Source organism: Lupinus angustifolius, chromosome LG10, assembly GCF_001865875.1.
Source record: "Lupinus angustifolius cultivar Tanjil chromosome LG10, LupAngTanjil_v1.0, whole genome shotgun sequence".
In the NCBI taxonomy this organism is placed as follows: domain Eukaryota; kingdom Viridiplantae; phylum Streptophyta; class Magnoliopsida; order Fabales; family Fabaceae; genus Lupinus; species Lupinus angustifolius.
The window spans coordinates 2,884,455-3,014,255 of NC_032018.1; the positions used below are offsets into that span (position 1 = coordinate 2,884,455).

The 129,801-nt window shown below is 32.1% G+C and overlaps 13 protein-coding genes and 1 long non-coding RNA gene across 20 annotated transcripts; 6 read left to right on the forward strand and 8 right to left on the reverse strand.

Annotated features, from left to right (window-relative positions):
• LOC109358140 lies at positions 9,106-14,030 on the forward strand. Its single transcript, XM_019602216.1, has 12 exons — positions 9,106-9,227; positions 9,437-9,640; positions 9,737-9,802; positions 10,258-10,462; positions 10,946-11,007; positions 11,362-12,291; positions 12,423-12,479; positions 12,564-12,592; positions 13,036-13,110; positions 13,296-13,386; positions 13,545-13,631; positions 13,771-14,030. The coding sequence occupies exons 1-12, from the start codon at positions 9,132-9,134 to the stop codon at positions 13,792-13,794; spliced, it is 1,926 nt and encodes a 641-aa protein (XP_019457761.1). The 5' UTR covers positions 9,106-9,131; the 3' UTR covers positions 13,795-14,030.
• Positions 14,427-20,478, reverse strand: LOC109358709 (lipase member M-like). Of its 2 annotated transcripts, none has more exons than XM_019603111.1 (9): positions 20,296-20,478; positions 19,074-19,247; positions 17,712-18,096; positions 17,314-17,594; positions 17,160-17,228; positions 16,711-16,767; positions 16,134-16,186; positions 15,973-16,048; positions 14,427-15,568 (listed from the first exon to the last, which is right to left on the reverse strand). In XM_019603111.1, exons 2-9 carry the CDS (start codon positions 19,217-19,219, stop codon positions 14,641-14,643), a joined length of 1,995 nt encoding a protein of 664 aa, XP_019458656.1. In that variant the 5' UTR covers positions 19,220-19,247; positions 20,296-20,478; the 3' UTR covers positions 14,427-14,640. The 2 variants fall into 2 exon arrangements, with proteins under 2 accessions (XP_019458656.1, XP_019458655.1); XM_019603110.1 differs by lacking the exon at positions 20,296-20,478 and adding an exon at positions 20,095-20,289.
• LOC109358366 (ATP-dependent Clp protease adapter protein CLPS1, chloroplastic-like) lies at positions 28,768-31,658 on the forward strand. Of its 3 annotated transcripts, XR_002108955.1 has the most exons (5): positions 28,809-28,827; positions 28,866-28,954; positions 29,102-29,249; positions 30,623-30,950; positions 31,396-31,658. XR_002108955.1 is itself a non-coding variant. In XM_019602548.1 (4 exons), exons 2-4 carry the CDS (start codon positions 28,888-28,890, stop codon positions 30,882-30,884), a joined length of 477 nt encoding a protein of 158 aa, XP_019458093.1. In that variant the 5' UTR covers positions 28,768-28,834; positions 28,873-28,887; the 3' UTR covers positions 30,885-31,328. The 3 variants fall into 3 exon arrangements, 2 of the variants coding, with proteins under 2 accessions (XP_019458093.1, XP_019458092.1); XM_019602548.1 differs by lacking the exon at positions 31,396-31,658 and having other exon boundaries at positions 28,768-28,834; positions 28,873-28,954; positions 30,623-31,328; XM_019602547.1 differs by lacking the exon at positions 31,396-31,658 and having other exon boundaries at positions 28,810-28,827; positions 30,623-31,328.
• Positions 34,688-36,555, forward strand: LOC109358365 (protein ASPARTIC PROTEASE IN GUARD CELL 1). The gene has a single exon (XM_019602546.1). It carries the CDS (start codon positions 34,834-34,836, stop codon positions 36,298-36,300), a length of 1,467 nt encoding a protein of 488 aa, XP_019458091.1. The 5' UTR covers positions 34,688-34,833; the 3' UTR covers positions 36,301-36,555.
• LOC109358908 (probable 3-beta-hydroxysteroid-Delta(8),Delta(7)-isomerase) lies at positions 40,332-42,569 on the reverse strand. Its single transcript, XM_019603396.1, has 4 exons — positions 42,366-42,569; positions 41,251-41,397; positions 41,026-41,134; positions 40,332-40,839 (listed from the first exon to the last, which is right to left on the reverse strand). The coding sequence occupies exons 1-4, from the start codon at positions 42,517-42,519 to the stop codon at positions 40,572-40,574; spliced, it is 678 nt and encodes a 225-aa protein (XP_019458941.1). The 5' UTR covers positions 42,520-42,569; the 3' UTR covers positions 40,332-40,571.
• LOC109358219 (aspartyl protease APCB1) lies at positions 45,753-49,785 on the forward strand. Its single transcript, XM_019602319.1, has 10 exons — positions 45,753-46,433; positions 46,994-47,111; positions 47,531-47,763; positions 47,856-48,095; positions 48,421-48,571; positions 48,676-48,761; positions 49,019-49,133; positions 49,225-49,297; positions 49,511-49,651; positions 49,697-49,785. The coding sequence occupies exons 1-9, from the start codon at positions 45,895-45,897 to the stop codon at positions 49,639-49,641; spliced, it is 1,686 nt and encodes a 561-aa protein (XP_019457864.1). The 5' UTR covers positions 45,753-45,894; the 3' UTR covers positions 49,642-49,651; positions 49,697-49,785.
• On the forward strand, positions 50,678-53,234 carry LOC109358216 (lysine-specific histone demethylase 1 homolog 1). The gene has a single exon (XM_019602315.1). The coding sequence runs from the start codon at positions 50,714-50,716 to the stop codon at positions 53,063-53,065; it is 2,352 nt and encodes a 783-aa protein (XP_019457860.1). The 5' UTR covers positions 50,678-50,713; the 3' UTR covers positions 53,066-53,234.
• Positions 54,427-61,104, reverse strand: LOC109358218 (protein phosphatase PP2A regulatory subunit A). Of its 2 annotated transcripts, none has more exons than XM_019602317.1 (13): positions 60,996-61,104; positions 60,364-60,779; positions 59,811-60,057; positions 59,076-59,188; positions 58,138-58,217; positions 57,759-57,900; positions 57,560-57,640; positions 56,821-56,925; positions 56,525-56,707; positions 55,799-55,891; positions 55,175-55,314; positions 55,038-55,104; positions 54,427-54,842 (listed from the first exon to the last, which is right to left on the reverse strand). In XM_019602317.1, exons 2-13 carry the CDS (start codon positions 60,754-60,756, stop codon positions 54,723-54,725), a joined length of 1,764 nt encoding a protein of 587 aa, XP_019457862.1. In that variant the 5' UTR covers positions 60,757-60,779; positions 60,996-61,104; the 3' UTR covers positions 54,427-54,722. The 2 variants fall into 2 exon arrangements, with proteins under 2 accessions (XP_019457862.1, XP_019457863.1); XM_019602318.1 differs by having other exon boundaries at positions 60,364-60,794; positions 60,994-61,083.
• Positions 63,063-66,697, reverse strand: LOC109358217 (aluminum-activated malate transporter 9-like). Its single transcript, XM_019602316.1, has 6 exons — positions 66,304-66,697; positions 65,600-65,737; positions 65,244-65,513; positions 64,988-65,124; positions 64,749-64,895; positions 63,063-63,871 (listed from the first exon to the last, which is right to left on the reverse strand). The coding sequence occupies exons 1-6, from the start codon at positions 66,695-66,697 to the stop codon at positions 63,188-63,190; spliced, it is 1,770 nt and encodes a 589-aa protein (XP_019457861.1). The 3' UTR covers positions 63,063-63,187.
• Positions 70,404-71,209, forward strand: LOC109358765. The gene is made up of 2 exons (XR_002109004.1): positions 70,404-70,462; positions 70,928-71,209. It is a non-coding gene; the product is annotated as an uncharacterized LOC109358765 (long non-coding RNA).
• Positions 70,949-73,657, reverse strand: LOC109358764. The gene is made up of 2 exons (XM_019603196.1): positions 73,185-73,657; positions 70,949-71,419 (listed from the first exon to the last, which is right to left on the reverse strand). The coding sequence occupies exons 1-2, from the start codon at positions 73,557-73,559 to the stop codon at positions 71,246-71,248; spliced, it is 549 nt and encodes a 182-aa protein (XP_019458741.1). The 5' UTR covers positions 73,560-73,657; the 3' UTR covers positions 70,949-71,245.
• LOC109358891 lies at positions 76,112-77,102 on the reverse strand. Its single transcript, XM_019603375.1, has one exon. It carries the CDS (start codon positions 76,962-76,964, stop codon positions 76,320-76,322), a length of 645 nt encoding a protein of 214 aa, XP_019458920.1. The 5' UTR covers positions 76,965-77,102; the 3' UTR covers positions 76,112-76,319.
• Positions 111,780-112,475, reverse strand: LOC109358671. Its single transcript, XM_019603040.1, has one exon. The coding sequence runs from the start codon at positions 112,375-112,377 to the stop codon at positions 111,940-111,942; it is 438 nt and encodes a 145-aa protein (XP_019458585.1). The 5' UTR covers positions 112,378-112,475; the 3' UTR covers positions 111,780-111,939.
• On the reverse strand, positions 122,487-127,262 carry LOC109358668 (syntaxin-81). 3 transcript variants are annotated; one of them, XM_019603036.1, is made up of 8 exons: positions 127,113-127,262; positions 126,238-126,331; positions 125,612-125,695; positions 125,315-125,419; positions 124,556-124,696; positions 123,938-124,180; positions 123,675-123,806; positions 122,487-122,884 (listed from the first exon to the last, which is right to left on the reverse strand). In XM_019603036.1, the coding sequence occupies exons 2-8, from the start codon at positions 126,313-126,315 to the stop codon at positions 122,741-122,743; spliced, it is 927 nt and encodes a 308-aa protein (XP_019458581.1). In that variant the 5' UTR covers positions 126,316-126,331; positions 127,113-127,262; the 3' UTR covers positions 122,487-122,740. The 3 variants fall into 3 exon arrangements, with proteins under 3 accessions (XP_019458581.1, XP_019458583.1, XP_019458582.1); XM_019603038.1 differs by having other exon boundaries at positions 126,238-126,334; positions 127,113-127,260; XM_019603037.1 differs by having other exon boundaries at positions 127,109-127,260.

The following is a 129,801-nucleotide window of genomic DNA, read 5'->3' on the forward strand; positions in this document are numbered from 1 at the left end:
GTGTGACACATTTATATGTGCATGTTGATAGGAATAACAATCCTTCACATAATTGTATCAGAAAATAGGATTTGAGGTAATACAACTACTTTTTCACCTCTATTTCTTGTTTTCTACAACATGTTTATAATTTAAATATACTCGTAAGTTGTAATAATTGTTTATGTTTCTTCACCTTTTTTCAGATGGTTGAAACAACAAACTCTTAGTTGTTACTAGAGGAAACATACTTGTTACGATTGTAGATGTAAAATACAAAGGATTATTATTTATGCTTCAATTTTAAATTGGATAGCTTCAATATACAAATACTCTCAGTTCATGTAGTCAATAAAGGTATACCAACCTTTATTGATGTAAATGCATGTACATGCTCATGCCTTATGACCCCTTCATGTACTTGCCCATGTTGTAATGGAGTAATTTGCTTCCTTTTTAATGTAGTGATCTTTATATACTGCAACATTTTTAGGTGTCTTGTTTTCTTCATGTAGTTAAATTTTATAAAAAGAACAAACTTAGATGTATTGGATTTTAAAAGAGTGATGGAACTGAACAAGTGTATCTGTTGTTTATCCATTTCTCTGTTGGATTTACATTCGTTGTTAAATGGTCATATTCCTTGATTCTAGTGTGTTCCTTGGATTTGCATTCTTTCACAGGAACAATGGAATAACATGTCTATAATGCCAATTTATGAACCAGAAATCACTTCATTATGAATTAAACTGCAGGTAGCTTCTCTATGATGACTGGCCAGAATATTGATAACTTGCCAGAATGTTTATCTCTACAAAATCATATTGACCTATCTTGCTTCCATTTCTCCTTCAAAGTTTGTCACCATAGGCTTTGTAATTGGTATGTGACTATTGAATCTCCAAGGTAAATATACAGTATATATTTAGCCTACTATACTAAATGTTTTTTCTTTCTATCTCTTGCTTAAGTCTATTATTTGACATCAATCATCTAGGACTTTAAGTTGTAACACAAATTTGGAAATTGACTTGACTTTTCAAAATTCAGTGAGTTTCATGTTTCAATTGCTAATTGCCTTGAATATTGGATTAACATTATACAACTATAGGTTAATCTCACCTTGTGTATGTACACATATTTACTACAATATGAAGTTTTTATATATGGTACCTTAAGCTTTCCTTTTTCCATGTTCTATATTACTTATTCTCGTGTTTTCCAATTAGTTCAAGATCAGATAGAAAATTCAAGATCCCGATTTTTGGAATATTAAGCTTTGTTTGGAAAACTGCAAGTTGTACTGGTTGGTAGTTACATTATGCCATTTTATTTTGTCTTATTTTCTAGTACACGTTTATGGCTGACTATTTTTCTGTTTTGTAATATACTTGCAAGATGATTTCTTGTGATATTTGTTTCTTGCTCATAAAGGGACAATTGCTCATAAGAGTGTTAAACATGTTGAAGACTTCAAGAAACATTTACAAACTAAGGATAGAGCACAATGCGGAAGCACATGATTGAATCAATTGAGAACAAAAGAGAAGCAAGTAAAGGATAAAGAAAATAACACACAAGATTTAACGTGGAAAAACCCCTCAGTGTGAGAGGAAAAAAACCATGGGCGATCAAGAGCAAAATTCCACTATGTAAAAAAGAAGAGTACAAGAAATCCTCTTATAATGATGAGGACAAATGACAATATTTTTTCTCACAAATACTCTCTCAAATGGAACAAGAATTCTCACCAAGAATGCACTCACAATATATGTGTAAATGAAGTAGATGTTGTGTGTTGTGAAGATGATTTTGAAGCTCTCTATATGTGTCCTTTTATAGGCAAGCAAAGTCTTGGTATCTTGGATATGAAGCATTGGATGCTTGGAAACAGAGCCATAAAAGTGACATAAAATGCCATTAAAGATAGCCATAAAATAGTCATAAAATTCTTTTAAGGCATAGAAATGAGAGGCATCTAACATTTTACTTATATATAAATATTTGTACTAAAAAACATAATTTAAAATAAGATAATAAAACATATGAAACGTCTAAGATCCATCTATCAACATAATATTAAATCACAATTATTATAAATTAACAAACATGATATTATAATTTAACAATATAACATCATAATTATGACGTAAAATATATTTAAATATGTTATTGCGTACACATATCTATAATAATACATAAATTATAGGTTTGGTACCTCATTACCGAGATTCAGACTCGTGTAGTAGCGAATTTTTATAAATTAACAATTATTATAAATTAACAAACATGATATTATAATTTAACAATATAACATCATAATTATGACGGAAAATATATTTAAATATGTTATTGCGTACACATATCTATAATAATACATAAATTATAGGTTTGGTACCTCATTACCGAGATTCAGACTCGTATAGTAGCGAATTTTTAAAAAAATTGGTTCCAATTATCTGTAAGTCCAAAAATAGAGACCCAAACTCAACCTATTATAGATATTACTAACAATTATCCATTGATCCGGTAGCCATAGCCACCACTAATTACAAATTTGACTTTTTCATTACCATTACTTCTCATAATGTTCAAAATTTACCATTATCCTTTTTTGGTATAAAAACTAGTTATATAAAAAATAAAATATGATGTAATTATCATGAGATAATTTAGACTTTCATGTTTTATACTTAACATTTGTTAATCACTTTGTACAAAAATCCACATAATAGTAATTACCACTAACATATTAATATTTTTTTACCTTAAATTGGACATTATAATAAAGACAAATAAATTATAATATAAAGTATATTTAATATAAAAAATTATAATATAAAATATATCAAATACACAAAATATTATAATTCTCCAATATGAAATATATAGAAAAATTAAATACATAACATAAAATAAGAATGTGGTCTGACGAATAGTAACTTTCGACACATTATAGTCTTAAATAATCCACCATCTACATCAAAATTCAATCTTCACTATTATATAAAGAAGTTATATTGAGGATTTTTCAAGTATGTTCTTTGTAATATCTTATAAGTCATCAAACAAATTTTCTTTTTTGTGAAAGGTCAAACTCTTTATTAATGACAATAATTACTAGTTATACTTGTTGAAATTTTAAAAATCATATTTATTATTAGGAAAAGCCACCGCATTCATCTCCCTTCTTATTAATCATTCAAACGTGTCCTCTTCTTTAATATAAACTTTGAAAACTTTATTACTCAACATATAATAAAACATCAATTTTTTTCTCTTAAATCAAAGTAATATAATTATATGGTCAAAATTATGAGACATATTTAATTTATACTTATTTATCTTGCCTTATCGGAAGAAAACATATAAATTATAAATTGCAATAAATGTGTTGAATACATTAATTAATTGTTATTTTTCCTAATATGTAATTTATTTCTTTAAACTCGTTATTTTTCCTTACATAAAAAAGTAGTAGTAAGTGTGTAAATAAATGAAAAATTGAAAGTAGTAATTTATATTATCCAAAACTTCTAAAAGAGAATATGTGTGATAATTGATGATGACTCTCAAGTTGAACTTTTATTTCGTCACAATAGATGCAAATACATCATATACTTGTGCACTCACTTCACTCGGTAATTGTTCTCTAGAGTGTACTACTTTTGTTGCATAACCCAAGACCTAAAAAACAATAACTTCTCCCTCTATATGCTTGAACCCTTGATTATCATATCCTTCAGAATGCTGAATCCCTGAATGAAAATAACAAAAGGCAATAATTCAAGTTAGTCACTATTAGTAAAGGTACATATGTTAAAATCTAGCCACCTGTCGTCAAATGTTAAAGCTTTGAGAAGAAATGTGACATATATATATATATACATAAACATGAAGAACTGTTTTTATTTTATTTCATTCCCGTAAGAACTATTTTTAATATAATTTAATTCACTTTTTTAGTTTTTTTTGTTCTACCCCATCTATATATTTTCTACATATATAGATTCTTGGTTTGAAGGTTTTTCGTCTGCAGAATCAATTTGAACAATGCCAGACATAGTTATGGAGAAAGGTTTGGAAGCTCAAAGGTGGCTAACCATCGTGGTTGATGGAATGACAAAGTTGGGTCCTTATTGGTCTGAGATCTTTTCATTATATCTTCAAAAGATAGTCAGGTTTGATAGCTCTTGTTAATTATAATCAATTTTTTGTTGTTTTTTTCTCTTTAAAATAGATGAATTTGTGATGAATAATTTTCCCCCATGGGATTTAAGATCTAGGTGAAAGCTGATTATTTATTAGTTTTCATTTGAAGGAAATTTGGGACTTGATTTGACAATAGAGATAATGTAGGTTAAAGAGTATGAGAGGAATATATGATGAGCTAGATTTGATCTTTCATATCACTTGATGTTACTTCAACCAAAATTCTCAGTGGGGGAAGCTGATTTTGATATTATGTTACTCCACTCTATTTGCTTCTATTGAAAATAGGATAAAAGAAAAAGATAGAGGGAAAAAATGAATGAATTTATATATTTTCTCTTTTTGGTTAGTATAACATGGAAAAATAAAAGTTGTATGGGCCCACAAAAAAACATATACATTATGTTTGATTATTAAGGATAGAAAGTGGAAGGAAAGAGAATTAAAGAAAAAAATAGTAAAAAATGAGATGGTAATTATATTTTTTTCACTACATTTGTATTGATCATACACAATTACTATTTATTTGTGAGTTCATAAGCAACGAAATGGAATTAAGTAAACTAATTTTATATACAAATGAATATAAACAAAGAAGTCATCATATTGTAACTATTTTCATCGAAAATATTATCTTTTGAGTTCATTCACAGTGGAAGGCAAATTTATAATTTTGTATGATTTTCTTTCCTTTTCCATTTTCTTCACAAACTAAAGAAGAAAAGTTTTTCTAGGGGCCATCTATATTTTTTCCTTTCCCTTCTATTAGGTGTATGGACCAAATGATGAAAATGATATTTTTTACTACTTTTATTTCCTCTTGTTTTCTATAGAACTAAACATAGCCTTACATCCTATTGTGAAGGGAAAATGGTGAGAAACTAACCATCAAATTAAAGTTATAATTTTACCTTTAAAGAATCATGGATGAGGTAGTATGATGGGAGAAGATGCACAAACACATTACATAAAGTGACCTTGAAATTTGTGTTTATAATGTTTTAATTAATTAATTAAAGAGCGTAATATTTATACATTATTAATATAAAAATTTATGTCTATATAATCAATATATCATTTATCATTCATTTGTATTAATTTTTTGAAGAGTCGATAATATTTGAAAATGAATGATGGATTGTAATTTATAAAACTCTCACACTGTCCATATATTATATTTTCTCTTAATTAAAATGAATATTTGTATATTAACGTTTGTATATCTTTAATTATGGATATTTATGTAATTTTGTCTCATCATATACTTTATTTCCTTCTTCTATTATTTTTTCTTTTCATATCAAACAATTAAAAAAAGTCATTCTAATTTTTATTATTTTTATTTCCTTTAACTTTTTTATTTCTTATTTTCTCTCAACAACTCAAAGAAAGTGTTTGTATAAATGCCTTTCTCCTTGAACAAGCAAAAAAGGTAATACAAAAAACTGTTTATTTTTATTCTCAAATAAGATGAGAGGATATAGTGTAGAAATTGGGTGCAAAGCTAGTAAAAAACTTTTGATAAAAATAAGGTTGCACAATCCTAACAAGTAATATAGTTTTCTCATGTTTTGGAAAAAATAATAAAATATATTATAGTATAAGGAGATAATTTGTCTTCCCATCCAATAAAATCGTGACATGTATCATATTTAATCATTTTTTACAAAAAAATATTTATAAAACTAAACAAAATAGTACAGTGTCATACTTTTACTAGCTGAAGGAGATAAATTATCTCATAGTATGAGGAGATGTTTTATTCTTTTTGAAAAATAGATATTTAAAATGAGTATACGCTTAATTTTTTTATTTATGGGAAAGTAAAGCTTACGTGCCGCGTTATAAAAACCGGTCCGTGTTAAAAATATTGGTACGGTATAGTAATTATACTGGTCATGCAATCATACCGGTTAAAAATAGCCAAAATCGGTCAAAATTGGTCATATCGGCCGATTTTCAATTGAAACGTACTGGTCATACCAACCAGTTTTTATTTAAAATTAATTTTTTAATGAAATTGAAAAAAATATTGATTTTTTATTAATTTTCAACATTAATAATAATATATTATATTTTTATATATAATTTTGCCGGTATGCAGTTTAATTAATGAGTTATATAAAAACCGATTGAAGTATTATACCACTATACCAATACCCTAATCAGTTTGATGAACAGTATGATATTAACAACACTGCTTATTTACGAGTGCAAATAAAAGCTGTGTGAAAACACTATTAATTGGTTTTTATTTTTGTGTCATGGACGTAGAGTTCCCACATTATAATTACAATCAATTAATTTAAAAAATAATTAAAAATTAATAAATACATGGAAATATTAGCTAATTAGGGTTATTGAGTTCCAAGCCTATAATTAATAATTCATCTAATTTTGACTGAGACAGCTGTTTATATACATATGTAACTAATAACCTTAATTGGCTATTTATTTAAATAATTATATTAATGTACTACTTCTGATGATAAATGGATACAAAAGAAAACGGGTAAACTTTAACATTTATTGATAGATTAGTGTGGTGATAAACACTTCGTGATGTCGGCCCATATTTTTTACTTTCTGATATCATAAATTTAAGTTTTATGTATTTTATTTTGCTGAATCAGATTGTGTATCAAAGGTAATTTATATTGTAACTTTTATTTGGTGCACTTTATATTATATTTATTTATCTTTATTTTGATTGTTAAATTAAGGTGAGGTATGGTTAATATGTTGGTGATAATCACATATGATTATATATTTTTTTGTAGAAATTAAAAAAAATTAAGGACCGGGAAAATTATACTATGATGACTATGACTTTTAGAAGACATTATTAACATTTACAAGACAAATAATTTTTGAACTAACTTATTCTTTTGAAGAAACAACTCCAAAATAATGTCAAAATTAGAGATGACAACGAGTATGAATACCGGTAGGTATAGGTAGTAGTTACATGCTACTCGTTTTGAAATATGAGACCATTATTCATACCCTTCCGTATTATACACATATGGGTTTTTCGTGAGTATTTCTGGGTAGTTGTGGTTATAAGGGTACCCGCAAGTTTCATACGTTATTAATGAATCTCTAAATTCTTACTTCTACTATGGTTTGCAAGAGATGAAACTTAATTATTTTTGTGACTTTTGATTGAACTTTGGCAAAAATGCAAAATCTATTAGAGTTTTCTATGTGTGATTCGTTGTTTCCTTAACAAAAAAATATATTTTTCTTTGAAAGACATGTGTGTTTTTACACATGTAATGATATTTGTATGATGCTTCACCACCAAATTTAATAAAATATGCAAGGTAAAAAAATGTAAACAAAGTAAAAAGAAAATATGAATATAGTGCAATGAAGGTTAGAGCTGTATACTTTTTATTTTAATTAAATGTAATATAGTAATCACATAAATAATTGTTGCATACATGTATATGTACCACAATACCTACACCGTCCATATATACTATATACTACATGTATTTTTAAAAATTTGTTTGTAAAACCCACAAATACTTGTTTGTGACCTATACTCATGCCCGCACGAATTTTACATGCGGGTACAGATTTTTTTACATCCCTAATCAAAATCAAATTTTGTCACTACAACTAAACCAATACCGGTTATTTCCCTCATACATATAATGTAAGTTACAGTTGTCCCTAAGTTCACATATTTTTTGTTGCATTTCAAGGTTCTTACTGATTAGTAGTGAATAGTGAAGTTCTATATATTATTCCATTTATTCAAGAAGTGAGCAAATCACTCAGTAAAAATTTCAAGCATCTCCCATTTTAATAGTTTATCTACCAACGTTACACCTACTAGATATATAGACCATGTAACCAATGTCTATGACTTAATTTGCTTAATCTAAGTTTGAAATATGTAACCTCTAGTTTGTGGAAATTTGATCCCTTCATTATTAATTCTCCCCTTGTTAAATATGCAGGTGCTTCTGTGCCAAGTCCCAAGAACAGGTAATAATTTTGGTATTTGAATTTTTAACCCTATGGTCTTTCTTTTTAACCCCATGATCTTTCTGTAGCAAACCTGGTTGAATTACACTTACATTTATTTCAAAACTTTAATGGAGTCTTCTTGTTTATTCCATGCATGCAGAATATAATTTATTATCACGTAATTCACTAGAAATAAAAGACCCGGAATCAATGAAGCAAGAACACCCACTATTTTATTGTCATGTTGATTGTCAAATACTAACGCTTAATATATATGTATTAGATATGCGCCTATTTTAAAAGTTACTATTTCTAATTCCAACGTAGGTAATTAATATGCTACGACCATATGAGTAATGATTTTTTTTGAATTAAAAAAGTATGAATATGTATGTTGTGTCCATTATATTCTATAATTTTAGAAATTGATATATCTTTCTATTTGTATCATGAATCATGTTAAGTCTTACATGTTCATATTAGTGTTTATTCTCCATAGCTCATACACAGTCATATCTTATATATGTTAGTAGTCCCACTACAGCATTTTTGGCATGCATATATATATATTAAACATTTTCTGTCAGGGTTTTTTAATCCTAAAGTTTTGATTTTCAGGGAGCTAAGACTACAACTTGCAAGCTTGGATTTGTTATGTACAACACCAATTCCGAGTCAGGCATGTCGAATCTATATCTTTTTATCGAATTACATATATAGTGAGAGGGATGATTTGTGTACTCATTAATTTCTGCCTCTGATGTCATTTATAATGTCATTTAATTGAACCATTTCTTTTAGAAGTGTAATGAATGATTTTTTCATGCTTTTTTGTTTTATCAACATTCTCTACCATTTTAATAGAACACATACATATATTCAATTAATTTATGCACACATTTCTTTTATGTTTTTTGTGTGTAGGATTTGACGTCCAATCTATTGATTGGACAACCAACATGGATAGTTTTTTGAAGACATTATCATGTTTAGATTTTAATGGAAATGCTTTTAATCAATATGCCATGGCTGAAGGTCTTGCTGAAGCTTTGGTGGTATGTTGCACTTAACAAAACTTTATTTATTCTGTAAAGTTTTATCTGTTTAATTTTTTTTAATAAATTATAAACATTTGATTAGAAGGGCAATGAAATGGGATGAGAAAAGTAACAAAAGATTTGGGTCATTTTAATTTAACTTATATATGAAATGTTCATGCAACCTTAAAAAAGTGAAATGCATATCTTAAATCTGGTCTAAGCAGATGTATACAAGACCCTTCAATGCAACATCAACAGCACAAGATTACTACAATGGAGAGAGGCACTGCGTTCTTGTAACCATTGGTGACCCTATTCCATTGAAAATGTCAGTGAGTGTGCCCATGATTCAAGAAGGCAAACTTGTTCTTGGCAAACAACTAGAAACTAATGTTGATTTTCTTGAAGTGACTCAAATGTTTAAGGAGGTAATGATTTTCTAGTTCTGCTTTTAATACAATTTTCTTATCAAAAAAATTGAAATCTTCTATTTATACTCACTATGCTTTTATTACTAAATGCAGCTTGCCACCTCTTTTTCAGTAATAAGCCCTAGCCAAAGTGCAATATTTGGAGAACTGTTCAATTTGGTAAAAGTTTTATATATCTCATACCCCCCACTTCTCATTCATGTAGTTGCTTATATGATAACTTTTTTAATGTTGGAAATTCAGGTATAAGTAGTGCAGTATCTCACATTAGTAAACAGTTAGTTGAGTGAAGAGTACATAAATGTAATAGACTCATTCTCTTACAATTTCATATATGAAGATGTAATATTAAGCTTATTTATGTGGTTTCACATATAACCATAGCTCTTGTGAGTTGTGACCCAACACCTAATATATAATGTTTGCTGCCTATGCACATTCATAATATGCTCACCACATAAATAAAAAGTTAAATTACTATTCTAATCATTATTTGAAAGCCTGTCACATTGCATGTTGATCATACTTTAAACGTTGATTTATTATTGGCTTTGATTCAGGATGGTCTGTGTGAAAGTTTGTTTTATTCATAACACTGTTTTCCTTTTTTGTAGGGTAACAATATTGCTGAAATGGAAAATGCTCCATTATCCAATTACAAGATTGATAAACTTGTTGTCATGATATCAAAAAACTTCAAGGAGGCGCATGAAGCAATTTATGAAAAAGGAGTAGTACATGACTCCGTGAAAAGAAGTCTTGAATCAATGAGAACAAGTGACAGTACATTTACCAAACTTCTCACTTGTGATTTACAAGGTTACTTCCCTGTATACATAAATATTATATTTTGATATCCCTTTCTTCACATTTTTCTTCTTTTCATTCTCTCCTTTTCTCATTAATTAACATTTGCTTGTTGCTTTCTCTATTCACATAAAGCTTGAACTGCCTCAAACTAGTTTTTATCTCTAAACACATTGATGACAAGGATAGTAATAATGAATAATATAGTCATAACTAGTGCATGCAGTATCCTATACTAGCAATATAAGGCTTGATGACAAATTTAAATATAATTATCTATTAATATAGTTTGGCTAGTTAGTTGAGTCTAATTATAGTTAATATCAGTAAACACGTAGTGTTAAAAAAATGTTAAATGCAAGATTGATTGTAAGCCACATAATTATCATATTATGTACACTTTTGTTTCACATATATTGTTGCTTATTTTTCTTTTGTTCTTGATGCTAGTTTAGAATAAAACTTTGTTTTGTTTTTGACATATTAAATACATAGAATCTGAGGACTTATTCTCAATCAGAGAGCAAACCATCAAAAGTGCCAAAGCTGTAAGACCTGTAAGTGTAGCCTTCTTTTCCCTATTTTTATTTGGTATAAGAATTCTAAATATAACTTTTCTTGTACCCCAAGCCATTTAATGTTTCTTACATTTTTTCCTACCAATATTTGTTTATAATTTCTCGGAATAGCAACATGGACTAAATGATAATTAAGGCGAGATTCGATATTTTTAAACCGCGAAATGCTCATCGAAAATGTTTTAAATACACTAGATGAGCACCAATGTTTTTCCATTTATAGCACAAAATATTGATATGTAAGTCTGAAAAGTGTAGAAAGAGAGTGTCAATGCACGATATATAGGTAACAAAGTTGATTTGTTTCTATGTTGGTTTTGCATTTGGTTTCAGAAGGAAGTTAGATCTGTTACCAGCTCCATGGAGTCACAGGTGATTGAGGTGAACCCAAATTCTATAAAAAGTGCTTCTTCCTCCCCTAAGAATGCATATGAAGATACAATGGCTGAATTGGAGGTGGATAATTACATTGGTCAACCAAGTAAAAAACCTAAGACTTGTATAAACTTGGACCCTCTCACTGGCCTAATTCTCCCACCTCAACTTTCTTTTGGTGGAGGTATTGACTCTTTTGGAGAAGATCAAACAAACTTTACATTAAAAATGGATTCATATATGGATGCTCTTAAAGCAGTTGAAGCTGAACTAGAAAAACCAATGGAGGGTGGTGGTAATGATAATGGAGTAAAAGTTCCACCTTTAGTATTTCCAAAACCACCCTCTACAACTAGCAGAGGGTTAAAGGAGTTTCCAAAATTAGAACTATTACTTGATGAACAAAGAATCAATGCAGGGGTATTGAACTACTTCACCATTGAGAACAATTCAAGTTCAGCTTTGTTACCTCATGAAAACTCTTCTACCTTGTGCCACATGTCACCACAACAAGCTAGGAATGTGCATGGCAATTCCTTTTATTCTAATGTTAGTGACAATAGTTTCTTTGGAGGAGGATCAAGTAACAATTCTCACTTTAGTGGAGGATCAAGCAACAATTCTATGTTTGGAAGATCAATGAGTAATTCTCTCTCAGGTGGAGGATCAAGCGGTAATTCTCATTTTGGTGGAGGATCAAGTACCAATTTCAATACTCACTTTGGTGTAGGATCAAGGGAACCCTTTCCATCAGATTTTGGGACAAGAAACATTATTTTGCTTCCTCCCGTGCCAAGAAATATACCTTATGTAACTGGTCCAGAGTCACTTTTTTCCCCTCTACCATCTACTACAGATTTTGATGACTATGTGCAAATGACATGGGAGGTAACTAACTACTTTCTATATATACAATGATGTTAATTTGTTTATGTTTTCATGCACTTATTCAAATCATTAGTAGTAATTAGTAAAGTAGTATAATCTTAAATTTCATCGTACTATAACCATGCATCCAGGGACAAATAGGTGGAAGTATTAAACTGGGTGGCAAAATGTACCATGATAAAGGACAGGTATGATTGTATCAATCTGTTGAATCTCTGATGAACTAGAACATGCACATTGTCTTACTTTGTATCTTCCTCTCCATGGTACAGGGCTTCAGGAAACCAACTTCACCCTTTAAGTAAGTGGATCCTCTTAATTAATCGTAGTCGTATTCGAAAAACTACTATATACAACTTAGCTTCGTGATTGCAATTGCGGTCATATTAGTCTTATTTTCGCACAATAGTTTACAGTAAATGTGCAACTAAACCACAACCAAAATCATGTACTTTCCTTTTAATTATTTTAATAAACTTTGTTATTTATTTCTAACCTTATACTTAATTATGTTAAACGGCAATGTTACATGCACACATCATATCACATATGCATAGTTCAATTATCATTTGAGTTTAACTAATCTCAGCTTATTTTTTACACACATTCATTGATTATGTCATAACATCAATTTTGAGGTGATTTGGTACATCAAATATCAATCATTATTGTAATGTTAATGGTCCTATCCTATGTATAAATATCTTATGAGTAATGATCATCTACATTTACTCCTCTTTTCAGGCTTACTTTTCAGTGGCCAGATATATTGGAGATAATTCACTACATACCATTGAAAGCTGTCAGACATACACAGAGGTTGTTTAATTTTGATGGGACAATGCTGTCTAATTTTAGTTAACATTTTCTTCATTGATTACATGACTTATTCAAGTGACAACCTTGAACAAAGTAATGTGCTTGAAAAGTGTCCAGTTACTGAAACAAGTATATGTAATTATCATTGCTAGAAATGCTTATATTCTACTAACATTTTGATACAGCCTAATCCAGAACAAGGTTGAATTTGTGTACTTCCATATAACACAGCACAACAATCTTCGCTTATATGATCACTTGATTAAAAATGATATGGTGAGTCATGTATATTTGTATATATGTATTCTTTTGGATCTATTTGATGTATAAAATTAAAAACCATGATAACTTTAATTATTTCCCTATATATAATGGTGGTAGTTCTTTTCTCTTTGAATATATAAGAATCTTTCTGAAGTTGTATGTCTTTACAGTGTGCAAGAATTAATGTGCCTTCACAAACTTTGATCTTAATTCCAACTGAAAAGGAACTCTACTATGTTGGAACAGTTTTCCAAGGGGTGAGTGAGATAATCAATAGTATAGTTCACATTACTTTTTGCATTTCAAGTTCATTTGAAAAATGTGCTACACAATTTGGAATTGTAATACCTTATATCAATCTTTTCACTTTGACTTATTAATCAATATACATTACAGGGGATAGCATTTGTGGAGCCATGAGATGTGAAGAAGAGTTGTTTGTAGTTGATGGAAAGTGCATGTTGGGAATAAAATGTTTTATACTGTAAAGGAACCTTGGTTAATTTACAGTCTTGAAACATGGAGTGAAAATAAATAAATCACCATAAGCTACTTGATATATCTTCTATAGTATCAAACTAAATAAATCACCATAAACTATTTAGTGATGTATCTCCATTATATATATTTTGTATTATTAGAGCTATGTATTCAGACATATATATTGTATAGAAAAAATGAAAGTTGATTGAATAAGAAGAATTTGGTATTATATCCTTCAAGCTGAGGTGGATTGATAAAATATTAAATAAGGCTAAATATACAAATAGTAATTAATGCATTGTTGATTTTTTTAGATATGAGAAATAAATAGGAAAACAATTCTTCAAAAGACAGATAAATGGGAACTGGATTAGTTGTAGTTATTGATAACAATAAATTTCAATAAAGATAGCAACTCAAGTTTCTTTATTGATCAGAGAACAAGTATCAATGCTCATTGGAGAATGTGTTACAACTCACATGATCAATAAGTAGGTAATTGACATTCAAAATCTTATTTTGACAAGAGTAAGCATTTATAATATCAAATTGCCAAAGAGAAACAGTGATGAACTACCAACATACAACATTAACACCTGTTGAGTTCTGATAATGAATACTTATATACAATGTAAATATCCAACATATTTTCAAAGTCTAGTTTTCCACCACATACATTGAAAAAGATTTGCAAGAAGAGATGAGCCCTTGTATAATGAAGCTCTATATTCAAAAATATAAATGGCAGAAGTGCTTTTCAGTAATCACTTTTTTTTGTAAATTTTACATGCTAGTTGCAGCTTGTCCTTTCTTTCTAGACCTTGCAGCCCTTTGATTCTTTGGATCCACAAGCAACAAACGTGACATAACATATGACAATAGTTCTTCACGGTGGGAAAATGTGAAGTCCAAATGTGCATATTCAAACTCATTATATGAAACATTTACACCAGCCTCTTTCATCAACTTATAGTGTCTCTTCACCATTGAAGGTCTTATCACTTTGTCTTTTTGTCCAGCAACAAGATCGACAGGAATGTTAATGAGTCCATAGTTTTCACCCAAGTCCAAAGGCTCGGGAGAACCGTACACCCTCGTATTCACAGATGGACTTCCATAATCGAACATTCTGAATTTTCCAGAGCGCTTCATTTGCGCAAGATGGATAGCGACACGGAAAGACACTCCGGGCATGTCATTCATGTTGTAGTGTGGTAATCCCAGGACTCCAACCCAATTTGAGCTGTCTCCACCTACAACATAACTCATCAAAGTTTGAACCAGCCCCCCAACTGCAGGTAGGTTGTGCAGATCCCGAGCTAACTTGAAGACAATCATACGAAAAAACCTTGTTGGTATATAGAAGGCAGGAACAAGAGGAGACAAAACAGGAGCCAACAAAATTAATAGAAGCTCAACTACGGAAAAAACTATGTTAGAGTCGAAATGAAAACCGGCCGGTGATAATAGAACCAATCTTGAAAGTCTGTGGGGCTTATCTTGAAGCCTGCGCGTAATAACATACATCAGGATAGCAGCTCCTCCCAGACTATGGCAAATTGCACAAAGCTTATAAGGCTGATTATCATTTGTTTCGTCCACAATATCAGGTTTACTAAACCTCAATTCGGCAGTTTTTACTTCATGGATTTTCTCTATCATTGCAGGAATATCCTCAGTCCCATGCTCATTGATGGAGTACCGCCAGTATCTGCATCCAATCAAATTCCATTGCATGAATAAAATAGTATTAAACACAAAACCAGGTTACATCAATACATCAATGTCATGGTGTTTAGTGTTTATTAAGAAGACACAAATATTATCACTTGAATGCCCTATAAAGGATATAGTAACTAAACTACTCAAAGACAAAGAATGACACCTACATATCTAATAATTATTATCCCCCATAAAATTAGCTACTCAAGAAGGGATTTTACCGTTAGAACCTTTTACCTTCCCCATTTCCCTCATTGCTCATTCAAACATGGGAAGGCAATTATTTTTCATTCCATCTATTCCCTTTCTCTTTCTTCCATGTCGTTTCCCTTACATTCCATCTACCAAGATATTTCCAAACAAAGTCTTAAGAGATGTGCTTTGTGGACTTACTCACGTGACGGGATGTTCTTGTTGACATGTTCCCTAGAAACCAAACCACGGAAATTCCCCAGAAATACATCATACCCTGCATATTAAAAATTAAAAAAATGATATAATTCCCACAAATATGTTCACTCCGCATGGATATTATCTTTAAAAATATAACAAACCTTGATCATAGGCTGCAAAAGCTGGAGAGCCAACAACACCATTAGATACCCAACTGGACCCAAAAAAAAGTTATTAAAATACCAATATTAAAAATTTCATACAAGTTCTGATAACAGGCACACAACACACTTGGTTTATTCCTATTTCTAGTACAGAAGATATATATATCTCTGTCCCAAACTAATAATGCAATGCTAACCTTAAATATAAGTGGGTAAGCAAAAACCTCTGAACAAGTTGTGAAGTTTGCGAGTTCAGCATTTAATATTCTACATGTTCTGGTCATTGGTAAACAAAGCCAACTCCATATACCAAATTATGCCATTCCTACTAATAGTAAGATGAATGCAGCTGTTGACTCGAATAAATCTCACAATGCAACAAAAAATTAACCCAGCCTACTGCACAAAACTTGTTCATTTCGGTGTAATAACGACAAGCAAGCAAACAGATCATTCTTCAAAATATGAGCTTTTCAATATAACAAACAACTCACACTAAGTACATTGCATCATGGAATCAACTCAGAATTAAGCACTAAACAATATAGATATTAGAGATTATAACATGACTCACCCCATTGATGAATCAAAAACTCCATGCTGAAGATAAACAGCTTTTCGTGCATCTCGCCTGCGAAGTCATATTACAGGCATTAGACACTACACACTGCAAAAATATCACCTTTTCCAGAAATTATAATTATAATGATGCCCTTAATCCACTCCCATGATTGCTATATCAGATGCAATTATCATGATTGAAAAGATGATTATCTTAACTTCATTCCAAATATCAGATGCAATTCACTCTTGACAATGATAAAATAGTGACAACAACAACGAAGTCTTAATCCCACGAGGTGGGACAATGATAAAACATTTGAGATATCAAAATATGCCAAGTAGTTTCGTGATTCATCATAAACAACCATATATCATGCACTAAACTTAACATTTGTATATTAAAGTAAGTACACAAAAATCATAGGATATCATTAAACTTATGGAAATCCATATTTTTACCTAGGTATTCTTTCCAGAAGAAGAATATATCCATCATCAGTGATCACATGAATAGCTTCGTATGGATACCTGTCACGGGTAGGAGAAATCATGAAGCAGATAAGAATGATTTTGAAACAAAACAAAAAGAACAAATGCTAAAGCAGCTATGTACCCAAGCTCAGTAATGACATCCTGACAAGTACGGGCATCTGTGTTCAGAGACTGAAAGTTGGTATTCCTTTCGGTAGGTGTCTGGTCATTCTCCCCTGGTGTAGCAGAAGAAACGAAGGTGTCGTCAATATCACCATGATCTTCTTTAATTCCACTTTCATTAAATGAAAACAACCTCAACAATGTCCTAAAAGCTTTTGATGGGGAAAGGAGAAGATGTGCTGCCTTACGAACAACGTCAAAGACAGCTTCTATGCATATCTCTATGCCTAGATGAAGATCCTGATTGATCATGATAACTTACTTAGCAACACAAAAGATACATTCATATAATTTTTAACCTAAAAAGTATAAATAAACAAAACAAAAGTTAACATATAAGGAACTTGTTGCACAAACCTCTACAACTCCACTCCTCCTATCAGTAGCTCGGTGGATGATGTGATCCTTGAGGCTTTGCATCCTCTTATCTAGACGTGGACGGCGCTGACTTCCGGAGACAAAAAATGCTCTTGATACAGCAGAATAAACTAACTTGAATAGACGAAGTGGAATTCCCATCAAAAATATTACGGGAAACAAAATCCAAAGTAAGATATACTGGATCCAGTACATCCGATGCCTAGTGGTCATGGTAACTCCAGAGGCTCTAGAAGTGTGAGATGCGGGAGATGGAGGGCATTCATGTCTATCACTCCCTTCTTCTTCAGATAAGTACTCAGGGGTTGAAGTATCAGAATCAACAGAAAGTTCATGAATGAGCTGGTTGAAAGATGACACACCACTATAAAAAGAACACAAAATTAAAATCAAGGACAATAATGTCACTGGGCTGTAAAGATAGGCACCCATCCAAGAAAACTATGAATTTTCAAAGAATTAGAAAATGAAGTATAAGAATAATAAAATACAGTCTCTAGAATACTTACAAATCTTTTCATATTTATAAAATAACAAAAAGAATAACTTTGTTGGCTTCAAATATCTATACCATATTTTGTTTTTCATAATATATTAATTCTAGAGGGTGAGTTTGGTGCAACGATAAAGTTGTTGGTTAGTGACCATGAGATAACGAGTTCGAATCATCCCAGACATACTAAGTGGGAACCTCATACACTGAACCGTCCTTTTATAATATAATAATTCACGACATTCATTTATTTTCTAGATTACTTTGACTTCATTCTCAACTAATCCTCTGGCTCCACTTTCGGTCCTAATTTATTTTTTATCTGATCTTCATTTCTTTCTCCTCCTTGTCTAAGTTTAAAACACAGAATCCTTAATCAGAAAATAAAAAATCCAAAGTCATTCGTCTCCAAATTTGACTGACTCAATTCTTTATTAGTTCTTCGCATCTTGCACTCTCATAGTATTTTTAGTAACCAAAACAGGCAGATGATGGATATGCATCCAAAGCACCATAACAAAATCATGGGAAGGTGCATAGGTGAAACCTAACCTAAGTGTATGCAAAGTGAACCTACAATAAATTGCTATCAGTGCATGCAACTTTGTAGTAAATGAAAACAACCTAAAATTGAAAATATAATGTTGGTAATAATATAAAGAAAAGGCTTCTCATAATTGGAACAGTGACTCCAAGCAAATAAAGCATTAATGCCTCCTACTCTCCAACTATAGCATATTGATGATGTGACATTAGGAATTGTCTAATATAACAAAATCAATAATTAACACTAGGATAATAACGAAAAACTTCACGCAAAAATTAGGAATTTCGTAATGTGAACTTACTTTTCCATCCAGCGTGGAAATCGTGGTCCACGGAAAGTTGGCCTGAGTTCCCAACCATGAATACCTTCAAGAATAGTAGCTTTTCCGGGTAGTAATACCAATAAAATGGCTGATACTCCATTGATCAGCCTCACAATATTGTTCATGGACTCATAAGTAATTGTCTTCACTGACCTGTAGCAAAAACCAAATGCAAATACTCATCGTCTGTCATATAGGCAATTCATAAAGACATTGAAATAGGATACCCCCATGGCTCCAATCCATCAATGTGTAAATACACGGCTCCGCTTTCAACAAACTGAAAATAATTAAGGTTCAAAAATTCTGTGACTAAAAAGTCTTTTAGTCTGATGAACAACTTCAGGCTGTATAAAACAAACCTTTCCATCAAGGGTAACAAAATTAAATAGAATTTGATTACGCAAGTCTTTTAGAGTTGCAATGCACAAGGCTCCCACCTAATGGGGTTTGGGAGGGAGATGTACATAGTATTACCCTAGCAAAGCGAAAATTTTGCTTCAAGAATTTGAACACATGCAGAACGCAAGCAACCTTACCGTTGCTCTAGTATAATTGAATCTTGACAAAAGCAAAAGGACATAGGGGTGTTTTGAAGGGCTTATTTAGCCTAATGAGGATAAATTAATGAAAATAACTTATAAAAAATAGCTTCGGATCTGCCTATAACTTATCTCAATAACTGGTCAGATAAACTTATGAAATTAAGTTTTTTTAACTTAATCAATAAAGAAATGACATCCACTTAACAGTAAAAAATAAAACCACACAACCCATTCTCCAGGCTTCCCCCAAAACATAACCAAGAAAAAGCTTAAGCTAATTCAACACAACAAAGAGAACAAACAGGTTCTTATCATTGAATCATTACCTCAAGGATCCTCATAATTTAATTAAACATAAAAAAACAAAAAATACAGCCCATTCATTTAAGCCATATAGATATTGAACGACCATGAAAAATCATTCACCTCCCACATATAAAAAAACACGGCCTTACTCTTTAGTAACAGCGAGAACGTTATCAACCAATCGTTGCATGATGGGGTTACTTTTTCCTTCCCAAAGTTTTATTCTTTTTCTTCAAAACTCTCCAAATCAATAAAATTGGAGATACCCAAAGAAACAGAGCAAAATAGAATCAAAAAATGGGAATGAGAGTTCATAGATTCTCGGAGATAAAAAAGTATGTGATGATTACCGGTATTCCGAGGAAATGAAGAAACTTTGTCTTAGGAAGGGAAATCGGTGGTTTGTGTCGGTAATCCACGTGGCATGAACGGGTTGGTTTAAATTTACACGTGATATATGGAACCTGAGGATTTATGTGATCTTAGTTTTTAGGTGAATTGGAACCGTTGATGGATAATGATTTTTTGTGATGTACGGTTTAGATTGAAGGATGCATTTAAGTAACCTTTTACGTGGCTTATAAGATAACCTCTCTTCCTTGAAAGAAGTGGCATGCACACGCATAGGACCCGGGAAATCTATCTAAATTCTAAAGCCATTCATTTTGACTGAAAAAAGTAAATGCTTTTTCCATCTTTACTTATTTATTTATGGATTATAGATTCTGGATAAATTTGTAGACTACTCACCTATTATCCATAAAAAATTTATTATACCCACTTATTTTGAGTAATTATCTTACTCAACCTTCCTAATAATCTTTCTACAAAATATTATTTCTTATATTCCCTGCATTACTTCTATTTGATACTTTTTAGTACTTTATTTATTTAGCAATGTATACTGATTTTAACAAAATTCTTTTAATTTTAATTTCACTACATTGATAATTATTATTCTATGAAATATTATATGAAAATGATTAATTTGTATCTTAATCATAATATGCATCTTTTTTATTACATTTAATTAAAATTAGTCATAAGGAATTAATAATTTGCAGGTATTTTGATAATTTTCAAATTATCTATGAAAACGTTTTCAAATTGGTAATTGTTTAAGAAATTTAACCTATAAACATTTAAATTTCAGTAAAACTTTTCTTGAAATGCTTCCGCACTCAAAACTGGTACATAGGGGTTGCTTGACAACTTGTGATTATGTATTTCCTTTACTAATATATCTTCAACAAAAATGAAAATTGAACAACCAAATGATAAGAAGGAAATAAGAGAAATATACTTGAGAATGGACAAAATCAAAGAAAATATAAAACCAAAATGGGGTTCAAATGAGACCACATCTTCTCTTCCACAATATTGTGTCACTTCATGTGTTGTTCTATCTCAGTTGTAACCAGGCAATTACCCATCAGACTCGAGATTGACATGCTTGCATAAGAAGCCATAAATGCTCCTGACACGACATTGACATCTCTGACCCACCATTTAATGTACATCTGACCCACCATTTAATGTGCTTCTGACCTACCATTTAATGCGCCTCTGACTCGCCCTCGACAAATCGATAAGAACACGTTCGCAAGTCAAAGTAAGGACGGCCAGAGTACGTCCTTTGTACCCGTTAGATACTGGCCAATGACTAGATGCCACCTCAATACTTCCTAAGCTCTATAAATAGAATAGACTATGCAGGAAGTATAATTAATTCTCATTCCCTCATTTATTGATACACTTATTGTTCTAAATTCTCTCTTATTTACTCCCTTCTTTCTCTAGAATACTATATTGACTTGATCGTCGGAGAACCTTTTCAGGTACCTCCCCAGGCGGGCCCATAAGATCATCTGATCAAGTTACCTATTTTCCTACACTATACAGGACATACTCTTCTGACCATCCATCTTCAACTTTCGACCATCCATCTTCAGCTCCCGATCATCCATTCTTAATACTAAAGAACATTGGCGCCATCTGTGGCTTACCTACAACATGGTGACCACCCGTAATCAAGCTCAACCACCTAGCCATGTAGAACCACCTAACCCGAATTGAACCCCCAACACTAGTACAACCATCTCACCAAGTTAGTCAAAGTCATCCCTCAAACACCATCCTAGAAGCACACACTACCCAACAACTCCTCCACGTGATCCAAACCCAAGGCCAAATTATCCAACAACAGGCCCAGCTACTAGCCGAGCTGCGCCAACACAGACCACAACCCAGTAGTGGACCTTCGTGGCTAGTTATCAATGAGCACTCCGCTGAATTCGTCGAAGCCTCTAGGCTAGTAGTCTCCCCAAACACGAAGCTCCTCACGAGCAAGACATCCTTTCACCGAAACCATTATGTTTTAACCACTCCCAAAACATCTCACCCGACCAAGCAACATCGAGCAGTACGATGGAACAAGTGACCCACAGGATCATCTGGATGCCTTTGAGGCAATGCTTTGTCATGGGGCCACTGACCCCATCATGTGCCGAGCATTTCCTCTTACTCTGAAATGCGTTGCCCTATAGTGGTTTACTCGGCTCACACCAAACAACATTGACCAATGAGCCACTCTCGCCAATGGATTCAACATCCGCTTCACAGCAAGCAAAGAACAGCCTCGCTCTTCCTACACCCTGTCCGGTATACGGCAGGAGTCCCATGAACCCCTCCGAGCTTACCTAGACAGATTCAACTCGGAAGCCATGAAGGTTCGCACCCTGAGCCTGGAGGTGGCAGTGCATATTTTGGTGACAGGCTTGCAGGATGGCCTCTTCAGGCAAGAATTGACTAAATATTCAAACCTCACAATGGAAGAACTCTGATCTAAGGCTCAACAATTCATCAATCTAGAAGAAACCTATCCCAACTGCCCACCCACCGAGCATAGAGAATACCAACTCCCCTCACGGGAAGCCGAACGCCCAAAAACACATGAACACCCTCAAGATGATCCACCCCGACAACCCAAAAAACCAAAATACTCCTCTTACACCCCCTTAATGCTAGCCGAACCAGAATTCTACAAGAAGTTATGGTCACCCACTTAGTCCAACTCCCCAAACCAAATCCAAGTAGGAGACCAGAGATCTAAGACCATTCCAAATATTGTAACTTCCACACTTTCTTTGGCCATGTAACAAAAGAGTGCACCCAACTGCGAGACACTATTGAAGACCTGATATGAGACGGGCACCTTCAGAAATTTATAGCTCAGATCCATCAAGATCGATCACCACCTTTGCGTCGATCCAGTCCTCTTCGGAGACGTTCCCACAAAAAAAATCAACAGGAACGTCCTCCGAACAGAGACCAGAGGGACTATCGCACCAACAACAGGCGACAACGGATTCTGGTGGATATCAACACCATATCTGGCGGATTCGTTGTTAGTGGTACATCCAGGGCAGCCCAGAAAAGGTATGTCCGAGAGGTCATGCAATCAACCATCCGCACACCCCGATAGAGCCAGGGCCACCAAGCAACACCCCCGATCTCCTTCGACGATCGTGACTATGAAGGTGTCGTCCGCGGTCATGACGATCCCCTCGTCATCACCACCAAAATGAATAATAATAAGGTGAGACATTTGTTTGTTGACCACGATAGTTCAACGAACATCATGTTTCGAGATCTGTTCATCAAGATGGAATTCAAAGATAGAGACCTGTTGTCGTATGATGGACAACTTGTCGGTTTCACGGGACAAGGAATCACCCCTAGGGGCTACGTTGATATCTGGCTGACTGTCGAAGAACAGCCTCTAACCCGGACAATTCCAATAAAGTTCTTGGTTATCGATTGTGTCTCAGCTTACAACATCATACTCGGTCGACCAACGCTCAACCATCTTGAAGCAATAGTCTCCACCCCACACCTCTAGATGAAATTTCTCTCATTTGACCTTCGGGTATGCACGGTTAGAGGAGACCAACAGAGCGCAAGAAGTTGCTTTCAGAGGAGTCTCCGGCCAAACCACACTCCATTACGGGCACCAACCCCCGAGAAAAAACAATGGGGCATGCACTTAGTGGAGTTAGATGCTAGGGCAGATACAGAAGACCTACGACCTCAGCCAAAAGGAGAAAGAAAACCCCTTCAACTCGGTCCCCTAAAAGAAAATTTGGTGTATATCAGATGTACTCTTGACGAAGCCTAGAAGTCCAAACTGATCAATTGCTTGAAGTCCAACATATATCTTTTTGCCTGGTCCGATGTAGATATGCTCAGAATTAACCCCTCAGTTGCATGTCACCAACTCACGATAAACCCGGGGGCAAGACCGGTGGCCCAGAAGAAAAGAAATATGGGCGCTGACATAACAACTAAGGTTACTCAGAAGATCTTAGAACTTCTAGAGGTCGACTTCATCCGAAAAATAACACATACCACCTGATTGTCAAACGTTGTGCTAGTCAGGATATCATCTAGAAAGTGGCAGATGTGTGTGGATTATACAAACCTGAACAAAGTGTGCCCAAAAGATCCATACCCCCTCCCAAACATCGATCTCGTTGACAATTCTTCCAGGTACCAATTTTTGTCTTTTATGGATGCTTATTCAGGATACAACCAGATCCACATGTACCCCCCAGACCAAGACAAGACCGCCGTCATTACACCCAAGGCGACTTACTGTTACACAATCATACCATTCAGTCTGAAAAATGCAGGAGCCACATATTAGAGAATGATGAACACCGTCTTCGGAGATCAAATCGGAAGGAACATGGAAGTCTACATGGACGATATGATCACCAAGAGTCTGCCCGTAGAAGATCATGTGACTATCCTGAATGTCGTCTTTGGCCGACTACGCAAGTTCAATATGTGCCTCAACCTAGAAAAATGTACCTTTGGAGTCAAAGCCGGCAAGTTCTTGGGATTTCTGCTAACAAGCTGGGGTATTGAAGTGAACCCAGCAAAGTGCCAAGCAGTCATCAACATGCGCAACCCAAGATTAGTTAAGGAAGTCCATCAACTTAATGGGCGGTTGGTAGCCTTGGCCAGATTTCTCCCAACATCTGCCAAACATTCCCTTCCACTGTTCCAGCTCCTAAAAAAGAGCAACACTTTTACTTGGTCGGAGGATTGTGAAGCAGCTTTCCGAACTTTCAAACAATATATGGCTACTTTGCCCGTTCTTTCTAAGCACGCACCCACTGAGACACTATATGTTTACATGGCGATAACAAACGGGGCCGTAGACACCGCTCTAATTAGGGAAAATGAAGACGGTCATCACCCAATGCACTTCACCAGTAAGGCATTATAAGGGCCAAAACTCAGTTATTAGAAGTTAGAGAAGGTCGCCTACGCCCTCTTGGTGGCAACAAGACGGCTGCGCCAGTATTTTCAATCCCATCTGGTGGTAGTCAAAACTAATCAACCTATCCGCCAGATCTTGCACAAACCTAAGCTAGTCGGGCGGATGATCTGCTGGTCCATTGAACTATCACAGTTTGATATACGGTACGAACCTAGAACAACCATCAAGAGCCAAGTCCTGTCAGATTTTGTGGCCGAATTGACCATGCAACCGGGTAGTTCCGAGCAAAAATGATCCATATATGTTGACGGTTCATCCAACCTTCGGGGCAGTGGAACAGGAGTCTTGTTAGACAATGGCCATGGGATGACCATCGAGCACTCTCTAACATTCACCTTTCCTAGATCAAATAATCAGATAGAATACGAAGCATGCATTACTGGTTTGCAGTTGGCCAAAGAAATCGGGGTGGAAAAAATCTTCATTTACATTGATTCCTAACTCGCAGTCTCTCAGATTACACGGGCCTATCAGACAAAAGACGTGTTGCTCGGAAAATACCTAGCCAAGGTTAAATAATTGATGGGCAAGTTCGAAACGACCTCCATCTAACACGTCCTGAAGGGAGCAGAATATTCGGGCTGACATTTTATCCAAACTAGCAAGCACGAAGAGCCCGGAAAACAACAGGTCAGTGGTTCAAGGGGCAATCCAGCAGCCAAGTGTCATGGTCGTCGAGCAAACACAGATCTCGGACGATTGGACTGGCCCAATCATCAAGTACTTGTCTAATGGCGACTTGCCATGGGATCAAAATGACCGACAAAGATTCCTCATGTATAGTTCTTAGTTCACCATAGTACAAGGTTGTTTGTATCGCTAGGGGTTTTCTACTCCTATGCTTACATGCCCCGGCCTCGATAGGGCTCAATATGCCTGGTCCAGGACAATAGTCTTGCTCATGTTATCTCCTACCCTCACATCATGCAAGAGGGCGGATAAAGATAACCGTCGAGGTCGCCCCCGTGTAGACCGGTGCCTTTGATGATGGAGACCCGTGGACGTAAAGATTGACAGAGGACCAAACAAGATCTCCAAATCATTGGAGCTAGATTCCCCGCCGGTTGAAAGAAGACTTCTAGATAGAAAAGATACGCCCGTATTCAGTAGATGGTTGAAAGGTCGGCAAGAAGAGAATGAAGAATATGGGAAGAAAGAACCCCTATTTATAGGAAAGATCCAAGCCCAGATCTACCTGGAAGCCCAATTCGAAACGCAAATCTGACGTCCAAGAGCACTCGAGAACAATCTAACGGTAAGACAAAAACCCAGACGACGGAACCGAAATGAGCAGACGCGTCGATTGAACACCCACGTGTCAGCTTAGAAACAAATAGCCATCATGACCTATCCTTACACACCTAAACCACACCCGACCATAACCAGTATACCTCCAACCCACCCTTATAGTCCACTAACTCGGTCGTCCCTGACCGACCTAGTAGAGTGGAGGAAACTGTTCTATCCCGGTCGTAACCGGGCAATTACCCATCAGACCCGAGCATGGTATTCACTGCCCCGCACGGTCCTCGTTACCCGCCTCAAGATTGACCTGCTTGCAGAAGAAGTCATACATGCTCCTGACATGACAATGACACATCTGACCCACCATTTAATGCACTTTTGACCCACATTTAATGTGTCTCTGACCCACCATTTAATGCATCTCTGACCCACCATTTAATGCGACTCTGACTCGCCTCCAATGTTGGATAACAGGGCGTCTGCAACGCTGCCTTCACATTCTACCTGCCCCTGACAAATTGATAAGAACATATCCATAGGTCAAAGTAAGGACGGCTAGAGTACATCCTTTGTACCGGTTAGATACTGACCAATGACCAGATGTCACCTCAGCACTTCCTAAGCTCTATAAATAGAATAGACCATGCACGGAGTATAATTAATTCTCATTCTCTTATTTATTGCTACACTTATTGTTCTAACTTCTCTCTCTAGAATGTTCTATTGACTTGATTGTTAGAGAACCTTTTCAGGTACATCTCAGGTGGGCCCAGAAGATCATCCGATCAAGTTACCTGTTTTCCTACACTATACCGGACATACTCTTTCGACCATCCATCTTCAACTTTCGACCATTCATCCTCAGCTCCCGATCATCCACTCTTAACACTAAAGAACATGTGTGTCATGGAATGTGATTGATCAGAAAAATACTTAATAATTAATTTTTTAATTTAAATATATTTTTTCAACTCATCCTAATCTGTAATACATGAAGTGACATAAAAGTTGTGTTATCGTGATGTAGTGAAGTGGTGTTAGGTGGGCAAAAAAGTTTGGTTTCACGAAGAACATTAGAAACAACATGTTTTCATTGTGTGATTTTTAATGATGTACAAAAGAGAGGATTGGATCTACCACACTTTTTTCACTCCATGTGCGTACTGTGATGTATGGGGGAAAATATGATTTCTTATATTCATTATATTTTGGCCACATATTCGCCACCTGAAATGACATAAACATGAAATTGCAAGTGTGATCTTCATGGAAAATCATCAGCACATGCAACCACACCATACCTAATTGTGAGTTTATTACTTACAATAAAAAAGCTGAGAAAGAAACAGATTCTTCCATCTTCAGTGTCTAGTTCTAGACATAGGTAAGAGTCGGATAAGGTTTGTCCATTTTTCGATCTTAAATATTGACCAAGTCATTTTGTGAACTCAACCTTAAACCCAAAGTGAACCTGACCCTAGACATGAAGTAAATCCAACCCTGAATGTTGATTGGATTAGTCATTGAACTCAAATCGAATAAATATAATGCATACTCCTTTTATATAAATTCTTCGTTTATTATTATGGATATGTAATTCAATATATTAACTAATATATCTATATATATTATTAATTATATATATAATAAAAAATTAGAGATTTAATGACACTTTGGACAAAAAATATTTGTCCCATACCCGACCTTAAATATTGATTAAGTCTAATTTTTTAACATGAACCTGATCTTATTTGAGTCGGTCATGATTAAATCATACTGGTGAGCGGGTAGGGTCCAGAAGAGCAATATTAATCTAATATGTTTTTTAATTGCAGATTTGAAATTTTTAGAATTTCTTTATATAAAAAAAAATTGAACCTTGGCTGTTTAGAGGTTTTTTAAAGAAAGATTCCAGCATTAAACATTATTAATGGAACTAAAAGAAGAATAGTTTGATCGTAAGTATATTAATTCATAAAGTTTTTCTTCATTCTTCAGCCATATTAGCTCACTTCTCCAATATTTTTATTTTTTCTGTACTTTGATACCATATATACAAAACAATATTCTGGTACATAAACACTATGACAACATAAATCACAATCCACAAAAAAATCGGATACACATGACGTGTCACCATACTAACGTTTCAAATCCAATTATGTGCACCGTACAAAATCTTGTTTAGGTTTTTATGCCACCACAAAAATATCACTTTGATAATGATATAGACAACATTGGACTATTGTTTTCAATCCCACCACAACTATAACCAACCTTCCTATTATTGTTGAGTACTAAATGCTAAGTATCACCACCACACATAAGTTGTTTGACTCTAACAACAACCATGGAAGGTGCATTATGCACTACACTTGTTCTTTCACCTAACCATATTTTCAATGTACCCAATCCTGGTACTATACCATGTCCACTTTCTTTTTGTTCCTATTTTCCATTTTTGTCTACTTTATTGTTCTTAGACAATTTTTCTCATTTCATTTTTGCACTTTTATTGAGTAAAAGGGTTCATATTTTAGTTGATTTTAACTTTGTGATTGCAGGACATAAAAACTTTCCATTGAAATATAGCAAAGATTGGAGCATTATAAAGACAGTGGCAGCCAGTGGATTAGGGAAAGGTGGTGGGGTGTTGGAGAGGCCAACAATAGAGAGAACATCACCTGGTAGAGAATCTGAATTTGACTTGAGGTAATAAATAGTGAACAAAAATCCTCTCCAGTACCGGAGAGAAAAGAAAAGTACGTGTTTCTCGGTTTGTTCTCAATAACAAAAGTATAATTTTATTATAATCAAAATGATAGATGTGTCATATCAAGTTGTATTTTCTTTTGTTTTTTTGAAGTACTTGTCTCTCTAGTAATGGAAAATATCCTTAGTAGCATTAGAAGCATTTTTGAGGAATCCAAGCCATATAGAAGAAACAGCTTCATATAAAAGGATGCTTGGATGAGTAGGTTCCTAGAAACTAGAATAGCCTGCTCTTGACAATTTTTTGGGTGAACTAGTTCCCTAATTTAGTGAAGTATTATGTTTTTTTACCACCAAAATATCATAAGTTTTTTCTGTGCTTTTCATGTATTTTTGAAATGGTTGTTTAAAAGAACCAAAACATGAGAAGGGAAAGATATAAGTCAATCTATATACACTGTGAAATATGATATATTTAGTTGTAACTTGTGGATTAAATTGATCAAAACCAATTTAACTAGCACTAACCTCACTCTAACCATTAATGATGGTAATATGTGCAGTTTAAAGTTTAAATCCCCAGTTATGGTGCACACAAGTATATTATTATATAAAAAAAAAGTATTTTAGAACTCTGAAGTAAACAGTCAAGAAAAGGTGACCCCTAGTAAGGAAAGTTCTTTATGCATCTATAGAATTAGTCTGTGGTATTATCCCTTTTGTGATCTATTCCTTTTGTATGCACTAACCTACTTTTTCTCTTCCATCTTGGAGAACCACTGAAGTTTTTGCTTTGACATTTGCATTTGATTTTAGTTCTTGTTTACATTGTTACTTGTAATAATTGTTAAACCATTTGAATGACAAAATTTTGGCACTACCTCTGAAGTTGACCTAAACACTACTCGACAGAGTTACTATGAGATGTGCATGTGCTTGAGTAGAAGTTATGTCAAATGTTATTATTAAAGTGAAATTACTTGTAAGCGAACAAGTAAGACTTTATCTACCTTGATATAATCTGGTTTGCAACATTTTCTTAGTTCATTTAATACTTTAAGGATGCATCCTTATTTATTCACTTTACACAAACTCCCTTTATATGAAAAGTATCTGGTGAGCTTAGTGAAAGTAATGAAAATTGAAAGGCCGAAGCTTTGAACATTTTGTTAGGGATGCAAAATACTGTTTGAGATAAGTTAAGGCATGGTTGTCAAAAGAAAAGTGCATGTGTGGTTTGTAATCTGAAGTAGGGGAATCCATTTTTAGGAAATTTATTCTTGATTTTCTGTATGTCCTATCTTTATGCATGTGCTAATGTTCTAAAGCAAAAAAATAATGGTCAAACCTTTGATGAAATGTTCTTTTACCAGAAAATCAAAGAAAACATCTCCACCTTACCGAGTATTGCTGCACAATGACAACTTCAATAAGCGCGAATATGTTGTGCAAGTGTTGATGAAGGTGATACCTGGAATGACAGTTGACAATGCAGTTAACATCATGCAGGAGGCACATATTAATGGAATGGCCGTCGTAATCGTCTGTGCTCAAGTCGATGCTGAAGATCACTGCTTGCAGTTGAGAGGAAATGGCCTTTTAAGTTCAATTGAGCCAGCTGATGGTGGGTGTTGATTCTTATCTATAGGGATACAAAGAGACCATTGACAAGAGCTTTGGTCTTATACTTTCATATTAGTATAAAATCATATGAATACATATAATGAGTAAGGGTTATGGTGTCATCAAATAGGTTATTAAAAGTATTTTTGTAACCAATTAAGTCCTTAAACAATTAAAACAATGTTAAATTGAAGGACTTAATTAAGGACTACTGTGATGATATTTTAAATCCTTTAAATACTCCATTAGTGAGAAAAACTTGATGACACTATAATCTTCAGGTTACTGAATTGAGGGTTTATTCTCATATTAAGGATAGTTTTATTACTAGTATAGAAATTTAGTGACTAGACAAAGAAAGGGGTAGAGCTAGTTATTAGTACTTATGCAGAACATGTATTGCTGCCAATCGGTTGCATTATTTGGATTCAATGTGTTATACATCTATTAGACACTATGTTTCCAAACTCCACTGAAGAAAGCCTCTTATATCAGCAATAACCAATGTATAGCATCTATATTGTATGATATAGGATTATAGGAATAATGAATGGTTAAATAAAACCAGTGGTCAAACTGTGTTTTCACACACACAAAGTCCAAAAGCAGCATAACAGAAATTCAGAAATTGTTTCTAGTGTTCACTCACAAATTTCAAATGCGACACAACAGAAAGTCATAAGCCCATGAACATCTTTACCTTCTACAAAAGCACTTCAGCATAGTTTTAAATTGTAGTCATAATGTGGTCGCAGTTGCACCTTGCAGCTGTGGCTATTGCGAATATGCAATCCTCTGCCGCTGGATACAGCTGCATTAACATTTCATTGTGGTACTTTTTTCTTAATTTGGAATCACATTGTAATTACTGAATGTAGCGATTGTGATCATTGTAATTACATAGTAATGTGATTGTGATCATTGCAGATATGGTTCACAATTTAGAATCTTTCTCTATGTGACATGAATTGATGGGTCTACATGTCTTGGTGCACCGTTTTGAAAATTTACCAAAATGGTGTATTTTTAGGACACTCGGTAATATCATAGCCGATTCACTTTTTTTTTTACTTTCTCCCACATAACTCGACAATGGTGTGAGTTTTATTTATTTTCATTTCTCTCATGGAACTCGGCAACCCCATGAGAGTTTCATTTTTTTTTTCACTTCCTATATCCTAAATCGACAAGTGGGGAGAGTTTTATGTTTTTAATTTTTTACATTCTTTAGATTCTAAACCTCTCAATCCACTCATCCTATATATATATACTTCACTTATTCTACTCTTATTTTTTCATTTTTCATCACACACTCTTCTCTACCATTAACCATCAACCTGTGAGGTGAACAAGAACAAAAATGGACTACATAATCTCTTCATACAAAAAACAAATGATGCAAGGAATTAAAGTTAGAAACAATAAAGTCAAAACAGTCCAAGTGGTGCAATTCAAGCTGAAATATAGAGGAGGTACTGACCAAATAAAAGGGGTAGTGCATTGTTACAAAAGGAAATGAGCAAAGAAAAAAATACTGTCAATGTCAATCTCACTAGTTTTCCTAACCCAACTAAAATTTATCTCACAGACCCATTTCTCACAAACTCCTTAACCTGGGTCTAATAATTTCTCAAAGTCTCAACCTTTATCCTCTCCATCATTACGCCTTTCACCTTTCAATCTCTCCCCAAAACATATTAAAATATTAGAAGATTATTCTTGTGGCCTTGCTGTGAAGAAGGAATATATCTTGTACATGATATAAAACATTGTTGTTGATTGTTGCTTGTGGGATATTGACGAAACTCTCTCGCCCATACTTCCTCATTTGTATTCAGTGTCCACCCTCCATCACTATTCATTAGAAAAGCATAAAACTCCCCACTAGTTGCCTAAAAACATAAAACTCCCCCCACATTGTCAATTTAGGAAGAGTAGGGAAAAAAATATAAAACTCTCATATGTGAGCCAAGTTAGGAGAGAGGAAGTGGAAAAAAAAATGAAAGTCCCCATGTAGTTGTCCAGTTCCATGAGAGAAATGAAAAAATAAATAAAACTCCCACACCATTACCAAGTTATGTGGGAGAAAGTAAAAAAAAGGAATCGACTATAACATTGTCGAATGTCCTAAAAATACAACATTTTGGTAAATTAAAAAAAAGTGCACCAAAACTGTAATTTTTCAGTTAATATGTACCATTCAAGTAAATTAGCATCTATAAATATACATGACATCATCACACACAGTGCTTTGCCTCCCTTAATTTGGAATACATGACTTGATTTCTGTGTTTATTTTTAATATTTTTCACTGATAATTATAAAATGTTCATATCATTTTGTATCGTATTTTTTAACTTTTGTCAAGCAAATTGTAAAAACGAAAGATTCTATTGCTTTTACCACTTCCTTCACAAAATTATATAAGGAGGAAAACAATATAATACTTTTGTAATTATCAATAAACACATATCACAAAACTAAAAATGTAACCAAACATCAACCTTAATTATACAAAAGTAACCAGACAAGTGACAAGTGATGTTTACTTTCAATAGGCAAGTTATTTATTTAAAGAGATTTCTGTCATGAAAAGGGGTAATATAATATACATTAGTAGTTCTGTCATGATTTACTATATTTGTCAATAGGATAATGAAAATTCACAAACAAAACCTAACTATCTACTTCCCACAAAATAAATTTGTTGTGAGTAATAAATATGATGTCTAAGTAGTTGGTCATGCCGGTACTCATACATTAAATACTTTACACATATATTTATGCAATAGAATGAAAATACAGAAGAAAAAAGCGGTGAGAAGGATATTAACTCAGCTGTGAATCCTCCCAATCTTATCCATTTTGAGCCTATTTACTCCAATGGTCCTTTTTTTATATTTTCCAACCGCTAACATTATGACCATCAAAGCTACAACTCTCTATACCAATATATTATTCATTTGATTTATCGGTAAGAAAAATAAAACATGAATTAAAAATATATTAATTTTATATTTTCTAAACAATAAAAAACAAGGATAGAATGATATACATTTTGAGATAGAATATGAGATTAACCCTTCCAACTCTCGTACATGGAATATCAGTTTGTGATGAAGAAAACTCAGTGCGACCTACAAACAAATTAAGAGAAGCGTGTTAATAGAGCTTAAAATACGTAGAAAATCATTTTCTACTTCTTTTAATCACACATACCAAGTAATGAAAAGATTTAAAATATTTGCTAACAATCATGCCCTGAATGAAGACTAAAACCAATGTTTTCGCTAACATAAACAATATAGAATGAGTACAAAATTAATATAAGCAACAAAAAATAGTATAGCAGTTTAGCCAAGTTTAGTTTAAAACGGAGATTGACATCCCTGACCCAATTTACGTTACCAATAAATTTGTCATAGAGGAATTCATATTAAATAAGTGGGATAGAAAATAACATGCAGCATTCACACTCTTCACAGTAAACCCAAATACAGTAAAATAAGCATTTCTTTAAGCATGCAAACCAAAACAAAATTTGCAATTAGAAAGAAGTAATGGTAAATGGACAATGTTCACGGGGGTATATAATTTTAGTCACTTGTCCACTTTGTAGGGCAAGTTAGCTTGCTAAGTATGTGGGCATTCCTATTGGGTATTGGGTAATACTAGCAGAATGCGAGCTTTATATTTAAAATACGTACACAAAGTGTAGTATGATTTAATGCGTATATATGATTTGTTGAAGTTTACTGCATATAACATATGAACAAATTTTTTTGGTCCGGTCATCTCTTTCTCACTTTCTTTAATTTATTGTCTTCATCCACCAACCAACAAATCAATCTGATGCAAGCATCTACCTATCTCTCTCCTCCTAATCTTTTTTCAAAGCAATAAAGCCAAGCACTCCCCTCAACTCCACACTCACACTCAAACCCAAACCCAAACACAAACAATGGCTTTGAATCTCAACTCACCATTCCTTCTCTTCATAACACTTTCCCTTTCTCTCTTCCACTTTCCTTCTACCACTTCCTCTAGAATCTCACCATCACACACCACTACTCTTGACATCTCTTCTTCACTTCATCAAACCCACCAAGTTCTCACCTTTAACCCAGACCTTCTACAACCTTCTAAAAATCAAGAAACAAAAACAAACACAACCTTCTTCTCTCTTCACCTGCACCCAAGAGAGAGTATCCACACCACACACCACAAAGACTACAAAGCCTTAATCCTCTCCCGACTCGCCCGTGACTCAGCCCGAGTCGACTCGCTCAACACAAAACTCCAACTCGCTCTATACAATCTCTCCAAATCCGACCTCCACCCGACCCAACAAACCATGATCCGACCCGAAGACTTCTCCACACCAATCTCATCCGGGTCGAACCAAGGATCCGGCGAGTACTTCACACGCGTCGGTGTGGGCCAGCCCTCCAAACCCTTCTACATGGTTCTCGACACCGGAAGCGACGTGAACTGGCTTCAATGCAAACCCTGCGACGATTGTTACCAACAATCTGACCCGTTTTATGACCCGACCCAGTCCACATCGTTCTACCCGTTACCCTGCGATTCTCAACAGTGCCAAGTTCTTGACACGTCAGCATGCAGAAACAATAAGTGCCTCTACCAAGTTTCTTACGGTGATGGTTCTTTCACTGTTGGTGAGTTCATGACTGAAACGATGACGTTTGGTAACTCCGGTTCAGTGAACCGGGTTGCAATCGGGTGCGGGCATGATAATGAAGGCTTATTTGTTGGTGCTGCTGGGCTTTTGGGCCTAGGTGGTGGGCCTTTATCTCTAACTAAGCAAATCAAAGCGACGTCGTTTTCGTATTGTTTAGTTGATCGTGACTCGGGAAAATCGTCCACGCTCGAGTTCAACTCACCACGACCCGGTGACTCGGTAACTGCACCGTTGCTGAAGAATCAGAAGGTTGATACGTTTTACTACGTCGAGCTTCAAGGAATCAGCGTCGGCGGCGAAGTGGTTTCAATTCCGCCGGAGACTTTCGCGGCGGGGAATTCCGGTGGTGGTGTTATCCTTGATTGTGGAACCGCGATAACTCGATTGCAGACTCAGGCTTATAACTCGGTTCGTGACACGTTCAAGAGGCTGACTCAGAATCTGCGTTCAGCTGATGGGTTTGCGCTCTTCGACACGTGTTATGATTTCTCGTCCCTGAGTTCGGTAAGGGTTCCGACGGTGTCGTTTCATTTTAATGGCGGGAAATCGTGGGCGTTGCCGGCGAAGAATTATTTGATTCCGGTCGATTCCGCCGGCACATTTTGCTTCGCTTTTGCGCCGACGAGATCGTCGATGGCAATAATTGGGAATGTGCAACAACAAGGGACACGTGTCAGCTTTGATCTTGCAAACTCTTTAGTGGGATTCTCACCCAACAAGTGCTAGTGCTAGATTTAGACAATTACGTATTTATCCCTACACCTCTTATATAGTACTAATGTTTCTAATATTAGTAGGTTTTTATTTATTGTGTCACAAACCTGCGTGTTTAGGATTCTTAAAACAAAGCAAATTTTCATGGATGGGTCATTTATTTAATGTTTTATTTTTACATGAAAACTTGCATTTAAGAATCCTGAATATTATTCAATAAATAAACACACACAATGGAAAAACCTTAGTTCTTACTGAATTATAATTTGTACTATAGTAACTGACAATGTGTGGGACATGAAAATGAAAAAATGAGATAGGTAGCATTGAATTTTTATGATCATGGGATGAGTAATTCTATATTATCCTATCACTAATCTTCAATAAACAAAGTCTTGCTTTTTATATCATTTTAGGAATGAGAATTGTGATTCGGATATGATGCCTTGGGTAGGGCAAGTGGTTATTGACATTGAATTGTTTGGGTGGTGGACCAGTGGTAGTAGTGGAGAAGGGTCCCATCCAAATAAATATGAGAAAAAGGTTTTGTCTATGGTTGGTGTGGGTCATAAAGTAGAGTCTTCTGGTTATTTTAATTTAGAATTTTGAAGAAAAAATTGGTTTGTTATAGTATAGGTTTGCAATCTTTGGAGCCAGTTTAGTTCTATGATTGATAATGATACTGTTTTACAGATCATAACACTTTGTGCTCCATTGTAGTGATATTGTGATGAAAGGTTTGCATTGCATGTAAGCAACGTGGCTCACAATGTGACAATGATATGAGATTAATTTCACATGGTCTTGCTAGTGAGAGAGAAAGTGGACAATGTTTTTTATTTTTGGATAAAGAAAGAGAATGTTAGGCGTTTGTCTGTTCAACCTTTTTATTTTCTTTTGGTTTATGGCATTATAATATATGTTTGGGAAGAACAAATTGCCACAATGTTTGCTACTACAATAATCAAATCTCAATTGAAATGAAATAGCAATAAACTTTTGTCCCTCATAGAACATTAAATTAAGGTAACAAGTGATGGTTTCTTAACAAAAAAGCAAATTAGCAACTCATCTGTTCATGTGCATGAGTAATAGTTATAGGGACATAATAGTGGGGTCCAAGACATTGAATTATGGGGTTTATAACCGTGATTGTCGGCAAAATTATGCATGGATTCGTGGATTGTAGTAAATAATTGGTTTGTAAGGTGTCATCATTCATCAAGTCATGTGGCGTTTTCAGCTGCTGGAACCCACTACAACTACCAAATTTCAAAGAACATGTTCATATTTAAGATCCTAACAAATTATACTGTCCATATTATCTCATTTACGATATTAAATTATCATCTCTTTATACTATTAACCAATTAGTCATGGTCCATGTTCTCGGTTCGGACAGGATTGTCTCAAGTGCAAAAATATAATATTTATAGGAAACCAAAAAAATTTAATTTTGGGGTCTTGTTCATAAACAAAAAATAATTCGAAGAAATTTTCTTATATCCACAAAATGCAGTGTGTTTATATTCTTATATTATAGCATTATTATACTAATATCCAAAAATGTTAATTTTTATTTATCTTTACAAGAAGAATACAAATTGATATTCATGTTAATAAGTGTTTTTGTGTGTGTGCCCATATCAGCATTTTGATTTGACCCCATATTATCATGTAAAATGATCATCTACAAGGTATATGTTAAAAGCATTATTGAATCTTAACATGCATGGTAGAAAATTGAAAGCAGTGGTTGAAGTGCAAATGTTGAAGGTGACTAATATAAAAGAGGGGACTTTCAGTTTCTACAATCATGACATTGATGAAATGCATAAACTCAAGTAGTTCAACCACAAATGCTGCAAAAAGTGGGTGCTAACATGCAAGTTCAAAAATCTGTTCCTCCTCATAAAAAGAGAAAATATATATGATTGTGTATAAGTTTTATGTGTTGTCATTCATCATCTACTATTTATATTTAATAATTATTGATTTTTCATCAAATGAATAATATATAATGTATTACCTATGTATAAATATTTACACTTATTACAATGTATAGATATTACAGTCTTATAAAAATCTACTAAGACATTATGCCACTAATAAATGAAAGAAGATTCACTACTATAATTGGATTTCACTGACTCTTGCCCTCTTTCTTCAACATTGGCCCAGAGGAGTTCTTGAAAAAAACAAATACTCGTATTAGAGTAGTCAGGCTGTGCCACTAAATACGAACATGAAATGCGCATGTCAATAAAAATATGTTGTGCTTCATTAGAGTATAGTCAATTGATAATAAACATATAACTTTAAGCATTGAGTTTTGATATTGGATATGTAGAGAGGAGTGAAAGAGTTTATAAGAAGGAAAGACTCATGAAACTAATGCTGTAAGGTTTTGGTTCAAGACGTGGTGTCTCATTTGTGACTCTTCACTCTTCCCAACATACACAAACGAAGCAATTTAAAATTATTTAAATCAAAATGATAAGGAATGCACATAATGCAGAAGAAAACTTAGATGTGTAATTAATTTTTCACTACAAAACTGTCCAGCAAAATAAAATTTTCAATGTTTCCTAAAATGCTAACCTTCTAATTGCATGGATTAAATTGCAAGGAAATCAACATTCCAACCCTCAGGTATTATAAAAGTGTTGAAGTAAATGATTGCATCACTAAACCATGTTTCTCAAATATTTCCTGTTTTTTATTTAAAGAAAATCCATCATGTGTTTCAAAAGCTTAAGCCATGAGGAAAAGACACAATAGCATGTTGGGCTTGAAGCTTGGAAAGAATTACATTTAAATCTGAGAATTGGAGTGATAAGGACTGAACTATGGAACCAGTAACTCTGAGTATTTAGTCAGATAAAGCTTACAAATGAGCTAACTATCCCAAAAGTGGTCACTAGGACACAGCCTATTATAGGATAGTTTTTGTTTATGTTTAACAGATTCTGTCTTAAATTGAAATTGTACTTTTCCACTAATCACTACGACTAAACAAAACATGTTAAGAGAATAAAAAAAGATTGTTTTCCTAAAAGAAAACAGTAATAAGCAACAATTGGTAAAGCACATATTTTCAGTTACTCAATGCATGATATTTGGTTAGTATTGAGGATGATTCTTAGAAATTAGTAACATGCAGTAAATAGGGATTCCTTAAAAGACTTCAGCCTACTAAAATATCACCTTTTTTTTAGAATTGCATTGAGTTTCTTGACTCCATGTATGTGTTGTTCCCTTTCTTTTGATAAGGTTGTCTTAAACTCTTAATATTGTGTAGCTCCATGTTCAATTCAGAGATTAGCTTCTCTTTCGCATTTAAATTTTCTCAAGCACAGTATTTGAGTCTAAAGTATCACTGCAAAATAAAAACCAACACATAATCTTATATCAAAGAAAATAAAAACAAGTAGAGTAGCTCTGCACCATTGAATAACTTTTGCGATAACCTCTGGTTTATTCTTATGAAGCAAACTTTTCAACTCACCTGCCCCACATTATCTTATATGTTATGCCTACTTTAATTGTAAAATGGTTGATACATATGACATGGTTTTACTGATATCTTCTGATTTGACTTATTTGATTGAATAAATGGTATAATTGTACTAATATGGGAATCCAACTTCAAATACCAATGCTATTTTGTAATAATAAATTGGAATTATTAACCATTAACATATTGAAAAATATTTGAAAATCACAAAACAAGTAGACATAGTAAATATTTGAAATGGAACTTTAACCTACTTTATAATATTTAGGTAAAATATACTCCTAATAGTTACTCTATATTTATAATTACCAATATATATACCTCTCATTTTTTTCCTACAATAATAAATGAAGGGGTAATCTTAAAATGTTCACATAATTTTTTTTTATAGATGTGAGAGTAATAACTACTTTTACCAACTATTCTTATTTTGTGTAATCAAGGATGGAGGAGTAAAAAATAAAAGCCTTTCTTTTTAAGGAAAAAAGACATTAAAGGAAAGGAGGGGAACATGTGCAGCTACAAATACCAAAAGTACTGCTGTCCACATCCTAGCATGTGCATGCATCACATTCTATATTCCAAATCAGTAATTCAAAACTTACAATAATTCTAAAATGATGACAACATAAGTTTCTGTTTTCAAGAAAAAGCAGTTATATAGAATCAATTGACACAATTCTTAAGCCAATCTCTCCTATCTCAATCTCCCCATTATTAACTTCACCATTGTTATACAACTGAAATAACCTTAAAGAATTCTACATCAACGAACTTTGGTCTTTTTAGTCTGGTCTTGAGCCTGAACCGCAGCAGAGATCTTCTTCCAGGAGCGGTTCATGATGATCGCGGGTATTATAATCCACCACCCATTTGTTCCAATGTAGTATGCATAGTAGTAAAATGTGTTTATAGCAAAGTTATCACCTTGTAGTACTCCTGTTAGGAAATATAGAACAGTTCCATATAGCTGACCCAAAGAAATGGCAAACTGAAGTATATAGCTGTATGATTTCCTTGAACCTATTGCGTATCTGTCAAACACATTCGCGATACACACAGTAAGTAGCAAAACACAACGAAAAATAAGGGGAGATGAAAACATGTTATCTAGTTTAGTCTATATTCTGCATTAACAAAACATACTAGTTGCAACATTATAACATATTAAGATTAGTCATCATGATCACATCATTTGATCTTTATTATTATAAACTTACACTGCTAGAAGGGAAAGTGGACCCTCGAAAACTACTGTTATTCCTTCAACACCAACTACACCTGCATCCCTTCCGGCATACCTTGAATCCGCTTTGCTATATTCCTTCCCTATTAATTTTTCAAAGAACAAAAACCAAAAACCATTCATCAGCTAAAATTGCAAGTTCCTCAAAAGGTAAATGCTATAAGTGTAAGCAATGTCGAAGAACAATTAAATGACTCACAAACTTCAGCAAGGTAAAAGCCAGTCTTCTCCTTGTAAAATTCTGGTGAGAAAACAAAATAAGCCTCAAGAATTAAGTGTGTGAGACCTGTGAAGGCCCACCATGACATTAGAAGTCTATCAACTTTTGTTAACTTGCGAATGCGTCCTGAGAAAATACACAGTCAAGTAAAGGGATCAGAAAATCTGAATTCATTTCCAGAAATCCGATTATAGAAATCCAAATAGGAATGGTAATGAAAAGCCATACATACAGACAGCTTAAATCTTCAAGTTGCAACAAATGATTTAAAAGTGAATTTTTGGTAAAGAGCTCAAGTAAAAGAAAATATCAATATACACTCCAAAGGACAAAGCAATTTCGTATTCAAATTTTCATATTCCTAATTCTTAGTGGAAATAAAACATATTGGATGGCTGAGACCGTGTAAATCAATTGATATGCTTTTATTAGTGCACCAACTACATATTTCGATTCCAGAATTGAATCCGAGATTTTTTGTTTAAAGCAAACATCTTTAATTAAGATTAATCACATATCATCAAGAATAAGAATGATATTATGGTTATTAGCCTTAACCAGCACAATGATTGTGATACTAGGATTGCATATGATCAAGCCATAGAGTTGAATAACAGATAAAATGCAGAACAAAGTTATTTTTTTATAACAGAATAATTAAATTAAGACAGATAAGAAAAATAAAAGTAGTGGGAATAATAGTTCTGGAAATCGTGGAATTGAATTCTACAATGATCAGATACATATATAGTACAAGTAAAGCAAAAAGAAAAAACAGTAATGAAAATAGAAGACACGAAAAAAGCAAAGAAAATGAGCTACATTATATCTTACACTCTCTCATAAACAATGTATACAAATAAAATTAAAAACTGGATCTTTTTTTAACTTTTCATCCAATGGCTAAAAGATTAATCTTCACATAAATCTCGGGATCAAACCCAACACCACATGATTAAGCAATCAGATTCCCTTTCACACAATCTACTTAAAAAAATAATCTTTCTGTCACGAATGAGCAAATTAAGCTAATGGGTCAATTAAAAATAATTGAAATTGAATGATTTTGATTGAAATCTAGAAAAATGATGTACCTGAGACAATCCAGGTGAGAGAAAAAACGATGATAGAAGCGAAAGCATAGACAAAGAGAATTTGAATCTGAGAGAGGGAACATGGAACATAATCTGATAGCTGCAAATCACTTGGTACATAAGGATGACTGGGTGCGACTTTAGATCCCACCATTTTCGCCGTTCTATTCTATTTTCTGATTCTCTTCGAAAGAATGAGTATAACTATATAAAACTGAGAGTGGTAACGAATAGGGTTGGAAAGAGTGGGTGGGGGTACATTTCCAAATATACCCCTTCTCGATCTATTTTCTTAATGGTGGATCTAACTTTTCTGCAGAGGGGAAATTCAAATTTTGGCAATTTTTCACTCTCTCTCTCTCAATAAAGCTAATTAAATTTTATTCATGTCGATTAACAAGTATTGAATTAGTTTTGTAAGGTCTCACTAAATCTTCAAAATGATCAAAAGGTTGAGAGTTTAATTTTTAGGAGTAATGTCTTTTACAGTACCAAAAGAAATGTCACTCATTAAAACTCAATGTTATCAGTATAATTTATTGTAAATGATATCAATTTTAACTAACATGTAGTGTATATAATTGTAAGGTGAGGTGGATGTGAAGATAGTTAAAGGCTCTTATCTTAGCTAGGTAGTTTTGAAGTTGAGTTTTCAAGCATAAACATGGATGACAATGAAAATTAAACATATGGGTACATGCTCGAACCAAATCCGAAATTAACGGGAAAACTCGATGTGATTGGGTTTAGGTTTGGGTTTTACCCGGGTTTAATTTTTGAGTTTGGATTTTGTAAAACAAAGACCCGAACTCGCCCCAAAATGGTGTGATTCAATTTAAAATTAAGATTTCTAACATGTGTCTATTGTTTTTAATTTCAAATTTTACTTTACATACTATTGAATTTTCAAATATAAAATAAATAAAATAATACAATAGAAAATAGAAATGCTAGAGAAAAATGAAATGAAAATGATATCATATTTTCCTTAGTACATATATAATTTTTGAGTTTTTTTAAGTTCGGGTTTTGAATTTTGGGTTTGGGTATATGCAAACTCGGCTCTGACCCGCTCTGTTGACATTCCTAAGCACAAACTAATTATGGAACTAACTTCAATTTGTTGAACCACAAAAAAAAAAGGAAAATTATATTTTATTTATTAATGATTGTTTTCTAAGTGATATATATCACTTTCTAATGTGTATTTATTTATTTAGCTATTTATTAATTAAATATGTATATTATAAAATAAATATTTTTCTTAATTTGGTAAAATTATTAATAATATTTTTAATTATATAAGTATATTATTAGTAATTTAATAAAATTATTTACTTATGTAATTAAATAATAGGAAAAAATAATATTAATTATATGTATTAGTTAGTAATTTATAATTATTTATGTGTTTAGTTAATTATGATTAATTTATAATTATATTGAATATTTTAGTGTGATGTAATTAATTTAATTTGATAAATTTTAAAATGTATAAAATAAATTATTGAAAGCTCTTATGGTTTTTTGAAGCTACTTGAAGTAACTTTTTAAAAGCTAGTTTTTAAATACTACAAACTTCCTTTAGAAAAGTTATAAAAAACTTTCATAGAGTAAATGACTCTAATAACTTATTAATTGATCCAGAAAACTGCAATCCTCCATAAAAATCTACATACTCACTTTGTCTAGAAGTATCACAAAATTGTCTACAAATTCATAACAAAATGAAGTATAGGAATTCATTATTTTATTAATTAAATAATAGGGTCATGTTAACTAAAGGATATTAGTTAATAAATTCCATAACAAACTGAATTTTGTTGACAAAATTGAGTATTACTATTTCTCAAAATAATGAATACCTAATTTCTCGATCGATTTTTTTGGTCATGATTTCTTAATTCCTCATATTTGTTAATTATAATAATATTAATATTCAGTCAAAAATCGTATTTATTAATTTTGCTTTCGACTAACACGTTTGATCGATTTGATAAAGAGTTGGACATATAAGCGGTCTGAGTCGCTCTTATGACTAATTATTCATCGAAACTTATATAAACCAGTTTGACTTAGTCAATTTGAACATAAAATTGATGACTCACTGGACCGGTTCGACTTGATCGGTTCAATCAATTTTAAAACAATATCATTTTTAGAGGAAAAAATATAATTCTTTTGACTTAATTGTAATTGTATTTATTGATATTGTAATTATAATTTTTATTCGTTAGTTAATGTTTGAACAAACTCGTTATTCTTTAATTAGGTTTTGTCTGCTTTTAATTTGTTGTGATTAAAGTATAAGTTATATATTACTAATAATATTTTCAACTTATTTATGACATTTTGTTGTAATAAAATTGTATATGTTAAATTTATGTAATGATAAATTTATAGTTGAAATAAAAAATTATTAAATGGTGTTATATTAAGACTTGTTAGATTTTTAATAAGAATTGACTTAACTAATTCAAGTAGTGACTCATTGACATATTACTTTAACCGAATCTACAACTAATCCTAATTTAATAAGACTAATCAAAATCCTTCATTTTAATGTTTCAAGGCCTTATTGTCTAGTCTATATAATAAATTAACGATGATAATAATAATTAGTCGTTCTCTTCATATATATTCTTTAGAAATTCACTCTAGCTCATTATATCAAGCCCATGGTTAATCTGATATATAGATAGGATTTATTATTTTATGCACTTTAAAGAGTTTTTATATAATGAATTTATATATTAATTATTATTAACTCTTAAATAATAATAGTACATATGGTTGATATATGATGTATTGATAATATAAAAACTTGACGCTTGCAAATATGGATATTACACATATAAATATTATTTGACATGAGAATAGTTAAGAATTAGCATCACATCTTAAACCAAAATCTTAAGTAATTAATCCATTAATCTTTTTCACTTATAAATCCTTAAGGGAAGTGTTCCACTTATGAGTCTACTCTTTCTTAAGTTCACCATGTCACAATCAAACTATTGCTCAACATTAATTTTACACCCTGAGTTTAAGCCTTTTAACATTAATTTTACATTGAGTATAAGTCTTTTTAAAATTAATCACCATGAGGATTGTATGTCTCTAACTGTATCTTATTCTTTGTTTAAGCCAATCATATATGGACACATGAATAAAATTAAAATTTTAAAAGTAAAAAATAATAAAATAAACACTATAATTAATTTAAGACATGGAGTGAAACACAATTTAAACCTGTCATCTCCATCCAACTAATCATGGACAATGGACAATGACTTATAAAGTATGATTCTAAATCAATTCCAAACTAGCTTTAGACAGAGTCAAATCCAAATGTGATTTCGTAGCACACACGATTTGTACTTGACTTGGTTGGCTTACATGTATGGTTCCTGCATCCTTCCCTTAACACATATAGTAGAGACTTGACTTTGTGGTGCTAAACTTTGGAGCAGACTCTTCATCTTTCTCATTCTTACACTCTTAGCCTATCACCATTTACAACACATACATGGAAGATGAAGAACCTTCTCACATCAAAGGTGTTGTTATCATTTCTCTTCCACCACCTGATAACCCTTCTTTAGGCAAAACCATCACTGCTTTCACTTTCTCTAATCCTCCTCTTCCTTCTCCTCTTCCTCTCTCATATCAACCTTCTTTCCAACAACAAACTCATCAATCACAATACCCATCAACTTCTCATCTTCACTCTTCATTCAATAGAGTTTTCCTCAGCACCCTGTTAAAGTTTTTTTCTTTTTTTGGTATTCTTATTTTTACCCTTTTCCTTCATGGTTCACTTTCTTCAACTACCCTTCAGCAGCTACGTGTTTCTAACAGTGATAATGGTGGTGAGGATGATGGGCTAACTACTTATATGTTTCCGTTATTCCCTAAGTTCGGTATTCATGGACAGAAGGATGTGAAACTTCAACTGGGGAAGCTTCAAAAAGAGAACTTTGTGACTCAGAGAAATGCAAAGGTTGCTTCTAGAGTTGCTGATTTATCGTCTGTTTTTCCAATTGGTGGAAACGTTTACCCAGATGGGTATGTTAAAAATCCCTGCTTTTTTGCTTATTTGATTGATGGATTGGAGTTGTACATTCCTTTTTTTAAGATAAATCACCAGTTGAAAAATATAAAGGGGGAGTTTGAATATTATTCTCTTTTGTGTCTGAATGCTTTAATGACTAAATCTAAAAGCAATTTTGCTTTAGAGAGGCTTTGTTATTTTCTGCAGTGGCCTACATACTAAACTAGCAATTCAATTTAACTTCACATGTCACAATGGCTTCATTTATAAATGATAAACTAGATACTACTGATTTGTAGTTATTTTGGAAAATCACACTTGCTTTAATTACACAAGGTAACCTTCTTGTTTTAAAAGTTACACTCATCTCAGTGTAATTTCAACATGACCCTTCAGTGGCTGTGGATCGATGTGAATATAAGATCACAAACCTCTGAGGAGGTTGGTGTAACTTTTAAAACAACCGGGTGCAATTTATCCTAGTTATTTTGATATTCCATATTTCATCTCTTGCAGTGTATTATCTGTGTTTGTGTGTCAGTATGCCGGCTTAGCAAAATGTCCTTCTATGCAGGTTGTATTTCACATATTTACTTCTTGGAAGTCCTCCAAAACGTTATTTTCTTGACGTGGATACAGGGAGTGACTTAACTTGGATTCAGTGTGACGCTCCATGCAAAAGTTGTGCTAAGGTAATGTTTCACTGTTATCTCCATGGATTTCTGAATCATTTATGTTTTTATCAATCTGCATCAGTTAGAGAAATGTGGAGATGGATTATATGCGTTAAAGAAGTTACTTTCTAAACTATTCACACAAAAATTTCATGCATTTTTAGAACCTCTCTTCATGTGAACCCTTCCTAAGATGTGGCTCTCCTTTGGGTGGTTTGATTCAATGTTAAAATGTTGTATTGATAATATAAGTACATATTTCACAAATAATGTTATGATATCTCAAGTAAACAGATGGGGTTGTAGTAAATTGAAGGTTAGAACATCTCCGTGCAAGAGATGCACTATAGATATAAGCTCGGTATTACATTTATGAAATTTCAGCGATTTTTGAGATAGAAAATCTGTGTTTAACTCAAAGGATATAATTTATTTAGGGAGCACATGTCCTCTACAAGCCAAAAAGATCCAATATAGTTCCATCTATGGATTCTCTCTGCATGGAAGTTCAGAAAAATCAGAAGAATGGAGGATATCATGAAAGTTTCCAACAATGTGATTATGAGATTCAATATGCGGATCATAGTTCCTCCTTGGGAGTTCTCATTAAAGATGAGCTTCATCTTATGACTCGCAATGGATCCAAAACCAATTTAGATTTTGTTTTTGGGTAAGAATCCTTTCCTTTGACCATGTCCTTTTCATGAATGAAATATATTCTATGGAAGTGCTGATATATCCATTGCAATCTTTTTATATAAGGTGTGGATATGATCAAGAGGGCTTACTATTGAACACATTGTCAAAAACCGATGGAATCATGGGATTGAGCAGGGCAAAAGTCAGCCTACCGTACCAGTTAGCTAGTAAAGGGCTTATTAAGAATGTGGTTGGCCATTGCCTAAGCAATGATGAAGTTGGTGGTGGATACATGTTCTTAGGTGATGATTTTGTGCCATATTGGGGTATGAGCTGGGCATTGATGGCCAATGCCGTAACTACGTGAGTATGACTTTCTTAACAATCCGAGTTTGTTTTTCTTTTGAAACACTGAACTTTCTTATAATGGAATGTGTAAGTTCCCTTGTGAGTCTAAACATTTATTCCCAAAATTAATGTTTTATATTTAATTGTATTATTAGAGAAACCCAAGTCTCCATTTTTTGTGTGTAGATATGCTTTCCTTTTTCTCCTTATATGATGTGCTCTATTTCCATTTTCATTTCTGATCATCATTCTATTTAGGAGACTCTGCTATTTGTTAATTGTTTTTCTGAAGTTTGTTCTGGATCTTCTTTGGCTTATATGTGGTATATGCTCTATACAGAGATTTATACCAAACTGAGATTCTTGGAATAAATTATGGAAATAGACTACCCAGTTTTGAAGGCAGCAGGAAATCAGGAAATGTGGTTTTCGATAGCGGCAGTTCTTACACATATTTTCCAAAAGAGGCATACTTGAATCTTGTTGCTTCGGTGAGTTTTTATCTAACCATCTGCAATGCTTTTGTACAATTTTCTTCTGAGTCCTTTATTGAACTCTTATTCATTATTCATTGATTATGTATATATTCGTGCAGCTTAAAGAAGTTTCTTGGTTGGGGCTCATTCAAGATGATTCAGATACAACTTTACCCCTTTGCTGGCGAGCTAATGTCCCAATCAAGTAAGTAACATTATTCAAGATACAATTAGTTATTTATTAGGTCCCTTTTTACAGTTCTGGATGTTCATAACTAATAAGTAACATAATATGCAAAGCTATCATGAGGTGAATTACTCAAGTTGAAACATTATTTTTGAGGTTGCTTGGTTATATATAGCTCTCCTTCCTAATGCCTCGTGTTAAGGAGAAATAAGTCTTATTTTTTTGCATCTCTTGACGGAGAAGGCCGTTCTAATATCTACGTTACGTGCATGCAGATCTGTCAAAGATGTCAAGCATTTCTTCGAGACCTTGAGTCTTCAGTTTGGAAGCAAGTGGTGGATTTTGTCCACCATGTTTCATATACCTCCAGAGGGTTACTTGATCATCAGTGTAATCCTCTTTTTCTATTACAACTTTTAGTTCCAGGTTTCCAAATGATTTTGTTATTGCCAGGCCTTTCTAACAATCTCATATCCTGCAGAAAAAAGGCAATGTGTGCTTGGCTATCCTTGATGGTAGCAATGTACATGATGGATCTTCAATTATACTTGGAGGTAATCCTGAAAACCTTACGGCTCATCGAGATGCAACTTTTGCCTGCTACATTTTTTCTACGCGTAATTATATTTGTAATGCTTGTTAAGGCTATATAACTAGTGAAACACAATTAATGAGTATCATCTTGTCATTTTCCTCTCTTTTGCTCAACTTGGATGGTCATTTTTTGTTTGTTTATCATTGATTTTGAGTAAATGTGACCTTTGCAGACATTTCATTGCGAGGACATTTGGTTGTGTATGACAATGTGGAACAGAAAATTGGTTGGAAAAGTGCAGATTGTGACATCCCAATGAGATCAAGGAAGACTCACAATTTCTTAACTGATGGCATGTTATAACTCTCCCAAAGTGTTCACAATATTGTTGTTATTATAGTTTGAAAATTATGGTTGGGTGTAAATGTAAATGCCAATTATACCATGGCTTGACATTACAATTAATATTTTAACATAAGTTAACTATCCAGTAATAATTGGATGTAATGAAAATGAATTATAGGTGAGTAAATCTATCAATAACAGGGAACTCCTTTACTAACTATTTCGAATCATTGGAAAGATACGTGGGGCATCTAGAATTTATTGGTTAAACTATTCCTTTTAGCACATGCTATTTTGTCCTTCACCCTTTTAGTGTTTGTGTTTTTATAAACTAAATGGAGATCCGGTGTCCCAATATTTGGTGTCCTATTATGTTTTAATTCAATAAAAAAATGTCAACTAATTAAAAAATCATAAAAATAGAATTAGCCAAACATTATTTGGTGATCATTGTTAGCATGAGTGGCCAGAGTGGGGGATTTTGGAAAATTAGCCAACATTATTTAGTCAAATTAGCCAAACTGAATGAATGCTTCTAACTCTATGAACCTTACATCTCTTTTTTGATTTGTATCAACATACATTTTCTCCCATCCAATGAATATAAAATTTATTGATTAATCAATTAATATAAAACCAATATATTAATTGATTAATCGATAATAGATTATTTATATTATTCTATTAACAGCTATATTATTATCCGGAAAGGTTAACAGGCTAACAAAAATTAAAGCCTTTTTTCAATTCATCCACTTAAACAAAGTTCACTGGACTTTAAATAACATTTTCTTCTAGAAGTTTAGTGATACAATTTCTTTCCAACTTTCTAATTTTAACTTTTTTTTCCTAATCCAAATATGTTTCCATTTTGTATTAACTAAGAAAATATTATTTTTATTACACATCTCTTCAGAACTTAGAAGTCGTAACTTGTAAGTGCACACTTAGTTTAACAGATATAATAATTATAACTTTAAAATAAATTTTAACAATAATATAATTATTTTCTTTAAAGGTAAAAAGAAAATAATTTTTTATTTATTTAAACAGAGTGAAGGTTCCAACCCGAAATTCACAACAACGAACCATGGAAGCGCATGCGGAACCTTCCGAACACAACTCCGATGATGCATCGCCGGAAAACGACGTCGCATTATCCTCTGAAGACCATTCCTCTCTCCCAAAAGAAACGACACCAGAACTCGCCGTTTTGGATTCCCCTGATTCCTCCTCCGAACCCCAACCATCAAACCCTAACACCCGGACCCGACCCGATCCTCCATCTGGTTCCACCGTCCCGCCACCGCGAAAGCGTCGCCGCCGCAAGAAGTTCTTCACTGAGCTCAGCGCCAATGCGTCACAGAACCGCCGCTCCGACGTAGCCAAAGACACCGACGTCGAGGCTCTAATCGCGAATTCCGTTGGGTTCCCGGGAGATTCTCTCACTGAGGAAGAAATCGAAGCCAGCGTTGTCTCCACCATTGGAGGTTCCGAACAAGCGAAATACCTCATTGTACGGAACCACATCCTCGCGCGTTGGCGGTCTGACGTGTCGGTGTGGCTCACGCGCGAGAAAGCCCTGAAATCAATCCGAAACGAGCACAAAGGTTTGGTTGATGTGGCGTACCGGTTCCTTCTTGAACACGGTTATATCAATTTTGGCGTGGCATTGCCGATAAAGGAAGCGAAATTGAGGTCAATTGATGGAATTGAAAGGGGAACTGTGATTGTTGTTGGTGCTGGGCTTGCAGGGTTGGTTGCTGCAAGACAATTGGTGTTTTTAGGGTTTAAAGTTGTGATATTGGAGGGTAGGACCCGGCCTGGTGGCCGTGTCAAGACGAGGAAGATTGAGGGTGATAGAGTCGAGGCTGCGGCCGATTTCGGTGGAAGTGTGCTTACTGGGATCAATGGGAACCCTCTTGGTGTTCTTGCTAGGCAATTGGGCTTGCCTCTGCATAAGGTTAGGGATATTTGTCCTTTGTATATGCCTGATGGGAAGAATGTTGATTCTGAAATTGATTCTAGGGTTGAGGTTTCATTTAATAAGTTGTTGGAGAGGGTTTGTAAGCTTAGGCAGAAGATGATTGAGGAGGTTAAATCGGTGGATTGCCCGTTAGGGACAGCACTGGAAGCTTTTCGGAGGGTTTATCACGTTGCCGAGGATAAGGAAGAGAGGATCCTGTTGAATTGGCATCTTGCAAATTTGGAGTATGCAAATGCTACTCACATGTCTAATTTGTCAATGGCTTATTGGGACCAGGATGATCCTTTTGAGATGGGTGGTGATCATTGTTTCATCCCTGGAGGGAATGAGGTATTTGTCCGTGCTCTTGCTGAGGACCTTCCGATTTTTTATGGGAGGACTGTGGAGTGTGTTAAGTATGGAAGTGATGGGGTTATTGTTAATGCCGGTGGTCAAGAGTTCCGTGGGGACATGGCTCTTTGTACTGTGCCATTAGGTGTGCTTAAGAAGGGGTCTATTGAATTTGTCCCTGAACTTCCCCAGAGAAAGCGAGATGCGATTCATAGGTTGGGGTTTGGGTTGCTTAATAAAGTTATAATGCTGTTTCCCTATAATTTCTGGGGTGGTGACCTTGATACATTTGGTCATTTGACTGAGGACTTGAGTATGAGGGGTGAGTTCTTTTTGTTTTACAGCTACTCTTCTGTGTCCGGAGGACCACTTCTCGTTGCACTTGTTGCTGGGGAAGCTGCGTTAAGGTTTGAGATGATGTCGCCAGTGGAGTCTGTGAGAAGGGTGTTGGAAGTTCTAAAGAACATTTATAACCCTAAGGGAATCACTGTTCCGGATCCTATTCAGGCAGTGTGTACACGGTGGGGAAAGGATCACTTTGCATATGGATCTTACTCTTATGTTGCTGTTGGGTCTTCAGGGGATGATTACGATATTCTCGCAGAGAGTGTTGGAGATGGGAGGTTGTTCTTTGCCGGAGAGGCAACTAACAAACTGTATCCCGCGACAATGCATGGAGCTTTTCTTAGCGGAATGAGAGAGGCTGCAAACATTTTGAGAATGGCAAAGAGAAGGTCTCCAACACCTGTTGACAGAACAATAAATATCTCTGGCGAGAACGATGATTTGAACAAATTATTTGTGAACCCTGACCAGACATTTGGTAGTTTCTCTGTTTTGTTTGATCCACAGAAGAACGATCTTGATTGTATTTCATTACTGCGGGTTAGGATCGGAGGAGCAATGTTGAGCTCTGTTGGTCTTTATCTGTATGCATTGGTTTCGAAGAAGCAGGTCATTGACTTGAGTCAAGTGGAGGGAGATGAGAACAGGATCAGAATGTTAAACCGTGATATTGGGGTGAGTTTGGTTGGGAGGAAAGGTTTAAGTAGTACTGCTGAGTCTCTTATTGCCAGCATAAAATTGTCTAGGTTCAATCTTAGTGAAGTAAGAAATGGGGAATGAAAGTTCTTTGTACCAACATGGAAACTAGAACCTTCACTCAACTATACCCAACTTATATTTTTAGTTAGGACCAATTAGTAACTGAACATCTTGTCACTCATTGTTGGCCATTTTGCCAATTGATGTTTCACAATGACATTATTGAAATTTCATTGCTGTGTTAGTTTCATTGTATGTGTATGCTTATCTAATTGGGACAATTAAGGACGTTTATCTTAATTATATCAGGTATATCTCATTTTAAAAAATCATACCGACTCTCATGACATTCATGTTATGCACTTAGAGGGGTAAGCGTGATGACATATACTTCTAGTTCTAGAGAGTTTGATGTATTAATGAGTATATTATGTACTATACTGACTCTTATTTTTGTTGTTTTCTCCCCACTTGTGTACTAAAGATAGTAAGGGAGAGAGTAGTTTAGGAATTGTGTTTTGATTTTGAACATCTCTCAATAAGCAGCAGATTTATCACTTTGATGTCTTTGGTATAAATTGTGTTTTGAGATTGTGATTATAAAATGTGAGATAATGATTTGCGATAATATAAACTGGAAAATAAACCAACCCATCAATCTTGGACATGTTTTTTGGTTTTTTTTCTTCACTGAACAATGGGAGTGGGATCTCCATAACATGCATTCACTAAGATGCTCAAATCACAAGCGCAGTGAAGCTAATGCTCCCTTGTCGCTGTTTATTGTGCCACTTTTGTAAGAGTGTTCCCTAGTATTTATCTTATCGACCAAGATTGATCACATGCGGAAAAAAATACTATGAATGACCATTGACCTTAGCTTCGTTTGTAATTAGCTACGATATATTTATCTAAGTTCGGAGAATGCTAAGAGGGGATTTAGAGAGAATCTACTAGTATGAGATATTTGGATTCAAGCCGAATTCATACATTTGTCATAAACATAGGACCAAATGAACCAACTTTAGTTCTTCATATTTTAATGATTGATATTATTTACCATCAATTTTGAAAGCAGATTTAGATATCATGATCACGTATGCAGTCAGAATGATTCTCTCCTGTGATTTCTTTTAAATGGACAAGGAAAATAATAGTCAAGATTATTTTGCCAATGCTTGGAAGAAACATTATCAGATACAAAATTGAATAAATTTTAGTAAATGCTAAAAATTATTTCTGTAGCATTCTCTAATTTTATTCTGTTTCCAAACCTACTTGTAAACTATTTTTCTGTACCTAAGGTAAACTATCTAAACAGAGGAATGTGATAAAGCAAGCACATCTAACATGTTTCTATGTTCTTTACATAGTGACTGTCCTTTAAAATCATTTGCATGAACATTTCTCAAAACACAAATAAGCACCAAATTTCACCAATGTAGAGATTTTAAGCAAATTCTCAATATATTCTTGGCATTAGTAAATCATAAAATTCATACAAAGTGTTAACATTCTATTGTTATGACAAAAGGAAAAAACTCAATCCCACTTCTGGACAAGTTTCATCACTACAAAGAAGAAGCTGGTAGTAAGGATATCAGATAGAACAATAGAAAAACATGATCTCAACAAATATGTGATACAAAGGAATGGGCAAGTTGGTTATAAGTCAATTACATATAAAAAATGGGAAAAACTATTCAGAAAAATAACTAAAGACAATATGCAGATTGATCTAGTTGGACATCTTGACTTGGTCACAAGACTGCAGTGCTTGAGAGGCATAAAACCTAACATCAACATCTGGGTCCTCAATGAGCTCAACCAGACAGGGACGAATGCTACTCTCAACAACCTTCATTATTAAATGGCATTTAGTTCGGAGAAATTAATATAAGTCGACAAGTTAATATTACAGCTTATCTACATAATTTTCAAGATACAAGTTTCACATTTTTTTCTAGTGACATATCCACATATTATAATCTGAGGAGCAACTGTGAAAGTGTATTAAAGATGAAAGCTGAAAGCTTAAAGGGAAGCTACTTACAGACTCATCAACAATTGGAATGAGAGACTGCAAGACTTTAGCTACATTGAATTTGATATTGGGTACCCTGCAAGATACACTATTAGCTCTGGTTCAAACAATGACAGACAACATGAGTGAATATTAAGCAATTTTACCTATCTTTTGATGCATTAATGACCAGAGGGAGAAGTTTTGAAGAAGTGATCTCCGTGCCCAGAACAGGAGCTAGAAGAGAAATTGCATGTAGAATTGTCATCCGATACAGATAGTGTGGATCGTTAATCATGTCCAGAACCTGGTTAAGGTAAGAAACTTGTTTTGGTGAATACTACATATCATAGCTACTATAAGCATTCAGGGTGCATTTCAAAAAATAATAGCAAGAAGTGCCAATTGTAAAAGGATAATTATCAGAGCAGTTTCTTTAGTGACAGAATATTTCCAGTATCACATCTTCAAGGATATTAGTTTCTTTAATTAATAGTGTTTAAAAGCCAACATAATTCTTAAACTGGATCAGCTATATATCACACAAGAAATAAACAACCAAGGTACGGTAACATTTGTTCACACAATACTCATTCTTATATTTCCTTGACAATAAAGACATTGCATGAATGAAACAAGGCCCTATGAGTTTAAGTCAACATTTTCAAAGCACTGAAAGTAGAGGATTAGATGATATTTTATGACATCCCCAGCATCAGAATCCTTTTTTAGTTTAAGATAAAACCTTCTGCCGGTGTATATCAAAAGACAGTTCATTTGCTGAAAAAGACCTGAGGGATAATGTGCTGCATTGCCCAATCTGGTCCAAATTCTTCTGCCAAGCGTTTTACATTATTAGCAGCTGCATCACGAATAGAGTATACCTGCAACCAGAACCAATACAGTCAACAAAGCCAATATGATGTCGTTACTCTCTTAATAAGAAAATTAAAAACATAACTAAATGCTTTCAGATAAACTTTTACTATAACTTAGTCAATGAAGATTTTAAGCCTTTCATCAAACACAATATCTAATTTTTATAGTACACTTTTAGATTGGCTTGTTCTTTTGAAGCCTAAATGACCAACAAGATTGCAAAGTGCACATACTAAACAGAAAATAGATGCCCTGTTTAACATTTTGTTTCAAAGAGGTTTTTTGGCTCTCTAAAATCACAAAACCTATTGCACCAGGTTTTTAAAAAAAAATTATTTCCCTTCACACTATTTTTTTCCCACTAAAAGAGATTAGTCTAAGAGCCAAACTTCCAAATGCATACCATATAAGAAGCCAAACACTAAGAATATGAAAGAAAAAAGTCTAAATGCAACCCGAAAAGTTGAGTATATTAATCACTACAAGCATGGCCAACTAATTGAGAACACATACAGATTACATTATACAGTTGTCATAAGCTAATTACAGAGCTAGTCTCTGAATCATTCATAAATTTCACTTAAAAATTAAAATAAGACTAGAACTAATTAGAACATAGTTTTAGTTGCTTTGCAAACCTTGTCCTTTAGCCATTGCATGCAAAGTGCTCCAAGCTTGTCATCGAAAAAACCGACACCCAGCTGACTTGCTAATAAGGGTATATATTCTATGATAGCAAGTCGAACTCTCCAGTGACGATCCTCAGCAAGCTCAACAATAGCCGGTAATAGAGACTGAGATAACAGATCAATACCAATAACCTGCATCCAACATGTACATTACAGAGTTTCAATAGAGGGAATATATGAAATGTAATAATGCTCTGGATGCACATTGCCAATCTGAAAGAATATTTTATTTTCAAGATACAAACCTGGTTCACTTGGTCAAGCTTGCTGATAATGTTTAGCCTGACGTCAGGAAACTCATCTTTCAAAAGAGAAAGGAAAATAGGGAGAAGTTGCTCAATTGTAGCATCCTGTAACCACAACAAAAATATAGTAAAAGTGAGAAGACACACAAATCCTCTTCTTTTTTAGGAAGATTTGCAGTAGAAGGGAGCAGTTCTAAGAGTTAAAAGAGTAGAAGAAAAGATTGCTCACTATCACACATAAATATTGAGTACAAGAAAAACTAGGGTGAGCTCGTTTTGGTAGCTAGAAAATGGCAAAACTGAGAAAACACAGGGATATAAAAATAGAGTGTAATCACTGAGATGAAAAGGTTTCCATGTTCAGTGATTGGCTAAGCACTCAGTAGTTAGTAGGGACAATTAGGAACTTTTTTATACAACTTATTGATGAGTGCAGTATAAAATATGTAGTGGGGCAAGATTACATTAGCCCAGTTGATATTTTATGATTAGAGATGCCACTTGCACCACCTGCTAACTAATATCTGCCACTAGAAAGTAACCATAGCAGAATCTTGTTAACAATCCCACATATTTCAACTTTATCACCACACTTGGGAAGCTTCTTGTATTCTATATTTGACCCATAAAATAACCCAAACCATACATTTTTTACCTCCACGTACATTTCCCTTGATACATTTTTCGATGTGTTAATTTTATATTGGTAGAACTTGTGTGCTTAGATAGAGATTTATACCTTCCCTAGTACTGGTGCCATTCCCATTATAACTGAAGCCAATGCAGAGCGAACATGTTGAGATGAATCTGTCGATAACTCCTATAGTAGGCAAACTTCATCAGTCATATATATCTTAATAGATTAAATTGAATGATGACTCATTATCATAAGTGTTGACCTGTCAAACTTCTAAGTTATTTTTTAAGAGTATGCATACCTTCACACATGGTAGAATATGCTGAATAGCAAGTTCAGGACTTAATATGTGGGAAAACTTAGTCACTTTCCCAGCAGCAGCAATACGTACTTCAGCCTCATTATCACGCAATAGACGAACATATGCAGGAAGCAATTCTGATCTGAAAAGGATCAACATCATTATAAACAGTAAAGTAGGAACCATGGTATGGATCACGAACAAATTGAATGCAATTATAACTTTATATATTGAATCATGAATCTCAAGGATTCACTGACTGACTGAAGGTCGTTGAGTAATATCAATTCAAAAACACATTTTCAGATAGTGCCAGTGAAAAAGGGCATGTACAAAAATCACGACAACCGACCACTCATTGATTAGTAGGAAAGGTTACCTGGTAGGGTCAGGACCAACAGCTTCACATAGCTCATATAGTTGATTTGCAACCATGTAACGAACACGCCATGACTTATCCTGCTCAAGGAGCAATGCAATTATGTAACCAAACATGTAGAATTTCATTTTGGGAACATCACAAGCCAACAAACAGCATAAATGATTTTTGTTACCTAGTTTTAAGAATACAGATAGATTCCTCCAAAATGGAAAAGGATGGTTACTCATAAAGTCTAACTAGAAATCTTATTCAACTAGTCAAATTACTCATATTTAATGGTGTGTAAAAACTGTTATCATTCAAGCATGAGCGAGTAGGTCCTTTTCCAAGTTCCAACTTCAATTATTTAATCTGATGAAAATAAGTTTCATCATATTCTTCGTCAAACGTATATGTGTGATTGGTGCAACATCGCCAAACTTGTATTTGTGCAAGTGCATGTTCAAACACAACAATAAGCAAAATACATAGCTACCAAGGGAAAATACAAAATCTGGTCCAATAAGAGCAAAATTTTTTTTTTGCAGTATAAGTCTTTAAATCCTCCATCCATGCATTCTTTAAACTTGAAAAAAGAAAACTTAAGTTGATATATACACACACACATGCATTCTTCAAGTGAAGTGAAAGTGAAACAAACATATTCTAAGACATCCCCTCATTCTGTTGGCCCCAAAATGGCTATGGAAAGAAATTTATAACACTGCACATACAAAAACGAAATCTCATGCATATGTTCCTGTGAAAGGCTACCATGGATATGTCAAGACAGACAGGAGAGTTGAAAGAGTACTTCAATCACAGAATTCTTGTAATTGTTGGTAAAAGTTAAAAAAAAGTTGTTCCCATTGTTGGTAAATTTAATGTCCATAAATTAACGAGCCAAGGTACAAAATGTAATTTTTCGTACTTCAAGTTATGAATGATCAATATACCTGAGAAAAGTTGACTATGACAGGAAGAATATGTGCCACACAATCTTGAGGCTCCAACAATTTTCCAAGAGCTGCACAACCCTCAACAGCAAGTAGCCGAACAGAATCTTGATCTGCAAAAAAAAGGTCGGGAAATTAATGGTTAAAATATATGCATCGTGTAGAACATATTTAAATAAGAGTATAATAATGCTACTGAATACATGAGCATAACAAGACTGTATTCATTTATCAAAATTTTCAGCCAAATGCTTTGACAATGACTTTACTATCTAACTAGGAAAAGAAATTTATGTCAAGAATAAAGGAAGGCTTAACATCTCATCTGAACCACCAATGATACCAAGGTTAGAAACTTAGAAGCTTAATGCCTTAATCTTTCCATTCTTTTATTTTCCAATTTTCAATCTTTTGGTTTATTTCTTGTTGATCTTATGAACTCAAATATGATCTAATTCATAACCTATACATGAAGTCGCCAGAGTAAAAGTCACACTCACATTATCTTAGTTACATAAAGCCCTAGAGGAATTAGATTTTTGTTAGATTATCATTCGCAACCTTAGGATAGCAGCTATCTTTTGAGCTCCTCACCTTATTTAAGCAACAAAATAATACCCTGAACTAACTACAATTAGAAATACTAAACGGTTTAATTCATCATTATATTTCGCCAATTTCTATTTAACAAATCCATGACGAGGCACTGGAATTAGTAATATCAACTGCACATACCATCCTGTGTGAGTTCCTCAAATAAAGACATGATGTCGGTTTTCCGGTGAACGGCTTCAACAGTAGCAGCAAACTTTCCCAGGTTTGTTGCAGCAGATCTCCTAACCATTGGCATATCATCTTGACACAGCTGACTATATATTGTTCTTAATTCAGTTTTCAACACCTCTGAAGCACTAGGGTAAGCAATATGGAACAAGCCACATGCAGAAACCCGTGCTGTGAACCACTCACCAGCAGCCAGCCTCTACACATTGGAGAGCGTAATAACCAAACAACAAAGCCATGGATTAGCTTAATTTATGTTGAAAATAGCTGATAGTCAAAATCATACTGTGACCTCTTTTGGATGAAAACGAAATTCAACCTTTTTCCTAAAATTTAGGGGCTGTTTCCTTAGATTTAAAAAAGTGTTTCCTAAAATCATACTGTGATCTCTGTTGTCTATAACCTCTTCTAAACTCCCACTTAATCTAATCAAATCATTCAATTAATCATGCTTATAACAACAACATAAAGGAATTGAATTGCGACGGAACTAACTATGCACTACCTTGACTAAAGGAATAAAGTGTTCAACCAGATCCTGTTCCCTCATCTGAGCACCAATTTTACAGAGAGATTCAACAGATTTATCCCTAACAAAAGTTTCCTCAACAGCGCATAGGGTTTCCAATGGTGGAAGCAACACACTAGCATGCTCAACACCACCAACATGAGGAACAAACACACCTAATTCCTCTGCCATTACAAGAAGAACTTCATCCTCGTCGTCGTTGCTCTCGCCGAGAAAAGGAATGAGCTCCTTCCTGGTTCTTTCTTCACCGAGCGCACGCGCAATGGTGGAAAGCCTTCGGATCGAGTTGAGGCGAAGCTGAATGTCCTCATTCTTCAGCTCATCGATCAGAACCGCTATCGGATACAGAGGTTGATCAACCATAGCCATGTTTCTTGAACAGATCCTTGGAACTGCGATCAATAAAAGTTATATTGAACAATTAATTGAATGAAAACGCATAAAAATCGATTATAGTGTCAAATATGAAAAGAAATCTTCGAATCTCGGAAGCAATGGTGCGTAATTGAGAGAAGTGAATAAAACGTAGAAGATGAAAATAAGAATGAGAACATGGAATACAAGGAATAGAGAGAGAGAGAGAGAGAGAGAGAGAAGAAGAGATGCACCTGAAAGAGCGTTGTTGTTGGTGTTGGAGTGGATCTAAGGAGGGAGGATTGGGGAAAATTAAAATGTGGTGTAGAGAGAGAGAGAGAGAGAGAGAGAGAGAAAAGTGTGTTTCAAGTTTAATCCGCATATAAACTTATTACAAAACTAAATTTGTATTCCAAATCAGATTTTTTAGAAAAGGCTCACCACTATCATATATAATTAAAATGAATTTTGTTTTACTATTTCATATATTTTATCATTTTCAGTTAGTTTATCCAGTATTTTTAATAAATATATTAATTTATCACTTATATCTCATATATTTAGATATTTCATTACTTTAATTTCTAATTTGATTTTTAATAACTTTTAATCTTTTTAGTAGGGCTAGAATTTGGTTTTTAGTTTTTATAGGATATTATAGAGATGTTGAAACAGATTACTTGAACGAGTTTCAATAAGCCCATTCACTTTTAGACTTTAACGAACAAAGATAAAACACAACTACAATTTAGTCGTGACAAAAAAGTGTTCAAACAAGACCATATGCAAACAACCGACTAATATACTCTATCTAACACATTTTAAAAATATTGTAATATATTTCAACCTTTTTATTACAAGGTAGTATAAGTAAGAAATGAAACAAGTTGATGAGTCCAATGTAAAAAATATATCAACCAATAAAATTAGTTGAGAGTGGATTGGAATGAGGATGTGTTCTTTATAATCCATTTTCTAAGAGGAACACATACAATATACTTAGTTTTTTGTTGCAAAACAAAATTATATCATGTTTCTTTCATATTTGTCACCATGCATCATTCTAATAGTTACTTATATAATCTTAGTGGATTTGAATAATCAGTAAACAATGTTATATCTTTAACATACAATGATAAAAAATGTATTTCACGATCAAATAAAGTGTGGTTCAAATTTTAGGAAATAGTTCTTACTAGATTTGTGGCACTATAACCATTGGAATGCTTAAGTACACAAACTAACAATTTATTAATAATGGGTCTATAATAGGTCTAGGACCCAAGCCTTATAGTTTTTTTGTGCCAGGTCATTTTCATAGGTCTAGGACCTTTTATAGAATTTTGAGTATATTAAAAAAACAATAAAAAAATGCATGCATTAAGTGTGTGGAATGATAGAAAAATGAGTCTATAAAATCATTAATTATATGGAAAGAGAGTCTCAATTGTATTTAGGAAAAACATCTAACTAGTGACAAATTTAATGTTACTAACTATATTAACCAACTTACTTAATCCATCAAAAATACTTAAAGAGGTGGAATAAAAGACCAAAGAAGATAATATAAACATGACTTGGATTAACAAATGCCCTCGAAATATTATTTAAGGATAACAAATGAAAAGTAAACAATAAATAAGAAAGCTTATAATCTCTCCACACTTCCCAAAACAAAATTAATTGTTTTCTTCCTTAAACAATCCTCATGCATTTCTTAATATTTTTCCATGGTTTTGTATGAAGTTTTTGGAATTTTACCATCACATGTAGTCTAATAAGATTACTTTAGTTGTAATTTTCCATTTAATTTATATATTATTTTAAATTATTTTGACTAAAGATATATTAAATAAAAATAGTATGATTTTCATAAAAGGATTTTTATTGTCATAGAATACATTTATGTAACCAATGAATCTTCCAAATAGTATCAATTCTTACTTATAAGAAGGAACACTCAAACACCGCAAAAGGATTAGTTTGTTACCCACATAGTGAAAGATACTCTTAGCTATACAAAAAAAAAAAAAAAGTTTCTACTCTCATTCAAACTTTTTTATGATATAACAACATGAGCAATTATTTTAAAGGTAACAAGCAAACATTTAGAATTAATCTACAAAGAAAATGGAAAACTAAACTAGCTTTATTGTCAAAATTAGTGACATATCAGATAGCTCCAGCAATAACAGCATAAAGCAATAGTTTAATTAACAAGAGTACAAGACATGAGTGGCAAAGCCAAACAATACTACACAGTACTGATATGGCAGTTTTTCTAGTTAGATTCATTAGTTCAAGGATGCAAGTCCCAAATAGAAACCTAAATAACAGTGTTCAACATATTAACCAGGGTGCTGAGGTTAGAATCAGTAATGCATTCTTATATATAATTTTTGGGATACCCACAATTTTAATTCTGGCATTGATAAGGTTTATACACTCAATCCTTGAACTTGAAACAATTGCACAACCTGGTCCATAACCCACCAGATGATTTTGGTTCTTGCTGCAAAAGAGGATCCTTAAACATTGCTATCTCACCTAATTCTTCAAATGAATCCACAAGGTTGGGAAGCCTTGCCACAAATTCAATCAAAAGGGATGTAAATGTTGCTAGAGATAGTGAGCTAGCATTTTCATAGGTTTTTAAATTTGCCTCTTTTAACACTGTATCTTCTTGAAAGGAATAGTGAGCTGGCCAAGATATTTGTTTCTTGAAAATGTTTTCACCCACTGCAGGGGCTGCAGGTTTAACTTCATGAGCACCACTTTCACCCCAATACTTTGGAACTTTAATTGCTCTGAGATCAAGCACAGCTTCACTAAGAGACTTGTACTCCAAGAAATGCTTTTCTTCATCATTGTTCAAGAGGTCTTGGGGTCCAACCTCCTGTATCGGCCGGTTTCCGATTTCCCAGCTCTCTGAATTTACAAGAAGAAAAGATTTTTTATCAATCTTATTCTGTAATTCTTCTGTTGCCTCTTCTACTTCATACAGAATGTCTTTATGACCTAGTTTCTCCATATTTTTAATCTTGTTTCCAATTTCCCTGAGCACTTTCGCACCGTCAGAACCTACCTTCTTAATCTCATTATGGAAAACTTGTCTCTTCTCAGCAGGAGCCTATTTATTACAAAGGAAGCTTTGTGAATAAGTTTTTTCTCGCAAAGAAGTATAGTAGATACGTATTTGCACAGATAAGTCCCAAAAATACAAAAAATGGAAGGGAAATAGGAGGGAAACAACCAAAATTTTTAAGTTGTTGCTGCATGCAAATGGTAAATTGTTCCACTCAAACTTAGGTTTAATCAAGTGACATCAAGGGTATCACCCTAACGTATTCTAGTTAATTCATATGATTAAGGATCCATAACATCACAGGTAGAAGCAACCATGACTGAAACTGGAATGGTTATGGAGTATGACAGAGGATAATGACATTGTTTGACAACAAAGTAAAAACATGAGTTGCAAATTTGGCATCATAAAGACTTCATTTAATGCAAAGACCAGCCTCAGTCTAGTGGGATGAGAAGAGGTAGAACAAAAGAACTTGTATTTTGAACATGTTCAGTAGACATTTTTTTATAAAGCCAGATATGGCTATACTTAATGGTCTTTTTGAGTATATAGACGAGTCCTAAAGTTCAGATTTCTTACATTTGTAGGACCAAACAGAACAATTACACCAAGAGTCATTTCTGGCAACATAATTGAACAAATTAGTAATTCTTATTAAAGTGCAAGTACCAGTTTTCTAAATATTATACTAATTTAAAACTGTCTAAAGAACCACAATGTCCTAGTCAAAGAAAAAAGTGAAAGGGGAAATAAAACATGAAACCGAAAAATATTAAATGACAGATCATGACAAGATCAGTAACATATTCACTTCCTAAAATATTAAAAACAAAGTTAACCCAAATAGTATCCTGTATCCCCACCATAAGAAAAATAGTTTAAAGTACTCTTAAGGCTTCCTAACAAAAGAAGTAAGTACCTGTATTTCAGCAAGTATACATCCATGCATAGCCATTACCATAAATGCACAATGCCTTAGTGCCCCACTTACTTTCACATAATTTTTCCATGGATAATTACGCATCTTGTAACGGCCATGAGGAGGCTCCCAGACAGCAAAACCCATCTTCATAATCAGTAGAATGCAACGAGTCAGAAAGATGATCAATTTTTTTATCTTTTTGTTGTAATATATAGAAAAAGTGAGGCAAATAATACCAATGCCTCCTCTTTGCTTGTAGATTCAACAGCTGATCTGTAGCCACTATAAACAGGGTCATCAGAAGCTTGGAATGTAAGAATTTTTGAAGGCACCCTCTCATATTCAACACAATTAAGGTAGTTATTGACAACATCTGAAAAGAAGCTTAACAAAGTTATTCAACCAAAAAAGACAAGATTATGAAACAGCAAAGCTAAATAAATGGTAGTAATTACAAACTAAATGTGAAATCAAGAAAATACTTTAGACAACCTTCCAATGATGATGCGACGCCAATGAAATTTGTTGCCACAAGATCATGCAGATCCTCACCAGCCCAGATTGGAAATATAAATACATTTACCCCCAAAGATACAGCAGCACCCACTGCAATGAGCAAAAACCTATTTGTAGCTGTGCTAATAAATTCCCCTGTTCGATACCCAGATACAGTAATGTAGCAATACGTGATCAAGAACACACGGAAACCGTATTCGTAAGCCTTCATAGCCGGGTATAGTTTTGCATAGGTAGCACAAAATCCTATTAACCACATGACATGTCATCAGAAAACAAGGAATGAGAATAAACCTTGATGAACAAGAAATGGAAATGAATGGAAATCAGACCTACAATGAAGATGCTAATAACAATTGAAATTTCTTCCCACTTTCCAGCCAATTTTGATAATTCTGACATTCCCAAAGCAATTCCTCCAGCTGACAAAGTCCCCAATGCTCTATTAAGCCCTTTGCTAAGAGTTGCCCCTGCAAGAGTTATAAGTGATACTTATGCGCATTTTGAATCAATGAAAAAAAACATGTAACTTGGAATTCACAAAACCATAGTTTAGCTTAAGTGAATAAGTATGAAACTATCTCAAACAATTAATTGTGATGAATTGTCCAAGGTTTTGTTATGCAATTCATTAAACATGCTTTTCCATGTCACTAAAAGTATCTGAATCTTATAATTAAATTATCATAAAAGGTACACAAAATGTAAAGTAGCTATTATAATGATCTACCAACTTCCTAATTATATCACAATCATGATTAGTTTAGTTGCATGAAAACTAAACTCTGTTTGAATTAAGATCAATATATATATATACACACACACACACACACACACATATATATATATATATAGTTTGACTTGCTAGCTTAATCTTTTGAATAAAAGATCAGATTAGTGATTCAAAATTACAAATTTCATCAACTTGGTCCTAGAAATAAGGAGAAAAGATACTAATCAAGTTAAAATGCTATCACCTAATCTATTTTAGCATTGAAAACATGCAATGATGAGAAAAAGAAGAAAACTCTGGTACCTATGCTAAATTCAAAGACGACAACAACAGTGAGAATAGCCCAAACAGAGTATCTACTAATATCTTTGAAGGGTTCTTTGAGAAATATCAACATAGAAATAAGTATCAAAGCAAGTCCCATTTTTGCTGAGAATATAATCTTCCTTGGATCACTTTGACCCATTTCCCACGCGCTAGCAGCCACGCGCTTCATCTTCTTCCACCCCATCACAACCCCATCGGAGCACCGAAGCCACCACCACCTCGCCGCCGCCAGCTCCTCCCCAAGTTCGACGGATTCCGGCAGAACTAGCCCTATATGAGAATAACCGCCGCCACCTTTGGAGAGCAGCTTCTCCTTCTTCTCGGCGAAAGTGTAACGAAAGGAACCCATTTTTGGAATTCGAGTTCCCATTTTTTTGGTTTTCTGAAACCAAACGGAATAGAATAGTGAAAGGTTTTTGGCTGTTTCTATTTACAGGGAGAAGGAAGAAGAAACGATGTCGTTTTGAGAACTTGGGTGATAATTGTATTATGTTGGACCAGATACATCAACGTGCGCACATGTACATGTGGATTCATTTTGATTACCAAAAACTATTGTTTATTTGGTATTAATCTATGATTAATAATTTTAATTTATTGCTGAAAAGGCGATTAGGTAATAGTAGGTGAACAAAAAAATGAAAAAAAAAAAGATACTAATATGAGTAACTTTTCAATGTTCATGTGATACTTGTTGATGGAAAATACCAAGCCTTATTTCTAGCCATATGAGGAGTGGGATTGAGATAGAAGAGATAAGAATGTTTCATGCTTTGAGATTTGTTACTTTTTTAATATATTTCTTGGTACTAACAAGGATATTCACTCCATCTTTATTGATAAAGAATTAATTTCTTTCGGAGGTTCGTGGATAGACTTTTCAATAAGTGTTGCTCTTAAAAATCGAATTATCAATCTTCGGGATTTAGTGAGGCTTTACATTACTAGACTAATGCATTATTGATCCACTATTTTAATATGTAAAAGAGAAAAGTTAAAGGCTTTTTGTTGAAAAATAATATAAATGAAGTATAATGGGAATTATTCCTCCATGAATCAATAAAATAAAAATTGACTGGAATTTATTTTGGTCTCTTAAACTTTTGTTTATTCCATTTTAGTTTAGAGAAAAGTAAAAAATTTAAAATAATCTCCAAAATTTTAAATGTGATTTAATTTGTCTAGTCAAATATGTTTATAAACTATTATAATATTTATATATTAATTGTGTAAAAATTTATACACAATTCATCATCCACATTTTATTTGGACGATAAGAGTCAATAATAATAAAAAATAAATAATAAATAATATTATGACAATGTATAAAACTCATATATTATCAACGTATCCATTTTTTCTCTTTTACTCACTTTAATCTCATCACAGACTAATCTAACTCATGTACATATTTAATTATTGGTTTAAATTTTTAGACTAAATTGATACACACAAGCGTGACTCACTTATACCCTTTCATTTCCTTTTTATTGTATTATAGTATTTCATATTAATTCAACTCTTTTTAAAAAATCCTTGCAGTATAAATAAAAACCATTCAACGCCACCATATTGAACAAAGTTCAGACTGAGTTGTATTAATCAACCAACGTGTAGATGAGTGGTGGAATATGACTACACAATTATGAGTTCATTATTCATTTTCTTTTCTTTTTGTGAATTTCATTTCACAAGGTTGAACTGAACCAAAACTAAAAAGAAAATAATTTATTGTACAAAAAATAAAGAAATAATATCATGATACTGCGTTAAACTCACCATTAAAACAATGAGTCAATGAGTATTGGTTTAGGATGGAGTTCCATCATCATTTTGTATTTTATTCTTATGCTTTTAGGTATAATCAAACATAGTTTGGACCTTTACATAGAGAAATGCTACTTTCACAAATAATTTAGAGAGTCCCTTCTTTTTCGGACCTACATTCTCTATTCAAAACTTTATATTATTTTATCTATCATTTGTTTTTTATTGATTAGAAAAATAAAACATAAATTAAATATATATTATTTTTATATTGTCTGATCAATAAGAAACAATAAATATATTAAGTAGTACAAAGTTTCGGATAAAATGTGCTCACCTCTTTCACCATGTTTTCCAATTCACTTCCATCTTAAAAAATACTCGAATTATTTATAAACTAATACATCTTTTCTGAAATAAGAATTGGACTTGTTCTTTAAATATCAAATAAATCAATGAGATGATGGCATATTAATATTATAAAGCCAAAAGCTAAGAAAGGTTGCTTAATTTGTATCAGGGAGAAAGACACATAATTTAAAATAATAAAGATGTCCCATTCACAGAGAACCTAATGGTATAAAAAGCATGGAGAGTTTTATTTAGAAAATTAGCTTAAATAATAAACTTTGAAAGTTACCAACTTTGAATTCAAATATACATCATTTATAATAAGATATTGGTCAGTAGCTAATGTCCAATTATACATCCAGTATGAACAAAATGTCAAAGTTTAGTTTGATTTATGTCAGTTACATTTATTGGAAGGAACAATCACAAACCCAAAAGAAATTATTTCCTTACCTATGAGGTGAGAAAATATGAAATATTTCATCATTTTGCATGCTCCATATCTGTCGTGGATTGCATTGTTCTAATAAGCACTGTTTAGTTTTTATTCTCATAGACAACTATATTTTCCCGTTTCTCTTCTCATCCAAAATTTGTTTCAAAATATAAATTAATAAAGCATAGGTGCAAATCACGCTATCTGATTTATTTTATGGCTTAAGTGCCAATCACGACTCCCATATCCAATGATGATGCTATAGAATGTTTTAACTTTTAAGCTAAAAGATATTAATTCCTTCGTATGCTACATAGAGATATGAAAACGATGCTATATTTTTATTGTATATACTCGAAAGTTCCATTTATTTAAAGAAATAATGTAGAATTTGGTTTGCGTAGTTGACCTATCAAGGGATGAACAGCAGAAAATAGAGCATGCTGATTGAGGAGTTGGGTTGAAAGCACAATTCACTGCTAAATTTGATGACCTCATTCTCATTCTGATTTGAAGAAGCATATGAAGCTGATTCAAGGAAGTTTATTATTCTCCCCTTAACAAAAGTTTGAGCGTAGAATCAATTTTGGTCCAATCTGGACATGGGCATAGTGTAATTAAGGGTAGAAATAGGATAAGACTTTGCCTTTAACATATAGAGTATAGATCTCGTCTATTTAAAAGTCTAGTCTGGCTTATTAACATATTTAAAGGTCTGTTATACTATATAATCTTGAAATATGTCATCATGTATATATTTAAATATGCTAATATTTCTACTTTTAATTAGATATTTTCTAACTTTAACAATTAAATTATACTTTTGTATACATTTTTATATTAAAATTACATATATATTATAATATTATTTATATTAAAATTGTATAATATAAACATATTGTATAATATAATTAAATAAGTCGCTCTCTTAGGTTTAATAAGCCTCTTGGATAACCTAAAATCTGATCTGTTAAAGTAAATAGGCTTTTTTAAAAGCTTAAACCTAATATATTCACACAAAAAGTGGTCTAACCTAACCTGTTATAAGTCGAAAAATAGTTCTCAGATAGGCGTCAAAACTAATATATTCACACAAAAAGTTGTCTAACCTTATAAGTCAAAATATAGCTCTCAGATAGGCCTCACTTGCACCCTTAAGTGTGATAGAGAACAAGAGCTCAAAATATATTTAGTTGTCTAAATGAGACTATGCTTATTGTTGTCACCTTTAAGCCCAATGTTCGGTGAAGGTGCTTGCCTAAGTAATCATATGGGAGATACTTTTTAGATCCTTGCTTTTAGTTTTGCACTCTATTTAAAAAAAAAAGTATCATAATTACTCTGAAGACAAAATACATTCCGACCATATCAACAAAATGAATTTTAACTTTACGAATAAATTGTTTTTCATATATAAGATAGGATTAAACCTCTAACATTATCATTGTATTTTAAAAAACTCACTTATTCATCAATTATACCAGCATTGTCGGTTTGAAAGGGAAAAAATGATAGAGCTTCTTTTATGTTCTTGCTAGCTTAATAGCTCATCCAATGAATCAGCTTAATTACCAAACTATAGTTTTATTTAATTTTAATTATCAATTCATTATAAGTTTTATCATTAAGTAGAAATACCACATAATATGAATCAAAAATATCAAACTGTAGAAAATTATTTCATTTTAAAAATGTGAGTGAATTATCTATCTTCTGGGGTTTGCCAAATACAACGTGATTATGTACTTGGAGTTCTTGCAACTGCATAGAACCATGGTCTAATTGTACAAATATGTGTTGTTTAAACATTGCTATATTGTTCAATGATAATCAGTCCTGGTCTAATTGTACAAACAACAAGGGTTTGACCATAAATCCCTGAAAATTTCAAGAATAATTCTAAACCAGATGATTTAAGATGATAATTGATAAGGCATCACTTTAGTACACGCAAACCACTGTATTCAACTATTCATTGTCCAATTAAAACCCAAACATCACCAAAGTTATGTGTCAAAAGTTTTGATTACAGTAGTTATACTATAGAATAAAGATAGTCAATACTGATTTGAGCAGTTATAATGCAACTTTTAAGTACTTAAAAAATTAAGAAATATTACACAGGCAGCAACATCAGTACATCACAGATTTGTAAGGAACAATAATACATTTCCACATATTACAAAAACAACAATCAAACATTAATTTCAATACGGGTCGACTATATGGATCGAACGACGCCATAATGCTTAATACGTGTCGACATAACCAGTGCCTTACAAATTGAGTGGGAGGAAGTTTGAATCCATATACCCGGATTTATATGCTAAAAAATAAGGTATGTTTGCAGTATCTATGGATACACTACTCCAAACTAGGAGCCACCTCTGTTGGATTGGACTCAAATACGTCGGAGTCAGATGAATCAGGTTCTTCTAAAAATTCTCTGGACTGAACTGATTCTTGGTACGCCGGAGTCTGCTTGAAATCTGTTGCTCCTTCATTATATGTTGCAACAGCAATCCCACAAGCAACTAACTGTGATCACAGTGAACATAGAAGCAATTAAATTGAATCTACTTGTGCAAATAGAAGATTTAGGCTACTCTGACTTTTCATATAAGATATTACTTGGCACCAAAGAGGAAAAATTACAACAACAAATAACAATTCACAAGAAGTAGAAGTTGGCACCATGCCGACTAGACAAGGGAAGCTGATAATGGTTAGAGAGACTAATCGAACAATTCTTGAGGAATATCTTAGGAGTGAATGCTAGTTGAACTATGCAATGTTCAACATGGGAAGAAGTTCTTCAGAATTCCTAGCCAACAATAACAAAATGTATACTAGCATGGGTCCAATGAATCCATTGTCCTTTATCACACATCAAATCTTCAGAACTCAGTTACCAACAAGTTGCGATCCAAAGAATTAGAACTGGTTAGGCAATACATGAACAACTGAACTTTTCACAAAGCAAAGTATTTGTTGTGAAATCCTCAGCATGCTTTATTTATAAATATATAAATAAAAGCAACATCAACAACGACAAAAAACTGAACTTATGTAAATAAATTAACAAAATACAACGAAACAAACATAAATTGTTTTTTTTTTGGTGAATTCACTAGAAGAAGGTGCAACACAAGGGCTTTCTAGGAGGTCACTTATCCAGTACAACTCTCAACTAGGCACACTTAATAGAATTTGTTTTAAGTTCAGTAATATAATGCATGAAAATCCATTAGAAGCACATTCAACATTGATGCAATAAAATTAGGTGTAAAACAAACAGCTATTGTGTTAAATTTCATAGTATAGATTTTACATTATACAACAATAACAACAACCAAGCTTTGTCTCGGTCGGGTACATAGATTAAACAACTCCACCATGCCTATTGTAAATCAAGTCAACAGACAACTCATTGTTTCACATGCAGTTCTTTAGGATGTGGCTCCTCCAAAGTGAGCGAATAAGGGTGTATCCACCCTTTGACTATAGAAAGTTAAAATTTTAATGTATATCAGATTAAATAGAGGGCCACACACCCTTACTTCACTTACCCTCAATTTAGAATGTTTTTTTCCAGTTTTTCTTGGTATGCTTCAACCTCCAACTATTGGGCTACCCTCATTTTTATTCAGTCTGCTTATTATGCCTTCTTGTCTTTGCCATAATATCACATTCTTTGAATTTTTTGTTATTTCTTCTACTTCCGAATCGAAAGCATCTTAACTTCGAGTTCGCTAATCCCCCCTTTTTCTCATAGCAACCACACATCCAACAGACAAGTACTAATCTACCAAAGCACTCACAGACACCTAAGGGTTTGTTTGAGGATTGGATTTTGGAGGGGAAGGAAGGGAACGGGAAGGCTTGGGAGCCAAGAAATACACTTGTGAAATGACTCTCATGCGTTCTTTTTCCCTTCCTTCCCCTCCAAAATCCAACTCCCAAACAAACTCAAAGTGTATCTCTCACAACAATGTTTCTTACAACAAGTCATGAGTGTTTTTAGGTAAAAAGTTTAATTAAGCACTCATGCACATAAACAAAAGACACTTAATTTGATTATAGCAACTTATCCAATTATAGCAACTTAATTTCCATAAGCTCTTCTTCTAAATGCCCCTTATCCAATACCCAGTTCCAATTCTAACACACTTCCACTTTTCACCCAAGAACAAAAGACACTTAATTTGATTATAGCAACACCTCAACAATTAAAAAGTTTCAAAATTTAAAAACATGCACATGAATGGAACATATAGAAATGGTTATTAAGTGAAGTTATTACCGAAAAAACAACGCCAAAAGCCCACAAATACTCAACGAAGAAACCCAATCCATCCCATTGAGGCCCTTCCCATAAATCTTTTTCTAAACCAGGAAGGTCTGGCAAAAAGTAACCATCATCAACGTCGGCAGAAGAATCTTCAATCTCAGCCGTTCGTTGAAACTCATCCTGATCCTGAATCGTTGTGGTGCCACGTCGGTTCCTGCCAGAGCGAGGTGAGAACTTCTTAGCTGAGACAAGTTGAAGATTTGTTCTTGTGGTGGTTGATGGAAGAAGAGTGAGGTGGGGACGGTGGTGAGAGAGGGAGGTGTATGGAGTTATAGTGGTGTTGCCGCATGGGATTCTAGCACTACCAGTTCCTAACGTGAACGCCATTGTGAGTGTTTGGTGGATAAGAATATGAGATAACGCGAGTGCCAAGTTTGTGTTGTGTGGATAAGTGAGACAATAAGACTCAAGTTTTTGATTCGTTGCGACTTGCGTGTTCCAATTCTGTTAATCGGTGGTGTGGGTTGGGTTCTCGCATTGGTCTAACTTTAGATATTTCATATTTATTATTGTCATTTATCATACTAATACTAATTTATTTGTGTGCTACTTACTTGAATTGAATGTCATTTCTTATATTTTTTTGTTTACTAAAAGTATCTATTACCCATAGGAATGAACTAATCATCTTTCGTTACTCTCGAGCAATAGCAGTGTTGTTAAAATTATATCCGATGGATACTATGTAGTTTAAACAATTTTAAGTCTTTAATAAATTCAAAGTCTAAATTACAAAATATATATCAATTCAAAAATATTAATTAACAACCGCAAAATATAAATAAATGACACAAGTTCACAACTCACTCTACAAAACAAATAAATTTGGAGTTTTAACATTTAACATCAAAGAGTCAAAGTTCTCTCATATTGATATTATATTTTTACACCAAATCATATCTTCAGACAATACTCAAAGATTACACAAATGTCACGGAGATTACACACGAATGTTAGTAACCAAAAGGTGTAATCTAAGTATGCATTGAAAGCATGTGTCTTGAAGTGTTGAAGAGTTGTTGGAAAGATTAATTACCTTGTAATAAGTTTTTAAGTTTTTTTAAAAAAAACATGTGTATAAAACGGCCGATTTAATCAAATATCGGTCAGTTCACCAGTTTTGATTGGTTTTTGACTGGTTTTGACTGATTTTGATACTTAGTTGATTTAAAATATGTACCGTACTGGTTAGGGTTCTGGTTTTCTGGTCGAATCGGCCGATACGGTACGATTTTTACATCATTGCTCAGGATGGGTGACTATCCTCTTAGAAGTTAAAGTTTTGAATTTTTTAGTATTTAAGATCAGTAGATCAATGTCAAGCTAATTATTTTTTATTATCTAAATACTAAAAAAAACATCTAGAGTATGAGGTTGTTCGACTTCCTATATTTTATGTATCAAATTCATATCAACAAGATGTTAATCTAGTGAGAACAATACTTATTAAGATGAGTAGTCATACACACCCAAAAGAGAATAATTCATTACCCAAAAATAAGAAAATATTTTTGATAGTACCAAAAATATCAAATTAATTATCTACTAATCATAGTTTTTGGACACAATTTGGAGATAAACTTTTGACTCTTTTTCCTCCCATTCCTTTTTTTCTTATCTTTTATCCCCTCCGGTCTTCTACCAAATACTAATTTAAATTGGAGTTGTTTCGTTCTCTCAACTATTAATTATAAAGTAATTCAAATGTAGTACAGGGTTAAGACCCAATCAATTTTCAGAAATAAAACACTTAATATTTTTAAATTAAGATACTTAGGCTCAATTACAAGTTCATATTCAATTAATCTGCCTTTTAATTTGTAAAATATATTGCATACCAAAATAAAAACAATAATAATAAATTTATGTATTTTTATATACATGTTATTTTATGCATCATCTAGTAGATGATCCCATTCCTCAAACAAAAATATAGTAGATGAACCCATGACAATATTCTTTTACACCTCTTTTTTGTGACACGGGAGTGGTATAGAGAAGAGAAAGCCTAGAAAGGGAGATATGAACCAGGTTCAATGTAAAGGGGAAAAAATACCTAAAAAGAACTGAATTTGTAATACATTAAACAAAATCTAATGGGATTTGGATTCTTGCAAACCTCCAACACTCTTCGACTATTCCTTTTTTTATAGCCAGAGGAAATTTATATTAGTAGTGTGAAAATTTATATATTGACTTTATATATTATATTTGTATCATTTTTTGAACAGTCAATAATAATTAAAAATAAATATAAATGATGGACTAACAATATATAAAACTCTTATATTATAAGAATATAAGTACACACAATATTTATTTATAATATTTTTTCAAGAATCATAATGATATATTGAAAATGTGATGTGTGATAGAGTGATTTTATAAAAACAATTCAGTGTTCATAAAAAATATTTGTCACTTATTTATATAAAATAAATTTATTTTTTGGCGCTTTGTTTGGGAATGAGATTTTGAAGGGAAAAAGAATAGAAATGATGACTTTGAAAAACATTCCCCAAGTTGGATAAAGGAGATGAGAAATTTTTGGAAGGTCATTCAAACAATCTATTTGTTTATTTTTAAAATTCTCCCAAATTAGGAGTTTGAAAATAAAATATTAAAATAACTAAATATTTTTAATAATATTATATAATTATATTATTATCTATTTCTCATTATCAATTAGATTTTTAAAGCGAAAATGAAAATATTTTTATATTATCATTAATTTATACAATCTATTCTAAATTTTATGCTCCAAAGAAGAAAGGGGATTTCCACAGTTTGATACATCTCCTTTCCTAGTAACTCCCAACAAAGCCTTAGTGATCTAATTAACATTTATAAAATTAAAGTTGAACAACATCCAAAGCCTTAGAATATGAATGACATAACAAAACTGCAGAAGGAACATAAGGGGCCCACTTCATTTCAAAGGAATTTAATAAACTGAACAACAAACCCTAATAATTATACTAGAAACTCTTCACATCTACCCTGTGCTACTATTTCTTCTTTTTCTACCCATTCTTCACAGATTTACATGTTCCACCCTACGAAACGTTTCGACTAAACCAAAACGTATTATATAGCCCGTAACGATTCTGTATAATCAAATAACCAATCCGCCGCCGTAAAAGTTCTGGAACCGTCGTCTTCGCCGTCGCACTCCGCAACCAGTTTGTTTTCAAACCCGAATATGTCGTAGTTCGGAATAATATCTTCAAAACCCACGAACCCCGTTAGGTCCAGCTCTTCCGAGTTGACCCGACCCGGTTCGTCACTTTCCGGCGCCGTCGGCGGTAACCCAAGTTCGTCATCAGAAGCTTCAAAGAGGTACCCAAGGTTTAGACTCGTCTGTAACTCGACGCAATCGGGTACCGAGTTCGAATCCACAGGGTCCAAACCAGAACCCGGTGCAAATATTTCCTCTTCGAAGCTTTTTATGACCGAGTCCAGCTCCTGAATCGCTGAGTCACGCTCAACCACGTTTTCTGAGTCAAGTATATCAAAAATGTCATCTTGTATCTCCGTATTTAAACACGACTCACCTGAGTCAACTCGGGTTAGCTCAGACTCACATGAGTTAACACACGAGTCAACTCGAGTGAGCTCAGACTCGAACGAGTTAACATCTGAACCCAAGCCAACTCGGTGAACCTTGGACTCAGGCTCCGAATCAGCTGAGTCAGATGGAACTCGCTTCCTCTTGTTGCATTCCTCCATCATAAAGGGTAGTTTGGGAAATAAAAAAATTGAAAAGGATAAAACAAGGGGGTGTTAGGTTTTGAAGATTGTAGTGTGGGAAAGAGTGAAAAGGAATGGTTGTAGAGAGAGAAAGTGGTGTTTGGGTGAGAGGAAAGAGAAGAGGAAGAGGGGTATATATAGTGGTGGAAAAACAAAGATAGGATAATAAGGGATTTCTTTACTTTTCTGATTCATGATGCTAGATTGAGACAGGCGCGTGTATATCGGACACAACATTATACTATTAGTATATAGATATAATTCATTTAGCATAGTTGAAAATGTAAATTTTCCTGAAAAATGATTTGTTTAATTTTTTTAACATAAAGTTTAGGACACACATTAAAAAAGCAGTGAATAAATATTTCAAAAGTTTGAAGATGAATAAATATAAATTTAAAAATAAGAAATGATACCTCTATCTGTCGTTCAGGATTTTCCTTTGCGACACAATATCTGTTGGCCATTATTACGAACAGTGGGAAGCTTTTTTCTTTTTTTGTTTCTCTTTTCTGGCAATTAACTAAATTTAAATTTGGAGTCTGAAGTCCGGTTGTAATCCACGCACGTACGATATATAATTTACTGTTATTTTCTCGTGGTTTAAGAAAAATTGGCTCTATTTATTTATGAAATTAAATTAGAGAGAAAGATGTTACAATTTAATTTTTTATATTGTCACTATATCATGCATCATCGATTTTTAACTATTATTATTTTTTCAAAAATAATAATTCAAATAAAAATAGATGATACATTGATTATATATAAATTTTTATATTGTCAGTTCATATATATTATACTCATTAAATTACACGTTTAAAACAATATGTGTTCCATATGCAGGACTTCTAAATAAAGTCTTCATTGGCATATACGAGTTTGGGGACTAGTTTTACATTTTTTAAACTCAGGGTTAGAATTCACCATTTTACTTTTTATATTTATTTTTTAAGTCGTATTCCATAAGTACTATTTTTATTGCCCTTTAATCACATATTTACTCAGGGTTCTTGTGTTTATTGCTTTAAATGATAAGGTACAGAGATACATGGTATAACAGTGTAATGTAATCTAACAATATTGTATTTTTATAAAAAACAAAAATAATAATATGAGTGAGTGTTGAACCATACATCTCTATCTTACCCGGTACAAATCTAATATCTCACAGTTTGTATCACTCTATGTGTTATGAACTTGTAATTGGTCAGAAAAAATATATTCAAGTTAATATTTAATTATTAAATATTTATTACAAGTTCATGACACATGAGATGGTACAAACTGTAAGACAACAAATGTGTTCATTATCTTACTCTATAAACAATAATTACTAAATTAGTGAGTAAATTTCTCATTAATTTACAATGAAAATAGTACTTTTCAATACGACTTTAAAAACTAAATATAAAAAGGTAAAATCTTGGATTGTGACCACAAGTTTTTAAAAATACAATCAGTCTTAAAACTCGTGTAAGTCAGTAACAACTTTGTATAGAAGTCTTGTATACCAAACACCATTATATAAAAGTGCATTATATTGATAATAAACCAAAAGGTTATATTAAATATGTAATAAATTAATTAAACTACTCTTGCTATATAAATTTCCCCTTAAGCATCTCAAAAAGTTTTATATAACATGATTATATTATTCTTATCTATCATTTATATTTAATCTGTGTTGATACTTTAAAAAATTAGCACAAATAAATATTGTTAATATACATTTATTATGGGGTTAAACAAATTATGCAATTACCAACAATATATTGATATAGTGGTGTAAATTTTTGCTAAATTTTTTAGGTCGAGAGTTCGATTTTTTGAATCAATACTTATGAACTGAATAATCACAAATCTCAAAAAAAAATTATTTCATCATCCCAAAATTTAAGAGGATATTTTTGATAATACTAAAAAAAATTATTCAATTCAAACCTGTAACTCAAATTGAATTGGGTTAAATATGTCCAACGTGTTTAACGAAACCATTCACAACTCCCCACTAGTGGTGGCTAGCATTTGTTTTGTCGTAATTTTAATTATTATTTTTATAAAGATTAGAACCCACTTTGTTTGACAAATTACAAGTTCTTAGTTTTTTATACTTATCCTTTCACTATATGCATGAAAAAAATCACTACTTTAAAAAATAATGTTCCGGACTTTACACCAGACTAGCTTTAATGACATTTCTTATTTTTTTATCAAACATATTAAAAAGAAGATTTCAAGTATTCACACCTAATCTGATATGAAGTAATCAAACTTAAATTAAACACAGTTCAATTCATTAGGTTTATAAGTTAGTTTGATATGTATATTACATATATTATATTAATATTTATTTATATATATATATATTATATTTTTATTCTTATATATAAACTAATTTTTTTATTTTATTGTTACTATACTACTATTTTTATGTTTATCATTATTATATTTATTTATATATATATATATATATATATAATTTTGTTAATATTTTTAAGAATAAATTAGTTATTTAACTTATTCAAATGTAATCACCAATTGTGCTTTCCCTTTGAATCTCTCACCTTCTTGCCGATTTATTTTGCTCTCACTTTTTTTCTGTTGACATCGTTTTGGATAGAACATAGATTATGAGCCTAACCACAACTTCTTTTATTTACTTTCTCCTCTACACGCCAGATTTATCAAACCGTGGTAGTAAAATATATCTGTTTCATCTCAAATATAAGTAATTTCAAAATATTTAACTAATATTAAATAAGTTATCGCAAATATATCGCTATAATTACAATTTATGTTCATTACGCTTTTCGTATTTTAGTAAAATTCTCACTTTCCCCATAAAACAAATGAAGGGTAATTTAGAATGTTGAGATAAAAAAATTATGAATATGAAGGTTATATCACTTTTATTTATCTTTATCAACTCTTTGTATGAATTAGGTATACTCAGAGGCGGAGCTTCTTTAGGGGCAGGTGGGGGCAACTGCCCCCTGAATTTTTTTTTCTAATTTACTTACCTATTTTACTATATATTTTTACCCTATACAAATTGTACATTCCTTCTAAAAATTATAGATATAGATAAAGTTTTTATATGTATAAATATAGATATTGTTTATAATATTTATTTCATTTATTCATTTGAGTTCATAATGATTTTGCACTTAAGATCACAAATTATCTTTGTCAAACTTTTACAGCAAAAGTCCTAATATTTTATGTATTTTTATAAATCATTTAATATTTATAACATGTATTTTTATGCAAAAATTATACCCATAGACTTTAATATGAGTAAGAAAATATTTATTTGAGATTTCAATTTCAACCTTTTATTATTGATATCGTTAGTAATTCATGTTTGAAAAATTATCAATCATCTCTGAATTAATTGCAACTTTGATGATACATTAAAAGTGAATGCGTATAATTTATTTGATTAAGTTATTCGTTTTATCTTAATTATTCTGGTTTAACTACTATAGGAAGATCATTTTCATTAACGAACACAACCAAATAAACTTAGGTAGTAAAATAGAAGATGAATTTCTTGTACGCAACATGATGATTTATATTGAAATGTAAATATCTAAATTTTTTACTCTTGATTCAATCATCGATGAATTGAAGTCTTTAACTAAGAGTAACACTTCAAATGAATGTACATTTTTCTTTAATATTTTTAATTTTTAATTATTATTATTATTTAGAATTAATATGTTATTTTGAAACATTGAAACAATTATCTATTTTTCTTAATATTTTTTTTATTTAATTAATATTAATTACAAATTACAATTGAATATCGTTGCCCCTTCTAGACTAAAGTTCAAGATCCACCACTGGGTATACTTATGTTATAAAGTGGACAAAAAGTATTTTGTTAGCTCAGCTTAATTTACTATGAGGTGCATATTGGGTGTGCAATCTCACTAGCTAGCTACTCTTCAAAAAAAAATTATGCACTATTAATATAAATATTTATATATAATTAATATGTTATTAACTGTTCATTTTTATTATTTTTTAAATAATTAATAATAATTTAATATAAATATTGATAATATAATGTATAAAATTTTTATACTATCAACATATATTTTCTCTTAAATTTTGAACTTAATATTTAAGAAGTTTAGATAGCTTCATTTGTAGTCAACTAACCTAATGAATATGTTTTCACATATCGAGACCATGAATAGGGTTTGTAAAATGGTCAATATTTTCTCAATAAATTAAGCGGTTTTCCCATTTGATCATTAGGTTTCAATTTTTTTAAATCAAATTATGTTGAATTGAATGTATTATTTTATTAATTGGGGGTCAATATGTAACATAGTTCTTTACTTTTTTTTATATATTGGATATCCATATCTAACTCTCAGTTCATCAAATGTACAACTTATATAAAGTTAAAAAATTAATTTTAGGATTAGAGGTGAAAGAAGCTTTTCATTACCCATCTTCCTATATCCCTTTCTCAGCCAGTGACAAAAAAATGAGAAATAAAAAATGGCACTTATCCAATTCTTAAACTAACGCCACTGTAATGCTTTTTAATCTGCACCTAAAAATGTGTTCAGATTCTCATATGGGTAACCATCAATCTCGTAACAAACAATAAATCTGTATTTTAACGTTTATTATGTAATGACACTTCAATAACTTTCACATGTGTTTAATTAATATGTATCCCATACTGATACTTAATTGATAGTATTCATAGTTTAATGAAATTATATTTTTGAATAACAAATAATTTATAAATGCTGCTTTTTCATACTCTTAAAATATTTTTCTGATATCTTATAGATACCAAAAATATTATATAAAATAGCATTTTAAAAGAGAGAAATGCAAATATAATCAATTGAGTAGGAGAGAAAAACAAAATATGCAATCAATCAGTAGACATATAGTAAGAGAAATAAAATAAAACATGTAAGAAATGCATAAGCACAATATTGATCACTGATGAAACGTGATTGATCATCTTACGATAATATGAAATTTATTTTGTATTTTAGTAATGTCCGGAGAAGAAGATGTTTCTTATTTGGAAATTCAAAGCATTAATTATATATATTTATTATATTCTATGTACAAATGTATCTAATCTCACATTTTTAAGAAAATATGTATTAACGTATTAGATAGTATCGTATTAACGTATTAAATATGTATTAAAATAGAGAAAAAATATATTATAGTGTGTATTTGCGAATTGAGATAGGGAGATGAATGAATAGAAAGGAGATGATAGGAAGAGGATGAAGAAGACGCAAGCAAAAAATATGAAGAGGATGAGAATGTTTGGTATAAGGCAACGAGTTGAACGCCAACGATTTATTAATATGGTGGGCTATGGTAATCAAAGCAAAGATAAGGATTCTATAAACCATGTACTAAATTAATGAAAACAACAAAGAAATAAAAATATATAATGAATATTTACATGTTTTTATTTATTTATAATATGATTTGAAATACTATATCTTTATTTTTGAAATAGATCTAAGATGGACGTTTGGAAAATCGAGGAGACAAGAAATACAGTAATTGTGGGTGAAGCGCAAGTGAAGACATTAGTGGGGTGCAGTACATTGAATCCTTAACAAATATTAGAGTTAGATGAAATGGTTGAGAAAAAGTAATGTTTATTTTAGCAAATTCCACAAACGGTATAATATTCAAATTCTGACGTTAACTTTTTCAACGAAATAATGTTCAAAAGAACATTAAGATTTTCACTCTCAAATATAAATAGATTTATGTACCAAAATAATAATAAATAAATTTAACAATTTTACATATTATGAATATAACTATTGATTGTAACAATTTTCCTTGGGTCAAAACTAAGAACTAGACATTAAGGATCTTGATGACTGCCCATTCTTTGTTTGATTTACTACATGGCCTAAGGTTTAATGGTGATAAAAATCTCAGATGTTAGACAACAATAAAATAAAATATATTGGAAATAAAAAACATACATTTCTAAAACAGTGAGACCATGATAGAATTGAAAAATATATTCGCAACTTTCAATCGTTAACAAATAATAACTGAAGCAAGAAACACCGCGTTATACTTGAAGAATAATATAAATGTGTTGCACCCATTATTGAAACAAACTTGTGACACTAGAGCTCAAAACAAATAATTATTGATTTTGGTGATCTGATGGTCGATTAAGTGATATAAGGTCTTGTTATATTCATTTGATAATCAAAATATTAATGATTCGATTATTATAAGTTACAATTGTTTGAAAAAGTAATCACATATCTCTAATTATATATTCAAAAGGGTGAAGAGATACCTTTAATACTACCTATAATTAATGTAAGTGTTAAAAATTGAAATAACACTCTTAGAACTCTTTTGTACGCTTCTTCAGTCAGAAAAAATGTCACTAGCAATAAATGAGTTATATTTACTATTCAGCCAATGTACAAAATTCATACAATATAAACTAATATATATTTTTTCTCTTTACTATTTTATCTCAGTTAGTATTTTCTGTAATTTAAAACTCAAATAAGTACTATCAAGGCGTGGCGAGATAACCAGATCTTCACACTTTGGCATTTGGGATGACATGAAGAGGTTGGAACTTGGAAGGGATGGGGAATTTAAGTGCATAAGAGTCACAAGGGTAGCATTTGAATTTCGAAACCCCAATCGGGTTAATGTTAAGGTAAAAGTTATGAGGGAGGGAATGTTGAGGTAAAAATCACCAACAAACAATTTACTTTTAGGCCAAACCACATAGGCAGAAGTATATTTAAACAACTCAACAAAACAAAAAAAATAAGCATGATTTTTTAAACAAAAACATAAACAGTGTAATCAAGTTCAATAAAATTGATATATTATGTAGGCATATATAAATAGTATAAAAGTTAATGTGTCTTTATTATTTTTTATTCATTATAAAATGAATTAATAAGTATAAAGATATATTATTTAAATAACTTTTATACTATGTATTATAATGAACTAAAAATAACGAATAATAATTATTGATTCAAATGTTATTTAAACTTGTCTAAAAAATATATAATATTTTATTTAACTCAATTACACTTATAATTTTTTATAAGAAGATTACTTATATAATAATAATCGGTATGAAAAGGTTTGTAGGTGTAAAAAAAGCACGAGTGTGTGTTTAATTTCATTAAAATTATATATGTTACTTACCTAATTTCGTATATCTTTAAAACTCATCCAAATACCAAGGGCAAAAATAACATTGCGATTTCAAAATAGCTATTTCCAAGTAGAGTACTTGTTACATACGAACATGTTAGGTGCCTTGTTCCTAGCACCTCGTTGAGTCCCACGAGTTCGAGAAATCACATTTAATAACTAATGTACTTTGTTGGCTCGGGGAGCAAATTTTCTATCCCAAATTTTATATATTCTAAGTATTATATATTTTTATTGTCAAAAAATATAAAATTAATTTATATTTTAATTTTATGAGAAATAAGAAATATATTATAGATGAAGTAATATAAACTTTGGAACAAAACACATGTTCCGGTTGGTAATTGTGGTACTGAGAAAGAAAATCATTTAATTTTTAGTTTAATAATTGTTTATTATATCATGGTACCGAGTTGTTTTAATAATTGTTTATTACATGTTCCCTTCGGATTGCCAATAACGGATGTAAGATTATAATTGATAAAAAGTAATTAATATTATTTTAAATATCGAGAATGACAGTTAACTATAAAAAATTTTTTAAAAAAGAATTGATGAATGATAAATAAAAGTATATTATATATTTAATAACAATTGTCCAAATATTCTTAACAAAAACATAAATATATTAATAACTATCAATAGTACTGTTTAAATTTTTTACATTCAACCAACAAGATTTAGTGTTAATGTGTCATTAGATTCTCAAGATGATAAAAAAGTCAACAAAATTGATTCCTATAAGTAATACTTATTAACAAAGACAACTATACACCATAGGATTAGTTGATTGTCAAAAAAATATATTCACAAAATTTACGTTGAAAAGTATTGTCACTATTTAAAATTAACCAACTCAATTTGCATTATTTAAACAATATCTTTAATAGACTTTTCACCCAAAAATTGATATGTTGAATATGTTCCTGACGTGGTCACACAGAGGTGCCACTGTCATTACTCTGCGGCCCACTGGCTGCTACTACTATTTAATCTCTTCAACAACTTCTTGTATCCCCACATCTAACTCTTGCAAATAATAAATTTTCCAGAAAAAAAATGTATATACTGACTATAATAATTTTATACATTATTATTACTATATCATTTATTATTTATATATAATTATTGTTTAACTTTTTAAATTAATGATGAATAATGTATTAATAATATATAAAGTTTTATAATTTGTGAAATACTACATTCAAATCTTTTATCCTACGTGTCCATATAATTTCGTGATCAATTAAAATAAAATAAAAACGTAACTTATATTTTAAAATAAAGAATTATTTGACCGGCTGTAAAATTATAGCAAATAAAATGAATTCAAATATCTAATTTCATCTCTTCTCAAATACGTATACAACTATACTGGTGTAGGCTTGGCAAGAAATACCACACGAGGACTCATCCCAATGATAATAATATTAATATTAAAAATGAATGATAAATTTTTAAGTGCATGACAGCATGAGCATTAATTAAATAGAAAAAGTATATGTAGGGTAAGAGTTTTATATATTATCGATTTATTATCTACTATTTATTTCCAATTAAATGTTTAAAAAATAGTACAAAGAATAATATTTAATATATCAATTGTGTATAAATATTTACATAAATATTTCAGTCTTACTTAATAGATTAACCATACACAATGAGGATTTGCAAATGTTATATTCAATATTCTCCAAATTCTAAACTTGTGTTTTTCAAAAAGAACTTTATATTTATTGAATAATATATATGGGGACCGCTCCCTTAAGCGGCACCTTTCAAGGGCCCCATTCCCGATGACAGCCTAACTGCGAATCTCATATGAGTCATGCTATTATGCGCCTTCGATGCATGCAGCAGGCCATCTCATCATGCTACCTCTGCCACGTGTCGTCTACCGCTATTGGCAATCCGAAGGAGAGAAGATAAGAAAAAATAGTACGAGAAATAAAATGAATTTTAAGAATTGTTTTATTAGTAATCTTAAAAAACACAAAGTTAAGAAGAGATATCCATATTTAAGGTTGTTTTTGTGCGAAAAGGTGAAAGTTCCCCATTGTTCACGCCCAGTCATACTCGGACTATCCCCTTATCCGAGAACTGTTCCAACCCAGTCATAATCGGGTCATCCCCCACTAACCTCAAAGAGTCTACTAGTATGGTCATCTTTGACCAACATAATAATCTAGGTGCAACTGTTCCAGCCCGGTCCTACCCGGGCTGTCCTCCTTCTATTCCGAGTATCGTGTGCAACATTCTGTATATCTCAATTATTTGTCGGGTCCACTTGTGCCAGATGCCATAAATGCTCCTGATGCAACATCAATGTCTTTGACACACTATTTAATGCACCAATAACATGCTATTTAATGCACATTTGACATATCATTTAATGCGTTGCTGACTCGCCATCAATGTCATACAACAAATCACATGTCACGCCGTCTGCACATTCTGCCTACCCCTATAATTCGATAAGAGCGGGTCAAGCAAAGACGACCAGAGTACATTCCTTCTACCCATGAAATGCTGGCCAATGACCATATGTCATCTCATCATTTCCTAAACTCTATAAATAGAAGATGTCACAAGTGTAGTATAATTAATTTCTCATTCTCTCATTTATTGCTTCAACTTCTCTCTTATTTACCACCTTTATTTCTCTAGAATACTCAACTAACTTGATCGCCGAAGAACTTTTTCAAGTACCTCCCCCGACGGGTTCAGACAATATTCCAACCAGATCTTCTGATCTTTCACCTTCAATCGGGCACTCAACATCTACCACTCTACATCAATTAATGATTGTTCCCTCTTAGTACAAAAGAACACCCATAATGAGAACCGGAGACTGAATAAGCGTTAATCTATGTCAGAAAAGTGGCCCAAAGTTAACATTGATCGGAATAAAACTAATATTTATAACTTGGAGCAAGCAACTCTTGTACTTGTTTCACTATTTCAGAAAGCTTTTGGATTATGACAGCCCAATGCCTAATAATGAATTGCTAAACCTCAAATCAGTCACACTTGAGGGCAATAGAACAAAAACCCCTCTCTCAAGTTATGAGAAGAACTTGCTTCCGTTGCGATAAATTTTACTTCAATGGTATATCAGCCCCAAAACTCAAAAAGGAACTCAATTGTGAGACCACTTTATAATCGTGGATCACACCATCATCACCCATAACATTTGCTCCCCTGTAAATTTTAAAAGTTTTTTGATATAAGAGAAAGATAAAAGAAATGATGCTTTACTATATAAACAATAATATCTTTATTATATTACCTTTAAATTAATTTTATTGTTAAAATTAATAACATTTCCAAATTCCTTTGGAATTTAATTAAATTAATAGCTACAAATTAATACAATTTTTTTTAGAAACATGCAAGATAGATAATAGTGTGTTTTTCCATTTTTATGTGATTGTAATAATTTTGTGGACATGAAGATAAAATTGTTATTCTCTTCTCACATTTTCCCCCTCATGTTAAGAAAAGAAAATTATTGAGGTGAGATCAGACATAATTTTTTCCTTTCTCTATTTCTTAGAGAAAAATGGAAATTCTCTCCACATTCTCTCTTCTTATCTTATTTCTTCTTAAAATCACCTATGATGAATTAGTATTTGTTTGTGACTCATAGCTTTAAAAATATCTCACATGTGTTTTTTATATCTTTTAACAATTCTCTTTTTATTTTCTCATTTAAAATCTAATTCACAAATAAACTTATGGTAAACCCATTTTGTTATTCTAGTAAAATTGTTTGTATACATGTCATTTCTTTAAAATATATTTTTTAATGACTATGCTGGATATGTGTTAAGAATATTTAAAAAATATCGTGCATGAATGCATCACAACATTAAATTTATTATATATATATATATATAACTTCTGAAAATCTAATATTACCAACGCCCTCATCCCACCTCCAACATATAACTTATGACTTTTAAATAACTTTTAAATAAAAATAATATAAATAAATAATGATGGATGTATTAGTTATTCAAATCTTTTGGTTTATATTCAATTCACACATGTTCTAGCAAATTAAAGTGGTTGTCTTGGTATTATTGGCTTGTAAACTCGTGTGAATATCATATTATTATATTTTTTTAATATATCGCTTGTAACATTAAGCATGCTGTTTGTTTCTTTTTTTATTTAGCTCAAAAGGCGTTAAAAAATACAATATTATCAACCTCGATATTTTGATTAATTGGCGCGTTGCGTTCATTTTCTCTAAATCTTTTAGAGAGATTATCTCACGTTATCAAGTGAGATGCTCATGAATTGTAACATTTTTTATATAAAATAATATATAATGGAAAATGATTAAGAAATAGAAGGGGAAAATATTGAAATTTTATGTAGTTAATAGATTTAAAATCCTAAAATTTGGTTTGTCGGTGGAAACATTGTATTATTTTGATTGAGCTTAATTTAGAATCTTGTGTGCAAGTGGAATCTTAAACCTGATTACGACAAATCAATAAAACATTTTATAATTGTTCTATAATTCGTATTTTTTTGTTTTTTGTGTGCTTTTTTTTATAAGTTAAGCTTGTTTGAGTAATAAAACTTAGTATGTAAAGTGAGAAACCGTCAATTTATATTAAATTAAATTATGTCAATTCTTGCATTATTAATAGTTTTACCTCAACCAATAGTTGGATTGAAAGTTGCTATCATATAAATATCATATATCAAAAAATCTCAAAAATAAAAAATCAGTAAGTACTTCATTTATATACACTAGTGGGGACCGACACTCCATACATGCTAGTCTAAATTCATACTTTTATGATGTCAATTATTTAAATTTTATTTTAGATAATTAGAATTTTTTTTGGTAATGAGTATACTTTATATTGTATTTTTTATTGGTGAAACCTTATATTATAACTATCTGTTTTATTATAACTAGCGTGTCGGCAGTCACTTCGTATCTGCCGACCCGCATTTTTATTTTTTAGTATTGAATATTTCATTTTTATCTATTTCATTTTAGAGAATTAAACCACTTTTCGTATATGATATTATAATTTTTTGATTAAAAATATAAAAATATTTTTCCTCTAACCTTCATATATATTTTTTATTGTATGGAAAAAATATTGTAATAATTATCTATATCTATACTATATATAAAGCCAAAACATGGTGTAACCACCATCATGACATAATTTATATATTCCTATTTTGCCCTTCAAAAATTTAATTTAAAAAAATCATATAATCCTATAACTTCTAATTTCATCTTTATATATACTTATACCAATAAACATTTATTTCATATTTTATAACTTCTAATTTTATTTTATAACTTCTAATTTCATTTTATAACTTCTAATTTTATCTTTACTAGCGTGTTGACAGGCACTACCGTGACTGTCAACCCGCTTTTCTATTGTTTGTAATGTGTATTCTACATATTAAGTTGTATTATATATTGTAATTTGCAGTTGAATATATATTCGTTTGAGGTAATTGTTCAATCTTAAAGAAAGAATGCATATACAATTGTGTTCATCAAGAATAGAGTCTTGATATCTTCACTTAATTTTATTTTATAGCGTGTTGACAGGTACTACTGTGTCTGTCAACTAACTTTCATATTTTTTGTAACATGTAGTCTGGATGTTTTAAATGTCAAATATTCACATACACTTTACTCAATGACATACATTGTGACCAATGCAATATATTTCATGCATTCCTATTTTTTAATTTAATGGATATACATTATGACCAATGCAATAGATTTACTCAATAGATTTTAATTAATTAGATAAAAAATTACTTTTATATGTAGAATACACAATACAAACGATACAAAATTGGGTTGGCAGACCCGTTAGTGCCTATTAACACGCTAGAAAATAAAATTAAGTGAAAATATCAAGACTCTATTCTTGATGAACACAATTGTATATGTATCATTTCTTTAAGATTGAACAATTACCTCAAACGAATATATATTCAACTGCAAATTACAATAAATAATACAACTTAATATGTAGAATACACATTACAAACAATAGGAAAGCGGGTTGACAGTCACGGTAGTGCCTGTCAACACGCTAGTTAATTATAAGGGCAAAATAGGTAAATGAAAATTATGTCATGTAGGTAGTTATTATATGTTTTGACTTTATATACAGTGTAGATATAAGAGAGATAATTAATATGTGGGTGGTGGTTACATATGATTATATTGTTTTTTGTATAAATTAAAAATGATAGTTAAACCATATTTTTCCTTTATATGTAACTAGCGTGTTGACATGCACTGTAGTGCCTGCCAAACCATTTCCTATCATTTATAATGTATAGTTTGCATGTCATAAATGTCAAGTATAATATTTTATGTTAAATATTTGTAATCTATAGTTGAATTTATTCGAATTGTGTAATGTTCAATTTAGAAAATTGAACATTCACGTTCTACATTCAAAACTGATAGTTATAATGTAAGAAGAAATATTTAACCAAATAATATGAAACATATATTGGTTGGAGAGGAACATTGTGTTATATTTTTTTTAGTATAAATTAAAAAATAGTGAGGGCAAAATAGGGAGAACCACAAATTACACCATGGTGGGTGGTTATTTTGGGTTTTCCCTTTATAAGTAGTATAGATATATAGTATATATATAGATTATAATATTAGAGGGGTGATTAATATATTGGTAATGGTTTTATATATCACTAAATATGATTTTTTTTGTAGAAATTAAAAAGTTTAAGGGCAAAATAGGAAAATAAAATTATACCATGGTAGTTATACCATGTTTTCCCTTTATATATACTAGTGCGTCAACCGACACTCCGTGCCGGTCACCCACATTCTTATTTTTTATATAGAATATATCATTTTCATATTATATTATTTAAGAAAACTATCATGCGATATACGCTGGAAGTTAAAATGAAAGTAAACTGTTATGACTAAATAATTTATTCACATTTCAAATTTAATGTCATAATCAATATAATTCACTTATTCATTGAAAAAGCCACATCAGTTTGGAAATGAGATGTTTAAGAATTGACGTGATAGTTAAAAAGGAAACATTAATTTACATTAAGAGATATAATATTTAGAAACATGAAATTAGAATTACTTCATAGAAGTTATTTTATATTTCTTTTTATCTATTAGTGTAAAAGATTAATATAGATAAACATGAAATTATGATTTATAAAAGATAAAGAAGGGAAACCTAAAATATTTCAAGGGTATTTATTTTATGTTTTTCTAATTTCTATTAGTATTAGTATAGAAATTTATATAAAATATTTCATGGTAGTTATTTAATATTTATTAATATTAGTACAGAAGATAAAGTAGGGAAACATAAAATATTTCAAGGGTAGTTATTTTATGTTTTATTAATATAGAAATTTATATAAAATACTTCGCACCTATCGATCAATTCTTATTTTTCTGATATATATTATTTTTGTGTTATATTCGTTAAAGAAAAATAATTTACAAAATGGTAAATTTAGAACGTGAAAAGTTATGTCATAATAGTTATTTATAGTTTTGACTTTATATAGTATAAATAGATAAATATGTAACTTATCATTAATGTGTTTGAGGTGATTATTTATGATTATATGATTTTTTGGTAGAAATTAAAAACTATAGGAATATACAAATTATATCATGGTGGTGGTTACACCACGTTTTGGCTTTATTTATAGTATAGATACTAGTGTGTACAGACATTTCGTGTCTGCCGGTCAACATTGTATGGTACTACATATTTAATTTTTATATATTTCATTTTTTATAATTAGAATATATTTATTGTGTTCGATGTACCTTATATTATATTTTTTTTGTTTATTATAATGTTTAGTTTAAGGTGAGAGATGTGGTTAATTAATGTGTTGACGGTAGTTAATTATGATTATATGATTTTTTTGTAAAAATTAAATAACGTGAAAGGCAAAATAGAAAGTAGAAATTACACTATGCGGAAGTTACACTATGTTTTACCTTTATATAGTATAAATGTATAAATTAAAAAGTTTAAGGGCAAAATAGGAAAGTAAAATTATATCATGGTAGTTACACCATGTTTTCCCTTTATATATATTTCCCTTTATATATACTAGCGTGTTGAGTCGTGTCCGCCAACCCGCTTTTCTATCATTTATAATGTGTAATTTGTATGTCACAAATATCAAATATAATATTTTATGTTAAATATTTGTAATCTACAGTTGAACTTATTTGATTGGTTTAATGTTCAACATCTGATAATTATAATTTAAAAAGAAGAAATAATTAACCAAATAATATGAAACATTAGGTTAGATATAGTTTTTTTTTGGTAAAAATTAGAAAATAATAAGGGCAAAATAAGGAGAATCACAAATTACATCATTGCGTGTAGTTATCTTGGGTTTTCCCTTTATTCCTTTACTAGTGTATACATGCATTTCGTGTCCGTCAGTCAAAATTGTATAGTACTACATATTTAATTCCTTTATTGTTCTCGTTGTTCTTATATTAAAGCTTATTTTAATTGATGTTTCATATTTACTCACAAATAATCTACATGATATATAGTTATTAATTAATAGAAGCATATAAAATATGAATATAATATCTATGCATTATCACTTTAAAAAATTATATATAATCACTATATCATTTATAATTTATTTGGATTATTTTTTTAAGAGTCAGTGATGGTTAGATATTAATAGTCATGATATAATAACAATGTACAATACTCATATTTTGTTGGTGCAAAAGAATTCATTTATATCGTGGTTTCAATCTCCCTCCGGTAGGAATGGCAACAGGACGGAGCGGAATTGAGTTTGCACATACCCAAATTCGAAATTCAAAATTCAAACCTGAACTCACGAGGTTAAAAATAGAGATACCATCCCCGAACCCGTGTGGTTTCGGGTAACCCAAACCCTAAAAAACCCCGAAAATTATAAATGTATTAAAGAAAGTATGACATTAGTTCAGTTTCATTTTTCTCTAGCATTTCTATTTTCTTTTGTATTATTTCATTTCTTTTATGTTTGAAGATATAATAATATGTAAAGTAAAATTAGAAATTAAAAGTAATGGACACTTGATATAAACTTCAATTTTAAATTAATTACATTACAAGGCGATTTTGGATTAGGGTCTTTGCTCTACCGAACCCGCATAAAACTCAAACTTGAACCCAATCACATCAAATTTTTTCCATTAAATTCAGGTTTGATTCGAGCGGGTATCCATGAGTTCGATTTTCATTACGATCTTTATCCTCTGACCTTGTTCAGTTTTTTGAGGCGTACTTCAGTCTTCCAAATCCTAGTTAATTTTTTCCATTTCTATTTTTTCTGCTTTTCTTTTCAAGTCACAAGTATCTTTGTTCAATTTCGAAACAAGAACATCTATAACATAATGAGGTTAGTCATCTCATATGGGTTTTTTCCATATACAAATATATATCACCTCAATTAATCAGACATATGAACTAAGTTTTGTTCTCATGTATTCCCTTAAAAAACAGATAAAAAGTGTAATTTTCCCCCCATATAAACCCACGGTGACATGAGCAATGAACACTCCTCGAGTGATATACCCGTGTATCAAGGGTTTGAAGTTTAAGTAGTAGTGTTTGCTATCGTACTCATCACACTGTGTGTTGCTATACTTATGTGGGGTTAGTTGGGTTACTATTGTAATAAAATTGTTTGATTGTAAAAAAATATTGTATTTCATTGAGTATAATATGACAGTATAAAGATTTACACACAGTCAATACATTATTCATTTGTTTTAATTTTATTTGAAAATCAATAAAAATTAAATAACAAATAATACAATAAATTTATAAAAATATAATACATTATCAACTACATCTTTTTCTCTTTTCTGAAAGGACATTTTAGTAGTTGTTTGGGAGTCGGATCACATGTTCTTAATGATGTTTCATTCATTGTCCCAAATCAATTATATAATAATACGTGGATAAAATAAAAAAATTAAAAGTAAAATATAATAAAATAAAACATTTTAATTAACTTGAGACATGAAATAAGACAAGACATGTGATTTCATATTTTGGCAACTGAGTTCAATCGAGAGACAAACCTGTGAGGTCCACGTGGAAATCCAATGTGTAACAAGAGTAGGAAGTAGTCATTATTGAACAGTCGGTCTAGATGTATGCATAATAATTCTAGAATGATTGAATAAGGCAGGGAACAAGATCTTTTTATTAATGAAAAATATGAAACTACTTGATTTCGTTTGTAATTTTAATAATAATAGTATTATTTTTTTATATATAAAATGATAAAAATGTTTTATTATATTATTTTTCTTTTATTTTTTATAGTATTTATTTCTTTATTAATTAAAAACATCTTTATTTATATCATATATTATTCTCAATTTTTAGACACATTTGGTTAGAAGAGGCATGGGAAGACACCAAATAAACAACATATAGGAGCTTTTAAATGGAGTAAATTAAACATCATCTCCAATATTAGAGATATTAAGTACTCCAAAAACAAAACAGAAAATACAACTTGCTATAATATATTTATCTTTTTAATAATATTGAAATATTTATTTGTAATTGAAAATAAAAGGAGAAAGAGAAATTGTTCTTCCAAATGAGCTAATAATGTTGACAAATTAGCACTAGATTACCAGAACCAATTATCTATTAGATTAAAGTAAGTGTAAATTCATTAAAGCCTCATATTGGTTAAATATAGGTAATTTATTAATCTTATAAGTTGATGGATTAATATATCTGATGTGTTATGCAAATTGCTGTGAGATATATTTATAAAATTATTATGTATTCTTTAATCCAATTTTACAAATCTCTATGTCTGTGCTCCCAAATCTCTAAAACTATATCCTTTGTAAATTATATTATTTGTATAAAATCAAATATTTCATAATTATTTGGCATTATGTACGATAATCTTCATTTATTATTTTTAATCTTACTCATATACCTATATAAATAACAAGTAGGGATTCTCTCCAATTCATGAGAGACAAATGCTGAAAAATAAAAGAAAAAATAACATGGTATAAGATTTATATAATATATTATTTATAATGAAGTAATATTTTTGCCAATGAAAATAAGGAAAAAGGTATTCTCCAATATAGGAAATGATTCTAATTCTTCAATAACACAATAATAAAAGCAAATGAGTTAGGTAAATTAAGTATGACATTTGCAATTTGAGACCTAAATTCATGTATACATGGAACACATGATTAAGAGGGCTCTCGTCCCAAAATCTTCATCATAGATTAATTTAAGTATCTTAGCCGTCAAGCATGAAAATCCTTTGGAAAAAAACATAACGGTGTCAAATCATGTATTATTTTAGGTTTACTACTTGAGATTTGAGATGATAGTTTGATTGGATTTGCATATAGCATTGGCACATGCAACAGCTACAAGTCAAGCACCACACATTCCTTATCTCTCCACATCGCTTTCGTTTTGCTTCATGTCAAAAATACAACACATATACTTTGGCATTTTGGATTGTTCTTCCTTCCACTTGCATAACACCCATATGCAATCATGTCCATGTGGATTGTGGTGAGTACAAGATGCCCTTCATTGTTTTAAGGGTCACGCTGCTTCTAAATAGCACCACTTGATTATTAGAATAATAATATTATTTTTTATCGGTAATTGTTAGTATGTTAGTATTTGTTATGGACGAGATTCAAACCGTCAACCTCTTTTACTCTACTCTTTCTCACTAACCATCAAACTACTTTATAACTTTTTTTTTTCAAATTTGCTATTGGTGAGACTCGAGTCTACAATTTCCTTCATCCCTAGAATAATAATATCTCTTGGCGGTTTTTAGCCCTACCCCTCTCTATTTTGAATTCATGAGGATTACCAATCTCTTTAAATTATGATTTCCAACTATTTCTTAAAGTCACATGTAATAACCGGTGGGGTAGTGCACAAAAACTTACACTTAGTGAAGTCTAGGGTAGGAATATGTAGCTTTATCTCAAGCAGTGAAATTGTTTTCAAGATCCAAATCCATAACCTTTTGGTCATTAAAAAATAATCTTAGTGGTGTGTCAAATTCATTTCTAACGTTAGATGAAATGCTCAGCTAATTTCACAAATATACAATGGTGGAACAAAAAAATCAGTCCATTGTAACATAAGCTTCGATATATGTGTGTAAAATATGTTTTGATCCATGTGGTTTGGTCCTAAAACACTTGGCACCTTATGAGTATATCTTTAACACTTTACTACCCTATGCTGTGTTATATTATTACCACAGTACCACTCTTGCTCATCTTTCTGTTAAACTTGTAATGGAGGAGTATTAACAGAGAAGTTATGCAAGGAATGGAACAAATTCCATCACCAAAAGGGCAACAAAATAATTCTCTCACAGAAACAGAAACAGTTACGTATCTAATCAATAATAATTAAAGGGGCTGCTGAACTTTCTGATGTAACCAAGCACTATAATACAACTAACAAGTTAGATTAAAGTAGAGAATTAATTCCAATTCAATATACAATCATAATAAAAAATATTATGTGTAAGAATATTAAAGGAACTACATCTATCATGCTACAAAAATTAGAAAATCAATTTTTTTTAGAAAATATAGAATTAGGATGATGAGAGTAACAGATGAAACCACATAGGGTAAAATGGTAAGGTTAAAATCAAAAGAATGCTAAGTGTTTTAGGCCAAACACATAGGGGAGCATAATTTACCCTATATATCCTATAGATTCCCGTTGTTAATTAAAGAAAATAAAGTATATTAAATAAAGAAGGTAAATGCTTCAAGTGTGTTAGGTATATAAAACTAAAAAGTGTGTAATACATATGTATTAAATGGAGAAAGAGAATTGTATAATGATTTAGGGAGAAAAATATATCATTTTATAAATTCATCTCCACAATAAGAAAATTATATGTCACAAAATAATATTTTGTTTATAATATTAAAGATTGATTTATAATTAATATGTGTCATTTTGTTATGATATAAAATTATTTTATATGATGATATTTCATTACCCCTTCATTTAAAACTTGTGAAAACATGGATGGATGCATACTGGTTGATGAATCAAGATCTCTTGTCTCCAAAACTTTCTAATCCTCATGTCTCAAGCCAATTATATTCCACCAAATAGCATAAAAATATTACTTTATATTTTTTTTTCAAATATATTGAAATTCATTGGACTGGTACATAATAAAATAGAAAATATGGCATAGACTATCCCGTTCTACCGGTGATATGGAAAGGAATGTTTGAGATTCTTGATTGATGTATTGCCTCGTGTACATGTGGTTTTATTTCAATCTAATTTCTGTGGACATTAAGAAAAGGATTTTATGTCACCTAGGCATTAAGGGCTCAATAATTTAAACTAGTTTTTTTAACCTCAGTTCTAATATAAGGAATTAAAAGTGCATAAATTTTATTAAAAGCTTTAAATATAAGCTTGTGGTCTTTTGAATACGGCAAGGCGAATATATTTTGGACATAAGGAAATAATTATAAATATTTTGTTTTTTAGAAACACAGTGCACCACCCTCACCATAAACCGATTTGTGGTTGCAGAGATAATAAAGATGTGAACTAAGAAGCAATAAGTGAGGCGCATATTAATTTAAGATATCACAGTGATCAAAACACATGAATTCATAGTCAAGGTTTGGGGCTTTTGCATAAAAATTAAAGGTGACAGTGTGTGAAATTTATAAAAAATGCATTTTTTCTCAAGACTTGTTTGAGAATAAAATCAAAAGGACAAGTTGACTTTTCAACAGTTAATTTTTTAATTGATGGCTAATATATTGACTAAGTAAAATGGAGAAACCGAAATAAGTAAAATTGATCACTAAGGTTCTTATTTAATTTTTTTAAATGCAGATTTGGATTCGTTAATATTTTTAGAAACTCAATTGATCAAACCGTAGTTAGTGTTGTTGGTGCGACTGCTAGGAAGAGGAAGAAGGGTTGGGCGGTGGTGATTATCCATATTAAAGCAAGTGGAGCGACTGGGTAATCATAAAATTGTTATTTACATATTTAATCTTGATTGTAATATTATAATCATAGTATAAATATTTATACATAATCAGTATATTATTTATTTTTTATTTGTATCAGTTAGTGTATCTATCGTTTTCTCTTTAACAATGAATAAATGATGAGTGAAGATTTATTTACTTCAAGAGTAAGTTTTAAAAAAATATCACTTATCCTAGCCATCAATTTTATCAACATCTAATGGTTTAGATATACTTATTAATTCAAGTTTGGATTTCCCTACAATTGATAGCTAGGATTAGAGGTGTCAAAACGGACTATCCGAACATATTTGGACTAGCTCACATTGAGTTCGGGATAAATCAGGTCGGACTAAAAAGTCTGGATACAATTTATGCATATCAAATTGTAACACAAACCCACCCTAAGTAGGTTGCGAGTTGGAAGACAGGCCCACATAATATTAAAAAATTTATTTAAAATTTAAATTATTTAATTTATTTAATATATTTATAATTTGGTATTAATGTATAACTTTTTTTAACACACTTCCTTTGCTCAATATAACCAAACTTATAAATCTAATGTCTTGTTTTTTATTTGAGACGTGAAGTCCACATATATAATTTTTAACATAACTTATTTTTATTTGATCCTCACTCTGTAACACAATATAATTTGGACTTCACTATAATATATAAATTTTTAGACACTATAAAAAATATTATCATTTGTATGTTCTTCATCAACACTTTTATTATGAACTATTATATTAAACTTGGTTGTGCGAAGTTCTCTATAAGAAAAAAAATTATGTTGTCTTTTAGTTTTGTTGCAAAAGTTATTTTCTTTATTATGTTTTTGTTGTAGAAATTAAATCTAATTAGATATACAATTAAGAAATGAAAAGTGAAATGTATATGGCTTAATGTTTTCTAATTTAACTTTATAACATTATTATAATTTATAAATATTTGTGGTATAGACATTACTCTATTTTTTATTCAAAGTTTATATAACAATATTTATTATATATTTTTTATTATATGTTGTTTTGTAAAATATTTTGTTACCTAAGGCTTATTAACCAGCTAAAGGTTCCAAAAAAGATTAAAAAAATAAGGAAAAGTAGATAGCCCAAGCCTGATCGGGTAAGCTTGGTCCGATCCCAGTATTCATATAGTCCCATCGGGCCGGACTAAAAAGCTCTGATGCAATAAAAAGTAACTAAAATAATATCCAAACCCTATAAATTTTTGGATTTTGATGGACCAACCCAACCAGACTGACCCGTTTTGACACCTCTCGCTAGAAGAGAGAGTAAGTTTTAGAAAATGATTATCAGTTTTTAACAACTAAAGTCTAAAGGGGGCCATGCTCTAATCTTAAACAAGAGTAAGTTATCCTTGGCCTTTAGAAAAGATCATTTGATTCATTACAAAAATAAATATTGTTTATGAGTCTTTATAAAGAAACCAAAGGGCAAAGTTCATGCAACTTACTGGTCATCGTGTTAACTACCGAGTCTACACGAAAATAATTCATAAGACAATATAAATTATTGAATTTAATTTAAATGATCAACATTAAAAGATATGTATACATATTATCATGTGATCGATAACTAACTTTTAATCATAAAAAATTATGATTGGTTGTGAGGCCTAGATCTATTGTTCTTACAATTTTAAATGAAAAATATTATTACTTGAGTCACTCATATATTAAATAACACTAAAAATATATAAATGATTGTATAAACAAATAACACTGAAAATATATAAAGATTAAACTATTCTTGACTTGCGTGGCTTAATCATTTCATTTGAATGGTCACACTTGAACAAAATTTGCCATAATAAATAAACGATCACTTCCAACTAACTCCTTTAATGAGAAAATTGCAATTCATCTCTCTAATTTGAGCTCAAAATTGGTCTTGAATTTTCAAGATCGTGATTTTTGCTTGACAAGTTCAAAATCATAATTGTATGTATTTTGAGGTTTTAAGGGAGTGGCTGAATTACCTTGGATAAAAATTACCTTTGAATTTCACTACTAAAAAAAACCTTTCAATTCTTTGGTATGGAAATATTACAATAATCGTAGTGAGATACAACTCATTTTGAAGTCTAAAAATAATATTGAACCTCCAATGAATATAAGATAAGTATGTGAAAAGGCTCTTTCAATTTTGAAACCATAATAGTATCGTTGGTGAGCGAATAAGAACCCAATAGCTATGAAAGCCTATGTGGGTTTAAATGTTTATAAGAACCCAATAGCAAAATTGATCATATAAGAGTTTAACTAACAACAGTTTCTCCAAAATATTTTGATATTCAATTAACCTAAGTTTTAGAAAATTGGTGATAACACTTAATCTATGTATGAGAAATATCCAACAACAGATCCTAAGTACCTAAATCAATCAAAATTATATTCTTTAACTTGTTATTTTCATATTTAATTATTATCTGCCGCATGCTTAACACTAAACTACCCTAACTTTTAATAAAATAATACAGATAAATAATAAAGAATCTACTATAAAAAAATTAGGCCGATAGTAACTCTTAAACTAATACTGCAATTCATTAATAAGTTACTGTTTGGCCCAAAAAATTGATATAAGTTTGAACACATTGGTGGTCGTGCATTGTTACTACAAATATAGGTATTGATTATGTGATACTCTTTGTTCCCTACCTTAGTTTTTTTGGTACTACTAAATTTCTACTTATCTCTTCTAATAAATATTGTTTTTAAGAATTGAAATTATAATCTTTTGATTATAATTTAGAAGGCTCTTATACTGGTGTAATGTACATATCCAAGAATTCTATGATGTTTATATGCAAGAATTCTTTCCCAATAAGTTGTAAACTTCAAGGAATTAGACAATATGCGAAAATGATGAATAAGACGCTACTAAGTACTAACTTCTTCCTAATTTGTTGGTAAGCATGAATTTACATTCTTTTAAATTATAGACTATTCTTAAAAATATTACAAATAACTATGTAGCTGAATTCATAACAAGCTACTTTGCGTTTCATCGTGGACTAAGGTAAATTTAGTTAAATTTCGTGGATTTTTTTATTATTAATATAACATAAATATTTGCTAGACTAGTTCGGTATATATTCTAAGTGGTGTTAGGTTAATTATTGAAACGTGAAGGAGTGCTCGATTCTAAACCACAATCCAACATATGTACTCAAGACTTTTTCTTGGTCTCTAGTTTATTTTTGCCACTAAATGAGAGTGTGAAATTATGCTATATTTACATTGTATTTAACTTATATTTTAGTATATAATTAAGACTTTAGGATTGTTTTAGCTTTTATTTCTTTGTTCGGGTTGAACAAATGTTTTTGGTTATGTTGTGCAGTTCGGATGGATTGAAGCTAAAAAGAGTAAAGATTGGGTGCAAGAAGATGAAATTCGGTGTTGAGTCTATGCGAAGACCAGTTGAAGGGCCAAAAGAAATGGTGGATGTTATATTCTATTCATATTTTTTAGATTTGTTTTGTTGTGTTCGACCCAATATTTTGTAATTATGATAAATAAGGGTTCGCCCTCAAACTTTACACTTTACATTACAATTCTCTAATTTAGAATATGGTATTCTCTTCTCCATCATGAGTAAATAATTCTCTTTGTTTATAGGATTGGGGCTATGCCATTTTATATTCAATAAATATTTGTTCTTACTTCTGGAATTCACAATGGGTTGCTACGAGGCGATTAAATAGAAAGATCAAAGTAAATAACTTGATTGATATCTGTACCATGAGAGTAGGTGCGATTCAATTGAGTACACATGTCAATAGAGAGTCAATTGATATCTTAACATTATTGCGCTGCATTCTCATGTCAATATATACATCTCTGTTGAAACCAAATGAATGAAAAGTATGTGTTTTATCTGTATGATTTTTAATTAGATGTGTATAGAATACATTAAAATCAAAAGGGGCATACTATTTAGTTCCAGACTTGTTATGGCTGCTGTGTTAGTATTGCACTAGTAAAAAATCATGATTTTCTTCATATTAGAACTATCATAACTATGCTCATTATGTTATTTGAATATATGATAAATCGTTGTGGATTTAACCCTCAACCTAGGCTATTGATATAAGCATGAGGATATGGTATGCGATTCACAATGGATAAGGCTCGTTACTTGAATGAATATGAAGGGATGACTTACCTGATTATGCTTTGTCCTTTTATCCCTTTGGCATGTTGAATACTTGTCCCCAGATATTTTCTATTCTCTGCGTGTTTGGGTAAGATCCGCAAACTCTAGATATCCTCTTCCTCTCTGTATTTTATGTGTATGTATGAGCTTCTTTCTCTGATCTCTGTGTGTTTTTGTTTCTGGGTTTTCTGCACTATATGTGAGGCTTAAAAAATATGTGTTATCTTTTCTCCGTTATGGTCTCTTTCTGAATTTTCTATATTCTGGTCCCTTGTCACTGCGTATATGTGTATGCTCCTAATGTTTCCTTGTTATCACTATGTGGTTTGTATGTGTGTATGCTAATTCTGGATGATCTCTTTGTCTTGCTGAAAGCTTTTTCTAGCGTTTTATGTTCTCTCTACAACTTTTTTATTGCACTATAACTGTATACTCTCTCCTCTTTTCTCTTTTACTGAATTTCTCTAGAATGCTCTATGCTTGTACTGAGTGTATGTGTGTAGCAATGTTATCCCCCAATAAGCTGCAAAAAATAATCACATGAACTTGCAAATAATGAAACAAGATAGTTTTAGATAATAATTCAACGTTCTAGAGAAAGAACACAAAATAGAAACAAACAAAAAACAAAAGGGTATTTAAGTCCATGTTATTAGCGGTTCTAGGCCTGACTCTCTTATGGGTTTTCCTCAATTAAGTACCTTTCTGATGTTGTGTGTTGTGCTTTGTCAATAGAGAAACTCTTCTATCTCTTTCTCTTTATTTACATGCTCTTCCTTATTGATGGCTAATAGATCAACGTTTATGGGCAGAGATTGAGACTATGTTTAAAGTCTTTTTCTGATGATTATAGTGCTTTCATCAAACACTATATATAGACTCTTTTCCAATAGTCATACCATTTCATTCTCAACTCTCCAATTCAAGAGTTATACTTATTCAAAACAAAATAGTATATCCTTTCATGTCACAAGAGACATTCTTACATTCTCCCACCTGTCTCATGTGACAATATAATACATGATATGATATATATCTAACATAATGCGCATAATCAGAATATGTTTTCTATATTCATTACATTATAAGTCATGATTAAAAACAAGAACTAATAAAAGTCATGACAGTTGTACATCATTTATTCAATATAGTCACTTCCATGTACTACTATATTAGCCTTTAATCCTAACATGACACATTAAATGGAATCATATAATATTGTCATTTAGAAATAAAATTTTATTTTCCACATTACTATATGTGTACAAAAGTGTGAAAATAAAATATTAATCAGAAACTTAAATATTAACGAGCTCGAATTGTCAAAATATTGAGACTTTATTAATAACATAATGTTCAACATTCATTTGCAAACATAATACTCATATTTGTTACATGACTAGTAAATATTTTGGGTGGCAACCCTTTCGTCAAAGGGTCTACAATCATAAGGTTAGTGCTAATATGTTCAATTGACACTCTAAGTTTCTGAACTTCTTCTTTAACGACAAGGTATTTCACCTCCATATGTTTAGAACCTTTGTCGTTTTTGGTAAAGAAGACTGTTGCAGAATTATCACAATAAATTTTCAGCGGCTTGGCAATACTGTCGACAACCCCAAGTCCTGAAATAAAGTTCTGGTAGCCATTTACTATGAACTGTGGCCTCAAAGCACGCCACAAATTCAGCTTCCATAGTGGATGCAGCAATGACAGTTTGCTTTGCACTCTTCCATGAGATAGCTCCTCCAGCTAATAAATACACAACCAAAAATAGACTTTCTTGAGTCTATGCATCCGACAAAGTCTGAATCTGAATATCCAACAACCTCAAGGTGATTTGATCTCCTATAAGTAAGCATGTGGTCCTTTGTACCTTGTAAGTATCTCAGAACTTTCTTTGCAACTTTCCAATATTCTATACCAGGACTGGTATATTCCTAACATTTCAACTGCAAAACTAATATCTGGTCGCGTACAAGTCTGAGCATACATTAAACTCCCAACTATAGACGCATAAGGAATTTCTTCCATTTGCTTTCGTTCTAAATCATTCTTTGGACATTGCATCATACTAAACTTGTCTCCTTTATGAATTGGAACGGGAGATGCTGAACATTTATCCATTCTAAATCTCTCTAAAATTTTGTTAATATATGCTTTATGAGACAAATCTAAAAGTCATTGTGATCTATTACGAAATATTTCTATTCCAGTCACATAGTTTGCCTCACCCATATATTTCATTTCAATTTTTTAGAGAGAAACATCTTAATCTCATTTAAAAGATCAAGATCATTAGTTGCAAGCAAGATGTCATCAACATATAGAATCAAAAAGATAAACTTACTCCCACTGACCTTTAGGTATATACATCGTTCAACAATGTTTTCCTTAAAACCGAAGGATACAATAGTATCATTAAACTTAAGATACCACTATTGTGAAGCTTGTTTAAGTCCATATATTGATTTCTTAAGTTTATACACCATGTGTTTTTTTCTTTCTCTATGAATCCTATGGGATGATCCATATAGACCTTTTCTGTTAAATCCCCATTTAGAAAAGAGGTTTTCACATCCATTTGGTGTAACTCCAAATCATAATGAGCCACCAATGCCATGATAATCCTAAGTGAGTCTTTCTTAGAGACTGGTGAAAACGTCTCTTTATAATCAATACCTTCTTTCTGAGTATAGCTTTTTGCTACAAGTCTGGCCTTATAACGTTCTAAGTTATCATAAGAATCACGTTTGGATTTGAAAACCCACTTACAACCAACTGTTTTGGAAACTTCTGGTAACTCAACAAAGTCCCAAACCTCATTTTGTTTCATAGATTTTAACTCATCTTTCATGACATTTAACCATTTATCGACATTATCACTATTCATGGCTTGTAAAACGTATCTGGGTCATTCTCAATTCCTATGTCACATTCTGACTCATGTAGGTAAACCATATAATCATCAGAAATAACAGATCGTCTTTCTCTTTGAGATCTTATTAATGCTATCTCTTGTTATTCTTCTAATATAGGTTCATCAACTTCATTTTCATTAGTGGGATTATTTTGTTGTTCTCCATCATCACTAATCGGTTCAATAACTTGAGGAACAATATTATTAGGGACATAAGTAAATGAAACTTGTACCATCACTTCTTGAATTTTCACATTACATGGTGTTTCACTCTCACTAATCTCATCATTATCAATGAACCTAACATTCACAGTCTCAACAATTCTTGTAGTATGGTTTGGACAATAAAATCTATACCCTTTTGATTTTTCTGGATAACCAACAAAATAAACGCTTATTGTTCTTGCATCCAGTTTCTTTTCTTGTGGATTATAAATTCTAATTTCCGCCGGACATCCCCAATCATTCAAGTGCCTTAAACTAGGTTGGCTTCCTGTCCACAGTTCAAAAGAAGTCTTTGGAACTGCCTTACTAGGAACCCTATTTAATAAATACATGGCAGTCTTTAAAGCATAAGTCCACAATGAAATGGGTAAAGATGAATTACTCAACATACTCCTAACCATATTCAACAATGTTCTATTACGCCTTTCTGATACACCATTTTGTTGTGGTGTACCCAACATTGTGTATTGTGCACATATGCAACGACTTTCAAGAAATTAGCAAATGGACGTGGATGTTGTCCATTTTCATCATATCTTCCATAATACTCACCACCTCGACCAGACCTAATAATTTTCACATTTTTATCTTATTGTCTTTCAACTTCAGTAATGTAATTCTCTAAGGCTTTTAACGTTTGAGATTTATCAGACAATAAATAAATATGTCCATAACGTGAATAATCATCAATAAAGGTTATGAAATATTTTTCCTTATTCAAAGAATTCACATCAAAAGATCCACAAATATTTGTGTGTATAATTTCAAGAAGTTTAGTGCTTATTGTGGCTCATTTTTGTGTGTGTTTTGTTTGTTTACCTTTAATACAATCCACACAAATATTCAGATCGGTAAAATCTAAATCCGGAAGGATTTCATTCTTTACTAATCCTTTCATTCTTTCTTTGGAAATATGTCTCAAACGTTTATGCCATAAGTAAGCAGAACGTTCATCAATTAGGTCACGCTTAATTCCAACGTTATGATAAGAGGTTAAAAGTGTTTCATAGAAAAAATTGTCAAGATTTAACTTGTATAATTCATCACATAATATACAATTATCAATTAAATGATTATATTTATACAAACTGAAACATTCATTACCAAATTTAAAAGAGTATCCAACAACATCATGTTGAGATAAAGAAACCAAATTCCTAGATATATTAGTGTTAGATATTTATGTAACGGCAAGTGTACCGTACCGTACAAGTAATAAAATCTGGTAAAGTACTGGGATATCATCCTCAGGGAGCGGAGTGGATTTACACTAATTCCTACAATAGTCAATTGAGCAACTATGTACAAGATTTGGTTAATAAATTTGGATTAATTTTTAGAAATAATCAAATTGAAATAACAATAGAAGATAATAAAATAAAAGGGTTGAGATCAAAACTCATCTATTTTTCCCTTTTGACATTCATAGATTCAATTCCTAATAGTTTGTGAAGTTACTGAATTTGATGCACATTTTTCATAAATCAATTACATCAGTCCCCTGATTATAAAATTCTTAGTTAATCACTCAATTACCAATTCCTTAGATAATCAGATGATTAACTAGCATTAAAATCAAATGTAAAAGCAATTCCTACATCATTGTCCATTCCTAGATCAATTATGTAGCAAGAAAGACAATCCAAATCCGGTATCTAGTTTAACTTCTCAGTTAAACTTGAACCTTAAATCATGAATTCAGTAGCTAATTGAAATCAAACAATAAACAAGGGATAAACTTTCCAAAATCAAACAACATTAATATAGAATTGAATCCAGGAGTACAAAAGGTAAAAAGATTACATTTCGATTCCTAACTACGAAGAACTAGCCACTCATCCTTGCCATTACAACACTCTGATCATGAGAAATACAAGAAATTCCGGATCTAAAGTCGTTCCCACGACTTCTCCCTTCCTCTCTAGTGTTTCTCTCCCTAAAATCGTGTGAAAAAGCTTGGAAAATGGTTGGATAACCCCCTCTGCTTTTCGTAACCGCCTATATTTGTTCCAGACTTCTGGTCTCTCGCTCGAGCGAGAGAGTAAAGTTCAGCATTAAAAAATCTTCTCGCTTGAGCGACAGATATCTCGCTTAAGCAAGAGAAGTTGCATTTCCACGCCTGAACACCTCGCCTGGGCGAGGTTCCCTCGCTTGGGCGAGGGAGAAACAATAAGCATGAGGTTTTTTGTCTTGAAATAGCGCCCGATCGAGGCTCCCTCGCTTGGGCGAGGGGTACTAGTGTTTTCTAGTGATTTTCCTCTGAATTATGGCTTCAGCGACCATTACCTCGCTTGGGCGAGGCTAGTGCTGTCAAAAACATATTCTTCTCTCTTTTTCCTCCTTTTTTCATCATTTCTTACCTGCAAACGACAACAATTACTTAAATTCATAAACAATACAAGATTGCTAGATTATTGGGAATTATATGCAATTATATCATAAATCCACACAAAGTGCCCCAAAATCATACACATTTCATTAACATTTTGGCACTTAATAACTAGGTACATAAATGGTTTCAAATAAATCTAAATGATGTCTAGTGTCAATGATTAAACAATAAGTCCCGAAAGCTTCCACTAGAACCTTCACTCTATTTCCCATAAAGACAAAAATTTCATTTGGTCTTATAGTTTGGGTCGTAATGAATTCCTGCATAGTATTAGAAACATGAGTAGTACATCCAGAGTCAATCCACCAAGTATTATAAGGAACTTCTGCTAAGTTTGATTCAAAACATGCATAAGCATTATGCTTACCTTTTTTTTCAAACCAACCTTTGCATTTTGGACAATCCTTTTGGAAATGTCCAATCTTTCTACAGAAATGACATTTGTTATCATAATGTTCCTTCTTGTGGATGTGAGAAGAGGACCCATTGATCTTTAAGAGTCTCTTCCCTTTCTTGTCATGTTTCTTACTGACTTTGAGTCCCTTCCATTTCTTGTCATGTTTCTTATTGACTTTCTTTCTAGCTCCTTGATGATTAACATAATTGATGGAATAATTTTTTTGGCTCCTCATTCTGGTTTCCTCTTGAACTAACATACTATGCAATTCATGCACATTCCATTTGTCTTTCATGGTGTTATAGTTCATTTGGAAAGGACCATATTCAGAGGGTAATGAATTTAGTATAAATTGCACAATGGAGTTTTTATCCACATCCACTCCCAATGTCTTAAGTCTTGCTGCAATGTTTGTCATTTCAATGACATGTTCATGCATAGTACGAGAACCATCAAATTTCATGGTGGTCAATGTACTCATTAGTGTCTCAGCAAGAGACTTGTCAGCAGTTTGAGAGCGCTCTTTCACAAACTTTAGCATTTGTTAGCACTTTCACTTTTAGGAAGAGCTGACTTAATGTTGTCAGCAATACTCATTCACATATACATTAGACTCAATTTGTTTGATCTTTCCCAATTATTTATAATAAACTTTATGTTCTTCAGTGCTTATATTAGTAATAACATTTGGCTTATTTTCTCTAAGTGATAAATCCAAATCCATTACCCCAAGGTAAAATTGGATTTGTTCACTCCATTCAGAGAAGTTTAGTCCATTGAAAGTTGGAACAAATGAGAATTGCGAATGCAAAGCAACATGTACTGCAATCAATAAAATCAAACAAAAACGTTAAAGCTTTGAGTTACATGTGAAATTAATTCAGATTACTTTATAAGTGTATATTAATGTCTATCTTTGGGTAATCCATCAATATATCATACTAGACATGATGATACTAAAAGAAATTCACATAATTTGGCAATGATGCATGCATAAATTAGAAACATTTACTCTCTTTAGATATATAAATATAACTAATGATATATTTACCCTACCAACATTCATGCTCATTGATTATAAGAACAAATAATCTACCTTTGGATGATTCTTAACTGTCTTATAATAATTAACTACAATTTACTCATAAACAAATAATTCATAGTATCAAATTGATGAGTAGATAAATATGACCAATCAAATTAAAATTAAATAAACATAAAGATTTGATCATTTTGGTGGTTAACAAATCTATCATACAATAATTCTAAACAAATGAAATACGATCATGCAATTTGGAATTAAATAACATAAAGATTTAACCACTTTGGTGATTAACAAATCTACCATACAATAATTCCAAACAAATGAAATATGAACATGCAATTTGAAATTAAATAAACATAAATATTTGACCACTTTGGTGATTAACAAATCTATATATCATACAATAATTCCAAATATCTAACCAGACATAATATTATACATATCTATGACTCCAAAATTGCAGATAAATTATAAAGTTACATACATAATATAAAACAATTGCAACAAAAATTCAAATAATTTTTTTTTTGTTACTTAATTATATATATATTGACCGTTATATATGTACAATATGTTAATATATATATAACATATATAACATAAATATGTTAACCATATATATAAAAATCTATATTGTCAGTTAATATCATAATATATATACATAGATATGTATTTCTATGTTAATGCAATATATTTACATTGCCTATCTAAACAGAAATGAAACCCTGAATTGATATTACATAGTGAACGGTTTGTGTATATATATACTAATGATACGGCACCCTTCTCGCAATACATATGACGGTGCAAATATATTCATATTTTATAACAATAGCTTTCTACTTTTCAAACATACTCTTCACGCTATATTTCAACAGTGCAAAATATAGCATAATAGACAGAAACAAACACAAATTGTTTCAGTTGCTCTGTTTCTTTAATTTATTTGCTTTACCGGAAATAATTATATTTGAGTTCTTCTAAATATTTAAGAACATATTTTAAAACATTATTCAGGATCAAATCAAAATTAATGGAAAACTATAAGTTCTTAAACACAGTGCTTTGATACCACGTGTAAGTAATGTCATGGAAACCATGTGTAAATGGATCTTAAGAAATCATAGTTTTCACATCATAAAAATAGTTATAGATTACCTATATCCATGACGATACAATCCTCCTTTTCTGATGTTGTGTGTTATTCTTTGTCAATAGAGAAACTTTTCTATCTCTTTCCCTTTCTTTATATGCTCTTCCTTATTGATTGCTAATAGAGCAACGTTTCTGAGCAGAGATTGAGACTATGTTTAAAATTTTTGTCTGATGATTATAGTGCTTCCATCAAACACTATGTATAGACTCTTTTCCAAGAGTCTTACCATTTCATTCTCAACTCTCCAATTTAAGAATTATATTTATTCAAAACAAAATAATATATCCTTTCATGTCAGAAGAGACATTCTTACAAACTTTTATCGTGATAACTCTTTCTAAATTAGATTTCAATCCATTTTTACCATTTCATAATTATTTTTGTCAATTATTCAATTGTTCTAAACTCACTTTTAATTCCTATTTGAGTTAAGGATAAATTAATTGTTATAATTAAATGAGTTTTTCATTCTCTGTTAGATCAATATTTTATTACTTGACGACATAATCGTACACTTGTTATCTGCCTTATCATCTCCTATCCAGCTTCACGCGATTAAACTTTAACTAATCCTACCTATCCTAAATACAACTTATAAAAATCACCCTTTTAAAAAACATTCTTTCACTATATACCATTTCAATTTAATTATATAATATAGTGATCTTTATTTTTATTTGTTTACTCATTCATACCTACAAAACGTTCCTCTATTCAATAATTTGATGTTCCTGCTGAGTGCTGAAGCCCAATAATATGCAATATTTGATCTCACTCATCTTTTTACAAACTGCCTCTTACAGTTATGGAACATATAGATTTTGTCTTCCTTTTTTGTGTGTTGATATTTTCATCAAACATTTGTTGTTTTTTTTTGGGACACAACATTTGTTCTTATTTAATTAAACCCAACTTTATATTACCACCCAAGGGGTTTTCTGTTTATTTTTTCAATCATTGAACTTAAATTCATGCATTGTATACAGCCAACTAAGTTAAAACTTAAAAATAATACAAATTTGCATTAGGGAAAATAAAAAAATACAAAGAGAAATAAAAAAATTAAAAGTTGTTATTATAACCTCAGCAAGGATAGCAATTTAAGTAGAACAACGTTGTATTTTGAGGGGAAAAACAAGGTGTGTTCAGCACTCAACGGCTACTAGGCACTGCAATATTATTAATTATTATCAGACAACCTGCTTTTCTAGATAATTAATTAATCTGAAGAAATTTATCCAAAACTGAAACTTTATATTCCTACAACGGTGGCGCGTGCATCAACAGCTAATTATAAAAAACTACGCGCCACCGCTCTCGGATGATTCAGGAGCCACCGTATTCAAATCTAACCCCTCATTAATTATGACCTTCCCACCCTTCTTACCGTCAACAACTCCATCGACCCCGGTGCCGTCGTCGTCCACCGTGACATCCACCTGCTCCAGTTCCTCCCTCCACTGATTGCCACCCACTTTTCCTTTATTATGGAAGTATTTGACTGCCACCTTCATCCTCCTCAATATGGCAAAAAACTCCTCCACCTCCTCTTCCGTGGGCACCACCCCACTATTGCTACAACCGGCTCCGGTAAAAGCAGTTTCTTGACCTGCCTTCAATTTCTTCAATCTATGGTCACTATTCTCTTCCTTATCGGCTTCTTCTTCTTCCTCCTCTTCATGCAACACATCTTCTATGAAGACTCTCTTGTTCTTCTTTCTGATTTTTTCTACTTCCATAACAGATGAAATGGTGAATCAGAGTGCAGATCAGTGTGGCATGGAATAATGGAATATATACGGTGGTAATGCTGTTCTTGAAAATGATTTGAGTTTTGAGAGGACTAGTAATGCTTTCTTTAATCAACAATCATATAAAATTAGATGGGTTTTGATCTAAGTGATATTTGTTTGATTCTTTATATAAGGTTTTTTGGGTTTTGTGAATAGAAAAAATATATGTTGTGAAAGTTAGTCTTACATACCAGCTTGAACAGAATTTATTCATGCGTGACAATATGTGTCGGGTAAACCAAATCATATAAAACTATACACGTCTAACTATTACTATAAGCTATTTTTTAAGGGAATTACTGATATGGCCTCCAACATCAATAAAAGGCCCAACCGTGGATACACTCCAGCATGGCTAAATGACTATATATTAGATTAATGTATTTAAAATTGTTATTTTGTTTTAACTATTTGTTTAACTTCCCTTCATATCATAAACTGTTGTAAATTTCTCTTTCTTTGATCTGATCAAATGTATGGTCTAGATTATAATTTATGTCTATATATTCTGTACTAAGGATGAAGAAAAGGCAATGAAGAATAATTTCCAGAATTCTATTTTTTATTATTTCCTTCCTTTGTTGAAATACTTCTTTTACCTTGTTAATTAGAATAAACTTCCTAACATTTTGGTGCTTTTATTATCCTTAATGCCTCCCAAAATTTCCCACAAAGATCCCGATGACTCTCTTCCTACTATTTTTATGGAGAAATTGAAAGAACATCAAGTTCATCAAGATGCTCGACATGATGCTATTACTAGTGCTCTCCATACACTCATTGATAAATTGGTTGATATTCGTGTGGCACCCTCAATACCAACTGATCACCCTCCATCTCATCCTACACCAACTTCTTCCTCCCATACACCCACACATATGCCTGCACAGTACATGGTCTCTTCTCATACCCAAATTCCCACAAATCCATTCCCTATTCCACCACCCCATTTCCCTCCAAATTCTTTTCCACCACTATCTCCATCCCAACCTCGACCCCCAAAACTTCAACTCATACCTTTTGACGGTTCTGAACCACTTGATTGGATATTTCAAGCCGAACAATTCTTTCAAATGTACTTAGTTTCCTCAGATCAACGATTATCCATGATTTCTTTTTACATGCAAGGGGAAGCACTTAGTTGGTTTAAATGGATGTTCCACAATTCTCAACTAACTGATTGATACTCTCTTACACGTGCTTTTGAGATCCGTTTTGGTCCATCATCTTACACAAATCATCAGGCTGAATTATTCAAATTACAACAAGTTGGTAGTGTGGCTCATTATCAACAACAGTTTGAAAAGTTGTGTAACCGTATTTCTGGTTTATCTCAAGAAGTAATTTTGAATTGTTTTATTTCAGGCCTCATCCCAGAGATTAAAAGAGAACTTGCTGTTTTACGTCCTATTGCAATTTCTGATGCATTGGGCTTGGCAAAGTTAGTTGAGGCAAAACTAAATGACCATAACCGTTCTACCACTAAATTTTCCAGATTTCCCTCAAATCCCTCATACAATACTATACCCAAACCTTCCTCTACAATTACAACCCCTTCCTATACACTACCTTCTACACACTCTATTCCCATTCATCGTTTATCTACTACTCAATTGCAAGAATGACGAGCACAAGGTCTTTATTATAATTGCGATGAAAAATTTATTCCTAGCCACCGTTGTCAAACAAAGAAATTTCTCTTATCTACATCTGCCCATATCTAAAATAGCCCAATTTCCCGTCATGGTGGGTAATGAGGCCAATATATTTTGCAGCGGACTATGTGACAATATTCCAATCACATTACAACAACAAGACTTCATCATTCCTTTTTATTTGTTACCAATCAAAGGTGCTGATGTCGTTCTTGGCATTGATTGGCTTCAAACATTGGGACCAATTGTTTCTGATTTTTCAGTCCCATCTATGCAGTTTACAATTGGACCTAACACTGTTACACTAACCGGTGAACATAACCCTGGACTTCAACCATCTACTTTACATCAAATCACTAGAGTTTTGCACACAGATAGCATTGCCACCTTCCATGCTATAACCATTATCTCACCAGACCCATACTCTTCTCCCAACACTCCTACACATCCTAAAATTCAAACACTCCTTCAACAATTTGACTCTATTTTCCACACTCCCACAAACTTACCACCCCAAAGACCTCATAATCATCACATTCCATTACTCCCTAACTCAACACCTATCAAATAAAACCATATCGCTACCCTCATTCCCAAAAGGATATCATGACTTCTATGCTACAAGATATACTTCAGACAGGGATTGTTGTTCCAAGCACTAGCCCCCTTTCCTCCCCAGTTCTACTTGTGCGAAAAAAAGATGGTACTTGGCGTTTTTGTGTTGATTATCGGGCACTAAATTCTATCACTATTTCAGATCGTTTTCCTATTCCTACAATTGATGAATTGCTAGATGAATTAGGTGGTGCAACTTTTTTTTCAAAAATTGATTTACGATCTGGATACCATCAAATTCGAGTCCATCCATCTAATACTCATAAAACGGCATTTCACACATTTGATGGCCACTACAAATTTTTGGTTATGCCATTTGGCCTCACTAATGCCCCTTCTACCTTCCAAGCTGCTATGAATGATCTACTTCGCCCTCACTTGTGGCAATTTGTCCTAGTTTTTTTTGAAGATATTCTTATTATAGTGCCAACTTAACAGATCATCTACAATATTTACATATGGTATTGGGCCTATTAGCTTCTAATCAGTTTTATGCTAAATTATCCAAGTGTGTTTTGGGGTTGTTTCAATTACCTACTTGGGGCATATAATTTCGGCCAACGGTGTCCAACCAGATCCAGACAAAATTCAGACAGTATTGTCATGCCATATACCCTATTCACTCACGACCCTTCGAGGATTTTTAGGTCTCACTGTTTTTTATCGCAAGTTCGTGAAAAATTATGCATCGCTCGCTGCTCCTCTCACCGACCTACTCAAGCACAATACTTTTACATGGTCAGAAACGACTCATTTGGCCTTTACAACTCTCCAAAATGAAATGACAAAAACACCGGTCTTGCACCTTCCAGATTTCAATAAGATCTTTGAGGTTGAAACTGATGCTTCTGTCGTTGCCATTGGTGCAGTTTTTTCTCAAGATGGTCATCCTTTGGCTTTCTTCAGCAAGAAGATGTCTCTTCGCATGCAACATGCATATGCTTACGTTCGCGAAATGTTTGCTGTCATAGAAGTAATCAAAAAGTGGCGTCAATATTTAGTTGGTCAACATTTCAGAATATTAACAGACCAGCAAAGTTTGAAACATCTCATGACACAATTATTACACACCCCAAAACAGCAAAAGTGGGCTGTTAGATATTTGTGGAACGGCAAGCACACTGTATCGTTTAAGTAATAAAATCCGGTAAAGTACCGGGATATCGTCCTCAGGGAGCAGAGTGGATTTACACTAATTCCTACAAGAACTAATTAAGCAATATCTACACTGATGTTTTTATAGTATTTGTGTTTAGTTGTGAAAAATCATAACTAGAATGAAAAATAAATAAATTAAATTGGGATCGAAATGTATCGTTCTTTCCCAATGACATCCATGGATTCAATTCCAAGTGAATTATGAAGTTACTGATTCACATGCACATGTCATTCAAATCATTCAATTGAATTCCTTGAGTGTAAAATCCTTAGATAATTGCTCAAATGTCAATTCCTTGAACATTTAACCAATTAATTAGCATTAAGTTTCATGTAAAAGCAAATCATGCATCATTCTTCATTCCTAGAGTAATGATGTATGAAGGAAGATGATACAGGTTCGGTATCAAGTTTAATTTCTCAATTAAACTTGAACCTAAGAACAAGAACTTAGTAGCAAATTAAATTCATGCATTAATAACGGGATGAACTTCCCAAAACCAAATAACTATTACAATGGAATCGAATCCAGGAGTACAAAGTAAGAAGATTACATTTCAAATCCCAACAATGAAGAACTAGCTACTCATCCTTGCCATTACAATACTCTGATCATGAGAAATACTAAGAAATTTTGGATCTAAAGTCGTTCCCACGACTTCTCTCTTCCTCTCTAGTGTTTCTCTCTCTAAAATCGTGTGAAAAAGCTTGGAAAATGGTTGGTCACCTTTCTTTTTGTCCAGGACTGCTTATATCAGACACTAACTGCTACTATCTCGCTCAAGCTAGAGACTCTCGCTTGAGCGAGAGAAGATGCATTTCCAACATGAACACCTTGCCTGGGCGAGGTGACCTCGCTTGAGCGAGGATCGCTTGGGCGAGGAAGAAACAATGAGTGTTAGCTTTTTGGTCTTGGAATAGCGCCTGGACGACAGTCCCTCGCTTGAGCGAGGGGTATTAGTGTTTTCTGATGATTTTCCTATGAATTATGGCTTGAGCGACCATTCCCTCGCTTAAGCGAGGCTTGTGCTGTTCAGAAACTTATTCTTCTTCTTTTTTCTCCTTTTTTCGTCATCTCTTAACCTGCAAACAATAACAAATAATTAAATTCCTAAACAATAAAAAATTACTAGATTGTTGGGAATTGTACATCATAAATCCACACAAAGTGACTCTAAATCATATACATTTCATTAACATTTTGGCACTTAACATGGGTCACTAATCTAATTGGTTTTCAATACGAAATCAAGTATCGCACAGGTACCTCTAATAGAGTTGCAGATGCTATGTCTCATTGTCAAGATTCTACCATAGCAGTACTCTTTTCATTGACTTCTCCAATTCCAGCAGCCTTTGATCAACTCTGAGACTACTACCAGCAACCTGATGGACAAGATTTTGTTAAAAATGTGAAACAGATACCAACATGAAAACTAAGTTCTACTTTTCACAAGGACTAGTATTTTATGACAACAAAATTTTCATCCCTGATCTGTCGGGACTTCGCACATCCATCTTAACTGAGTTTCATTCCACTCCTACAGCCGGACATTCCGAACTGAAACCCACTATATCTCGCATCGCTGCTTCTTGCTACTGGCCAGGTCTCTACAAGGATACAAAGGCTTTTATTCGCAACTGTAGAATCTGCCAGTACAACAAGTATGTCCCTGCAAAATAGAATGGGTTACTACAACCACTACCCATTCCTGATAAAATTTGGGATGACATTTCTATGGATTTTATCACTCACTTACCTCAGTCCCACGATCATATGGTCATTTGGGTTATTGTTGATCGCCTTTCCAAGTATGCTCATTTCATTGGACTACCCTCCAAATTTAGTGCGGAGATCCTTGCTCATCGGTTCATCATTGAGTTTGTCCGTCTTCATGGTGTTCCTTGTTCCAACGTCTCATACCGAGATCGGCTATTCATCAGCTCTTTTTAGAAGGAATTTTTTCGTCTCCTTGGTACATCTCTTTGTTTCAGTTTTGCTTACCACCCTCAATCAAATGGACAGATCGAAGTTGTAAATCAATGTCTCCAAATGTACCTTCGTTGTTTTACCAGCACCTAACCAAATAAATGGTATCGTCATCTTCCGTTTGCCGAATATTGGTACAATACCAATAAACATTCCTCCACTGGCATGTCTCCTTTTGAAGCCGTCTATGGTCGACAACCTCCCACAATCAAATTTGCATTGGGCTCTCCCAGCCACATTGTTGCAGTTCAACAGAGCCTGCACACAAGAACTGCAGTATTAACCACATTGAAACAGAATCTAAAAAAAGTCCAACAAAGAATGCTAGCTCAAACAACATCTGGAAGGAAAGATATTACCTTTGACCTCGGTGATTGGGTACTCTTAAAACTCCAACCGTATCGGCAGAAATATCTTGCACAACGACGTTCAAATAAACTTTCACCAAAATATTTTGGTCCATACAAGGTGAATCGTCGTATTGGAGTTGTCGCATATGAGTTATCATTACCTCCGGCTAAGGACCAAATTAAAAAAATATTAAATATAGAGAATAAAATATCTTCTTATATAAAGAGATAATTTATTTCCTTCCGCTAATAAAAGTATAACATGTATACTATTTTATTTAATTTTAAAAATATTTTAATAAAAAATAATTAAATATGATACATATCGTGATTTTACTAGTTAGAAAACATATTTTATTCTCTTAACTAAAATAACATTTTAAGCTGTTTTGAAAAAATATGTACCTAAATGATGTTAGGACAATACTTAAAAATATTTTTATTCGAGGCAGCATTATTTGTGGCATTAGGTAGGACTTGTTGCGATATATGAGGATGATGTCATTGAGATTTATGATGTAAGTTACGTAACGTCATGTCGTCACCAATACTGCGTTTTCACTCTTGCACTCTCCCACTCGCATAAAAGAAGAAGAAGAAAAGTACCCCAATTAATGTTCCTTGGAATAAGACCAAATTGGAATAGGATTAGCATGGGGTAATATTTAACATTAAAAATGCTTTAGTAGTTGGTAGCCACATACTACTCCCATTAAATATAATCAGTGGAACGAGACTATAAGAAAATAAATAAATAAAATTTTATTTAGATATTGAAAGCTATATAAATAATAAAAGTTGCCTGTTGTAAAATATGTAGTCACACACTACATCATTCCTCTTTGTATATTTTCTAATAGGTACTCGAGTTGGAACAAAAGTGAGGTAGTGAAGTCACTCGCGTGTGAATTGGGTCGTTTGCTGAAACTTCAAGATAGGCACTACCTTCCTCAATGAATATAGTGGGCCATTAAAGAACTTAGTCTAACATTTTCTAATTTGGAGCCTCTTTTCTTCATTATACTGTAAGATACCTGTGCATACATATGAAAGGATATTTTTTAATCACATGATTAAGAATATATATGTTATTCATGCATTCACATATGATTAATTGATTTTGACATATATTTAAAAATCATATAAGTATTAATCTTATTATATATATATTTATATTTACATATCAATATTGAATAATAACTTTATAAAACTAATTTGCCTAACTTATTAAATTCAATGTTCCTAACTTTAAAAATGGAAAAGGGGATAGAAGAGGAGGAATATAAAACAAATATGAAGAGAGAAGTAAATGGGATGTGAAAGAGGATTCAAATCCCATTTAATGTGAGGTATAATTTAAAAATAAATGGAGCAATTAATTATTAGTATTAAATTATTAAAATATACAATATATAAAGGGGAAAGATGTAATGTGGAAAGATACATATAAATAGCATAAACATGTTTTGAGAGAAACTTTGGTTGAGAGAATGACATAAACATTTTTTCTTATATAAAGTAATAGGATTTAATATGTATACACTCACAATGTAAATGTCTTCTACACTGTCAGTCAATCATCCACCATTAATTTATTAACCACCACTATTGACTCTCAAAAAGTAATACAAATCAATGGTAGATGATATACTGACAATGTAGAAAATTTTACACTGTCAATGCACATATTTTAAACTCAAAGTAATAAATATTATCTTCTCATTTTATGGCTAAGGAATTAATGTCCCGTTTAAGCATACTAATCAGCTTGAGGTGTTTAGGCATGCATTATGACCAATCTGAATTAAAATATTGTAGATTTGTACTTCCCAAATAAAAAATGAGATAATTGAAGAAGAGGTGAGGGTCTGTTTGGTTTCTTTTTTCTTCCCTTTTCTACTTAACAATTTTTAAATTATAAAATATTTACACAATAAAAAATGAAGACAAAAAATCAACTCTAAATTTTCAGATTGGTTGCCTCCATAATTCCACCAAAAGTCGGATACAAAAGGGCCTAACCATAAAAAACACATGACATGACTTATAGTAGTGGGTTTCAGTATTCAAATATATTGGTCTACGAAAAAGCTTGATTTGACAAAAGTATGTCACTTTTTCCACCACTACTAGTCCAAGAGATAAAGACAACCAAAACAGAGAACATAAAAGAATAAAAAGCACATGTGTAGTTTTTTTACCATTACTTACTATCCATCAAGAAAAAATTGTAGATTCGCATAAATACTTTTAGAAATGTTTTGGAAGCTTCTAAGAATTTCATTAAATATTTTTTTGGCAGAGACGCGAAGTGCACTCATTATACAGGGATTTGAACCATTCACTTATAAATCATCTCTCTGGACTTAACTGTTGGAAAAACAAATTCAACTATGTTGATCCATTGTGATAGTACCGTGACTATTACAAAAATTGAGAACTGCTTTCATAACAATAAAAAACGACAAATTCGTCGTAAGCACATCACCATTGGAAAGTTACTCTCTATATGAGCGGTTAGAGTAGGTCATGTACGCACTGAGAATAACTTAACATATCATTTGACAAAAGGACTAGCTAGAGAGAAAGTCCATAACACTTCTAAGAATATGGGACTATTGCCCTAAGAATGAGGATCACTCATGATGATAACCCGACCTAACTGACTGGAGATCCCAAGAAATAGGTTCAATAGGTAATAACAAGTTGTAAAGTGATATGAGAATGAATATGCTATAAAATTATGACAAGCGTGATTTCTACAACATGTGTAAGGATGAATTAAACTCTTAATCAGATCTATACTCCAATTGGAGTGGAATACCTAAGCTACAGGAGTACTCTTGATAGACTCACCTATGTGGATATGGAAGTGGGGGCCGCTTCCTATGAAATTTTGGGGCATACATTTCTAGAGCGTTCACTATACTGGGATAGACGTGTATGGCCTTTAACACACAGGCTTCACAGAATACACATTTGAAAAGGTTGTGTAGTTTGATGTCGGAGATAGAATCAAGATTATGAGTCACTCTAGTAAAATCTGGATCTTATTCATTATGCAAAAGTTCAAGTCGTATAACACATTTGTTTATGCAAAATCTTATTATACCACAGAAAATCCCAGAAATCGTTTTTTAATTTCAAGTGAGGGATTGTTGGAATTTGTTAAAAAATGATGAGTTTTTTAAGTGGTTTTAATGCACATTAATGAAGTCATTTATGGTGACTTTTGAGTTTGTGAAATGAAAAAATTCATTAGTCTCACATTCTTTAGAAAATGGAAGTTTGAATGTTTTATAAGCCTTAAATTTCATCATTGGGGTGTACCCCAAGAGGTACAATGAGTTTTATGAGTGAGTGATAACTCACACAAACAAAACCCTCCACACACACGTGCGCACCACCACCACATCATTCCCGTCCGACGGGTTGGGTTCTGGCTTTGGCTTGGGCCCAACATTCTTTTTAAACAAATATTTATTTAACTTTATTTATTTTTCGGCTATGTGGGCTTGGACCATGTGTTGACCAAGTCAATACACGTATGCCACACGTGTTTGACGTAGTCAACACGGTTGGAAAGTGAGAAGTGTGGGAGAGTGGATCTCGGATTGAGATTGTGATCAGTGTGACAAAACTCTAGCCGTCAGATCTTGTGACCGTTTGGGTTTTGGCCACTATTTTGCGCCGTCAGATGGGGGATCCGTTGGAGGTCTCACACTATAAATAGAGGCATCTTCCCTTCATTAGAACTCGCACAAAGTTGAAGGTGTTCCTCTCAACTTTTCTTTCTCCCTCTAATACTCCGTCGACGCATTTCTGACAACTTTCTCCCCTTTCTTTCCGTGACACTTCAGAATTGACACAGGCAGTCAAAGTGAGATTTCAAGAACTGACTCTGGTAGTCAGTATTGTGGTAAAAAATTGGCACGAGTAGTCATATTGTGGGAATTCGAGAACTGACACTGGTATTCATTATTATGGGTGTATTAGAGAATAATTCTTACAGTGCAGTAAGAAATCGTATAACAGAGAACTGAGTTGTTTTATCCTGAGGATGACATGGTTGATAGTCTGCTTGCACAATTTTAACAGTACCACGAAACGTCTTCAAGAGAGCGACCTGGTCGTGACTCAATCAGTAAAGATTATCTCGTGTTATTCAGAATTGTTGAGAGCTACTCATACAACTGAATTAACTAAAGGAGATAATGCTATAATAATTATTATCAAATATATATTTCTGTTTTTAGTCTGTTTGTAAAAAATATTGATATTCTTTTATAAAAGAAAATTCAGTCTCTTAATCAGTTTATCATTTAAGTTGAAAGTCCTCAAATATTCATCCCAAAGAAGGTGAAAATACTAGATTAAAATGGAGAGAATATCTTTAACATCTCCAAGTCTCTAGTATTTTCCCTCCATACATTGTTTCCTCAATATGTTTGAATACCTAATCATCAGCATAGCAAAATAGAAAGGAAGAGACAAAGTGCTTTTATAAGATATACAATGTGATAACAGCACACCAAAACCACCTAACTGTACCAATCAAGAAAAAGAATGGAAAAAGTGAGGACAAATAGAAACAGTAAAAGAAATGTCCTGCTACTGTTATTCCTCTGAATGGCTTGTGAGAGTTCTTTATTACCAAGCTCAACATTCATGGTAGCTTCAACAGCCTGAAAAAAGAGCAGCAGAATAACTATTCAGGAGACATACACCTATTTTTGTGGAGAACAAACAAACAGACTATTATACTGCTCTACAACTGTCAGTCTGTGCAAATTGTTACTTCATTATATGAAATTATACATACAAAAACTTAATTTTGCCCATGGTCTTTCTTGGCGTACCTCTTCCTCTAGGAATTGAACTACCTCCATTTAACCTACTCTCCTTACCGGGCTTCTAACAGTCTCGTCTACACATGTCGAAATCACCTAAAGCGAGATTCTACCATCTTTTATATAAAACGAACTACTACAACTTCCTATATAGTGCATTCATTTCTAACCGATCTTGTATAGTATGTTTACTCATTCAACGTAACATTCTCATTTCTACTACATAAAGTTTATTCTCTTGTTGCCATTTTACCGCCCAACATCGAGTCCATATAAGTTGATTGATTATTTATTGCAACATTGGAAAACTTAGTATTTTTAAAGGTTGTTAGAGTATCTTCAATAAATCTATTTGAGGTTTTTAGTCATTAAGGATTTACTTGGTTATCGAGTTGGCTTTGCCTAGTTAAGGATAGATTCATATTTAGTTCGGTTTCGCCCAATAGGGGAAGAATAGCTAGAAATATTACGATACATAGATATAAACTTGTTCCTTAAGGCAGATATGTGGTCGACTGTGGTCCATGAACTGCTTGACAAATATAAATATAGACACCAGCATTAAAAAACTACACAAAAACAAAGAAAGAAAAACAAGGGTGAAGAATATGATATACTGTCTAACCTGCACATACAGATGCTCAATTTGCTGAGCTTGTTGCAGGACATGGGTTGATACAAGGTGATTTAGTGCAGACATCTCCACCATCCTAGTTTCTGTTTCTTGAACTGTATCTAGAAGACTAGTCAATTCCACCTACAGGAAAAAGAACATTAGCAAAGGGCTACCTATGAGAATGTTAAAGCCTATGGTTAAACAGACGAGGCATTAAATGAAATGACGGGATAAGTCCAACACAAACTTGCAAGGACACCGGTTTCAATCACCTGAAGGGCACGTGTTTCATCATCTAAGAGTTGTTGCTGGACCCTGAGAGGCTCACTGCGTATCTCATCCGGTTCTTTGAGCTCCATGTCACCCAAATTAGGGGTTTCTGCAGACTCTTTCTTAGCTACACGGTTAAGTTTTCTCCGTGGTATTGCCCTGTTAATAGCATCCTGGAAGCGTACAGCTCTAAGCTGATCAAATTGTGCCGAAACTGAGTGAAGTCTCTCACTTAAAATCAGAACCTAAAAGTAGGCAATTAAACATTAGCATGCAACAAAAGCAAACATCCTCAACTCATGAATGCTTCCAGGAATTGAATAGAATACTTTATCAGCCATTGACTATGCATAAAAGGGTCATGATTGTTTCACAATGCGAGGGGGGATTCAAGACTGTTCAGGAAAGGTGAAACAAATCCAGTGGTTTATAAAGAAAAAGTACGAGAACGCTACTATGCAGAAAACAAGGCATTTGTAATCTTATTATTCTTATGACCAACTTGAGCAAAAAGCTGAAGATATATTTTTCATTTTAAGGAGTTAGAGAATGATACAACTATATGACCACCATAAATTACTAATAATTGAAAAATAAAAAGCACAAGGAGAAGTCCATACCACCCCATGCTTGTGGGCAACGGTGTCAGCATTAGACTTTGCACTTGCAATACCAAGCCAGCCTTTTGAGCTTTCCTCTTCATTTATACTATTCTTCAGAACATCAATTTGTTCCTGACAAGTTTTAATAAAAGAACTAACCTGCACAAGATAATAGTTAATCATAAGCAAAACTTCATACAACTTTTAAGAATTCAATAATGCTTAATCAATTATAATTTTTACAGTAAAGGATAAATTTCCTGTACAATCCACAGAGAGAGAGAGAGAGAATCTAGTTACATATAAAGTAAATAGGTTTCACAGGCCAAATTACTTGTCAGGCTTGCATAAAGCATTGATGTCAATAACACATACAAAACGAAGCAGTATTTGAAAAACCAACTTTTTATTTGAAAAATTAACTCATCCATACGGAAACAAAAGAAGAGAACCTAAGAAGAACAACCAGCTAGTAATACATGTAAAGAAAAAGGACTTAACAAGCCAAATTGCTAGGCTGGCTAGGCGAAAAAAAATATGTGCTACATTACAGTGAGAAAACAACAAAGTGTTAATGCCAGCAGACAGCAGCAAACATAACATTAATATGTGAAACTCTAAGGTTTTAGCACGAAATGATGTGATCTAATAATGATAGACAAGCAGAAACCAAGGCAAGAAATGTAATACCAAACAGTATTTTCTAATATTTAATTAAGATAATGCAATGCTTCCAATAAGATCAAAACAAGTCTCACGTAAATTAACATAGCTTACTTCATGTTCGATGCTATCTCTCTCCTGTTCAGTTGTGCGGTGCAGATCCGTGTAGTCCTTTCTATGCTTCAACAGAAACTGTTCCAGTTCTCCAATACTCTCGAGCTACAAACAAAGAAAAAACGTTACCAGACAAGAATAAGGAAATGAAATATCAAATATGCATGATTTCAATGCAGAACTGCTTGCTTTTCTTCGTGAAACAACAACAATACATCACGATATAAATAGAAGCGTTGATGAATTTTGAGTGACTGAAATAAGGCCAAAGAGAAAAATATCAAAAGCAGAGCCTACCGTCTTCAGCGCCGCTTTGGAAAATGGTGACCTTTGCCAAGGTTTATGAATAATGAAAGATGCCATAACAGATGCCAATTTAGCCTGCCAACATAATCACACCACATAAGAAATGTCAATGCCATAACGAACAAAGAGATACCAAAAAATGTCATTATTGCAAAAGGAAGATTAAACCCAATTAGAATAATTTTGTTGAGTTTGAGACCCTCGGTATCCGAAAGTCATATTGGACACCAACTAAACCGACTCAAGTTGGGAAGACCCATTAAGGGCAAAGGTCTCCCAATATCTACGATTTTCATTCACAACACTCGACCTGAAACCTTCCTTATTGAAGGGAACTGAGCTACTTGCTACTTGTACTAATAGGTGTTGGTAAATTTTAAAATAACATCGATGCAACAACAAGATTCCACTTTCAAGGTTCATGACATTGGGGAAACTTTGATGGAGTGAACATCCAAATTTTAATGTTCACAGCAGAAAACTTAGTTAATTGCAACCAAAATTTGAGTTTTCTAATTTGCAATGAAACTTAAAATCATGATTCAAATTATTAGGAAGAAAAACAGCAAATAGGAATTGAGAACAAAATGAATTGAAGTAGTGAAGCACATATATACCTCATCGTAACCTAATGAGTGACAAGTGTGACGCACAGCATCTTTGAAATCTTCGGTTCTGTCCCTTGCCCTTGACATTCTTAAACGTCCAAATCTGCTGACAATGGGTATTCAAAACATTAAGGAACCAAAATGTCATGCTGTTTTGCACGATCTAGATAAATTGAAGTTCAATTTTGCAATTGCGATATTGTATCATATCATTTTGCTCAGTAGAGTGAAATATAGGTCGAAGTAATGTGTTGACTGGAGCTGTCAAGATCAATGCTATTATACTCAGAACAATCGTCAATTTGGTCATGGTACTCAGTCCTTGGTTGAACTGGTGAGTCACAGGCCGAACCGGTTAAACCAGACACAAACAAGTATATGTACATTGGTCCATACTCAAATTCCAAAAAAAGTATACAATCAAGCACATAACATGATATTAAAATCCAATATTACAATGTCAAAAAGACCATCACAAAGAGTACCTATGGCACTTTAACAAGTTCAAAACATAACCAAACAACCCGAGACTAGTAGGCTTGTAGCAATGAAAAGTATTAAGCATAAACATAAGGAACATTTAAACCAAGAAGAAATCAAGTAACAATTTGATCAAACAAATGATAATGAATACAGAAATTAATTGAACAAACGTATCAATATCTAGCTAGCAAATTAAACACAATCGAATTAAACAACATATGAGGTGAACAATAATGATGAAAAAATCAATGAATGTTGAAATGAAATGAATCAGATTTTAAAATGCAGCAACAAAGAATAAAGAAATAGTTGATTCAGATTGTTATATAATAATTGTGAATAATATTGATTAAGATTTTGGTCCCAAAAATATTGATAGATCTGAATATGCAAAGACGTACATGGATATGGATTTGATTCCTCGAAAGATAGAGATGAACCGTCGACAACAGCTTCCTTGCGGCGGTGGGTTTTTCGGGTTTCAAGGCTTCTTCTTTGCCACTGCTCTCTTTTCCTTATTTCTTCTCCTTTTTCATTAAAATATCAAAACGACAAAAACGGCAACGTTTACGATTTTTATATAAAAAATGCATGACGTGCATTTGGTGTGTATTAGTGCCTAAGTTTCGACATTTATTAAATTATTACATTATCTATTACTTTATTTTTTTTATAAAGAGTCAACATAAATTATAAATAATATAATAATAATTTATAAAATTTATACACTCACAATATATACATTCTTTTCTCTTACATTTTTAGTTTTATAAATATAAGATCATAAATTATAAATTTGAATATAAATTAGAGTAATAATATATTTTCATACTCACACGAAATTGACATTGTGACCTTTTAAATCAATTATTAACAAAAAAGTATCATTTGTGACATATGTCATTTTCTCATAATAGGAAGATTTGTATGAGAATATAGTATAATGATATATCATTTTCCTATAAACTAATCTCTTTCTTTTGGGCAATGTAGGAAAAAATATTTTTCACAATATAAACTACAAAAAAAATTAATTTTTTTTGTTTATATTATGAATATTTTCATTGTTTCTATACAATTTTTTAGTATTTATCATCATATATATTTTGACCGTATTTATTTTAGCTTTTAATATATCATGACAAAGACTACAAATATTAAAATAGAATATAAAAATTAATGTCAATTTTTAAAAACAACTTGACACACAAATAAATAAAAGTTATTAAACATAAGTAGAAAATGGAGAAAATTAAAAATGAAGAAAGTGATAAAAATAATCAATCCAATGAGACGTCAATCCAAAAAAAATGTGAAAGTGGTAAAGAAATTTGAGGGGTAATATAAAAAATGAAATTAGTTGAAAAAAATAAGAAATAAAAATAACCAACATAAAGGAGAGGTCTTTTTTTGTTTATTTTCTCATAAAAAACTGAGTTTATAATTTACATCAAACATACTTGTACTATAATTTAAGCATATTTTTAAGAGTAAATTACACTGATACCTCCTGAGTTTTAGTGAAATTACACAAATTATCCCTCATTTTTTTACAGCTACACAAACCTCCCCTAATTTTTACACTTTTATTACACTGACCACCCCTGCATAGAAAATAAGTGTAATCTTATAAAAAAAATATGATAAATGCAATTAAGTTAAACAAAACATGATATATTATGAAGACAAGTCCAAATAATATATGAGTCAATATTTATTTATTATTTTTGGTTTGTTACACTATATTATAAAAGCGATTTAAATAATATTTCTTTAGAATTGTTGATGCATTTTGTAACCAAAAATAATAAATAAATATTGACTCATATATTATTTGGACTTGTCTTCATAATATATCATGTTTTGTTTAACTTAATTGCATTTATCACATTTTTTGTTTAAAAAATTACACTTATTTCTTATGCATATGTGATCAATATAATGAAAGTATAAAAACGATGAGAGGTTTGTATAGGTGTAAAAAAGTAAAGGGTATTTTTATGTAATTTCACTAAAACTCATGGGTGTCAGTGTAATTCACTCTATTTTTAATAAAAAATTACAAAATTTGGTAGATATTAAACAAAGTTTAGTTATATTTGACCATCTGATTGTGTTTTTTTCGTTGAATCATGAATGCTTGATTGTGCCTTCATAAACATATATCATGAATAATGTTATACTATTATATTTATATTAGTCATCAAGTATATCTCTCCCTTTACTAGTTTAATATGTGGTCCACTTATTAAATTATATATAAATTTAATATATATATGTATATATATATATATATTATAGTAAAATTAATTTTAAAAATTAATAAAGGAGATAATAAATATTTTTATTTATATTGTTCGATCAAAGAAAGCATGTCTTAGTGGTAGGTAATGTTTTACATGTAGAAACATGTGATAGAATTGTGTTTAATAAAATAATATTTTAGTAAAAGTTAAACCATTTTACATTTTATTGTAATTTTATAGGTAAAATGAAAATTGTTGAATATGCTACTCTCATAAAATGATCAATTTCTTCGAATATCACTACTTCAATTACATGATTGGTTTAACTATTATATTGTATCAATATGAAATTAAATTTACTAATTTTATAGTCAAACCTGCTTGTACTATACAATTTTTACAAGTATGCTTATAAATTAAACTTTAGGAACTTATTTATTTGTACACTTACTAGATAATTTATAGCTAACCTAATCCAACAATATCTTTCAATCAATTAACTTGTAAATTTGTAGTTTTCCACTCCCAATTTATAAGTTTTGAGCTACCTTATAAACTTTAAACTAACTTATAAGCTAATTGTGTAGAACAGAATCTTATACTAAGTTTAGTTTAACTTAAAAGGTGAAGGAAAAGGGAAGAAACAAAAAATGATGAAGAAAAAAAGAAAACTTATTTCCACTTTGGAAGAGGAGAAAAGATTAAGGAAGAAAAATAAAAACATGGCTAGACCAACTTTAGTTTCTGGTCGACCCGGAGCAACTTTAATGTTTATGTTTGGGAAAGAAATTTAGAGAAAAGAAAATTAATAAGAAGGTAAAATGAAATTTTATTTGTTTGATGT

Coding starts and splice junctions, on each gene's coding strand:
- LOC109358140 (XM_019602216.1), top strand. CDS start 9,132: ATGGATAGTTTTTTGAAGACATTATCATGTTTAGATTTTAATGGAAAT. Junction 9,641..9,736: donor TGACTCAAATGTTTAAGGAG/GTAATGATTTTC, acceptor TACTAAATGCAG/CTTGCCACCTCTTTTTCAGT. Junction 9,803..10,257: donor TTGGAGAACTGTTCAATTTG/GTAAAAGTTTTA, acceptor CCTTTTTTGTAG/GGTAACAATATTGCTGAAAT.
- LOC109358709 (XM_019603110.1), bottom strand. CDS start 20,135: ATGCAACGATTGGTTGATAACGTTCTCGCTGTTACTAAAGA. Junction 19,248..20,094: donor GTTCTCGCTGTTACTAAAGA/GTAAGGCCGTGT, acceptor TTTTTGCTACAG/GTCAGTGAAGACAATTACTT. Junction 17,229..17,313: donor GATGTCATTACTGAGCTTGG/GTACATAGCTGC, acceptor TACCCGTGACAG/GTATCCATACGAAGCTATTC.
- LOC109358366 (XM_019602548.1), top strand. CDS start 28,888: ATGGAAGGTGCATTATGCACTACACTTGTTCTTTCACCTAACCATATT. Junction 28,955..29,101: donor TTTCAATGTACCCAATCCTG/GTACTATACCAT, acceptor TTGTGATTGCAG/GACATAAAAACTTTCCATTG. Junction 29,250..30,622: donor GAATCTGAATTTGACTTGAG/GTAATAAATAGT, acceptor TTCTTTTACCAG/AAAATCAAAGAAAACATCTC.
- LOC109358365 (XM_019602546.1), top strand. CDS start 34,834: ATGGCTTTGAATCTCAACTCACCATTCCTTCTCTTCATAACACTTTCC.
- LOC109358908 (XM_019603396.1), bottom strand. CDS start 42,519: ATGGTGGGATCTAAAGTCGCACCCAGTCATCCTTATGTACCAAGTGAT. Junction 41,135..41,250: donor CTTTTACCTTGCTGAAGTTT/GTGAGTCATTTA, acceptor AAAAATTAATAG/GGAAGGAATATAGCAAAGCG. Junction 40,840..41,025: donor CCACTTTCCCTTCTAGCAGT/GTAAGTTTATAA, acceptor TGTGTTTGACAG/ATACGCAATAGGTTCAAGGA.
- LOC109358219 (XM_019602319.1), top strand. CDS start 45,895: ATGGAAGATGAAGAACCTTCTCACATCAAAGGTGTTGTTATCATTTCT. Junction 48,096..48,420: donor ATGGCCAATGCCGTAACTAC/GTGAGTATGACT, acceptor TGCTCTATACAG/AGATTTATACCAAACTGAGA. Junction 49,134..49,224: donor AGGGTTACTTGATCATCAGT/GTAATCCTCTTT, acceptor CATATCCTGCAG/AAAAAAGGCAATGTGTGCTT.
- LOC109358216 (XM_019602315.1), top strand. CDS start 50,714: ATGGAAGCGCATGCGGAACCTTCCGAACACAACTCCGATGATGCATCG.
- LOC109358218 (XM_019602317.1), bottom strand. CDS start 60,756: ATGGCTATGGTTGATCAACCTCTGTATCCGATAGCGGTTCTGATCGAT. Junction 59,189..59,810: donor TGAGGAACTCACACAGGATG/GTATGTGCAGTT, acceptor TTTTTTTTGCAG/ATCAAGATTCTGTTCGGCTA. Junction 57,901..58,137: donor GTTGGTCCTGACCCTACCAG/GTAACCTTTCCT, acceptor GATCCTTTTCAG/ATCAGAATTGCTTCCTGCAT.
- LOC109358217 (XM_019602316.1), bottom strand. CDS start 66,697: ATGGGAACTCGAATTCCAAAAATGGGTTCCTTTCGTTACACTTTCGCC. Junction 65,738..66,303: donor CGTCTTTGAATTTAGCATAG/GTACCAGAGTTT, acceptor TAACTCTTGCAG/GGGCAACTCTTAGCAAAGGG. Junction 65,125..65,243: donor CGTCGCATCATCATTGGAAG/GTTGTCTAAAGT, acceptor GCTTCTTTTCAG/ATGTTGTCAATAACTACCTT.
- LOC109358764 (XM_019603196.1), bottom strand. CDS start 73,559: ATGGCGTTCACGTTAGGAACTGGTAGTGCTAGAATCCCATGCGGCAAC. Junction 71,420..73,184: donor CTTTTGGCGTTGTTTTTTCG/GTAATAACTTCA, acceptor CTGTGATCACAG/TTAGTTGCTTGTGGGATTGC.
- LOC109358891 (XM_019603375.1), bottom strand. CDS start 76,964: ATGATGGAGGAATGCAACAAGAGGAAGCGAGTTCCATCTGACTCAGCT.
- LOC109358671 (XM_019603040.1), bottom strand. CDS start 112,377: ATGGAAGTAGAAAAAATCAGAAAGAAGAACAAGAGAGTCTTCATAGAA.
- LOC109358668 (XM_019603036.1), bottom strand. CDS start 126,315: ATGTCAAGGGCAAGGGACAGAACCGAAGATTTCAAAGATGCTGTGCGT. Junction 125,696..126,237: donor ACTCATTAGGTTACGATGAG/GTATATATGTGC, acceptor TTATGTTGGCAG/GCTAAATTGGCATCTGTTAT. Junction 125,420..125,611: donor CCAAAGCGGCGCTGAAGACG/GTAGGCTCTGCT, acceptor CTTTGTTTGTAG/CTCGAGAGTATTGGAGAACT.